The sequence below is a fragment of the Cryptomeria japonica genome, chromosome 5 (genome assembly GCF_030272615.1).
Source record: "Cryptomeria japonica chromosome 5, Sugi_1.0, whole genome shotgun sequence".
NCBI classification, from domain to species: domain Eukaryota; kingdom Viridiplantae; phylum Streptophyta; class Pinopsida; order Cupressales; family Cupressaceae; genus Cryptomeria; species Cryptomeria japonica.
Window position 1 is genome coordinate 560395616 of NC_081409.1, and position 144179 is coordinate 560539794.

The 144179-nt window shown below is 38.5% G+C and overlaps 1 protein-coding gene across 2 annotated transcripts; it reads right to left on the reverse strand.

The window, feature by feature from the left end:
* Positions 1–12388: 12388 nt before the first annotated feature.
* Positions 12389–111647, reverse strand: LOC131077724 (inositol monophosphatase 3). Of its 2 annotated transcripts, XM_058015263.1 has the most exons (12): positions 111492–111647; positions 111344–111402; positions 111210–111260; positions 104201–104281; positions 104017–104120; positions 103680–103764; positions 56427–56481; positions 56268–56311; positions 13155–13223; positions 12979–13079; positions 12823–12879; positions 12389–12671 (listed from the first exon to the last, which is right to left on the reverse strand). In XM_058015263.1, the coding sequence occupies exons 1-12, from the start codon at positions 111502–111504 to the stop codon at positions 12575–12577; spliced, it is 816 nt and encodes a 271-aa protein (XP_057871246.1). In that variant the 5' UTR covers positions 111505–111647; the 3' UTR covers positions 12389–12574. The 2 variants fall into 2 exon arrangements, with proteins under 2 accessions (XP_057871246.1, XP_057871247.1); XM_058015264.1 differs by lacking the exon at positions 104201–104281.
* Between the last annotated feature and the right edge of the window lie 32532 nt (positions 111648–144179).

Sequence of the window (144179 nt, forward strand, 5' to 3'; positions counted from 1 at the left end):
ATCACATTTTAATACAAAAATGATGTACATATACAATCAACACTAGCAAATTCTAATAACCAATAACAAAATCTCATCAATAACCATATATTACAACTTTCTCAAAAAAGAACAAAAGTAATAAATTAAGATATAATAATTGAGGAGATATGAGATCCCTACAAGATCTCTAAGGCATACCATCATGACCCCATTATGCATCCCAATGATGATCAACACCACCTAGCCATGTGCAACTAACCCTCCATACTAAGATATGTACACATGGTTGCAAATATAAGCACGCCATACAATACGTACCTTAAATACACAACACAGTCAAGTAATGTTCTAATTCATGAATTGGTTTCATACAAGGATCACAACTTATAGAAGAGTAAGTGGAAATAAAACATAATGCATGGGGTGTCTTTGTCTTTGTCCTCCAACACACAAAGAAGACTTTAGAGGTACATGTATTTGAAGTAGCACCCATCACATTACATGCTTTACTTTAAATGTTCTCATTAAACTAGATAAAATCCTAACATTTTGGATGGTATTATTCTCTTTCCTACATCATTTGCACTAACCTTAGATAGAATATCAATAGAGTTGGAATATAATGTTATATTTAAGTCTTTTCTTAGTTAATTTATTTAAACCAAATTTTTGTTATTTTAACAAATCCAATCATTGTATTAACCTTAGATAAAATCTGATAGAGTTAGAAAAATCATACTCCATACCTTTAAATGTTTCTTCATTCCTAACATAATGACCTAACCCTAGATAAAAACAAGTAGAGTTAGAGCAATTATGGAAAAAAAGGTTTTCATGCAAGCATGATTCCCAAGGTGCAAGCAATTTATCTTTATGGAAAAATCATTACTCCACAAAAATAAAAACCATTCACAAGTTTCAATTATCAAAACTACCAATTCAATATTTTGAAAAAAATCTTCAACATCTAGATTCCACCATTAGAGAACCTTTGATTTTTCTCAAAATTTTAAATACAAACATTCAAAAAAATCTATTAATACCATTTTTTATGAATACGTGTATTATTATTACCTAATTAGTAGAATTTTGACACCTATTTATCAAAAAATTCTAAAAATACCATCTTAAATTGAATTAAACAAACAACACAAATATAAAATAGATAAAATTTTAGGGCATTTTTGTAGAGTTTGGGTATGAAATTTATATTTAATAAATTTATTAACTATGAAAATAAAAATAATTGAGTTCCTAAAACTACCCAATGGTTCTATAATAACACTAGTCAATAATTGTGTCAACAATGGATAGTTGCTTACCTTGACCCTTGGTGATATAGTGGGGCTTCTTGCCTATAGAACTTACAACCAAGGTTCAAAAAATTTAATAATAGAACATAATTCCCGCTAAAACATGTCTCTTGCTTCATTCAAGTTACAATTTTGAAAAATGTTTCTACAACGACTTTTCTAGCCTCTAGTCAAACCATGTTTGCCTTTGAATCAGTGACTTTGGTTTCTCCTACACCTACGGGCTTGGCTTCTAATGGTGCCCTTGTGTTGTACGTTGGGTCACTTTCTTTTATTGAGGGTTTTCCTCCCCTACATGTGCTCTACAAGGGTGCATGTGATTTCTTTGGGTGTGTTTTCTCCTTCATCCATCTTAGTTGGCTCTCCTTGGGTCTACCCCTTCCACGACTATGGTGACCTCCCCTGCAACTATTCCTTTGCTAGTGAGTGTTGGGCCTTCTGCTTTTGGACGTCCTTCTCTTGAGTTGTTTGTTGCAGGTGGTGTTGTGGTTGCTGGAGTACCCCCTCCAAAGCCCCTTTCTACTCTTGGTGGTCGTAGCTTCGCTCGTATTGCCAAATTTATTGCTACTCTTCCTCCTAGGGGAAAATCTTGTCCTCTTCCTTGTGCTAAGACCTCCATAGTTGTTGTTTTTGGTCATGATGTGTTGGAAAATGTGGATTTCTACCAACGATGAGAGTTGGTGTGTAGATTTATTGGTCTTTGGCCTTCTCTCTCGGATCTAAATCGTTGGGTGATGAATTCTTGAAAGACCTTAGTTGTTGGTAACATTAAGCTCTTCCCTTGTGCTAAGGGTTCTTTTATTGCTTCCTTTGATCTGTTTGATGCATGTGACTTGTTGTTGAGAAAGTCATGGGCTTGGGGAGTAAATCCTCTCTCGGTCAAACCCTGGACAACTTCTTTCAACTCTCTTACTAAACCACTCAATGTGTGACTGATGTGGGTTCATCTTCCCAATCTTCCCCTTGATTTTTGGGAGATTTCTTGTTGTGAGGCCATTGGCAACTCTATTAGCCACTTTTTGAGGGTTGATGATACCACTTCTTTCATGGGTTATTCTACTTTTGCTTACATTTTGGTTGACATTAACATCTCTATGCCTCTTCCTTGGGATGTGGTTCTTATGGTTGGGGATAGGCCATGAACTCAATTGTTGGATTATAAGGGACTCCCCTTTCGTTGTTGGAGATGCTTCTCAAGTAGTTATTTAGCTATGGAATGTTCTCTCTCATTTCGTAAAATCACTTCTACTTGGTGGAAGGACACTAATGGTGATCACTTGATTGTCCAAGCTTCTGATTCTTCTTAAGATGACTCTTCACAAGCTGATGACGACTCCTCACAAAATAATTTTGAGTCTCTTTCTGCTGGTGTGGTCTTCTCAGGCCTTATGGATTCTACTCTACTTCTTTCTACTGGTGTGGCCCCCTTTGGCCCTGTGGAAACTACTTTTGGTACTCCTATTCTGCCCCAATCTAGGGTGGTTGATGATCAACAATCTACACTTGGTGTTGATAGACCCTCTAAGGGGGTTTCCCCTCATGATCCCACTTGTAATGGTCTAAACAATATTATTGCATGGATTGTTGTAGTGCAGTCATGGTGGGAGAGTCCTTAAGGAGAACAGTCTGGACTGTGCAACAAGAGTTACACAACAGAAACAACTCAATGTGATGGAGGCAATACAGAAACAAACTATATTATATCATGAAAATTAGTTACAAATTTCCGGCAACATGCATGCTCACAAGATTCGGCTCACAAGCCCGAGTACAAAACATGTGTGTTATGTAACATTCGGGCTCAAGCAAGAATGCAAGCCAACTCCAGACCTCCTAACCTTAGGATTATTCTTCTATGTCCTAATGATGATCTCTACATGCTCAATTACATTGATTTATATGATCAAGAATGATCCGTGTCGACCCAAGGTGGAACAAATGCCGATGAACAAGATGGAACGTGTAAAACAACAAGGTCGACTTCCGCCAACGAGATCCTTCTAGGAAATTCATAGAATGAAGTGCGGACCCAAGGGAAGGACGGCCACATGCCAAGGGATGTTGGAAACAACGAACTGAAGCTCCGCAAGTTGCGGAAGTGAGATCCGCCAATAGCCAAATAGGTCCCTGCGGTTCAGGTGTTCTAAGCCAGAAAATTGAACAAATGAAGGAAACCAATCAAAGTCACTTAACGGAATTTGATATGAAGTCACACACTATGATTTCTTAAAATAATATATTTTTTTACTGTTGTTTAATTTCTCATTTGAGTGATATTCATAAGATTGTGATTTTACTTCATAATGACTAGCCCTTTACATTTTTCATGTTCTAGTGTCCTAATCTTTTGGGGGTAATCATTATCCTTTATAAAATATTAATCATTAAATAGTTTAGAATCATTAAAAGTTCTATTTAGTAAACTTACTACAATTTTTTAGGCTCTTGTTTCCTTTTTAAATAAGCTTCCTACAAACTAGGGAAACCCCCTTCTATAGGAATAAAACCTTTGTATCTAATGCAACTCTATTCAAATTTTTCCTTGGCTCTTATGAACTCAACCTTACAACATTTTGTAATAGTCAATATTATAATTAATTGGGCATTTTATTTCAAATTAGTAGTCAATTATTTTCTATTAAGGATCAAATAGGTTTTGAAGGGACCTGAAACCCTATTTACAAAACATTACCATCAACCAATAGAGAAAATAGGTAACGTTTTGTAAATAGCGTTTCAGGTCCCTTTCAAAACCTGTTTGATCCTTAATAGAAAATAATTGACTACTAATTTGAAACAAAATGCCCACTTAATTATAATATTGACTATTACAAAATGTTATAAGGTTGAGTTCATAAGGGCCAAGGAAAAATTTGAATAGAGTTCCATTAAGTACAAAGTTTTATTCCTATCGAAGGGGGTTTCCCTAGTTTGTAGGAAGCCTATTAAAGGAAACAAGAACCTAAAAAATTGTAGTAAGTTTACTAAATAGAACTTTTAATGATTCTAAACTTTGTAATGATAATGATTACCCCCAAAAGATTAGGACAATAGAACATGAAAAACTTAAAGGATTAGTCATTATGAAGTAAAATCACAATCTTATGAATATCACTCAAATTATAAATGAAACAACAACAACAACAAAATATAATTTTTTCTTGAAGGCTGACAATGCTACTTCTATGGGTCACTCCACTTTTTCTCGCATCTTAGTGGATATTGATATTTTTGCGCCTCTCCCTTGGGATGTGGTTTTAATGGTTGGGGATAGGCCCTAGACCCAACTGTTGGACTTTGAGGGCCTCCCCTTTTGTTGTAGGAGATGCTTTGCTATGGGTCGTCTTGCTTCTGATTGCCTACTACCTCAACACAAAGGTGCAACTACCTAGTGGAAAGACACTACTATTGAACACCTCACAATTAACGTGTTGGACTCTACCTAGATGTTGGCTCTTCTTAGGAGGATGACGTCTTCGAACCCTCTTGCATCTTCAGCCGTGGAATCCTCTGTCCCAACAACTCCTTTGAATTTGTAGCATTGGTATTCTTCAGTCATTTTCGCTCATGATGCCTCTCTTCTGCAACATCCTGTTGTTGTCTCATTTGCTATTGTTGTTCAACTCCTAGTGGATTCCTCCCTGCCAAACTCTCCTTTTGTTGAGCCTAATGATAGCATTTTTTGGACTATGGTCAGTCATAGATGTAAAGGGAAGTCTCCTACCACCCCCCAAAACCCTCTTACTTGAGTTGGGTTTTGGGTTGTTTTTGCTTTGCCAAGATCTTGTTTTCCTATCAGGCTTGTTATTCTGATTAATAATTGGCATCCACACAATGCCTCTCAACGTATCTATTACTGCTTCTTTCAAATGGGCATTACATGCTGCCACTCGTTGAGATGTAATACTGAAGTAATCTCTGGATCTACACAAGTCAGTAAAAGTTGGTAAATACTCAACACTTGCAGATATAACAAAGAAAAGTAAATCTGTAAGAAATTTGATTTGCCATTGCTAGATTCCAATTAGTTGCAATATTGCAAAAACAATACTTATAGGTCAAATACACAACCACCAACTTCTTGAACTATAAGAACCCCAAAAAAATTCAATTAAATGCGATTATGAAAAACTTCTCAACAATCCATTAATGCGATGCCTAATGTGATCCATAGTAGCATCAACAGTTGTTTTATCACACTTTGTACCAACTTGAACATCAAACAAAGTGGATGATAATGTTACAATTGTCCACTACATAATATGATTTTTTTGATTGACTAAGATCAACTCATAAATGCCTAATTTCCATAAGGACTATTAGATGAACACATATCCACAATTTAATCCATACAAGATCACAATCTCAAGGGATTTATATCTGTCAATGTAACCAACTAAAAGAGAAAATTTATCACGAAGAAGAGGCAGACTATGTAAACCATAAAAAAGAATGTCTTGTATGGATCAAATCTCTCAATTAAATTAACGAAATCTATTTATTTAGGAATACAAATGAATTCAATCTCCTTATTCCTCCTCAGAATTATACTGGTTTAAGAAAAGGAAAATGTTTGGAACTGACTCAAAAAATCCATGTCATATGTGGATGTCAGTATTTTATTATGATTGCAGCAGTGAAAAAATATTTAAATTTCAAGTAAGATCTACTTGTCATTTTTTTGAAATGCAAAGAAAAATTGTAGATCTTACTTGTAATTTCGTCTCCTTTCACTGCTACAATTTCTCCTCTTACACCTGCCCTTCACAACACCTCTTTGGCTTCTACAAAGTGTCTTACTTTTGTGGAGTCCATAGATAAGACTTACCTTCAAACTTTTAGACTTTAGACTTTCTTTATACCTCTCAAAACTTTAAATAGCAAAAAATATATGAACACAATACTCAGAATGGACTCTACAAATATTTATATTACACATGCTCAAAGATATTACAATATTGATCAAGCTTTTGACTTTGTCTCTAACTCTAATACCAGTGGAACAATAATATGTTCTAATACCATTTACATGCTTTGATACAAATAAACTAAAATGACAACTTGATTACCTATGCAATTCAATTTCACATATTCCTAGCTCGCATGAAAGCGCAAGGATAGAGGATACTCTTAACTTGTCTCTAGACTTTTTACCATACTTGATTCACTCAACATTCAATGTCTCAAATGAGCTCACAAGGCCTCTATTTATAGCAATTATTGGCCAAGGGTAGATGAAAGTGGTAGATAGATTATGTCAATCTTAGCTTTGAAAAACCAGTAGGTGTGAGAGTTAGCTATAGTCAAAAGTAATAAATATATAGAGAAAAGTATATGGTATTTTATTTGGTGGATAGTGGTAGATGAAATTTATGGAAGATAGTGAAAGTGGAGTGGTAGGTGATGGTACATATTTTTGGAATATTGTCATAGTGCAATACGTACTTTAGGATGGTGTAAGCTCGTGTAGGCCCATTATTATGGATTTATTTAATATTTTCTAATATTTTCCCTAATAACCTAATATTTATTAATTTACTTATTATCACTTTCAATGAACCTGAAAAGTGAGAACGACGCACTTAACACCTATAAAGTGGCTACAAGGATTTTAATTTTTATGACAAGATTGCATCTTGTTGTCAAATCATAACATGGTTGATATCATGACACATAAAAACCCATGTGATAGTTATAAACATATCATGCAAGATATAAGATTTAAAAACTAGAAACATACAAGGAGGAATATTGCACCAAATGGCTAATGATATCAATCTTTGTTTTATTATAGGCTTAAATATATACAATTTAAATATTTACAAACTATGACTTCATGTTATCTATTATCTTTGTAAAGAATGCGACATCTACCAAATTCTGGTATAAGCAAGAGACCACTGATATTCTCTGGTATCTGTAGTGATAAAAATGCTTCAGTTCTTGACAGTTGATTGTCCATCAGATGAGTACCCTTCTCCCATTATTCTAGTGTCTAAATGTTCAATATACCATTCTAGTTGACTATTGGTAAAATGGACACATAAATTAAGAATATGCAATAAAGTGTTCTTTCAGTGTCAGCTTTTAAAGGTGTTAGCTGAGATAATAATAAATTGTAGGGACAAAATATTTACAAGATTTGGCAAACTATGAAAACCATAAGGAAAATGTCTTGTAATATTTATACAACTTTTCTTTGCATTTCAAAAAATGGCAAGTCGCAAGAGTGTGAATGCTAATATGTCTGAACTATAACTCTGTATAATATTATTGAAGATAAAGATGTTGTAATAAATGAGAAGGGTAAATTTAAATTTCTTGATGTTAATATCTTTGATCTTTATCCTAAGAAGGGCATTAAAGCTAGATTAATGATTGTTGTTAGACAAACTACGTTTGGAAAATGAATAGCAAATATAATGATATCTAAAGAGGTCAAAAGAACAAAGGGCTCAAATAGTTTTGTAAGATGAAAAGAAAACATAAAGATAATGGTCCCAACAATATGATAAACATGTAAAAGATTATATTAAAGTTTTGAAAGAAGATCTTGATGAAGAAATTGAATGAAAATTGGAAAGAGGAAAAAACAAAAAATCTTACAAACACGTTGAAACTTTTATAGCAAAAAGAAATCAGAAAGAAAAGTATTTGGAAAAGATTGAAAGCCTCAATATTGAAAAAAATGAAGTTAAAAAAGAAATGCGAAAATGATAATAAATATCAAGGAACAAAGAAAGAGAAAAGAAAAAATCTTTTACAAAAATAGGTAGAATAAGATATATCTCAGACTCATGAGACTTCTATAAGAAAAAACCATAAAAATGATGCTATAAGAAAAGATATTCTGTATAGATTAAAGAAGATTACTCTAATAAAACATGAGAGTTCTAAAGATGAGAATACAGAAGCATTAGTTGTTTCTTCAAATATACAAATTGTCAAAAGAAGCTTGTCTAAAGAAACAATCCTCAAACCAGTAGAACGGGTAGATTTTGATTCAATATGCCTCACATCTCTTTGCAATAAAAGTATATCTTGTGGGCATAAAGTTGCTAAAATCTCTAGCACAAGTTCTTCACATGTTAATGGTGAATATAAACATGAGAGATAGATAAAAGATTAACTTTTAGCAAAGAAGAATAAATGTTTTCAAGTGAAGGAGATCATGATCAAAATCATTCTGAAGAAATTCATGACCATAATAAACAAAGATCTTCTCAATGAAAAGATGCTTGCAAAGAACATGATAAGATCAAAGGGTTTTATGAAGAAGCAGCCTCTCAACACAAAGATGGAAACAACATAGACCAATTCAATGTGATAACACAAAAATAAGTAAATAGAAATGGTTCAAAAATGATTGAAGATCAAGAAAGGATAGTGTGTCAGTCTATTGAAAATCTTCTTTATGAGGTTAAGTACAAAGAAACATATTTTTCTTCAACAAACTTATATATTGAAAAAATGAATCAAGGACAAGAAGGTCATGAGTTGGATGCTTCCAAAAGAGGAAGATGAGAATGAATAAATAAGTAATAATCATAGGATTTGTGAAGAATGTAAAGATTATGAACTTGTTGAGCATGGTCAAACTCTTTCTAAAGAAAATTATGATCTTAATTATGCTAAAAATTCTCTTAAAAAGATAAAAGAATTTTTTTCAATGAATGCTAATAAAGAGAAATCTTTTGGGAAAGGAAGAATTCAGGCCACCTCCATATATCCCATGACAAGTTAAATGTTTTAATGGACGTACTATACAACGAAATGTTCAAAAAAGATGGCTCCTATAAAAAAGGTATATGTAGTTTTTCAATAGTCCAACAATAATTGGAAAAATCTTTCAAGTATTATGGCTATCAAGAACTTGAGGAACAATTCTGTGAAGAGGATATAGAACAAATCAATATGGTGAAAGATGATTAGCCAAACTATCAATCAAATCTTAAGAAGCCAATAATTCTTATCACACTAGAAGAATATGATCAAACAATTTCTGCTCAATTTTTTTCTCTTTTAGATACAGGATCTACAATCAGCATTTCCAAGCAATATGTTCTACTACTTATTTATTAGAACTCTCAGGATATTTTAATATTGGGTATTGGTGCCAAGAAATGATGAAAAAGAAAGCATGTGGCATCCTAGTAAATATAAGAGATTTCAATTATCCTTATTACTCCTAGCAAGATAATAGTATTAATACTGGTAGTGGCAATCCTTGCTTTATTACAACCCTAAATATATTCAATTTAAATATTTACAAAACTATGACTTCTTGATATCCATTATCTCTATATAGAATGTGTCATCTACCAAATTTTGGTATAAGCAAGAGACCATTGATATTGTCTGGATTATCAAACTCCATGATATATCTGTACTGATAAAAATGCTTTAGTTTCTTCGTAGATGGTTGTCCATTAGGTGAGTACCAACCTCCCATAATCCTATTGTCTAAATGTTCAATATACCATTCTAGCTTAGTACTAGTAAAATGTACATAGATTGAGAATGTGCAATAGAGTGTTTCTCTCAGTGTCAGCCTTGAAAGGCGTTAGATGGGATAATAATATTTTACAAGGATTGAAAACATTTACAAGGTTTAGAAACCCGTGAAAACCATATGGAAAGTTTCTTGTAATATCTCTATATCGAAGAATGATATGAGTTTTTTATACCGTCTTACCAAATTTTCTAAGACAACCAGTTGTCCTTTTATCAAAAAAGGAGATAGAACATTATGCCTAGGTCTTGGCACTATCTGAATGTCTCCCCATCCATCATTCTAAAATATAGGAGCAAGATTATGAAATAGATCATCTTCCAAAATCTGACATTTTTTTGAGAGTTCTTTAATTTTTCTAATGGCCAAAGATAATGGACTTTCAAGAAGAAGATTTTTTATGCTATTATCCTCTCAAAATGAACAAGGATAATTGAAATCTCCTAGATTTACTAGCATGCCATATGTTTTGTTTTTCATCATTTTCTTAGCTCTAATACTTTGTATTAAAACATCAAGAGAGTTCCAATAAACATAATGCTTGGCAATGCTGAATGTAGATCATGTATTTAAAAGAGCAAAAATTATTGATCATATCCTTCTAGTGTGACAATAATTATTGGCTTCTTAGGATTTGACTAATAGTTTGGCCAATCGTTTTTCACTATATTGAATTGTTTTGGATCAATTTCATAGAATTGTTCCTCAGGTTCTTTATAGCCTTAAATACCTAAAAAAAATTCTTAGTTGTTGTTAGGTTGTTGAAAAGATGCATTGCAGGAGTAATCTTTTTCAAACTTTAAACTTATCTTGGGATTCCTTTGCATGAAATTCTTTTCCTATTTCTTTTTTAACTTCATTCTTTTCCAGTATTGATGCTTTCAATTTTTTCCTCCTAGAATGGGACTTTTTGAGCCAGTTCCAAACATTTTCTTTTTCTCAGACAAGTGTAATTTTGAGAAGTAAAAAGGAGATTGAATTCATTCATATTCCTGAAGAAATGGATCCTCTTACAAAGCCAATGCCCATAGAATAATTCTCTTGGTGCAAGAAGGCCATGGGCCTTGATCACTATACTTGATTTTGTTTTTCATGTATCTCTTGGATGTAATTGCAATGTATAATGTCAATTGGGAGAATATTAGGATAAGGTGACATTAACCTTACAATCTTGAACCATTCATATGTCTTCATGTTCCTTGGAACATGTTCCCTAGAACATGTGAGAAAAATTATTAAATATTTGTACCTTATGGCTATTTGTAATTTCATTTTCAAGAGGTGATAAATATATATATTAAAATGGACAAAATACACTTTTTCCCATGTCCATATTGAGACATGAAGAGTCGTGCATAAAGAGACCAAGTTTGAGAAAGTCTGAGTGGCTTTGGGTTTGGAATCCAAGAGGAGTGAAAAGTTATTTTTATTTTATTATGTCTATTGACTATTCATTCTCCGAGGAGTGGATTTTTTCAAGTGGTTTTGGCCCCTTGTTTTAGGAAAGCAACAATGGTTTTCCTCTCCCATTTAGTTATAAATTGGAGCCAACACATAGTTGTTTAATCATCAGTTGATCATAGTTTCTTTAAGATTTCCAAGTAGTTCCAAGATCATTTAGAGAAGTGGAGTATATTATTGTTGTAGCATCTCTTTTGAAGATTAATAATATACTTGCCCTCGTTCTCTAGTGGAGTTTTTTCACAAAAATATTTTTCAATGTAAATCTGGTGTCACTTTTGGTAAGATTGATTTTATATTTATGCTGAATGGTGCAATCACCTGTTCATTTCAGATTTGGTAATCTTTTTAGATTTGTAAGCACATAAGAAAGTTAATATTGCAAGCTTTCTTCACCTTGTTTGTCAACAATATTTTAGTTTTATTACTAATTTTTCTTTCCGGCAGTTAAAATGTTTTCTCACTACCTATAAATATGAATAAGTTTTTCATTTTAAATAAATATAGTTTTAAGCCATTTTTGTTCTATTCAAAATCCTAACCTAACATATTACATCATCTTAGGTGATTGTGTAAACATCAAAGCTTGCTTCAAGGAGATTAGCACATGAAAAACAAATCCCCCTAAAAAGTACTTGTTTTATCAAATTTTCTCATCAATCAAGAGATAGTTGGTCAATTAATATGATCTTAATTTTGGCCTTAAATTTGCATACTATGGCATCTAATTTCACCCCTTTGTGATCAATACAAGGAATCATCAACTCGTCGATTTAAGATCATTTAATGTTGGACCAAACTTGTCTTGCCAACAAATCTTATTGAAAATTGTTGCCACATTTCTATTGTTTCACTCAACCATCACAAAACAAAGTAACATGATTTATAAGTTAATTGTTTGAAAGAGGTACCAAACAAACACAAACTTGTTTGATTAATTGGCTCGAGCTTGATATTTTTATAAATTGCATTAATTTTCTTATGAATATGTTATAGTCATCAATTGAATGAATTTGAAACAAACTACTAAACATAAATTGCAAATGTGCTATGTAAACTACCATAAGGATAAGGTAAAGCTTGACCTCGATAACATGAGGAGCAAGATGGGCAATTTAAGTCAGAGAAAAAGATAATGAAATTTCTTTATTAATAATTAACATCTAACATTGCTCCTCATGCATCTATTATTGCCTCTTTCAAAGGGATGCTACACAGTGCCACTTGTTGAGATGTCTTAAGGAGCAAGATGGACAATTTAAGCCCAAGAAAAATAATAATGAGATGTCTGATTAATAATTCGCATCTATACATTGCCCCTCAATGCATCTATTACTGCCTCTTTCAAATGGGCATTGCATGCTGCCACTCGTTGAGATGTAATATTGAAGTCATCTCCGGATCTACAGAAGTCAGTAAAAGTTGGCAAATAGTCAACACTTGCAGATATAACAGAGCAAAGTAAATCTGCAAGAAATCTGATCTTCCATTGCTAGATTCCAATTAGTTGCAACAGTAATTTAGAATTTTGCTGCAAGCAAAAAATATACTTACGGGTCAAAGACACAACCACCAGCTTCTTGAACTATTAGAACCCCCGCAGCCACATCCCTAACACATTAAAGCAGCTTCAGTTAAATCCAATTATGACAAACTTCTCATCTGGCTGACTAGAGTTTTAAATATGTTGCTATGGTATATCTTACATACCATGGCCCTCCATATCCCAACTCATAAAAGGCATCAAGCCTTCCACATGCTATTCCACATAAGTTCAAAGCACATGATCCAGTCATACGCAGTGAGCGCACCTGCCAAACATATGTAAAAGACATTAAAATTGCAACATTTATTTTAGTTAGCTTAACATGTGGAGGCAGACTTACCTTGTAAAGCAATCCATTGATGCGATCCGTAGTAGCATCAACAGTTGTTTTATCACGCTTTGTACCAACCTGAACATCAAGCAAAGTGGATGATAATGTTACAATTGTCCACTGCATGATATGATTTTTTTGATTGACTTAGATCAGCTCATAAATGCCTAATTGCCGTACGGACTGATAGATGAACGAAAACCCACAATTTAATCCATGCAAGATCACAATCTCAAGGGATTTACATTTGTCAATGTAACCAACTAAAAGAAGCAATTTATCTTGACTTTATAGTGGTCTATTATTTGTTTCCCAGGAATATTTGGTTGCAGATTCTGAAATTCATTAATCAGTAAATTCTTCCATGTACCTTGTACACATTATCTTCAATCCAGAGAGAATATATGAAAAGAAGGATAACCTTCTAAAGAAAAGGGTAAAAGCTTTTTATAGAAAAAAAATGTCAGAGTTACGATATTTTCCATCCCATATGCTTTGAAACACACCAAAGTAAACATTTTGCATATTCAAATGTAATATTGCACTTTTGGTCAAGTGGTTGGGCTACTTAGTTTTCATGATGAAGACCACACTTTAAATCACCCAAGGACACCCTAGTGCTAAATGGCATGCTGAATGAATATCTTAGTGCTTGTTTTCCAGGTGGTTTGCAGCCAGGGAGTGCTGGAAGGATGCAGCAAGACAGCCAGATGTTGCTGGATGTGCAGCAGAAAGTTTGTAGCAGCAGTAGTTCCATTGGATTCAATGTTAGATTCATGTACAAAGGTTTCGGCCCTTTCAAAAACAAATCTCTCCAGTTCATAGCTCCCGTCAAAAGCATTTACCCATAATCTAAAAAAATATTGCGCTTTTGGAAGTATCACAATGATATAGTATGTTTTAGTAAGATTGTACCATATTCGAGAGCATTCTAGAGTTTTATTTTATGACATATAAACAATTCTACGAAAGTGGACATAAAAAGTGTCACAAGCATGTATTTGGACATATTTCATGATATACACGATCTAAAGACTAAATTTTGAAATGTATATGTGACTGGTCGCAGTGATTTAGTCAATATTTAGATCAGGCATTAGTAAATGGTATGTAGAGTATGTATTATCATAAACAGTGTGGTTCCACAAAACTCAAGTCTAAGCAAGCTAAAATATAATTTTACTGCATATGAAAATGTTGATGGAAGGGTTAGTGACACTTAATTTTCTTTATAATATGGTAGGAGAAAGACCTTGTCCCTCCAAACCCTAGCTCACTCCATGAGCCCAGACCCCATCCCATCTCACCAAAGGGTAGGAAAAGACCCTGTCCTTCCCAACCTTACCCACCTTGTGGGTCCGGAGACCATCCGATTCACAAGTACTAATTAGAATTTAAAATTGATGACTTGGTATATTTGCCAGACTATTGCTGATTGGTTTGATTTTCTGATTTATATTAATTGCCGAGGGTATTTCTAAATTGCTGTTCTGATTGGATATTCTGAATTAATTGTGAATTGATGTATTTTATTGATATTCTTGATTGATGGTTAATTGATTGTGGACTGTATTTCTGTCTTGCTGTCCTGAGTCGATGATCTGAATTGCTTGTTCTTAAATCTTTTATTCCTTAGTTTCTGCTCTGATTTATATAATCTGAATTATTCCTTCTTGCGGTTCTGAATTTATCTTCTCCGTTGCTATTCTCAAATGAAATATCTCTCTTTTATATCTTTCATTTGGAGGGAGACAAGTCTCTTCATAAGGCCTATTGCTTACAAGAGTTGCACCTCTTCAGTTGAGCACTGCCTTTTATTTTAATCTCAGTCGGCCCTCTATATTTAATTTAATCTCAGATGGCCCTCTTTAAATTACTTGCTACCATTTAATTTTTAATCTAGTCGGCTCCCTTCATTCAATTAATCGCTGCCATTTTAGTTTCCTTTGTTCTAGGTCGGCTCTTCACAATCATTTAATCGCCTAGGTTTTATTATTTATTGATGCAGGCTGTGATCTGTTTGTATTCAGACTACTAACCCTAGTTTGGTGGGGGCATGACAAGGGAGCCCATCAAGGCCCCCCAAACCCAAGACAACTTTTAAAACCCATTCCCATTGCTTTTTACCATTCATCAAAAGAGGAGGGAAAAGGGGAATAGAGATTGAGAGGGAAGAGTAGTTCTCAAAATATCAATTGGATGATGACTCAGAATTTTGAGCTCATTGTTCAAAAACCTATGTACCACGAAGATGCATCATTTATTTTATTTTTTATTTTTTTGTCTATCTCAATATAAATAATGGTTTGTATTGTGCCTAGCATTATCAACCTAACAAATAAATTTTCGAATCAATGAATTGTTATTAATCTTAATCTTCAAATTTTCAGCTTCTTTTGGTTTATTTATGTCATTTTTGGTATTTTTCATTTATTTGTATTTTAAATGTTTAATATTAATTTTATATATCATTTTAAAAACATTCCCCATGTTGTCCACCAAAATATGGAGAAAAAATGACCATCTCCAAAACTTATTCCCTCTTCCCAAAACTTAGAGAAACATTGGTAACAGGACATTCAAATAGGCTTTGCTTGGCTTTGAACGATGTGTCCCAAATGCCTAAGGGTTCACTTGGAATCTGATGGTTCCCTAACTTAAGAGTGAGCATGATGAAGCATTTTGCACCACAAAGCTGGTCCAAGAGATCTTCAATCTTGAGAAGAGGATAGAAATTGTATCTAATGCACAACCTCCATGTATACTTCTTTGGCATGAGCACAATTGGAGGGCCACAAAGCAACAAGTTGGATTTTTCATGTGTCCTATTTCCATGAATTCCTGGATCCACCATTCGATCTCTTCATACTTGTGGAATGAAAAATGGTCTAAAGAAGCATTTAAAATCGTTGGGTCTAATGTGTCCCTTTTCCATGAATTCATGGATTTATCATTTGAACTCTTCATTCTCATGGAATGAAAAATGGTATAGAGAAGCACTTAGAAGAGGTAGTCCTAGAATCAAAATCAAATATATGAATTAGTGCCAACTACTTAGGTCATGTACTACGTGACTGAAATGCATCCTTGTAATTCTCAAATTCAATATGTCCAACATTTGTTTTATTGAAGAGTTGCATTAGCTTGAACCACGAGGAAGTCTTTCTTGCATTTTAGTCTCACCATTAAGAGTAAAAACATCTTACTAGAACTAATCAACTTTTACACTAGTTATCGCTCATGAGCAATGATTAGGAACATCTTCCAATAAGTGGTATCTATTCTAGCCAACATCTATAACATTTTTAGGATTTTCTTTGCATAGCATTAAAATTGATATGGTTTCCCAAATAAAAAACATTACATACCTCAAATGGTCCTACATCGCAAAGGATTGTGTCTTAAAAAGGTTTTATTTTGTAGATCATATGGCACTAATTGATGTGCTTCTCATCACTTGAACTAAACCATCAAATGGTGCATGGTCATGGGTGAGAAATCATTTATAGATATTTGAACTATTTTTGGACAAACCAATTTCTTGTAGCTAATGTCATCAACAATGAAGTGTATAGTTTGTCCATTAACCACATCTAAGAATGGAACAATCTTTGTGCTTCATTTGGATCTGAATTGGAAGATGAATCAACTTTGGCAATCACTACTATTGTGCTTTGATCAAGGAATTATATTGTAAAACGTGTAGTTGATTCAGAGAGCTACATGATCCTGATTCCCAAAATTTAAAACTATTTTGGTTAATACGAAACCCCTAATTGACAAGTATCATCCAGTAAGAAATGTATGATGACTGATTTAATGCCAGTTGTGATGAAAAATGAGTCAATGATGTTGTGTTAAAGTGACTAAATGATGCTACGTTGACGTATATTGAGTGATTATGTTGGTTTGTATAATTTTCTAGCTAGAGAAAGTTAGTTTATGAGTTCCTGTTTGGTAGATAGTGGAGAAGGCATAGGCGGAGTGTCTCACCAATGTTTACTAATAATCGCCATAGATGGGGTAGCCTACTAATGTTTAACAATGACTGGCATAGTGTAATGTCCCATACTGGGACTTAACATTATCTGCCCTAAAATTCTTCAATTAGGATTTGAATAATGCTTGGAAATGGAAATTGTTATCTCGGTATCATGATGTAGGGCCTGCAACCAGGTTAGCATCACAAGATAAAATTGATAAATAAACATACAAACCAATATTGTACAAATAGAATTCAGATTTACTATTGTAACATCCAAGATGTAGATATGGAATTCTCTCTGAAATTCATTCCAACCATCTCATCATCATTATGGAGCACCAGCTGGTTGACCATACAAGGTGGCTTGAGCCATTCCATCCAGCCCAGGAGCATTGGATGGCAACCTCCATCCAGCCTCCCAGCCCCACTGGGGTGTCTCTACTGACGGCTTCCTAGCTACTTGCAATCCTCCATATGTACCATGTCTCCCCTCCAACATGAGATGACCCAATGAATGAGAATCCTAAAGGGAAATATCATGTGTCACATTATATACAGACAGAAGTAAAGATACAAACATTTACATACATATCAGCAAGGTAGAAGATTATATCCAACCTTTGTAAGATTGATAATTATCAATGCTAAATATTAGGCCATATAAATATATATACACATATCATACCCCAGAATTGGGTACACAAATAGATTGCTGGCTTATTATGTGTGCAACCTGAAATGATACTCTCTATCTGCTCAACGCTCAGTACTCTGAAATCTCTTGCTCAATCGATATATTTATGTCTTACCTGAATATGTAGTGCTTCTCATTGTGAATGCCTCTCTTCCCCTGGGATTGTTTTTCTATTTATATATTCATGTGGAGGTGGGGGTTATGCCCTTTCATTTGGAGGGGACGTGACCTTTCAAAGAGAACCACCCTTGATTACACCCCCTGCCCTATCATGACACCTACTGCCTTTTCTGTTTCCTTCTCTGGATAAAGGACAAGCTTTTATAACTAATGAATGCTATGATCTGGGATGCTCCTGGTCGGCTCATTAATTAGATTACCCGAGTTCTTTTAGTCTCTTTAATTCTGGGTCGGCCTTATTCCTTCAGTTGCCCAATCTTTATTATTTACCGTAGCAAACTTAGTCGGCCCTCTATTAATCACAATAGATTTTATTTATTTATTATTCTTTTTATATTGAGTAGGCTTTCCTTTCATTTAAACACTCAGGCTTCATAATGCTGCGATTTGTCTATGTAAATCCCTAATCTTAGGTGGGGATATGACACAAAGGTGGAATGCCCACCAATTTTCAAATATGATCAACATAGGCACATGTTCCAAAAATGTTTGATCAAAATCAACAGAGGAGTTGCCCCACCAATGTCTGTCTTATTTGTGATGTGGGTACTGGTGGTGAACATTGCTTTTGGGCCTGTCTTATGTACTATTGATTTACATATGTGATATGTAACGGTGTCTTAAACTTATGATAAAGATTATATCATATGAACTACTGGCTAAGAAGATTATGTATGGGACAATAAAATGAATAATTTGTTTAGTCTTGTTTGAACTAAAAGGTATGAATTCATATTAGGATGACTATAATGGTATGAGTTGTTACTACTGGTATGAATTCTTATGTAATGTACAGATTGTTTCTGATTATCTGGTATACTATATATGTATCGCTTCTTATTATGTTATGTACTGTATATTTAGTAAAAGTAAGTATTATTATGGTTATTAGTGGATCAATGGGTTGGGCCTCTTTCTCCATGTGTTCGTGTATTTGTTTCTCTAGCTCTCTTTAAATACCTTTTTTCTCTCTTTCTTCACTTTATCTATATTTCTGTGTTTTTAATTTATTTCTCTCATCTCTTTCCCTCCCCCCTCTCTTTATTTATTTCCTTCTCTTTATTTTGTTCTCCATGTTTCTTTCTTCTGCCTTTTTAATTTCTCTCTTTTGCTCTATAGATTTCTCTCTCTCTCTCTCTCTCTCTCTCTCTCTCTCTCTCACTCATTTTCTACTTGAGATCAATTAAACAATACTTGCTACAAATCCTTATAAATCATTGTAGATTCTTGAACTTGGAGAATTTTGATCGACATGAATGATGTCTAATTGACTCAATATGTAGCCCCCTTTCCTCATCTAACAAGTTCTCCTTCCTAGGTATTGAGTATAGCCATCCATTCCCTTGCATACCATATTTGTTGTTTAGTGGACTGTTAATCCCCAAAAAATTATAAAATCTCTACAAAAAGACATATTTCAATCATTCTTTGTGATGGGATTTTTTGTACTGTAATGTCATCCGTTCAAATCCACTATAACTTCAATATTCAACATATCTCTACATAAAAAATCCCTCTAAAAATCATGCTAAGAGGTCAATTACAATCTTAAGCATATCTCTACATCATGATTTTCTGTATCATATACTTATCACTGATTAAAATTGATTTCACCTTCAATCTTGAGCATTGTTTTGCATAAATACACATCAAGACATATTTCAACCTTCAACACATCTTAGGAACAAGTTCTTTTTGTAATATGCCTATCATCTTTACCCAGTTTTTGAAATGGATCCTTACAGGCATATTCTTGCAGTCACTTTGATAATTGTGACTAATCCAACTTAAGCGTTTGAACTGTTTGAAATTCTCAGATTCTTGGAGAACACTATATAATGGATCACTTGTGCCAGATGTAAAACAGTCATAGGCATCTCATTGTTTGAAGTTGCTCAATTTCTGCCAAAATCCACTTGTATAATGCCATAAACTTCAACACCCTTAAATTCCCCAATAGACAACACTAATCCTTAATTTGAAGAGAAAGCTCGGGAGGTTGATGAAAACATGGTGACATCTATTATACAATGCATTCATTTGTGCTAACCAACTAAAAGGACACCATGATATGCCCATGTAGAGATATATCTTCAATTGAGGCAATCAAAGATTAATCATGGGGTCTACATTTTTGAAGCCATAATCCTCGTGACATTTAGAAATTGGTTTTTTGACATTAGAGAGAGTTCATACATGGTTTTACAATTGTTGGAATCCATAAGATACAATATTTATCAATTCCATTGCCCAATGGATAAGACATTGGACTAAACTTTAGCTTCACCAAAAGTCTCCACGTCATCACGTGACCTAGAGGTCCAATTGTCACTTCAAATTGATCAAAGTTTCCTAGAAAAGTCTTATTTTGTAGTTAAGGACATAAAAGGGTCCCCCCACCACCTTCAGCTTTTATTAGTCTTTGCACATAATTAAATTCATTTAATTATTTTTAGAATTCATAAATTATAAAAGCATGCAAATATATTTTATTTGTCAATCATAAAAAAATTGCAATTTAAGCAAGCAAAATCTCCACCAAAATAGGAAAAGTATAAGTGAGAGTAGAGGTTATAAAGAGGAAAAAATTAGTTTACTTTTCGTTTCCAGTCTTCTAGATTGTTGTGCAGGTTTCCTAGTTGTGTTTAAAAAACTTTATTAATTAGTGTTGTACAAATTGTAAAAGGATTATTTATGATAACTTTTTTGAAAACTCTTTTCCAAAAAGAATATTATTGTAAGTGTTTTATAATTTTATTGCAATAGAGTTCTTGTCAAGTATTCAAAGTATGCAAACCTGTTTGAGTAATGATTTTGTTATGCTGGACACAATTTCATGATTCAAACTGTGTATGCACCTTCATATTGATGATGAATTTTATTAGGTTGAATAGAAAATTCATTGTTAACCATGTGCTGTAGCTTTGTGTAAGATATTAAGCTTTATAGGAAAATAATTTCAATAAATTCATGCTTGTATTGATTTGAATTATAATGAGACAAAATTTGCTCCCAACTTCGGATATTCTCGTCCTTTATATTGTAAAACCTTGAACATCAATGTTTATTTAGCAATCCTTGTTTTTGAGAATGGAGTCCTAGTCTTTGCAATCTACTTAGAAGTTTGTGCATCCATGTTTGTTGTTTCCAGAAAATCCAACAAATCCGTGCATGAGGTGTTTAGTGGCTAGTTAGTTATTGTGTGGACTAATTCATAGTCCTAGTTGAGGTCATTTGACCCCAACCTAGGACTATGGACTTTGATTGTGAATTTTGAATTATATTTATCATTTCTTTAGTTTTGAACGGTTGAATTTCCCAAAGAGTTAAGCAGGAGTTGTTAGAGTATAGTGAGTACCCTACATTGATTAAAAGGGGCAGTAGCATTGAATGCGGCTACCTCCTCGAAGCTTGTAGAGGAATCAAAAAGATTTTTGTAGCATGTAGTATGGAGGGGAGTCTTCTTGGTGGATTTCTGAAATGGAAGTGGTCTGAACTTATGGGATGTTAAAGGCATGCCTGTAGTGACAGGCCTAGCCTTCAAATGAGCAATGTGCTATTCTTGAGGCTTATTTTAAATTTTTGGTAAATGGTGTCTAACTTGTCATGAGGAATTTCTTAAAAATGAGATTCAAGCTATGATCAGTTTAAAGTAAGTGTCATTGAATGTAAAGTTGCTTGTGTTTGGTTCCCTTCATAGTGGAAAGTATCTGGAAAGGTAATTGTGCTCCTCCAAACAAATTGTTGATGGCTTTGCTACTGTGATATAGATTTTTGTAAGGTGTATTACACCCCTTTTCTTTATAGTTATCTCTATCTTAGCGGTAATGAAAAAGAAAACCTTCAAGAGATTCACAGGCATGTGGATATACGTATTGACTGTTGTTGTTTATTGAGGATGATCAAGTGGACTACTTGGAGTGATTATCTTTTTGTATGATTATAATGTACCCGTATTGTTTTGAGAACCTGAATGGTATCTTCAGTTTAGTTACTGCTGGGTTTTACTTGGAAGGAACCAATGGGTTGTTTAAACCTTATTGATTTTCCTATCTTTGATCCTTGCCAGTCATGATGATGACTACTTTTGAAAGCCAGTGCTATTCTCTCATGATTGCAAAACCTTTTAGGGTTGGTAATGGACTATTGGATTGTGTAAGGATACATGCAGAGTTTCAAGTAACTCTATCTCCCTTGGCTAGTCAATGTGTTGAAGTTCTAATTGTTGCATATGGCTTGTCTTGTGTGTTGAACTTCTACACAAGGGATACCAAATTAACATTTGGAATGGTACTGTTCATGAGATAGAACATTATGTGGATAAAGGTTATAGACCTATTTGAGGTTAAATCTTGAGGATAAGATCCCTTAAGTCCTAAACCCTAGAAAAATAGCATGTTGGATAAAGCTTGTGGTGAATGAGCTCATCTCATCTAGGCAGGGGACTTGGGTGATAGTCCATGGTTGGGATTTAGTTGCACCCCTAGCACTTACCTGTGGTATTTGGAGGTTGTCAATTAAAGACTACATTTGTATCTTGAGTCTGTGTATGGTAGTTATGTGGGAAATTATTTCCTTGTTGGGTTGTGAGATTATATAGTTAGCACTGTAATTGGAATTTATGCTATATTTCATGGTTTTAGACATAGATGCACTACTCGCCGAAATCTCGACAAGTTTTCAAAAACTCATGGGTTTTTGGCTCGGGCGAGTAATAACGCCATTGACTTGCTGCCAAAACTCGCCGAGTTTTTGGTGAGTTTTCGGCGATTACTTGGCGAGTCTATTTAAAAGAGGCCCAAACACGTCAAGAAACTATCAATTTTTTTTTTTCAAGTCATTTCATGTATATATTGGCAGGATGTTTGAGAGTGGTTTCAAATCTCTAGGAGTTATAATGCAAATTCTAGGTTTTAGAAGATCTTTTAAATTTTCAGACTTAGTCAAATTTCAGTAATCAGTAGACTCCTATCAACATTCTCTCGCTCTCTCTATCTCACTCACTTTATCTGCCCCGAATTTTAGACCAATCACTCGTCCTCTATGTTCGTTGTAATTAGGGCTGGCGGATTCCAATTGCCTTGGGTAACATTGGAATCCGCCTCCTTCATATAGGGCCTGGCCCAATACCTTTCGGTGCGCCTAAAAGGTTTCCATGCTTCACCCAAACCCACTCACCTCCTTGATAGGGCCGACCCTATCTCACTTCACCTAAAAGGAATTAAAATAAATAAATATCTAAATGCAAAGAAGGCCGACATAAATAAAAAGCAATATGACTCCTATAAAGGTGGCGTATACTTCTCAATATCCTCATTCAATTTAATGCACATGCAAAATATATTCGGTGAAGGCGAAATTCATAGAAGGGCAGTTGGTAACAGCGAACTCCAATAGAAGGTAGTAGATCTTGAAATAGGAGGCAGCGAACTTCACCAGTTGGCAGCAGATCTCTAATAGAAGACAGCGAACCTATTTAGCAGCAGATTTCCAATTAAAGTGAGCGAACCATTGAAGGACTTCATTAAAGGACTGTAATCTACTTAAGGTGCTGCTACCCTTGTTACACTCAGAAAATTCCGATGAGAAGGACTGCAAATCATAACCTCATTAGCAACCTAATTGTGAAGATTTCTATCTCTTCTTCTTTGTGACTGCAACCTCTATGCTCCAGATAAGTGTGTAATGTTCAGTTCATAATCATAATCAGATCTGAGGATCCTTTGGCTGGGTTTTTCCTCCTAGGAGGTTTTCCCAGGGTAACTGTGTTTTGTCCTTGTGCATTTCATTTCATTTTCTTATTATGCTTGAGTCTAGAAAACTATAAGTTAATTAACCTAGTTTAAACTAATTCTGATTTTTCTGAGTTTATTCAATCTGAAAGTACTAAAATTAACATGGTATCAGAGCTAATTGGTTAGATCAATCTTCAGATTTAAAATTCAGTACACTTTCATTTTCAAATTGCTGTAGCTTTTGTAGATCAGGTCAATGGGGCTGAAAGTTGAAGATAGGCTTGATGGGAATCTAAATTTTACTACATGGAAAGTTCGAATCAAGTTGGCTCTTGAGGAAGAAGATCTTCTCCAATTCATAGAAGCAAAAGAGCTAATTGAACCTTCGGATGCAGCTGAGTTGAAACAATTCAAAAAGGATGCTATCAAGGCCAGGAAGATTCTCATTGATTCAGTCAAAGACCACCTCGTCACCTCTATTGCCTCATTCACCACTGCTAGGGAAATGTTCAGCCATCTACAAGGTACATATGAAGTTAATAATCTTAGTAGGGCAATTACGTTAAGACAACAACTACTTAATATCAAAATGGCTAAAGAAGATTCTATTATTTCCTACTTCATGAAAATTTTAGAACTAAAAAATCAGCTAGGTTTAATTGGCCATAACATGGAAGACAAAGACCTTGTCATGATTGCCCTTAATGGTCTACCTCACTCATGGGAGTCATTTATCCAAACCATAAGTAGTCGGTCTGAGTTACCTTCACTTGATCGCCTTAAGAATGATTGCATCCAAGAAGAGTCTCACCTCATCACAAGGAGTCTATCCAAGAGCCCCCATGTAGATGACCATCACACGCTTGTAGCTCAATGCAAGAAAAGGGGAAATTGGAAGCAACTTTATCCTAAAAGAAATAGGGAATCCAGATCTTTTAGTTCCCAACACCCTTGGAAGAAACCAAGAGATACTTCGTGTGTGCGATGTTTTAGATGTGACAAATTCGGTCACTATGCTAAGGAATGTCAGTTTAACCCTAACCAAAGTGAAGCAAACCTAAATGAAGTCTCAGAACAAAATGATGACTTCTTATTCATCTCCGCTCTATCTAGCAGTGTTCCCTCAGATATCAATACATGGTTGATTGACAGTGGTGCCTCCAGACGCATCACAGGTTACTGTGATCATCTTTCAGGCCTAGTAGAAAAGGATACCAGCCTTCATGTGGTAATTGGTGATGACGCTCGTTATTCGGTAAGAGGTTCTGGCTCTACTTCTCTAAATTTAGATTCCGGTATTTCCTTGCATCTCAGTGATATATTGTTTGTTCCTGGAATTAAAAGAAACCTAATTTCCATTTCTACTCTAGAAGATAAAGGTTATCAAATTGCATTTTCTGAAGGAAAAGTTCTTGCTTGGTCTAAGAAAGATAGTTTTAAATCTGCTCGTATAATTGGCCATAGATATGATAGTCTTTATAAGCTCTCTACTAACCCTATTCAAGCCCTCATTAATGAGGCTCTGGAGTCCTGTGAGTTATGGCATAGAAGACTTGGACATCTACATTATCAAGCCCTTCCATCTCTTGAAAGGTTAGTTAAAGGTATGCCTAAACTCAGTCAAATTCATGATAACACTTGTAAAGGTTGTGCTATTGGTAAGAATGTTAAAAGTTCATTTCATAAAAGTGAAAATAGAGCTAAAGACAAACTAGAACTTGTTCACTCTGATTTATGTGGTCCTATGTCTATAGCATCTCCTAGTGGATTCTTTTATCATGTAATCTTCATAGATGATTTTTCTAGGAAAACTTGGATCTACTTCTTGAAATCTAAAGAATCTGATGAAGTCTTAAGTAAATTTAAGGGGTTTAAAGCATTAACTGAAAACTTCTCTGGTAAAAGAATCAAATGTTTAAGATCTGACAATGGAGGTGAGTACACCTCCGGTAGCTTTCATGATTTTTGTGTTTAGTCAAGAATTAAGAGGGAGTTTTGTGTTCCATACAATCCTCAACAAAATGGTGTTGCTGAAAGAAAGAATAGGACCATTGTGGAGGCTGCAAAGGCTATGATCCACGATCAAGACTTGCAGACCTTTCTATGGGCTGAGGCTTCTAGAACAGCAGTATACATCCAAAACAGATGTCCTCATCGTGCTCTAAAGAACATGACCCCGGAAGAAGCCTTCACAAGATCCAAACCAGACATTGGTCACCTCAGAATCTTTGGAAGTCCCGTCTATGTTCATGTGCCCAAGGAAAAGCGATCAAAGTTGGAACCCTCCGGAAAGAAAGGCATGCTAGTCGGATACAGTGAATCCTCCAAGGCATTCAGGATTTACATCCCAGGTCAAAGGTACGTTGAGTTAAGTAGGGATGTTAAATTTGAAGAAGACATTGCTTTTAAGAAATCGAAAGGTTCTTGTGTTATTGATGAATCTAATGATAATCAAAATATAGACGTTGATTCTAACCCTGAGATTCAGAGGGAGCAAGTTGAACCTCCACCTCAAGATGATCATGATGATCCTCCAGAACCCATGAATCCTACTAATATTCCTAGTGACATTGTCGTTACCAAAAAGAGGCCACTTTGGGTAAGAAACACCATTCAAGAAGCTGAGAGATTTGCTGCTCCAAGTGACACCTTCCGTGAAACTAAGAGACCTCAGGTATTTTCCAACTACGTTTCTTTAATGTGTAATCTCATTGAAACTGAACCTTGCAATGTTGAAGAAGCCTTAAGTCATCATGCCTGGAAGCTTGCTATGGATGAAGAATATCAGTCAATCATCAAGAATGATGTGTGGGACCTTGTGCCCAGACCCAAAGGTAAATCTGTTGTTTCATCTAAATGGTTATTTAAAATTAAACATAATGCTGATGGTAGTATTGAAAAATATAAGGCTAGATTTGTAGCGCGTGGTTTTTCCCAAAAGGAAGGCATAGACTATGAAGAAACATTTGCTCCTATTGCTAGATATACTTCCATTAGAACAATAATTGCTATTGCTGCCTCTAAGGGTTGGAAACTACATCAGATGGATGTTAAGACTGCCTTTCTCAATGGTGTCATTGAGGAAGAAGTCTATATTGAGCAACCTGAGGGATATGAGATCCAGGATAGATTAACCCATGTGTGCAGGTTAAAGAAAGCTCTGTATGGTCTTAAACAAGCTCCTCGTGCTTGGTATGAAAGAATTGATAAATATTTGCTAAGTCTGGGTTTTTGTAAAAATGATGCTGACCCTAACATTTACTTTAAAGTAACCAATGATGAAATGCTAATTTTAGTTCTTTATGTGGATGACTTATTTCTTACTGGTAAAGATGAACTTATTATTAGATGTAAGAAAGAACTAGCTTCAGAATTTGAAATGAAAGATTTAGGTCTAATGCATTATTTCCTAGGTCTAGAAGTATGGCAAAGATCTAACGAAATCTTTCTAAGTCAAGGGAAGTATACTATTGACATTTTGAAAAGATTTAAAATGATGGATTGTAAACCAATGTCTACTCCTATGGAATCTAACTTAAAGAAGTTAAGTGTTTCTGCAGCTAACTCTGAATTTGCAGATCCATCTGAGTACCGACAGTTGATTGGATCACTAATGTATCTAGTTAACACTAGACCAGACATATGTTTTGCTGTAAATGCTCTCAGCCAGTTCATGAGCTTGCCCAAGCATGTTCACCTTGTTGCAGCCAAGCATATCCTAAGATACTTGCGGGGCACAGTTGGTTTTGGGCTGAAGTATCCACTTAACACTCCAATAACCTTGGAAGGTTATTCTAATGCAGACTGGGCTGGAAGCGTCAAAGACAGGAAAAGCACCTCTGGTATTTGTTTTAGCTTGGGTTCTGCAGTAATCTCTTGGGCTTGCAGAAAACAATCCTCAGTGGCATTGAGTACTGCTGAAGCTGAGTATATTGCAGCAAGTGTAGCATCCAGAGAAGCAATGTGGCTTCGTAAGCTTCTTGCTGGGCTATTTGGTCGGCCATGGGATCCTACAGTTATTCACTGTGATAATCAGAGTTGTATTAAAATGTCTATCAATCCAGTGTTTCATGACAGGTCAAAACATGTGGAAACCCATTATCATTTTATTCAGGACATGGTGCAAAGAGATGCTATTCAACTGAAGTATGTCAGCACTGATGAGCAGGTTGCAGATATTCTTACCAAGCCTCTATCCAAAGTGAAGTTTGTGTACTTCAGGGATAGACTTGGTATTGTGGAAAATGAAACTCCAATTGAGAGGGAGTCTCAATTTCAGTGATACTTTGTATTGTATAAAACCACCCTCTGCGGGCAATGTAAGGTGGTATTGTAAACTTCTCAGGGGGAAGTATAATGCTTAACCATCCTCTGCGGGCAATGTAAGATGGTATTGTAAATGTTAACCACCCTCTGCGGGCAATGTAAGGTGGTATTGTAAACTTCTCAGGGAGAAGTATAATTCTTAACCATCCTCTGCAGGCAATGTAAGATGGTATTGTAAATGTTAACCATCCTCTGCGGGCAATGTAAGGTGGTATTGTAAACTTCTCAGGGAGAAGTGTAATTGTTAAACCATCCTCTGCGGGCAATGTAAGATGGTATTGTAACCTTTGACCATCCTCTGCGGGCAATGTAAGATGGTAGAAAAGGATACTCTCCACCCTCTGTGAGCAATACAAGGTGGATCCAGTCTATGCTTGTGTGCAAGCTGAAAAATTATGATTATGATTCTATTCCCTAATTAAGAGGGAGTGTTGGTTGTAATTAGGGCTGGCGGATTCCAATTGCCTTGGGCAACATTGGAATCCGCCTCCTTCATATAGGGCCTGGCCCAATACCTTTCGGTGCGCCTAAAAGGTTTCCACGCTTCACCCAAACCCACTCGCCTCCTTGATAGGGCCGACCCTATCTCACTTCACCTAAAAGGAATTAAAATAAATAAATATCTAAATGCAAAGAAGGCCGACATAAATAAAAAGCAATATGACTCCTATAAAGGTGGCGTATACTTCTCAATATCCTCATTCAATTTAATGCACATGCAAAATATATTCGGTGAAGGCGAAATTCATAGAAGGGCAGTTGGTAACAGCGAACTCCAATAGAAGGTAGCAGATCTTGAAATAGGAGGCAGCGAACTTCACCATTTGGCAGCAGATCTCTAATAGAAGACAGTGAACCTATTTAGCAGCAGATTTCCAATTAAAGTGAGCGAACCCTTGAAGGACTTCATTAAAGGACTGTAATCTACTTAAGGTGCTGCTACCCTTGTTACACTCAGAAAATTCCGATGAGAAGGACTGCAAATCATAACCTCATTAGCAACCTAATTGTGAAGATTTCTATCTCTTCTTCTTTGTGACTGCAACCTCTATGCTCCAGATAAGTGTGTAACGTTCAGTTCATAATCATAATCAGATCTGAGGATCCTTTGGCTGGGTTTTTCCTCCTAGGAGGTTTTCCCAGGGTAACTGTGTTTTGTCCTTGTGCATTTCATTTCATTTTCTTATTATGTTTGAGTCTGGAAAACTATAAGTTAATTAACCTAGTTTAAACTAATTCTGATTTTTCTGAGTTTATTCAATCTGAAAGTACTAAAATTAACACTCTATCCCCTCCCTTTACCACTCTATCTCACTCTCTCCTCTCTCCCTCAGGATCTAGACCTATCTCTCCACCCCTCACTCTCTCACCCTCAAAACCCCGCAAGGGGTGCTACCCTCAACCTCATTTTGGCGAGGTGGAGGAGCCACATCAGACTCCTAGGACTAGACCCTCTAGTTCTATCTCTCCCCTGGTTTTCACTAAGCTGGGAAGAGGGAGATGTAAAATGTTTTGATGTAATATTTACTTTCAGTTTTACAAAAACAATTTTCTATTTCATTTTGTTTCAGTCTGTCAACCATCAGCATTCCACAAGAGGATGCCATTTTGTACCCAATTTGCATTTAAATCAATTAAATATATCTAGACTCATCTTGCTTCTTTTGTGTACTCATTTATTGACTCATTGGATGTATCTCCTCATTGAATTTTGTGAAAAAAAATGCATTTCTAATAAAATTTAAGCAATTTTTTAAGTTGCTGAGTTTTTTGCCAAGTTTTCGCAGAGTTTTTTTTTTCAAGCCTTGGTCGAGTAGTTCAGCTATGGTTTTAGGTTTTCACTCTTGAAGTTGTAATGTAAAAGGTATATTAAGCTGGGTAATGGCTTTAATTGGATGTGGTGAGTTGGAATACTGTTGGTCCATAGCCACTGTAAAATTGTGGTGATGAACTAGATCTTTAAATTTTATTGTGATGGTCTTGTAAAAGTAAATTTTATCTCTTACAATATACCATGATGATGATGATATGGTTTTAGTTCTTGAATGGTTGTATACTTGTATGACTGTGTTAGGAAAAGGATAAGCACTCTCTTGCCTGTACACTGTGAGGGCGGAATTTAACTTGCAAATTGTTGTAATGATGTGATTGTGAGTATATGTGTAAGCCATGTAGCATGGGTTCATTAATGTGGAATTTTGCTGCAAATTACCTTCTCTTCAATTCTAAGCATCATAGTTTTGAGGCAAGCAATGAACAAATTGTGAATATAACTGTTGAGTTAAACTGAAAACCCTAGTTGGCTTATATATAATATGTCTATGTAAAAGCATTACAGAATAGGACTGGAATTTGACTCTCTTTATTGTAGCATGATGGAGAATGTCCAATGGAGGCTTCTTGGTTATATGTTTTGGTCTTATGTATTGAGGTTGTTTCTTGATCAATGCTATAGTATGGAGTCAGTGAAATAGTTTTCACTATATCGTTGTCTTATGACTATTGTAGTGGGAATTGTCATTATCCAAGTCCTGGAAACTCTGTACTGGGCCTTATTCAAGTGTTAATGTTCAAGCATTGAATGACCTTGTTGTGTAAAGATATGCTTCTTCCAACATATATTTTGGAGGTGAAGGAACCTAGTGATTCTCTGACCTGCATGTTGTGGTCCTGTAATCCCGTGTGGTTAATGATAGTGGTGTCACTGTTTTGCTAGATACAAAGTATTATGAAAAATAGAATTCTTTTATGGCTTCAATATTGGGATTACAATGTGCACATATATCCCAATTTTGGAAAATGCTTTGAGGAAAGAATAATGTTTTGGTGTGAATATTAGACTGGTAGAAGATGGCTTGGGATCATATATACACATGGTAAAGTGGATATTAGACTTGATCCTTGCTGTCTTAATGATTTGATGAGTTCTATATGAAGTATTGATACTGTAAATGGTTGTTTTCTTTAATTCAGTATTGAAAATCTTGGAGGCTATGTAACATATAAAACGAGTGTGTCCTATTGATGTACTCTGGTGTACTTATTGATGGTAAGTATTTTATTGTGTACCTTCAATAAAATGTGAAGAGGAGAAATATCAAATTATTGTCAAGAATGTCTGCTTATATCATGGAAATAGATTCTAATTGAACTGTATTAAAAAACATGTCAAAGGCCATGGGATGATTATGCAAGACCTAAAACTAAGGTTTGTTTGAGTTAGTTTTTAAGAGCATTTAAGCTCAGTGTTCAAGCTTTGGCTGTAAGCTTGTGAGAGACTAATAAGAATTTGGATTTGTTGTTGGCATTCTAAATGCTGAGACTTTGAACTCTGATTAAACAAGATATTTGTAAAACCATATTTTAAGGATAAAAGGAAGTGATCAGAATTATAAGGACAATAGTGTGTTACTTGGTTCTCTCCCTCTGCACCCACCAAAAGAGATTAATGATTTGAGAAGGCTCTCAAATTCATTCATAGATACTAAGAGATGGAGACTGGGACTGCTATGGGAGGTGGGAATGGGTACATGTACACCATTTTTTAAAAAACTGGGTGATGGGTACTTGGAAATGACAAATTTAAAAAAACAATATAATTCTGGAAAAAAATGCACAATGACTATACAACTTCAAAAAAAGTAAAATGCTTAAATTAAAACATTTAAAGTATGTGATGTCCCCATAATAGTGATTGATATCTGAGTATACTTATGTATCAGTTATTTAATTATATGAGTTTATGACTGACACTCTTTAGTATTATGTAATCAGTTTCATAAACATAATAAATAGATTATCACGCACATTTACATTAATAATACATATTCATTAAATATAACAATATAATAATATTCTTATTTACATGGTAATCACAATGCAATATTGACAAGGGAAGAATAACTAATAAGACTAATAAAACATTAATAAACAATATAAAACAATATAGTGGCAGATAAGATCTGACGCATGTCAGATCCGTCTGTCTTCCCATCCATTAAATAAACCATACATGAAGACAACACCTATATTAAGAAAGTACAAGATCAAAATGGTAATTGATGATCACATGTTTATCATGTAAATCTCTAGTTAAAACCTTCGGTTGTATAATTAATAAACCAATCCATATTCTGGTCAGAGCATCTAAGACATTCAAGGATTAATAATCAAGAATTTGATTAAATTAAGCATGCAATGACTAAGGTAAAGACCAGTTCCATAAACAGAAACAAAGGAAGACAACGTTTAACATAAATATAATACCAATTGTAATGCCCCTCCCTCGATCAGACTCTGTTTAACCTAGTTTGACTATGGTTGATTTCTCCTGTTGTTTATGTGACTGGGGGATACCCTCTAATGTAATGACTTTTATCGTGATTCTAGGATATGTTGTTGGTTATGCATTTTATCTCTATGGATGTTTAGATGTTAGATTATATGATTAAGTACTAACCTTGGATTGACATATCGACTTTATGTATATATCTTGTGTTCGTTTTCTTGTATGAATTCGAGTCTGTATGGGGTGCGAGGGGATGATCTTCCGTCACCCACTTCGGAGGGACACGGAATGTCACAACTCTCCTCCACCGGTGTGCCTGTATATGTTGGAGTAATGTATGTGTGCTTACTCGATGATGTAGCTGCAGGTACCGAGCATTGACTCCACCCGAATCTTCGGGTTTGAGCGTGCTCTATTACCCAATGGTAAAGTGGAAAATCGGAGTTATTAGTCAGGCCCTTTTGACGTGTCATCGTTCCTACGGAACGAGATCTGTCGGGTATCCTTGTGGTTGTTGTTCGTCTTGTGCATTTTTGTACGGTCATGTCAGCAGTCGTCGGATTGGTCCTTCATGTTTGGCTTGTCGCAATTTGTTACCCCTATGTATAGTTTAATATTTATTTAATTTTAATGGCAATTAAATATTAATGACTAATTAATTAATATAATTGAAAGATTGTGCATTAATATATTTAGTTAATTACCTTAGTCAAGTGTTTTAATCTAATCTATTATTCAGAAAATAATTTATTGAAAGGGAAATTAAATATTAATTTTGGATTTTATGGTGTTAATGAAAAATTAATTTTAAAAGGGGTAATTAATAATTTTTTTGTTTTCAAATTTAAAACTTGCATGTATGGGAGTTACAAAAAAAGAAAATGAATTAAATGTATGGAATCTTGCATGTTTTTTTGGTGCGAATTATTTTTGAGGGGAAAAAATGCTTTTTGGGTCCCTCCCGTGAAGTTTATTGCACGCTAGAATTTTCTGGGATGGCTTTTGAAAGGGATTTGGGAAAATGGGGTTTGGAAAGAAAAATTGGGGAAATCAGTGGAGATCTATTCTAGATTTTCGCTAAGGGATAAGTGTAAGGGTTTGAAGGATTTGGTTAAGCTTTTGTTTTTGTGTGTCTGGCATATCGTGTTCGGCAGCCATGGATTTTTGAGGATTTTACTTCTGTTTTTGTGTGATTTCCAGATTGCGAAAAGAGGTAGGATTTTCAGATTCCTTTTCTATTGCATGTAAAAAAATCCCTTCAGTCTGTTTGAAATTAGCCTGTTTGATTTACTATGATGAGAAAATTTAAAAGAAATTCTCTGATTTTGGAAAACTTGGGGTTTTAGATTTCTGAATATTAATTCCAGGTTTTAATTTGATATCTAGAAAGATTCAATCGGTGACTTTGTTTTGTAAATTTTTCATTGATCTTTGTTTAAAAGAATTTTTTTTAAAAATTATTCGCTTTTTCCATTGATTTATTTGATTAAGTCCTCTGGGCCTCATAGCAGGGAGTTACAACAATCATAACCCAACGATAATAATTAGTAATAAACAAATAGTATAACGATCCAAGATAAGAATTGGTTAGGAATTATGAAGTATGACTCTCCCTTTGTGAAGAGATGTGTCCCACTAATGAGGAGTTAGGTGAGGATATATATAAAGATGATGTAGAAGTGACGGAGGGGGAAAATATATATAGAGGAGAATATCGCAGGAGAAAGGTTACGTTCCATAGTGACATCCTGATCGGACTTCCTGGTATGTATATTAATATTCAACCTTGCTGACTGTAAGATAGACAGTAAAGGATATTCCTGTATTTTTGTTATTTAAAATTTTAATATATATATATATATATATAGAGAGAGAGAGAGAGAGAGATTATATTAATATATATACAAAGAAGATAATTAGTAATCTATTTTGAGGATTATAAGTAGACAGTACTTAACCAAATTTACAGTGATACTAAATGCATCAAATATAAATAAATAAATTCATCAAAGAACATGACTACCAATTAATTTAAATATATCAAATAAGAGTTAATCAATTATACAAATCAGAGGTTCATAAATAAATAAATAACAAGGTAAATAAATATTTGATAGTTCCTGAAACATAAACAGAATGTCCTAAAACTGTCCTAAACCATAATCAGTTCTGTGTTTTCTATTCCTCAAGGGAGATGGTTGCTACTAGGGAAGGGCAGAGTAAAACCACTTCAATAGAAAGCCCCAAGGGTGAAAGGAGTCCTCCTGAAATCTGGGCTGCAGGCCCCAAAGGTGAATAGACTGAGTTCCAGTAATATGGGCTACATTAAGGAGGTGGTGTCAAGCGCCCTAGGCAGCCAAGCCCTCTTCTGGGAATGGGGTCAGATTGGTTTGGGTTTAGGCATGGTTTTAATGGCATCATAAGTTATATTACAAAGAATTAGTTAGTCATGCTCAATTAATAATGATAGAAGGTAGTAACATTGATGTTGCTCTTGGGAATTGACAGTGTATAAATAGGGGACATTACAAAGTACTAAAAAAAAATGTCAGCAAAAGCATATATTAATTGTATCAATATTTGATAATCATCATCAAGACATAACTAGTTAAATTAAATTTTAGACCATTATCACCTAGAGAGAGCAAATGGAAACTGTGATGGGAATGCCATGATTTAAAAAAATGGTAATGCAGTATTGGAGATGACAATTTTAAATAAATTTCAGAGCTTTTTATTGTTTTTCTTCTTATTAGTGCATCATTCAGCTTTGATGAGAAAATTTTCTGTCAGAAAAGAACTCATGCACTTTCATGCAAATAATAGAAAATTACTAGTCCTAAAAATATCAGCACTTGAGGAAAATAATCAATGTGATATATATAAAAAATTATATAGGAAGTTTTTCAATTTTCTAGGGAAACTTCTAGGAGACATAGAAAGGAGCAAAGAACTTCATCTTTAGTCTCCTAACATTTGGAGACATCTCCATAGGTGTCTCCAATGCAGGGACATGTTTCTGATAGAGGGGATAAGCACCATAAGTCAAGGTACAAATCTCCAAGTGACTATGTTCTTTCTTTCAGGCAAACAAGGTGAGGTAAAGGGTATTCATCTGTGTCCAAGGAGAGCTGCACAACGTGAAGGGATCAATGGGGTTATTAATCTCTAACATATTTCTGCTAGAAAAAGGTTGTGAAAGCAATGAAAGCTGATGCACAATGAAAGATTTTGTTCATTCTTGAACTCAACTTGTTCTATACAGTTAAGAAATTATGGGCTCCTTCAATCTTTGAGACATTATTGTAAGTTGAGGCTTTCATAAATTCTGGGTCAGCTCCACTTAGAAGAGTGCGAGTGGCTTCGCAAATTGTTTCTATTTTTCTCATTTGGCAATTCAAAGGGCCTTGAGATGCTTGGCATCAAGCTCCACCTATTTGGGCACCTTGTTCCCCATGATTGTACTCTTTCCTTTCTTTCGCAGCAAAAGACTAGCTAGCAGAGAATTATTTTGTTGGGTGAACTTTTGGGTTCATGAACTTTAATATTAGCACGAGTTCAAATTGAAAAAAGCTCGAAGATTATTAGAGAAAACAAAGTTGCATACCAAGAACTTTGAATCTTGATTCATGAATTGTCATTTCAAAATGCAGCTCGGGGAATCGAGTCCTCATTGAACAAATTGGAGATGGAGCAATGGGAAGGCCTTCTACAATTACATGTCAAAGGATCTCTTTTGATGCTGTGAACACACACAGATGAACTTGCTTTTGGTTGAATGAGAGATGAGAAGTGAGAGGCCCTATAATCCATTGGCAAACATGATCTCAATCTATTTAGTGATCTTGAGCTTCATGCATGTGCAAGTTATTGGGATGGTTAATGCTCCAACAAGGTCTGTAAAAATAAGGCAAACCTCCACAAAGTTGGGGTTTCAAAATATTTATGTAGATTATTTGTTGATCAGTTTTTTTTGGAAATGCCCTTCTACTACTTTTGACATTGATTTTAGGCAAAATATAATTATTTATTTAATGTACCTTTGCCTTGGCAACTGCCTGTCCTTAAGAATGTGTGTACGATTAAGAAAAGATGAAAAATTTTATGACACGCAATCAAATGAGAAAAAATTGGATTCTTGTGGAAGTGAGGCACAAGGACACATTGGGAAGCTAAGAATTTATGAGCAGGAATTGGCTTCTCTTGCGGCCTGACACAAATGCTACCTTTTTTGGCCTACTCAAGGAGATTTTTTCCTTGTAACGTTGTGTTAGACATGTAATTTTTTGTTCTATCAAATAATATAAATAAGATTGAAGCATTGCATTGTTTATATTTGTTTGCTGCAAGAGAAGTCAATTCCTGCTCATAAATTAGATTGAAGCATCATATTGTTCATATTTGTTTAACTGATGGCCTATAAGTTAGTTCAACTGATGATTCTCAATCAGTGGCCTATGAGTAGAACATCTATGGGGACCACTGGACGTAGGGAATTCTAGTTGCGAGAAAGGGTGTATATAGTTGGGGATGGGATACCTGAACCCCCGGGTGAGATGGGATTACCTGAACTGAACACCTGATGAGATGGGTTAGGCAGCTGGACCGAGCAATCAATGAGAGAAACGAATGCCTATAGTTCATGCTCATGCTCCGGTAACAGTATAAAACAAAGGACCCGACTACTTGTCTCTCACCCACGGTCCGGCAGGGGCACAGTATAAACTACTTGCCTGGGGTGGGGGTTCAAGCAGGCTGGCCCACGGCCCAACAAAGGGAAAGAAACAAACTTGCCTACTCACTGGTTCATCAGGGGTGAAGCATTCAATTGGTAAGAAAGCTAATGGGATATAATACCTCAATTAGGCCCACACATTGCTCATTGGGCCATGCATTATGTCAAATGATCCTTTATTACTCCGATGATTCAAGACTTACCTTATTTGACCCTTACCTTAGTAAATGAGTCATTATTTACCTCAACTGATCCTCAATGTCATTACTGACCTGCAAGTTGTCTCATTTGAATCTCATATCAAATGATGGGCCATGAGTTTTCTTTAGCAACCCTTCACTCCATGAACAACCCATGCATTATCTTAACTAGACCCTTCAAAAATCAAGGGGCCATTAATTACCTCAACTCACCTGCAAGCTCATGAATTACATGAAATGACCCTTACAACCCTTAACCCTATAAGTGACATCAACTACAGGTTTCAAACCAATACAGCACAGCAGCAATCATATTTAACATTTGAGCATTTATCATATTAAACTAGATCATGTTCAGTCAACAGCACTTGCTTCTCTTGGTCCAATTTACGGAATGACAAATTTATAGTCACAACAAAATATAGAAATTTAATGTCCGACAACAGGTTGTACTCATAAGAAAAAATTCATACTGTGTCGTGTTTTAAGCCAAAACTTTGTCATTTCTTGATTGTGAATCATACTTCATCCCTTGTCACAATCATCAATGCTGTTTTAGTTGTCTCTACTTAATGTCTTTACAGGGCCAACAAAAGGGGCTTTCCAATGAATCCAGTGATGTGAAGATCCGAAATCAGGTGACAGCAAAAAGGTTAAAATTTGCTAAGGAATGAAAAAGTGTTGCAGAGGGCGCATGCTCATGTAAAGACTAGCAAGTTTTCAAAAAAGAAAATGTTGTCTAATACAGAGACATGCGCCTCTCTAAAGAGCTGCATAAACAACAAAAACAAAAAAAATTCATCCTATACGAAGGCGTGCCTATATGAAGATGGACATAAATTTAAAGAAGTAAAAAATAAAGTAGTTCCTTAATCAGGCATATGCCTAGTCAAAGAGATTTTAATTATTCAAAGTCAAATAATGAACCTAATACAAGGATGCACACTAAGACAAACAACATGTTTTGTTGAAAAGATCAAGCATGGCTCTATACAAAGGTGCACTCTTCATCAAAAGAAACATATATTTCAAGAGTTGCACTGCTATACAAGGGCATGTGCCTCATTGAAGGTGAGCAGACTTTATGAAAATATAAAAAACATATAGAAAGACATGATTTCAGAAAACAAAAACATAATTACCAGTTCCAGTATGGGTATCCGAAACCCAATACGGCAGTACGGCAATTTTTTTAGTACAGGTACAGAAATAAATAAATAAATATATGTCTAGGTATATGTGTGTGTGTGTGCATGTATGTACGTATAATATATATATTAAAGAATTCAAAATTATATAATATAAAACAATGATACTCATAATTGCCAAAAAAAAATATTTGAATACCTCATAATTTGCAAAAATGAAAATACTCATAAATTCATCATTCAATGATTTGTCAAATGTCAATACACAATAAAAATTACAATCAATATTTAATAATCTTCATATTGCTCTCCATCAAAAGCATCAAAGTCTGACAATTGGTTCAATTTCACTTGAACCACAATGAGTTACAATGCCACTTCCACTAGCCATGTCTGTATAAGCTGCTTCATCTAAAGATATTTTCTGGTAAGTTGTGCAGCAATAATGTCTAAGTCAACACACTAATGAGTTAGATACCAATTCCTCGTTACCCCTTCATCATAATGAAGTTTCTTATGTGACAAACCTTCATGACACATGACATTTTCACAATTTTATCACATACATTGTAGAACTTTGTGACTTGCCACTAGTAAGTGTCTGGATCAATGTAAGCTATTACATTGCCCACATTAGGACCTGGGTGTTCAGAAAGTGTGAAGGTTCTACATTTCATGCTTATATTTGAAAATTTTCAAAAATATCAGTTTTTGGACATTACATGTGTCTTCTCCATCCTACAGTTGATATGTGGGTCCTTCTATGGAGTGATGATTAACTCAACTATGACAACATTTCTAGCTATTTCCTGACATGGTGAAATACTTATGCCTTCTTCAACAAGACAGGTGTCATCGTTATTGATTTTTTACTTGTTGGGGGTTTGTCGCATGGAATCTTTTTGCCAATGTGAAATAGGTTTGTAAACGGGAAGGAGAGAATATCCCTTCACAGTTGTTTGATATGTGGATGCCTTGCCAAGGTCATATGCAAAAGAGATAAACAGAGGAAGGAAAACTGCAGATGTCATGCTTAACTGTTGTTGAAATCATGATTGAACTATACAAAGGTGACAAGTTCGACTGCTTTCAAACATCCCATATAGGATAGAACAACCGAACTAAATGTTATCATTGGACTTGAATCAATTAACCTTCATCTTTTCACATGGATGTAGTTCCATTGCCTCTTGTCAACTCATGTTTCTCCTCAAGAATAAATAAATCCCATTGGGTTGAACTAGAATACCCATGGAGATCTACGGGAGATCTAGGGGAATTTTACTCACATGGGTGATAGGGGAGATGCAAGTTCACTTCAAAATGCACAGCAATCATGCTCAGCCTTAGGCTTATTGGTGATTAAAGATAGAAGTCCAGCGCAATGTTTTTTGAGAGAGTGTGATTGTATGGGTTCACTAAATTTGGAGCAAGTGAGAAGATGTTAGAATGGTGTTCTTGGTAGCCCTAAAAAAGGGAGCAGCTCATCAAACTGTTTTTGAGAATGGAATCTTGGAGTTTTCACCCACATTGGGTTTCTCCAAAATACATATCTTGTGACATCTTTGCTTATGTTGATGTTTTGCATTCTCTAGCTAAGTTTGCTAAATTACAGAATTTGTTAGATCAAGAATATGCACGTGTCTTTATCCAATAATGGGTGTATGATGTAATAGAAATCAGCCATAAAGTTGTAGTAACATCATATGATATATCCTTCTATGTTATTCTATTAAGCTTGGTACTTGTGGGAACAAGGTCTTAATGAAAGGAAGAATATTGGTGAAACTACCTATAGAATATCCATGCAGTTTATGGATCAGATTTTTAGGAACCTTCTAAAGAAGAAAGAAAGTTGAAAATTAGCACCTTTTATGTTAAAATGATTATGAAAAGGCGTCTTGACTTATCACTCTTGATTCCAAAGAAGCTTACAATTGGATCAAAGAGCTTAATGACCATAAATTGGTATGCCAGTTCCTAGGCATCAGGCCCACTCTTCAATAAGAAAATGGACCTTGACAACCTAGATGCATAAAAAATAGTCAATGTGTATATGTTACCTCAATCCTACTTATTTGAAATTGGATATGGGAATTTGAAAATGGGCTCAAGCTCATGGGTCAAACTTCCTAAACATCCATTGGATTTCCAACATGAATTCTCTATTAAACAAATAGGAGATTCCCTGAATGCACATCAGGTGACTTGGGGCATTACAATGCACTCAACCTTAGTTATATGGCTGGAGTTATATGGATGTCAACCTTTTCAAGCCTCTACCAATTTCTTCCAAGCACATCATTTGTCTGGTTAGTAAAAAGTTGATAGTGAAGATATTCCATTTTGATGCAGGATCAATAAGCACAACTACAGTATGAATGTCCCAAAATCAAAAACATAATTCTGATTATGTCAATAAGGAAGAAGCACAGGATGCATCCAAGTCAAGTACAGATCAGCAATGGAAGATAGTGACAAAGATCAAGATAAACCAATACAGTATCTCCAACTCTAATGCAGACTTGCAAGGGCAAGGTATCCCTTTTAAGGTCTTTGTCAAAGAGGTATCAAATGAAGAGCTCATTTATAACAATTGAATGCCAAACAGATAAGCAAAAGAATGAGAACAAAATGTTCCATGAATAGCATATTTTATCTCAGGTAAAATCACTGACATGGCCTATAGAAAAATGTTGATGTGTATTTTGTACACGACCAAACACAGAATAAAATACCTAGAGGTATCTTATCCTCTCTTGAGTAAAGCTCCTGAATGTTGAAGATATCGTAGAAGGATCAATCGGAGAAGCTTCAAGGTTCCTATTATGTAGGATCTCTACTCATGGATAAGCTCTTTGTGGTATGATGTGATTTTGCTGGAATCACAAGGGGACTTACACTTGATGACTAAACGTTTGATTTGCTGGAATCACAGGTTTTCACTAGCCTAGATTTTTTGAAAAAAGGGAAAAAAGGATGAGGGCGAGGGAAGATTCTAATTCTGACACTAAGAATGTAGGAGCAATGAATGATCTTTGATGAAATTCTAACTAAGTCTTGTCTTGACATCCTAGGACCATCTCCACAAGGTTAGTGCGATCTTCGGAGGAAAGCTTTATGATGTTCAGATCATCGCTACAGGCATAGACACCATCAGGCTGATGCATATCAATGAAGAAGCGACAATTGAAGTTAAGCTTAAGCTGAATGATTCCAGTTGACCACACAAGGCAAGTCTGCAATCAACAAACTGCTAGTAGTATGGATATACAAATTTCACCATCAATCAAACACATTTCTTCCACTCATCTAATAACATGAAATCAAAACTGAGAAGTATAAAGACCATGGAAATTGTTGAATCGACCCATAGATTTCACCATTTCTTCAATGAAGTTTTACAAGTCTTTTACAACAACATCTTGGCAACAATCTTTGCCCTCTCTTTCTATTCTACTCTAACTATTTCTTATTCTCTGACTATTCACTACTAGCTATTCTAACCTCTATGAACTAACTATTGTCTATTAGCTAACCACTGACTAACTATCAGCCTTTACAAATGAGGAGCCAGGGCTTATATAGTGCCCTCAATACAATTCAATGGCTAAGATCAATTGAGATCGATGGCCGAGATTTTACAATGAAAACCCTAATTAGGGTTTGTTACAACAAACTCAATTTTGGTCAATGAAATAATTGCTACAACAAACTCAATTCTGGTCAATGAAATAATTGCATTATTTGGACACATCTTTTCTGGAATATTCGACCAATGGAGAACCGGGGTAGGTACATCAAAGTTTGTGCCATCTTTGATGAGTTAGGTACATTGAATCTAGACATGCTGAAGTGGACCAACCCGACTGGAGGAGTGATGACTGGGATGCCACCTTGTCTTTCCTTCAAATGTTGGACTGGAAGAGGTCGTCCTTGATGAGGCTGGGCTGGAGAAGGCCGTCCTTGATAATGCCGGACTGGAGGAGGTCGTCCTTGATGATGCTGGGCTGGAGAAGGTCATCCTTGTTCTGGCTTGATCTTCTTTCATCTGCAAAACAAATCAAAAGATGATTAGGACACATAATAAATTCATTTCAACATAATATTTCACACCTTAAATCATCAACAAAAGATATTAAAATGAAGTTAGTTCAAGACTCTTTCCAGGGACAGGCCCTATAAGAATTTCGCCCTGGACCCTCTGGAAGGGTCAAGAGCGAATTTTTTGCTTGTAGCTCACTTCTCCATCATTTCAACTTGAATTCACCTCACAAGGCAAGGAAACACCTCTCTTCTCTCATCCAACCCAAGTTTGACTTGATTTTGCAAGAAGAAAAGGTGATTTTAAGATTTTCGCTCTGGACCCTTTGGAAGGGTCAGGAGCGAAAATTTCATTTGGCTTCAAAATTTGCATTCTTGGTGACCAAAATCCACTCCAAAGCAATCCAAATGACCTCTCTCATGCTTGTCCAAGCTTGGCTTTTCTCAAAATTTGGAAGAAAAGATGATTTTAAGGATTTTCGCTCTGGACCCTTTGGAAGGGTCAGGAGCGAAAATCACTTTTAGGCTCAATTCCTTCATCTTTCATGGTTTCTAGCAACTAAAGTTCACTCTTATGGGCAACTTCCTCTTGATTTTACCTTATCCCACACTTGATCTAGCAAAACTTGATAGCAAAAAGAGGTTTTGAGAAAATTCACTCTGGACCCTTTGGAAGGGTCAGGAGCGAAATTCTCATTCTTGACCAAAAATCATCATTTTTTCAACTTGAAACTTCTTTGCAAGGTAGGATTTCATCTTTCATTGCCCTAGAAACAAGGTTTCATGTCCAAGAAAGGTCAAAAAGTAGGTTTATAAGTAATTTCACTCTGGACCCTTTGGAAGGGTCAGGAGCGAAATTTCCTTTACTGGCTAGAATCCTTCATTTTCATAACTTCCAAACATTCTCAAAGGCTAAATCATGCTCATTCTTCTTCTCATCATGTTTTGGTCATCAAGATTTGGCTAAACAAGGAAAGAAATGCCTCTTAGAGAGATTTTCGCTCTGGACCCTTTGGAAGGGTCAGGAGCGAAAATCTTGACTTGGGCTAGATTCTTCATTTCTCCCTTTCAAAACGACCTCAAGAGGCAAAGACAAGTTATTTCTCTTCCATCCACGTCATAACAAATCAAAACTTGATCTTCTTCATTGCAAAAATAAGAGCTTTTAGGAATTTCGCTCTGGACCCTTTGGAAGGGTCAGGAGCGAAATTTCCCCTTTTTAGGCTTTATTTTACACTTCCTTTACTTCAATTCACCCTACAAGGCAAGACTATCTCACCCCAGCCTCAATCATGCCATAGGTATCAACATTTTAGCTTCACTCAAGGGAAAAATGGTTGATTTGGAGAATTTCGCCCTGGACCCTTTGGAAGGGTCAGGAGCGAATTTCTCTCTTTGCTTGTTTTCCTTCACTTCAACTCATCTTGCAAGGCTTAAACAACCTCTCTCCAGTCTTTTCATGCCTTAGGAATCAAAATCTTGTCTTGACACAAAGAGGAAATAGTGACTTTGATGAAGTTCGCTCTGGACCCTTTGGAAGGGTCAGGAGCGAAATTCACTTTTTGCTTGCCTATTCACACTAAATTTCGCTTTCTTCACTTCACTTCATCTGGAATCCCCCATATTGAACCCACTTCTCAACTTGGCAACATTGGTTTGATCTTCACAAGGCCCAAAAAGGAGAATTCGCTCAAGAAACTAGCCAGGGACAGGACCTATCTAGAATTTCGCTCTGGACCCTTTGGAAGGGTCAGGAGCGAAATTCCAATTTTAGCTCAAAATTTGCATCTTTGGTGGATAAACAACTTTCCAAGGCATTCCAAATAGCTTCTCTCACCCTAATCTAGGCCTGACTTAGCACAAAATTTGGAGAAAATGATGGGTTTTAGGATTTTCGCTCTGGACCCTTTGGAAGGGTCAGGAGCGAAAATCTCGTTTTAGGCTTATTCCTTCATCATTTCAACTTGAATCCACCTTAAAAGGCAAGAAAACACCTATCCTCACCCATCCAAGCTACAAAAACCCAAGTTTGACTTGACTTTGCTAGAAAAATAAGGGATTTTAGGAATTTCGCTCTGGACCCTTTGGAAGGGTCAGGAGCGAAATTCACCTTCTTGGCTAAAATCCTTCATTTTTTCAATCCCACTCTTCCTTACAAGATACATTTCATCATTTTTCATCCAAGGAACAAGGATTGAAGCCTAAGCAAGGTCAAAAAACTAGGTTTACAAGGAATTTCGCTCTGGACCCTTTGGAAGGGTCAGGAGTGAAATTCCCTCTCTAGGCTTGAAATTTCATCTTTTGTTGCTTTCCATCATTCCTCAAGGCAAGAATATGTTTATCCTTCCTCCAACATGCCTTGAACACTAAGAACTTGGCCTAACAAGGAAGACAATGAGGTCCATGAAGATTTTCGCTCTGGACCCTTTGGAAGGGTCAGGAGCGAAAATCATGATTTGAGCCTGATTCGCCATTTCTCCAACTCCAAACCACCTCAAGAAGCAAACTTAGATCATTCTCCACCTAAGGAACAAGGATTGGATCCCAAACAAAGTAGCAAAAGAGGTTTATAGTGAATTTCGCTCTGGACCCTTTGGAAGGGTCAGGAGCGAAATTCTCTTTTAGGCTAAAATCTTGCTCTTCAAAATCATCCAACTCCATCTCAAGGCAAGAACATACCAATTCATTCCCCAACATGCCCTAGAAACCAACACTTAGTCAAAATTTGAAAGGAAATGAGAGCTACAAAGATTTTCGCTCTGGACCCTTTGGAAGGGTCAGGAGCGAAAATCGCTTTTTGGGTTGGATCCTTGACTTCATTTTCACATTTCTTCATTCAAACAAGCGTTTTTACCTTCATTCAAGCCTGGGAATGCGATAGTTCTAGGTTTTGGTTAAAGTAGAATGTCTTATGGAGAATTTTGTTCTGGACCCTTTGGACGGGTCAGGAGCGAAATTCGCTTTGGACCCTTTGGAAGGGTCAGGAGCGAAATTTGACATTTTGGTCTCTCCGTCAGGATCATTTTATGGAATGAAATGTCACTTATACTTTAAGTTATATTCCATATATACTTTCAGGATGTTTGAGAGTGGTTTCGGACCTCCAGGAGTTATATTGCAAAATCTAGTTTTTGGAGGATTCTTCAGTTTTCCAGACTTAGTCAAATTTCAGCATTAGGACATTCCAGACAGCCAAATTTCAGGATCAGGGCATTCCAGACTTAGCCAAATTTCAGGGCATTTGAAGATCAGGATGACATTCCTAAAATATCCCTAGCCAATTTTTTTTTGAAAACACTTTAAAACAAGATGGTTTGCAATAACTTAGATGATTGTACGTTTAAGTTAGAATATAATTCCATGTGCTGAAACAACTCTACCCAGAATGCGCCGTGGATGGCGAGCATTGGTCAGAGGATCTTTAAAACAGTTGCTTATGCAAATAACTCTAACCAGCATGGCGCCGAGATGGCGAGCATTGGTCAGAGGATCTTAAAACAGATGCTTATGCAGAAAACTCTAACCAGCATGGCGCCGAGATGGCGAGCATTGGTCAGAGGATCCCCTATTCTAAAACTGGAATGGGAACTCTACGCCAAGTATGTGCTACCCACTCCAAACGGACAGGGGCGACCATATGACGGAGTGAAAACTAAAATGCTTGATTGATTAGTAATGCAAAAACTGAAAAACACTCAACACCCGGAATGTGCTTTCCGACCCAAGAAGGGAGAGTAGCTACCATAGGGTGGAGGATTAACTTATTACAACAACTTAAGTGAGTTTGAGAAATACAACTAGAAATGAAGCATGATACCAAGACTGCCAGTACTACTGTCAGCCTTTACAAAGAGTGGATCCCTCTTGTTCAAATCTTGTAGAATTTATAAGGGATCACATTACATTATGGAGAGCCATTATGAACTTAAGTGGAAATACAAAATCCAATAGCTTCAAAGATCAATATACTGGATCTCCCGATTCCTGTTACAAATCTGCACATTAAATGCATAAACAGCAGTCTATAGGACTACTTCACATGCTCATATTCTTCACATATAACCTCCAAAAGACCAGCAATCAGATGCAATAACTCTTATTAATGGAGATGCTTAAGACAAGACCAAGAAACCAACCCAAAAACCATGCATACAACCTGCACTAATTTCAATGCACTCCCAAATGGTACGGTATAGCAGAATGGTACGATTTGCTCTCAAAATTCAATGCAAGCTTCTAAAATGCTACAAACTTAGGAAATGCAACGCCTAGGTCAAACAAATGCAATGGGCTAATACCCAGAATGATATTTTTGGTGTTTTCTGTTTTATGAATGAAAAACATGTAGTCGCGGTTTCCTGGATGCAGAAAACTGAATACACTACAATGCTTAAATGATTAATAATGCAATACTCTGAAGATAAACTACTATCAAATGCAATACATAGAGATTAAATCACCACTAGTTGTTGTCTTTCAAACAAGAAGCAATGCCTGTGCTAGAAGGCCTTCATTCCTTGAAGCAAATCCCAGAGCCAGACGGCAGTCAGACAAAATTCTGCAAAAAGATCCCTCCATGATGCACAAGACTCCAATATATAGATTCCTTGAACTCCATGAAACCCTAAATGCAACTTCACCTCAAACCCTAACCTCACCTTCAACATGGCGTCCCATCTTTCCTAGCGCAAAAGTCAAGGTATTTAATAAAGTCTTCACCTTGGTAAGTCACGCCTTGGTTTTGACTTTGGCTTAGGACAAAAAAAACATTAAATCTACTCCATGAAAGCGCCACCCTTAGAAACCCCCTTTTTAAGTTGTCATTAAGTCATTTGACTAGGCCAAGGGGTAAAATAACATTATAATTATAATGTTATTTAAAATTGAAATTACTTGACTTCTCAACCTTGCATTCTGGAGCTCGAATCTGTCTACGCCCTTCTGAGTCAACTGAACAAGAAAAGGAGATTGCCTGATGCCACCTAGATACTGCCAAAAATAGAACTTACTAAAAATAGTAAATTCTAAGAATTGCCTCGAAAGCAGAGATGAATATACCGTTGCGAAGCTCTCTGAACAACCAGAAAGAAGCCGCCAAGGAAAACACCCCAACATGAACAAAGTCCTCCTCAAAAATAGGAAACCCTAATTATACCTTCCGACTGGCCTCCGAGTTCCCAAACAAAAGACCAACGGTCGCAGAGAAAATCAGGTCCAAGAAGGGGACATTACAGTCCGCCCTCCCCAAGATTGCTTGTCCCCAAGCAATCGCAAACCAAGATGCTGCAATATCTCATCACTTTCCCAAGTTGCATCCTCCAAAGGCAGGTTCTTCCACTTCACTAAGTATTCTCTGATGGTTCTTTTCCTCAAAGACCGTTCTCTGACATCAAGTATCTCTTCGGGAATTAGAACCAATTGTCCCTCTTCATCCAGGGGGGGTAATTGTGACGAAGGTACCACATTATGTCCCAGAGCCTTCTTGAGACGAGATACATGGAAGACATTATGGACTCTACTATTAGAAGGTAGCTCCAATTCATAAGCTACTGCCCCAATCTTTCTGATGACCTTGAATGGCCCATAGAAGCGAGGTTTGAGCTTCTCAGCTCCACTTTTTTTGAGAGTAGACTGTCTATAAGGCTGCAATCACAGATAGACCATATCCCCAACTTCGAATGAGCGCTCACTACGCCTCTGATCAGCATACAACTTCTGCTGATTTTGTGCAATCTGCAAATTTTCTTTCAAAGATTTCATTATGTCTTGATTTTTCTGCAACATATCCTTGGCTAAGGGTGCTTTGCTATCACCAAAAACCAAATCTGCAAAACTAGGAGCTTCATACCCATAAAGTGCCAAGAAAGGAGACATCTTTATCGACATATGGAATGAAGAATTGTAGCAGTACTCCCCTAGGTGCAGCCACTTGACCCATGCTCTTTGCTGTTCTGACACATAATTTCTTAAGTAGCCTTCCAACCACTTGTTCACTACTTCAGTCTGACCATCTGTTTGGGGGTGATAACTAGTGCTTGGAGTGAGCACAGTACCACTCATTCTGAAAACTTCTTGCCAAAAAGTACTCAAGAACTTGCTGTCCCTATCACTTACAATGTTTTTGGGTACCCCATGCAGCCTAAACACTTCCCGAAAGAACAGATCTGCAACTTGTGCTGCAGAAAAAGTGCTGGTAATGGCGAAGAAATGAGCAAATTTGGTAAGCCTATCCACCACTACATAAATACAGTCCTTCCCTTGAGATTTGGGCAACCCGGTGATGAAATCCATCGAGATACTTTCCCATTTTTGATTAGGAATGGGGAGGGGTTGCAGCAAACCGGCAGGTAAAGTATTCTCATTCTTATTCACTTGACAAACAGGACATTCCTGGATGTAGCGTTGTACTTCTCCCTTCAACCCTTTCCAAGAAAACCTTTCTCGGATCTGCCTATATGTCTTGAAAAACCCTTGGTGACCAGCAACCAGAATATCATGAAAAGTCAGAAGAATCTTCTTCTTCAATTTAGAATCAGTCACCAAAAAAATCCTACCCTTGTAATGGATCAGTCCCTCAACCACCTTGTACCTTTCATCATGAAAAGTACCTTCAAGAATGCTGGTTGCAAACTGATTTTTGGCATAATCAGCAAGCAACAAATCTCTCCAATCTGCAGTAAGCTCACACAATGAGCTAAGATGAGGTCTTCTAGACAGAGCATCAGCCACTATATTATTTTTCCCTTTGACATATTCAATGTCAAAGTCATAAGCTTGAAGCTTACTTACCCATTTCTGTTGCCTCTCATTTAGATCCTTCTGATGCATGAAATGCTTGAGGCTATTGTGGTCAGTTTTCACCACGAATTTGTTTCCCACCAAGTACTGCCTGAACTTGGCTAATGCATGCATAATGGCAAGCATTTCTTTGTCATAAATTGAGTATGTCCTTTCGACACCCCGTAATTTTCTACTCTCAAACACGATAGGGTGTTTGTCTTGCATCAGGACAGCCCCCACTCCTTCACCTGATGCATCACACTGCAGCTCAAATGGTTTGGAGAAATCAGGAATGGCTAAAACTGGACACGAGCTCATTATCTTCTTAAATTTGTCAAACACAACTTGAGCCTTTTCGGACCAAACAAAGGCCCCCTTTTTGGTGAGATCAGTAAGGGGAGCTACATTTTGTGAATACCCCTTAACAAATCTCCGATAAAACCCACACAGACCTAAAAACCCTTTCAATTGAGTTAAATTCTCAGGGGGTGGCCAATCCATGACTGCTTTTATCTTTTCCGGGTCCACCTTCACTCCTCCAGCACTGATTATGTGACCCAGGTACAATAACTCCTCCATTCCAAATTCACATTTGGAAGCTTTAGCGAACAAACTCTCAGACTCCAAGATATTAAGCACTCCTTCCAAGTGCTTGAGATGATCATCCCAAGTCTTGCTGTAAATCAGAATATCATCAAAAAATATCAATACAAATTTCCTTAGCTGATTCTGAAAAACACGGTTCATGCAAGACTGAAAGGTGGCCGAAGCATTAGTCAACCCAAAGGGCATGACTAGGAATTCAAAATGACCATAGTGACATCTGAAAGCTGTCTTCTCAACGTCAGACCCCCTCATCCGAATCTGGTGGTAGCCCGACCTCAGATCGATCTTCGAGAAGAACTTGGCCCCATGTAACTCATCAATAAGTTCATCAATTCTGGGAATGGGGTATCTATTTTTGATGGTGCTTTGATTCAAAGCACGATAGTCCACGCACATGCGCATGGTCCCATCCTTCTTCTTCACCAAAACCACTGCAGAAGCGAAGGGGCTCTTGCTTGGGCGAATGAAACCCATCTCCAAGAGTTCTTGAATATTCCTCTCTATTTCATCTTTCTGCCTCTTCGGATACCGATATGGAGTTGTGATCACCGGTTTAGCTCCTTCCTTGAGCTCTATAATGTGTTCTGAACCCCGTTCAGGTGGAGGTCCAGGAGGCAAGTCGGCAAAAACCGCACTTTTCTTTGTGAGAAGAGACTGGATGTCAGGGGGTTGGTCCCGTTTAGTCTCAACCGGACTAGCAGGGAGGATTATACATTCAGCAATCCACTCAGCTTGATCATGACGGATCAGTCTTGCCATTCTCTTGAATGACACAACTCGCAGACCTCCATTAGACATTCCTCTTAGAACTATCTTCTTCCCATCTGATTGAAACTTCAACTCCATAGTCTGCAGATTCAAGGCAATCTCCCCAAGAGAATGCAGCCATTGAATACCAAGGACAGCATCAGTATCCCCAATGTGTACTACGTAGAAGTCATCCTTGACTTCGTAGTTTCCCAACTGCATGGTCATGTTTGAAATCTTCTTGGTGCAAGAGATATGGAATCCATCGGCAACCATGACCTTAAACCCTTCAAACTCTTCAGTTTGCAGCCCCTTCTTGGCTACCACAACTTCATCAATGAAGTTATGTGTTGCTCCAGTGTCGATCAAGGCTACAATTCGCTGCCCTTTGATCATCCCACGAACCTTGAATGATTCGTTTCTTTGAAAACTAGAGAGTTGGGCCAAGACTCCCCCACACTCCTTTTCATCTCCAGATTCTTCTGGGGCTCTATCTCCTTCACTTTCTTCAAAATCAGATTGCTGATCGGACAATTTAGAATCACTCTCACCAGCAGAATAATATTCAATCTGATTGAACTTAACCCCCTTTTGGCAAACATGATCTTGTGACCATTTTTCCCTACACCGGAAACATAACCCCTTTCTTCTGAGTTCATTCAGGGTTTCTGGATCCAACCGGGTGACATTGGGATTGCGGTTCTTGAACTCTTGGTGTTGAGGTCTCAAGGGCGGTCTATGCTGAGGCCTTTTTCCCTTATCCCTTTTCTGAAAGGGGGAATTTGACTGAAATTTGGCCTTAGGAGTGGCCCACTCCATATTTCTTGCTTTTTTCATAGCCTCTTGCAATGATGGGGGATCGAAAGCTTTAATCCACCCCTTGAGAGGTTCTGTCAACCCTTCACTGAAAAGAATCACCAATCTCCTTTCCGTGATTCCCGTCACCATGACTGAGAGTCGTTGAAATTCTGCAATGTAGGCATCGACTGTGCTATACTGTCTTAGTTGTGCAAGTTCTCTAAAGTGGATTTCAGGATCCTTCTTCTCAAATCTCTCAATGAGCCTAGTGGTGAACCCATCATATGCTGTGATAGACCTATGACCCAAGGTGATGAGGCCATGGTACCACCACTCATGCGCCACCCCATCAAGGTGTAGCGTAGCGAACTTGATCGCTTCTTCTTCTGCCATTGGTCGGAGAGCTAGATAGTTATCCAGCTTTTGAATCCAAGCTCGGGCTGAATTGGAATCACTCTCGTCAAAGTGGGGAAGTGTAACTTTGTTGACAGCTTGGTACAAGTCTCCTTGATTTAATGGTCTCCTCTGATCATAATATCTCCCTTGTCCTTTGTTTTTCCTTTTATGATCCATGAAATCATTATAGGACATATCCATTTTGATGTCGTCAGGTAGAGAATCATACTCTGCTCGACCGAGTCTCAACTGCTCCACAAATGAAGCATTCTCCTCGGGATCAGGCTGATTAACTACGGGTGCCAGAAAGGTGGGTTTAAAGGGTTTGGAAGAAATGTTGGTATTATTAGGCACCATCCGGCCTGCATGCTCATCATGCGGTTTGGAAGCACTATACTCTCCTCTATGGCCTGAATTATTCTGAGGAGTGGTGTTCTGACCCATTTTTCCCATCATGAGGGAGACCATGTCCATCAAAGCATCCATCTTTCTTTCAAACCTCTTCCCGGGACTCAGAGATCTTTCCCTTTCCTTTCCGCTATCTTCTCTGTTGTGGGTGTGCCTCTCATTACCCCCAACTGATCTTTCACCTTCTGCCATATCGGATTCCTGAGAAGACTCCCAGTGAGCCCACAAGACTTCTGAGGCTGTTTGACCCTCAGGAGGCTGATGAAACTGGAATTGTTTCCCAACCTTCTTATCTTCTCTTGCCCAATATCGTTTTTCTTTGTCACTCATAGACAAGTTGCTCACAGGATGGCAGGATCTTGGCTCTGATACCACTAAAATATCCCTAGCCAATTTTTTTTTGAAAACACTTTAAAACAAGATGGTTTGCAATAACTTAGATGATTGTACGTTTAAGTTAGAATATAATTCCATGTGCTGAAACAACTCTACCCAGAATGCGCCGTGGATGGCGAGCATTGGTCAGAGGATCTTTAAAACAGTTGCTTATGCAAATAACTCTAACCAGCATGGCGCCGAGATGGCGAGCATTGGTCAGAGGATCTTAAAACAGATGCTTATGCAGAAAACTCTAACCAGCATGGCGCCAAGATGGCGAGCATTGGTCAGAGGATCCCCTATTCTAAAACTGGAATGGGAACTCTACGCCAAGTATGTGCTACCCACTCCAAACGGACAGGGGCGACCATATGACGGAGTGAAAACTAAAATGCTTGATTGATTAGTAATGCAAAAACTGAAAAACACTCAACACCCGGAATGTGCTTTCCGACCCAAGAAGGGAGAGTAGCTACCATAGGGTGGAGGATTAACTTATTAAAACAACTTAAGTGAGTTTGAGAAATACAACTAGAAATGAAGCATGATACCAAGACTGCCAGTACTACCGTCAGCCTTTACAAAGAGTGGATCCCTCTTGTTCAAATCTTGTAGAATTTATAAGGGATCACATTACATTATGGAGAGCCATTATGAACTTAAGTGGAAATACAAAATCCAATAGCTTCAAAGATCAATATACTGGATCTCCCGATTCCTGTTACAAATCTGCACATTAAATGCATAAACAGCAGTCTATAGGACTACTTCACATGCTCATATTCTTCACATATAACCTCCAAAAGACCAGCAATCAGATGCAATAACTCTTATTAATGGAGATGCTTAAGACAAGACCAAGAAACCAACCCAAAAAACATGCATACAACCTGCACTAATTTCAATGCACTCCCAAATGGTACGGTATAGCAGAATGGTACGATTTGCTCTCAAAATTCAATGCAAGCTTCTAAAATGCTACAAACTTAGGAAATGCAACGCCTAGGTCAAACAAATGCAATGGGCTAATACCCAGAATGATATTTTTGGTGTTTTCTGTTTTATGAATGAAAAACATGCAGTCGCGGTTTCCTGGATGCAGAAAACTGAATACACTACAATGCTTAAATGATTAATAATGCAATACTCTGAAGATAAACTACTATCAAATGCAATACATAGAGATTAAATCACCACTAGTTGTTGTCTTTCAAACAAGAAGCGATGCCTGTGCTAGAAGGCCTTCATTCCTTGAAGCAAATCCCAGAGCCAGACGGCAGTCAGACAAAATTCTGCAAAAGATCCCTCCATGATGCACAAGACTCCAATATATAGATTCCTTGAACTCCACGAAACCCTAAATGCAACTTCACCTCAAACCCTAACCTCACCTTCAACATGGCGTCCCATCTTTCCTAGCGCAAAAGTCAAGGTATTTAATAAAGTCTTCACCTTGGTAAGTCACGCCTTGGTTTTGACTTTGGCTTAGGACAAAAAAAACATTAAATCTACTCCATGAAAGCGCCACCCTTAGAAACCCCCTTTTTAAGTTGTCATTAAGTCATTTGACTAGGCCAAGGGGTAAAATAACATTATAATTATAATGTTATTTAAAATTGAAATTACTTGACTTCTCAACCTTGCATTCTGGAGCTCGAATCTGTCTACGCCCTTCTGAGTCGACTGAACAAGAAAAGGAGATTGCCTGATGCCACCTGGATACTGCCAAAAATAGAACTTACTAAAAATAGTAAATTCTAAGAATTGCCTCGAAAGCAGAGATGAATATACCGTTGCGAAGCTCTCTGAACAACCAGAAAGAAGCCGCCAAGGAAAACACCCCAACATGAACAAAGTCCTCCTCAAAAATAGGAAACCCTAATTATACCTTCCGACTGGCCTCCGAGTTCCCAAACAAAAGACCAACGGTCGCAGAGAAAATCAGGTCCAAGAAGGGGACATTACAATTCCAGACTTCATCACTCACCAACTTGACCTAACTCAGACCTTCAAGGATGATACTCACTCACAAAGCAAGACACAATTAGCAACAAGAGCAAAACCAGGCCCTAAGGAAGACTCTCAAAGAAACCCTAACCTGGAGCACCTACTGACTCCCCTGGCTCAAGCAAAGCCTACCATCCTATTGATCCCCTGGTGACACTCAAAATGCAAAGGCTAACAAACAAGCCCTAAACACCTAGAAAGCAAAACCCCACAAAGCAAAAAAAAGTAGGGGTCCCCATTTGCAATGGGGCGATGTGTGAATACGTCACAACAAAAACAAACCAATATAAGAGCTCCAATATTCTGAGCAAATATTGGAAAAACAAAGGAAGAAGTAATCCAACTCAACCTTGTCTGTAACCAAGGGAATCCAAGTATCAACCAAGTGCAACATAAAGACTAAATCAGAAACTTGATGGCCAAGAAGATTGGAAAGGAAGATGAATTCTGTTGCCTTGCAAGGACATCCCTTATGAGTTATAGTTCACATTGGGATTTTAATGAGGTTTCGAAGGTGATCTGATTTTCTAACGTAAATGCCATGTGATTTATCTGAGGATCTAAATCTTTGACGCATTGCTGCATTAAACATTTTAACATACTAATCTTTTTAAAAGTACATGCAGGTAACTACTTTGATTGAAAACCACATGCATTAGTCCATGCTAGAACCATAATTTGATAGAAAATGAGTACATCTTGATGAAAATTGTCAACACTGTTGCAGCAAGAAAGGATTAGCAGATATGAAAAGTTATCAGACATTAAAGTTAATTGTTTAGTGTAGGACATACTTTATTATACGAACATACTTAGCATTCTAGAAGTAAATATTGATAGAGTTTACCTAGTCTTTATAGTTGAGAATCACTTTGGATATATAGTGTTGTCGGGAAATATGTATATCTTATGTTTTGGTAGTAATGTTGTTTGTTAGTAGTTAGTTAGCCGACGGGTAGGTAGTTGGAGTCGTGACGGTTGTGTCGCACCCCTTCGGCTGTTATATATTGTACTACCTGCGGGTATTGAGACGTGGGTAGTTTACGAGAGATAATGCTATGAACATTGTATACACACTGAGTTATTAATGGAAAGCTTATTCTTGTATTCATGCTGTTATTGCATTGTTTATTTCTGCATTACTTCTGTATTCCTTTTGTTTACCCAGTGAGGCAAACATATAGTAGTTAACTAAAAAATGTTTTCAATGCTCTAACAATCAAGGTATTTAAGGTACTTGCATAAAAATCATTGGGAAGTACAATAATAATCTTTTGTCCCATACTTTTAGATTTCAAAATTGCCCAGGATTTATTTAATATCAGCCATCCTTACCACTTTTTGGCAAACAATATTAAACAATATTGCACACATCTACTTGTGAAGCAAAATAAATTTGAGAAATACAGTTTCTTCCTGTCTATAAATATGACAATTTTATCATGTCTATATATAGATATTTTGATAGTAAATACATTTTGTCCATATAGAAGAGAGAGGGGAACGTATCGTTTCTTAAGAGAATAAATATATGGAAACTTCAAAGTAAATCGCCACATAATTAATTATGGTTAAAAAAAATTGTTAATCATGAAACTTGAAAGTAACAAATTTAAGAAGAACTCGGCCGTTATTCACAATATATTTGAAATAAGGCATCTGCATACCTCTGTTGCAACTAGAGCCTTCATCAACTCGGACTGAGACGATGCTGCAGGATCCAAAGAAAAAAAGATGTCAAGTAAAAGTAGCAACAGTTTAAGTTAGCAATGCAGAGAAGCAAATACTGCAGATGAATAAATAATGATAAAACATCCTTAACATACCTGTTATTGGGGCTGTGTTCAAGAAGGCTCCCCCTCCCCTGATGGCAGTAAACAACTGAAAGTTTCATCAGAACATAATTAGGCATTAATGCAAAGAACAAAAACAGTGGAACCTAAAATTTGCTAGACAATCAAAAATAAAAGTAACTTTATCTATGGTGATTAATGTTAGTTTATAAAGAAAATTGGAAATAAATGCAAAAGTACCAATCTATAACAGATATCAAACACAGAATGATTACCAAGATATTCAATAAATCAAATAAGAAGCAAAACGCTTTCTTATAGAGTTTACAATGACTAAAAAGTTAAAAAGCATGAGCTAAAAATAGTAAACTAAAAACAGACTTAGCTTAAAAATAGCAGAAACTAACTAAAGAAAACCATCTAATTAAAGACTAACTAACTAAAGCTAAGTTGACAATTACAATATAATAATTACTTTAATACCCTCCCTTAATGGTCGATCTACTAGCTACACCAAGCTTATGCCAAAATTTTACAAATTTGTCAACATCCAAAGGCTTGGTAAGAATGTCTACATTTTGATCCTCTAAAGGACAATACTGCAACATAACCGATCCATCTTCTACAAGTTGTCTGATAAAGTGACAATGTAGTTCCACATGTTTGGTATGCTCATGGAAGACTAGATTCTTGGTGAGTTTGAGCATCCCTTGATTGTCACAAAACAAGGGTGAAGGCTCTGCTTGAGGCATCTTCATGTCTGAAAGCATCATTCTGAGCTATACTGCCTCACACGCTGCTTTTACTCTTTCTCGATATTCTGCTTCAGTCAAGGAAAGAGCTACTGCCTACTGCTTCTTGCTGGTCCCTGTGGCTCCACCCATGCCAAGGCTGTAAACATATCCAAAAGTGGATTTTTTGTCATCAATAGAACCTACCCAATCCAAATTTGTGAACCCAACCAGCCTAGGATCTTTTCTTCTACTATACAAAATGTCAAAGTCAAGTGTCCCTTTCACATATCAACACCCTCTTTGCTGTAGTGCAATGTTATACACTTGGTGTTGTCATGAATCTGGAAATGAAACCCACAGCATAGCTCAAATCAAGTCCAGTGGTTGCAAGATATATCAAACTCCCCACTAGTTGCTTGTAAGCTAACTCATCAAAGGGCTTAGAGTTAGTTTTGGCTGAAAGTTTCAGCCCTTTCTCCATAGGTGTTGACGAAATTCTATCATTCTAAATTTGTCAAGCAAACTTCTAGCATATTTGGATTGTGAAATAAAAATGCCGCTACCTATTTGCCAAACTTCTACACCTAGACATATCAAAAGTTGTACTTATATTATATTTGATCTATGCAATCATATGTGCCTCACTACCTATAATAATGATATCTTCTACATATATGACTAATAAAATGATATCATCACCACTACTTTTGACATATAGATTTGGATCTAAAGAACTTCGTTGGAACCCCTGTTCAACCAAATACCTGTCAATTTTGATGTACCATGCCCTAGGTGCTTGCTTCAGGTCATATAGAGCTTCGTTCAATCTGCATACAAGATGCTCCTTTCCTGCAACCTCAAAACTTTGTGGTTGAGTCATGTACACTTCCTCCTCCAAATCTCCATTGAGGAATGCACTCTTCATGTCCATTTGATGGATTATCCAACCAAACTAAGCTACCATGGCTAGGACCAGTCGGATGGTGCTCATCTTTGTTGTAGGGGAAAAGGTCTCCTAGTAGTCAATTCCCACTCTCTATGAAAACCCTTTGGCAACCAACTGAACTTTGTACTTGTCTAATATACCATCTGCCTTTTACTTGACCTTGTACACCCATTTGCAACCAATGGCTCTCTTCCTTGATGGAAGTTCTAAAAGATAACAAGTCTCACTCTTCAGAAGGCTGTCATGTTCGATCTGCATGGCCTTTTCCCATTCAACTTTTCCTTTTGCCTTAGCAAACACTTGTTGCTCATACACACCCTAAATATTGGTCATGAGAGAAAAATTAACAATGTTCAACTTGCTCTTGCCTCTTGATTATCTACCCTCAATCATTTCGCTTAGCCAGACATCGCCAATGGTGCTTTCCCACAACTTGGGTATCCTTTTGGAAGTCTCAACATCCAAATCAGTGTTGCCATCATGGCTTATGTTACATGTATCTATGTCATTTGGACATTGTTCCAAGTTGTGATTAATGAAAACTAGATCTATTACCGGCGTGGAAGACTCCTCATGCTCTAAATCCCCCCCTTTAGGTGGAGTTACTTGAACACCTAAATCCTTAAACACAATAGGCTGGTCTTTAATAATCTAAAAATGTGGAGATGTCTGGAAAGGATGTACGGTCTCATCAATAACATCTCTGTTGAAATTCAAGAGATCAGTGTCAATATCAATCAATCTACAAGCCTTATGATTGTCATTGTACCCAATAAGCATCAATTTCTTACTCTTGGGGTCTAACTGAGTTCTCTTTTCATCTAAAATCCAAGCAAAAGAAATAGAACCAAAGACCTTTAAAATGACTTACTTTCGATTTCCTCCCCGACCAAGCTTCCTCTAGGGTCTTCTCCTTCAATACTTGTGTTGGAGAGGTTGAGTAAATAAACTGCAATATGTACCACCTCAGACCAGAAATTCTTGGGAACACACCTATACTCCATGACCATCGTACAACAGTCCATCTTTGTGATAGTATAGTTCCGCCTCTCAACAACTCCAGTCTACTGTGGAGTGTAGGGTGTGGTAAACTGTCTTTTGATGTTGTGTTTAGCACAAAAGTTGTCGAATTCTTTAGAACAAAATTTGCCTCCATTATCAAATATAAGAGTCGTGATGTCACATCGTGGCTCTTTCTAGCAATGTCCCCTACTAGGAGGCTGCCTTTTTCCCAAAGGTTGACGTACATTACTATGCAATATTATGTTTAAATTCATTTTTCTAAACTAATGAATGAATTACTATTCATAATACATTCAATATTTATTATATTTAGACCCATCTTAACTTCTTTCCTAACCCTAATGAGAGATGGGGATTTATTGTCATAGGGGGTTGACACCAATCTACAAGGAGTCTCCCTCAAGATTTTGGGACTCTCTCCTTACCCTTCTTGGGCTCACCATCACTTGTGAGGATTTACTCACCCCTCCCTACACACACCAACCTATCCTCTCATAGGCATTAGCAAATGAATTACGATGGAATCGTGAATATAGAAATATTTATGTATTAAGAATTAACATAAATGTAACTAGGTATAATTCTGATCTATTATTATCAGCAAATACAAAATTCCATTGACAGTACTTCTTATATACTTTATACCAGAATATATAACAAAATATATATTCATTATTTATAACAGAATGCAAACACAGCATAGCATAAATGTAAGCCAATATATGATCTTGGGTATGATACAGCATACCCGTTTTACTATTTGGATTATTGATTGTAATTCTTTCTGATTTTCCCATGATACAGATTTAACATCCTTATTCCCTTCTTCTCCTTTGATGATGATATTATTGAATGATGACTGCTGGTTGTCAATGCTTCTGTTCGATGCCTTCCATTGGAGATTGATCTTGCTATTAATATCTCCCCCGCCCGGCGAGTGAAGAGGTGTCTCTTCCTATGGCCAACGATTTGCACAAGGGCTGTCTCTTGCCTTTGTGTCCCTTGAACTTTCATCAATTGTACCTTAACTAACATTAATGCAGATTGTACCTCACGAGGGTGCCCTTCAATATATCACATTCTTCCTTTATTTTTAATGACTTCATTGTTTAATGTTAATTGTTGTATGTCTCTTAATGCTTCGATTAGAATATGAATTGGTTTGCTATCATATAACCGATGATTTGTAATATAATTGATTGCTGTTATATAACTGATTATCATGTTGGCCATTTTGTCTTCTAATTAATGAACTGCTGTAGTAATTGCACCCCATTAATGCTTAATAATGTGTATTATTAAAGCTATGTATACCCCTTAATCTATTTGCTGTATTATTATTATTATTATCATATATGGGTCTCTGTAGATACTTAGGTTTATGTATTAATTTTAGAGTTGTTGCCTACATCCCTACTTTATGAAGACAATTACCGCCTGATATATTAATTCGTTTGACCTGAAATCATGGAAAATCGTGAAGTCTTAAAAAGACGATTTTCTACATCTAAACTTATCTTAAGGATGGTGAGGCAAACGTTTTTAAGGCGAAAGCATGACATTTTTCTACTAATGCTTTGAACTTTTGAAACTCATTGAACACCTTGGATTTTAATTTCAAAAAATAAACCCACGTTTTCCTACTAAAATCATCCAAAAACAAAAGAAAATACAAGCACCTAATGATTGATGTTGTGTTCATTGGTCCACAAATATCTGCATGAACCAGCTGCAAGACTCACTTGGCTCTCCAAGCTTGACCATCATCAAATGGTGTCTTATGTTGTTTCCTTGCCTGGCAAGGCCCGCACACACCCTGTCTCTGCTACTGAATGTTAGGAATGCCATCCAACAAGTTCTCTCAAGCCATCTAAGGGAGGTAGGACAAATAAGATGCCCATATTTTTGACACCTAAGTGTCGTAATGTTTGATGCACTCTTGGCTACCAATGCATGTTCTCTAACCTGTTCAATGTCAACCAACCAATACAGTCCATGATCTTCTATACCAAAAGCAATAGTCTTCTTGGTCTTTGTGTCAATGAAATTGCATTTGTGTTTGCCGAAAACAACATTTAGATTAGGATTATGGTGCATAATCTGACTTTCCGAGAGAAGATTAAGCTCCATTCTTAGAACATAGCACACATTGAGAAAAAGTAACTTCTTCCCTCCAAAGGATATTTGCACAATCTCTCTACCTACGACGGTGTACTTCTCACCTTCACCAAAGATCACTAAATTAGAGCAAGTAGTGTACTCTATGAACTAGTCTCACTTGTTGGTGAAGTAACACGATGCTCCCAAATCGATGTACCATGAAGATGACTAAGACTGATCTACTGGTTTCCTAGCCAATGCCAACACCTTCTCCACTGAATGCTTTGCAACATGAGCCTTTTGCTGAGTCCCTCCTTGGTTGGATTTTTGTTCAACCGACCGATTTCTACAGTGCTTCTTCATATGACCCAGCTTACCACAATAATGACATGATATTTTTTAGATTCTTTGATGCATCCTCATTATAACCTTGTCCTTTCTTCTGGAACCATTTTCCTTTGCCTTTGTCTTTAATTGCAAATGCTTGTTCCACACTTGCTTTCTCACTAGTGCTACCAAATTGTTGCTTCCATTTGTCCAATTGCAGAGCTTATTGCATAGCTCTCCAAACTTCAGGGACATTCATTGGTACGGCTGCTATCCTTTGTGTCAAGCACTAAAATCAGATTAAAAATCACTGATTTCAGTTTTGAAAAGCAGTGATTATTGTTTATTTCAGACCTTCCAAACTCAAAGAGTTCATCTTATAAAGATTTGTGATGTAAACTTTGACAGTTTACTCTAGGTGTTGGTTTAGGACAGCGAACTTCCACATGCTTTGGTTCATTATTTAGAGGCCCTTGGAGTTGGAACAGCAAGAGGATTGGAGGAGTTTGCATTTGCAGTTGTGACACTACATGATATCATGAGGAATTATGATGAGGATTATGGGTTGGGGCTGAGCAGACTTTCGTCCCTATTGCCCAAGATCGTGTTAGGTACAGGGATTGCAGTTATGGACCTTACTAGGATGCTTCAGCAAGAGATGTTTCATGGTTTAGATTTCAGCCCCCGCAAGTGTTTCAACTTAGTTTTTGATGATTCACTTTTTGGGGTTCTAAGAGAGGAGAGTGCAGTTAAGGCACAATGAGTTGTCAATTATGACCAGATTGGCACAATGTTTGCATGGTGGATCTTTTCTATGATTGACTTGGAACCTTGGGATCGCATTGGTTTGCAGTCCAATGGTTATTGGGGATGTGAGAGCCAATGTTGACAATCTGGAGTTTACTCCTATGCTGCATTAGTTTAGTTCTTTCGAAGAGCAATTCTCCAAGGGGTTAACAGAGTTTATGTGGTATTTGATTGCTTTCCTTATCAATGGTTAGCAGGAGGTCTCTTGTGTTGGTACCCTACGGGACAGTGCTTTGTGAGGTTGGTGCTACAATCCCCTAGGTTGACTTGGGACCCTAAGATCATTCTTTGTTTCAATTTGGATCAGTTTGATGATTGTGGGCTTGTATTGGCATTGCTTGAGGACAAGGAATCTTTGGTAACGGCAAATTGTAATGTCCCCATTTCTAGGTTCGCTAGCAATGCAGTTGTCACTAACTTTCTGGGTTTGTGTCAGCATGTTCAAAAGGGTAATTTGATGTTACCAATGAGCTCAGATGGTTTAGAGGAGTCATATGACGCTTTCAAATGTTATTTTTGGCTTCTAGTTTGGGCTCCAAGATTCTTGGAGGTAGCATCTATATTTAAATCACCCAGTCAGGTCCATTTATCATCTTTCATCATTGGGATCACTCCTATGCGGTTAAATTTCAAATTTTAATGCATTTTGACCATTGTTGCTAATTGAATGTATTATTGAGCTATATTTAATTAATTTCACTAAGGTTGCCATTCTAATTAATATAATTTATCAGGGACCTCAGTGTTATAGCTCGTTGGAAAGAGAATGTAATGTCCCCTCTTTGAAATATAATTTAATAATAAATAATAATAAAATTAAAATACAAAAGAATAAAAATAAAATTAAAATTAAAATATAAAAAATTATAATTAAAATTTGATTAAAGTTCACCCAGTCAGGTCCATTTATCATCTTTCATCATTGGGATCACTCCCATGCGGTTAAATTTCAAATTTTGATGCATTTCGACCTTTGTTGCTAATTGAATGTATTATTGAGCTATATTTAATTAATTTCACTAAGGTTGCCATTCTAATAAATATAATTTATCAAGCACCTCAGTGTTATAGCTCGTTGGAAAGAGAATGTAATGTCCCCACTTTGAAATATAATTTAATAATAAATAATAATAAATAAAAAATTAAATACAAAAGAATAAAAATAAAATTTAAATTAAAATATAAAAAATTATAATTAAAATTTGATTAAAGTTAATGAATAATCAAAAGGCATGAAATGATAGGTTGTGACTCCCCCAAATATGAGGTATAAGAGGGAGACGAGAACTCATTTGAAGGGGAGATAATTTGGGAATCAGAAGTGCAGATCTGATTGTGAAAGGTTGTGTCCCTTTCAAAGGGCAGAAATAATGAAGATTTGCACTCTTTCAAAGGGCACTAATGGTGAAAGGGTGTGTTGTTTTCCCTATAGGGTGTCAGGTTAAGACATTGCATAAATGACAGAAGTACACAAAATATATGGAACTCACAAGTGTTCTATTGATTCATAATAAGCCAGTACATACAATGATAGCAATATGTTCGACTACAATAGCATGTCCAAAGACTGGAAACAGATACAATATAAAGGAGTCTGGTCAGTTACCCGGTGCCAACTGCCGACAACCGACGGGTTAACTGCCGACGCTAACACAATTTACCTTAATGCTTAATTACCCAACAACATCATCCCCCCCAAAAAGAAATGTCGTCTCCGAACGACAAACAACCAAAATGGGAATGATGTACAAGCAAAACTGAAACCCAAAACAACAAATCACTGGGGAGGGCAAGAGGGCATCCCTGAAGAAGAAGGGGCCGCTGATGTCGAAGCCAACTGAGCCCGCAACCGCATCACCTGATCAGTTCGATAAGCAAGGTCCCTCTCGGCCACCAATTGGTGCTCTCGTGACCGCTTCACCCTGAATATAGCCTCCATGAGCTCCCTGTGCTTCGCCTCCAACTCTGCCGCAAGACTGGTAACACGAGTCTATTGTGGTCTTCATCTCTGACTCAGCCACCAGTGCGACTCTCACAGAGCTCAATTCTCTCTTCACCGTATCCAGAACCTCCTCCACACGGCCGGCTCGAGCCTGCTGTTTGGCCAACTTCGTCTCCAACGACGAGATGCGAGCGGCCAGCTCCACAGCTCTATCTGCATGGATCTGAGCCTCCCGGAGTCGATAATAGCCATCCCACACAGCCTGCTCAATCTGTCTCACCAAAGTTTGCACTCGACTCTCTCCGGCCACCTCCTGAAATTGCCACTCTGCTCTCATCTCAGGTAGGTCTATGGTCGGCCATCCCCGTGCCTCAAAGCACCTCTGGAATGCCTCTCCTACCCTCGTAGTAGCAAACTCACGTAGGCTCTCCAAGGCTGGCTGAACAATGGATTCCTCAACTGTGGAGGCTACCAACCGTTGAACTGTCCCCTCCATCTTAGCAAAAAATTGTGCTACGGCAGTAGGCTAGGTCCTTCCTACACCTTCGTCCTGAAGGCCCATCTGTGAAGGTATCTCCTTCTTGCCACTAGTGGGCAAAACCATCTCTGCAGGATGCTCCACCAACTCGACTACCTCTACCTGCGTAGGATGCTCCCCAAATCAACTACCTCAGCCTGTGTAGGATGGCGAGGTGTAGCAGGTGGTAGCCCTACCGGAACTATGGGTGGGGCGGCATACCGGTCCAACCATGTGTTTGTGTCCTCCACTGCTTCCCCACTGTCCTTTGCCTGCCCCATGCCTTTCGTCCCTATTTCCTGTTCCGTGACAGGTGAGCACACTGAAATACAAGGAGTGGTGGTCACTACAGGTGTCTGCATTATAGGACCAGGACGCATCTGCTCGAATGTTGGAATGGCCACCCCAGGAAGGACTCCCCTCGTCACCCCAGACGAGGAAAGTGGTGTCAATTCCCCGTCCACGTGCAGGAATGCTGGTGCGAATAACAACTGCCCTGCCCGAACCCCCTCTCCTGGAGGTCGTGCCACACCCCTTGCTGGCAGCCCGCGGGTTCCACGTGGTACCTGGCCAAAAGACACTGCACAATCGCCCTCTTTCCTACCAGGGGTCCTGTTGACGTGTATTTTGTACACCATCATACACAGAATAAAATACCTAAGGGTATCTTATCCTCTCTTGAATAAAGCCTCTAACTACTGAAGATTCGCATGAAGGATCAGTTAGGATGACTCCAAGGTTCCTTTTGGTAGGGTCTCTACATGTGGATAAGCTCTTCGTGGTATGATGTGATTTGCTGGAATCACAAGGGGACTTACATTTGGTGATTGAATTTCCGATCTACTTTGCTAGAACACAAGCTCTTACTAACTTAGATTAAAAAATGGAAAAAGGATGGGGGGTGAAGAGAGGATCTAATCCTAATACTAAGAATGTAGGAGCAATGATTTGATTTTTGATGAAACTCTAACTAGATCTTGTTTTGACATCAATGGAACATCTACACAAGGCTAGTGCGATCTTCTAGGGAAGCTTTATGATGTTCAAATCATCACCGCAGGCATAGATACCATCCAAGTTGATGCATATCAATGAAGAGGCGACAAATTGAAATTGAGCTTAAGCTGAACGATTCCAGTCGACTACACAAGGCAAGTTTGCAATCAACAAACTGCTAGTAGTATGGATGTACGAATTCCACCATCAATCAATCACATTCCCTCCATTCATTTAATCATCTACCATCTAAGATTGAAGACTCAACAAGAAACCATGCAAATTGCAAGAAAAACGACATATTTCACCATTACTTCAATGAAAATGGAGTTTGTTTACAATCAATGGCAACAATTTCTTGCCTTGTCCTCCTATTCTACTCTAATTGCTTCCAACTATTCTCTAACTATTCTAACTATTTACTAATATTTCTAACTATCTCTCTCTAATTCTCTCTAATTCTCTCTTACAAATGAAATGTCTGGGCTTATATAGTGCCCACAATACAATTTGATGGCTTAGATCAATTCAAGATCAATGGCCAAGATTCAACAATGAAAAACCCTAATTAGGGTTTGTTACAACCATTACATAACATTTAATGTTTGACCAATGATAAAATTGTATTGCTTGGACACATGTCCCTTTTAGAAAAATCGACCAATGGATAGCCGGGGTAGGTACATCGGAGTTTGTGCCACCTTCCATGAGTTAAGTACATTGAATCTGGACATGCTGAGATGGACTTCACTGATTGGAGAAATGATGACTAGGACGCCACCTCATTTGACACTTGGAACTTGGTAGATATTCAACTTGATGTTGTTGAGAAGCTTGCTTTAATTAATTCATCTGGAACTATTTTGCTTCTTCAACGAGCCCTTGTTCTAACTCCTTGCGTCCTTGATGTGCAGGAAGATGATGTACCTCGCCTTGGAACACTGGATTGAAAGAGTTCGCCCTTGTCCTGGCTTGATCGTCCTGGCGAAGACCGTCCTTGATCCGGCTTGATTTTCCTTGAAGAGATCTCCATTTGATGCCTACACAACATTTCAGAATTAGTACCATGATTTTGCAATACATAACATAAATTAGAGAGCAAATTTTAGGAAACTTAATGATAAGTCCTTTATTAATCATTTCCTAAAAAAGACTGAGCTAAGGCAAAACAAAATTCCAAAATTCAAAATTAAGGAAATGACGATGAACAATTCAAAATCAAGACAATAAAACCAATATCGCCATACCTCAGGAGAGAGCTAACTCTAGAATGCAAATGAGAAAAATTTGCCTAGGCAAAATTGACGTATAGATAGTCTTCAACGTGATCTTTTCTTCAAAATATCAATTTCGCCACCTTTTGAGTTGTCCTTGACGTGATCTTCAATGCCTTTGACAATTCGCACCAATAGAAACTTCAAGATTCGCACCACCTTGCTTGGAATGAAATTCGCTCCTTTGAATACAACTTCGCACTTCTCAAATCGCATGTGAATGAAGAATGATAATGTGAAAATGAAGATTTCACCACCCTCCCTTTATAGCGCTCACACCACAATTACCATATAGGCCGACTTGGAGATAAAACCACTTTTTAAAATGATTTTTAAATTAAAATGACAAGGCCGACCTCCCTTTGTAGCGCTTCAAATTCGATTTTTATTAATTAATTAATTAATTAATAATGCCTTACGTTTTTTAATTTGCAAATTTCGATTTTAATAAAGGCAAAAATAATTAATAAAAGATCAACGCCATATTAAATGCTAATTAAATTAGATTTTCAATTTTATCGAACTTAGCATTTAAGGAAATTTGAATTGTTTATTTGGCGCCAAAACTATGAAAACAAAGGGGACGTACCTCATCGCTCTGGTCCCTTGGAGAGGGACAGGAGCGATTTTGCTCTTGTGGGCCTCATTTCACTTCATCACCTTCGAAAATTATATTCAACGGATTCGCAATGCCTCCTTTCATTCATTCATGCCTTGAGATCGGTTGAAATTTGGCGAGAAAATCATCTACAACAAAAATCGCTCTGGTCCCTTCCTGAGGGACAGGAGCGAACTTAAGCATTTTGGTCCTTTGTTGACGTTTGATAATCTTCAATTTGTCTTCAACGGGTTCGATTGACCTCCTTTCTTGCCTTCGAACATAAAATTTGCTTGATCTTTGCCCAGATCGTACCTTATGAAGAATTTCGCTCTGGTCCCTTGGTGAGGGACAGGAGCGCATCGCCTTGGTCCTCCAGTGAGGGACAGGAGCGAAATTCGCTCTGGATCCTTAGTGAAGGACGGGAGCGAAATTTGACTTTTCGCACTCTCTATCAGGATAACTTTTATATTCCATAAAAGTTAAGTATAAGTGACATTTCCTTCTATGTTTCTTCTTTCTTATACTTTAAGTTATATTCCATATATACTTTCAGGATGTTTGAGAGTGGTTTCAGACCTCCAGGAGTTATATTGCAAAATCTAGTTTTTGGAGGTTTTTTCAGTTTCCAGACTTAGTCAAATTTCAGGATCAGGACATTCCAGACTTAGCCAAATTTCAGGATCAGGACTTCACTCAAGCCGGACCTGCTACCCTGTTGATCTCCCCGACAGCACTTCAAGTTATATTCATTTGATAAAATATACCTCTTTGGACCTTTTCACATCGTCAAGACGTTAAAATCCTGCAAGGACAAAGCAAAATTGGATTTGTAGCTCCGATCCTTCACTGAGGGACAGGAGCGATTTTTCCCCCTGGAGGCATTTCAGTGCTCATGAAAATCTTCAATTTATATTCAATGGAAAGATCTCGCCTTTCTCCATCACTTCCAATTCGTAATTCATCTTGACCCTGCAGGAATAGTAAAATATTTGAAAACGAGCTCCCGTCCTTCACTGAGGGACAGGAGCAATTTTGCTCCTACAGGCCAAAATAACATGATTTTACACATTTTAACACTTCACAAGGCGAAAACAAATCATTAGAGATGCCTAGGATCAAAAATTAAAAATGTCAAAATTTGGTCAAAAATATTCAATTGGACAAAAATTCACATTTCATCTTCAACACTTAGACAAATTTAAGCTCTGCATTCAAAATTCCAATTGAAAATAGACCATTCTGGCGAATTCATTTCATTCAAAATTTGCATTCTAGAAAAGGAAATTCAAAAAGCTCCCAAAACCGACTGGATTCAAACCAAAACCCTAAAAAGCAAAACGAAAACGAGCAAAAAACATGGGTCCCCATTTGCAATGGGGCGATGTGTGAAAACGTCACAACAGGTCCCTGTCGCCACCTCTACTTCGGCCAGCTCCAAGAGTCGGAAAGTAGTGTCCCCTCCGGAACACCTCGATGTCTCCTCGGATTCCACACTCTCGTCTACACTACTCTCTGCCTGTCCTGAATCGGTGTCACTGGTCGACACCACCACCGGGACCTGCCTTCTTCTCTTCCTCCTGGTCTGACCCTCTCCACTAGCCATGAGTGCGTCCAACTCTATCCAATAGAAAATAGCTGGTTGTAAGGAATCAATGTAGTCTCGTGGTCGCCACCCTCTCAGATTGGCTGGTACTTGTACTCGTACGGAGTCCAAAAACAACCCGATGGCATGGTACGGCATGTAAAAAACTTTGTGCTTCAGCATCAGGAAATCGTGGGCTCTATCCGATAACAAACTCGCCCAATCATATACCGTACCTTTCTTCAGGCCCTGCATCAGTGCAATCATAGGTACCGCTGCATCTGACGCCCTACTTGTGCCAGTTAGTCGACTCTGCAGCAAATCAAGCAAGCACTGCCAGATGCCAGGTTTCAGGAATGTTTTCTTTAACCCTCTGCCCTGCGGTGCTAGAATCCTTGCCCAGTCGGCTGTCGTCAAGTCATCCCGACACATTTCTTTTAACAGTTGCGTTTTCTGTTCTTGGGACATCTTTGTTGTATTTTTGTCAATCTTTCTCCCTTTATCCAGGATGCCAAAAACCCTCTTGAAATCATTCGGATTGAAAGAAACTATGATATCTGTATGCTAAAACTTAAATGACGATGTACGCAACTCTGGATCATAGGTTTTGATCATAGTGCGCAAGCATGGTTCAAATTCCTTAATAGAAAAGATGGGCATTTGTACTGCGTCATGTTGGTGTCTGTTTTATCATCTACCAAACATTAGGATAGGATACCCGAAGGTATTCTATCCTCTCCTGAAAAATCACTATTGATTCCAAGGTCTATATGTGTGAACAAGCGACTTTAGTGGAATAGCTTCTTGGGTAGTGTATGCTGAAATTTTCTAGGGGGACTTACGTTTGACAAGTTTTTTTTTTTTTTTTGAACTGCTAGACTTAGATGGATTTAGCAATTTAGGCTCTTCTTTTTTGGGGGATTTTTTGGGATTTAGACTTTCAAAAGAAAGGGAAAAAGAGGTAGGGTTTAGGAAGGCTAATCTAATCCTACGAATTTCGGAGACGGTATCAACTAGGTGCTTTCGATTCGCCACACTAGGGACAACTACACAAGGCCGGTGCAATCTTCAATGGGTTGTGCTTATGATCGAGATGTTGGGATGCACAGGGGATGGGCTCAGACTAACTTTGCACGGTAGAATGGAAATCATCCATTTACCAAAAGTATGAGCGGAAATACACCATCAATTGACACTTGTCAAATCCTTCATTCAAATTAACAACAATGAAAGCAAATCTAAATTAATTCTAACTAAGTGTTGAGGCAATTGAAACCATGCAAATCATTCAAATAATAGAGATTACAAAGCAGCGCACATGCAATATATTATCTGGAAATGACCTTAAGCAACAATACATCAAAAACCTCACACCCTCCAAATGAGAGGAGGTGGCCTTATATAGTTTTCAAGAATAAATGAACGGCCGAGATCAAACAGTGATCAAGGGCCCAGATTGAAAGCTATAAACCCTAATTAGGATTTCCCAAAACTAACTACCCTCGACCAATTACATTTGGGACACTTGTCCTTCTTGCTAAATATGAACCATCAATGAAAATAGAAGGTTGTTGCATTGTAAAGTGTGCCCTTCTAGAAGCTTCTTGATAAGTCATGTTCATCGAACCTGGACATGCTGACTTGGAGCGATCTGATTGGTTGGAAAATGACGAGGCGCCACCTCAACGTGTTGGATGTCTTCCTTGAATTCTCCAATTTGTGTCAAGAAATCATCTAAGTATGGAAATTTGATTCCTTCTTGTCGCCATTTGATTCTGCTTGGGAGCTTGTCTTTTTAATTCCTTCAGGAGATGAAATCCTTCAAGAAGTTGGAAGTTTATTTAACTTTCCCATATTTTCACCAAGTTTGAGAACTTTTCTTTCTTGAAGCCTTGAGATTCTTTCAAGTGCCTCAAATTTGGAGAAGAAATCTCTTCGCGAAGTATTTCTCATACTTAGCCAAATTTTGTCCCTCTCTATGCTCGGACGAACCTTGCTCGTGGTCCCGTTTTCAATTCTGAAATTGGCTAGAAACTCCATTTGTGTTTTCTGTGATGATCCTGCCTTCAGTTGCCAATTTATGTTGCATGGGAGGAGGGTTAAAAAGCTCTGGGTAACCCCTTGCAAATATGAAATGATGGGATCAAGCTGTTCAGGCATTCGCTGTGATCATGTCCTTCTCGATACCCTGACATGCCTTCAACATTTCCCATACTTAGCCAAATTTTGGCTATCTTCGCGCCCGGATGAACCTTGCCTGTGAACTCCAACTGCGATCTCTATGATGATCCCACTTCTATTTCCTCCTGTGACCTGTAAAAACCAAAGAAAAATAAGTTAGAAATCTATCTTGGATTAAAGAAAATCGAGGCTACGAACGGCTAAGTGTTTGGAAAATTTCACTTCATTTTCATACTTAGCCATGAGAATGGGATTTTCACATGTAAATTCTCCAACCTTCAAGATAACTGTGATCACAATCCAACACCAAGTGTTATAACTCCGAAAATTTCTTATACTTAGCCAAAAAAATGATTTTCCTCCCTTAGAAATTCGAACAAATTCACTAAAAATCATTTCTCAAACTCCGGAAAAACTCAGAAAATACATAAATCTGCATCATGAATTTAATTTCACCTTCAAAAATACTCAAAAATTCAGGAGAAATTCAATAATTCGTCCTTATACTGGTTGTCTTTCTCCAAAAATCTGTGAAACGTTTGTCAAAAAAGTTTATCCAACTTCCAGCAATATCCAAAACTTTCTCCAGATGAACTCCAAACTGAAAGTATTTTACTATGCTCTCCTTAATATTTTCGAACTTCTTGGTGTAAAAATGAAGTTTACAACGAAGTATTTGTAAATAAAGTTAAATCCTCAATCAGAAACCCTTAAAATATTCCAAATCATGTTTCCAATTTTAACTTCATTCTTTTGGAAAGTGTTGTCATGTTTCCAAATTCGAAGAAAATATCTTCCAAAAGTTTCCAATTTGGCTATAAGTTCGAAATATTTATTAATCTTCCAATATTGTCTTTTAAAAAAAAACTTTCCATTTTGGATTTAAGTTCGAAATCCTTATCAATCTTCCAATATTCTCCTTTTGAAAACTCTCCATTTTGGATTTATTTCGAGGATTTTTAATAATCCTTAGATATTTTCTTCATTTTGGATTTAATTTTGAAATCTCAGTGGATTTTGTGACATCACTGGCATCTTGTTGATTTTGTTTGACTTTTCAATGTGTAGGTGGACTTTTGAAATTTATCTCCATCTTCTCCAAGGTATGGCGGACTTTGGAGACCTTTCCTCATGGCTCTCTTCAAGGCAAAATTTTTGGCTAAGGCATGGGGCGGACTTTGAAGGTCTCTCCTCATGGCTCTCCATCAAGGCGAAATTTTGGCTAAGGCATGGGGCGGACTTTGAAGGTCCCTCCTCATAGCTCTCTTTACCCTTGGCGGACTTTAAACTTGGCACCTCCTACCTTGCTTTCTTACTTTGGCAGACTTGGGAGAGGGCTCCTACATGACCTCCATCTTGGGCGGACTTTGGTGGCGGCTCCCATCTTGGGCGGACTTTGGTGGTGTCCCCAACCTGGGTGGACTTCTATCACTCCTCCTCCTTAGCCTCCCAACCTTGGCGGACTTTGGAGGGCTCTCCACCTTGGCTAACTTCAAACCCATCCCCGAAGCAGACTTCAAGCAAGCTCCCCTTGGGCGAACTTTGGAGGGCTCTCCACCTTGGGCGGACTTTGGTGTTAGCTCCCCCATGACCTCTCTAGCCTTGGCGGACTTTGGTGAGTGCTCCCACATGACCTCCCAACCCATGGCGGACTTTGAAGGTCTCTCAAGAGGGCGGACTAAAGTATAAGTGGTATTTCAATATGTCTTTTCTCTTTCTTATACTTTAAGTTATATTTCATATATATTGTTAGGATGTTTGAGAGTGGTTTCAGGCCTCTAGGACTAATAATGCAAAATCTAGTTTTTGGAGGATTCTCCAATTTTCCAGACTTAGTCAAATTTCAGGATCAGGATGACATTCTAGACTTAGCCAAATTTCAGGACATTTGAGGATCAGGATGATTTTTCGAGCTGATTATCCTTTGAAGGTGCCATGACCCCCTAAAATATAGGAACTTAGCTTTTTGGGTCAAAACTTGAAAATTTTGGATCCGGTTGAAGTTGGTCAGTGGTGCAAGTGTAAACCCTAGGTTTGCATCCTGAAAAAGCAAAAAGCCTAAAATCTAGGGATTTAGCTTTTTAGGTCAAAACTTGGAATTTTTGAGTTCCGGTTGAAGCTGGTCAGTGGTATCAGTGCAAACCCTAGGTTCCCATTCCGAAAAAGCAAAAAAGCAGACATCCCTAAAAAATAGGGAAAACTTTCTAAAAATAGTCATATCGGGGATCGGGCTAAAAATGCCAAACACGAAACTTCCTAAAAAATAGGAAAAAGCAAAAAAGCAAACTTTCTAAAAATAGAAAGTTGTCCAAATTTGTCCAAATCGATTGCAATCTTCGTCCTTTGGCCTTTCTAAGCACTCTGGTGGTGTTCACATTTCGGAATCACATAACTTGCAAAAACTAACTTTCAATCGTCAGGGCTTGAAATGCTCTGAACTGGACAAGGCTTGGTGAAACTGTAGCAAAAGGTCATAGGACACTAACAAAACCCTAAAAAGCAGGAAAAGAGAGGGTCCCCATTTGCAATGGGGCGACGTGTGAAAAAGGTCACAACATGTCATGGACACGTGCTTTGGCAAGGGCTACTTTGACCTCAATGTTGGTTGGGTTTAGGGCCGTTTCCCACCATTGTCTGCACGTACTGCCAGCTAGTCCCTCAAACGTCACAGTGTCCGGCGTGACTTTGTGCGTGTGTGCAACCTGCACCACGGCCTTCCCCCGGCTCGCATCCTGCTGATCACCCATCGAATCCTTTCCGTGTTGTCCTCTCTGAGTTTCATGTAGCCTCCTTCGCCAATCTAATTTCTTCAACTTTCTAGTTGCCTGCTCCATCAACTGAATTTTGTTTCCTGGGGTATGCATATAGCCAATTCCGTTAGGGTGGTATGGTATGGTGGTACGGCTGTCGTAGTGTGTACGACGTGGCAAGTTTCGACCTCTTTCCCTGATGCAATGGTGTACAGAATATGGGCCTGTAGATCAAAACATCGTTAATTCAAAACCCTACGAACTTTTCTCTTTCCAATGGATTAATATGCCTTCGTACGATTCCCTCTTTTTTTCCTCTACCAATGAATCGTACGGTCTTTTTCATACACCAATGACCATACGGGATTGTATGTCTTTCCTCTTTTCTGGAGTTGTGTCCGTACGGCGCTGTACACAATTGTTCCATACGAAAAATGTCTAGGTTCGTGGCCGTACGGATTTGTGTAGCTCGTTTGACGCCTTTGTCCATATGGCTTTGCATGGAATTACCACGGACTAAAATGCCGTACAAATATGTCTTTGTCTGTACTATTAGGTCTTTGTCTGTACTAATGTGTAACATTCTGTAATTGGCAATGCTTCCTGTCAATCTGGCAATGATTTTCGTCGATCTAGCAATGATTTCCGTCGATCTGGCAATGATTTTCGTACGGGAATTTCCTTTATGTCTCTACTGACTAGGTCCCATTTTCATATTCGCCGAAATTAAAAACATTGCTTGTAAAAGAAATATCACAAAAATGATGTGCGCCAGGGACTTCCGTGTGGTTCTGAAGATGGGAGCACACCTGAGGTGCTGCCCCCGGACCCTGCGAGGGGCGCTACCCCAAACCCTCATTTTATTTTTTGAGCTACCATACACTTTTGAGTTGGGCGAAGGCATCGGAGAAGTCAAAAAAAATTATTTTATTTTATTTTTTATTTTTTATTTTATTTTTTATTTTTTATTTTTATTTTTATTTTTTTATTTTTTTTTATTTTTTGCTTTTCAATTTTCACGGTCTAGGCGTTCCATCGTTCCCGATACACCTTCAATTTCGAGTCGTTGACTGCCTCGGTTATTTCCTTGCCGTCAAGCGTCCACAGTTTAATGGCTCCATTCACGCCGACTTCGTGAACCTTAAATGGACCCAGCCACTTTACCTTGAACTTGCCAGGCTTTATTTCATTGCGTCTGTTAAACTTCAACACAAGTTGTCCGGGAGTAAACTGCATTCTTCGCAAGTGTTTTTCGTGCCACGTTTTCCGCCTCTATTGTGTCGTCTCTATCGCCCACTGAGCCATCATTCATCGCTCATCCAATTTGTTCAAGGCGTACAACCGCTCTCGGAGACTCTCCATGTCGCCCAGTCTATTGTCAATGGCGATCAAAAGACTCGGCACCATGAATTCCATTGGCACCACCGCTTCCTGCCGGAACATTAACTAGAAGGGGGTCTATCCTATGGTGACCTTATAGGTCGTCCGGTACGCCCACAGTACCGACGGTAAGCATTCTTCCCAATCTTCCTTCTCCACTTCGCAAGACTTGTAAATCACACAGACGATTATTTTGTTTGTCGCCTCGGCTTGCCCGTTCGCTTGAGGATAGTAGGGGCTTGATAAGGAGTGGAATATCTTGAACTCCGTCGTGAGCAACCGGATTATATGATTGACAAAATGTCCTCCCCGGTCACTCGTCAATTGAATTGGAATCCCGTACCGTGTAATGATTTGCTCGTAGATAAACCTTGCCATACTGACGGCTGAATTGTCTAGCAGAGCCCGTGCCTCAACCCACTTGGTCAAATATTCTGTGGCCACCACGATGTATTTGCACCGTCGGGCTTGACTTGCCTTTAAAGGTCCGATGAAATCCAGCCCCCATCGTTCAAACAGTTACTAGGCATTGGACGGGTTGAGGAGCATAAAATGACTCTTCAGCGGCCTCCTCGCTCGTTGGAACATGTCACAACTCGTCACCCACTCCCGAGCGTCATTGTGCAGTGTCGGCCACCATAGCCCTGCTAATAAAACTTTCCTGGCCGTGGTGTTGGGCCCCATGTGCCCTCTTGCTGGGCCTTCATGTGCTTCCTGTAAAACCCCTTGAATTTCTTCCTCCAAGACACATCGCCGTAGGACCTGGTCAGGTCCCATTTTATACAAAAGGCCATTAATGAGTTGAAATGTCCTACTCCTTAGTACGAGCTTCCTTCACTCCCCTGGTGGCATCTCTCTAGGGAATTGTGATGTCGACAGATATTCCCCGATGCTTGTGTACCAAGCAGGAAGGACGGCAATGTGGAATAAGTGGGTGTCCGGGAAGTCTTCATTTACTCCTTCTGCCGGTTCTCCTGACTTGATTCTAGATAGCTGGTCGGCTATCACATGGCTTTTCCCAGGTCGTACAATAATGTTAAATGTAAACTCCTGCTGCAGCAACAACCATCGGCTGATTCGCCCCTGAATGATTGGCTTATTCACCACGTACATTAATGCCTGGTGGTCCACAGAATGTGAACGGCGTGGCTAGTAAGTAATGTCTAAACTTCTGGACGGAGTACACCATCCCCAGGGCTTCCCTCTCTGTCGTACTATAGTTTATTTTCCGCCTTTGACAAGAGTCTACTCGCAAAGTTACCAGATAATCTAGCCCGTGATCGCCAACCTGCGCCAATGTGGCCCCTATGGCAAAATTTGATGCGTCGACGTGTACATGGAACTCTTTGTCCCAATTCGAATATGTCAGGATTGGCGCACCTACCAACTGTGAATTCAGTTCTTGGAAGGCTTCTTCTTGAGCCATCCCCCATGCATACCGTTCACCTCTCCTCGTCAGCTTGTCCAGAGGGCAGGATACTGAGCAAATTTTTTGATAAACCGCCTGTAATACCCTATGTGTCCTAGGAAGGATTTGACTCTCGTGACATCTGCCGGTGCCCCCATTTCCACTATCACCCGAATCTTGTCCGGGTCAGTCTTGAGTCCAGCCTTACACACTATGTGTCCTGACAGCTTCCCTTGAGGCACCATGAATCTGCATTTCTTGGGATTGAGTGCTAGGCGGGCTCGCCTGCATCTCTCCATGCATTCGCCAAGTGCGGCCAGATCTGCATCCTGGTTACTGTAGATGGACCAGTCATCAAGGAACGCCCTGAAGTTTCCTAATGACATCTTGTCAAATATGTGAAGGATTATCCGCTGGAATGTCGCTGGCGTGTTGCATAACCCAAACGGCATTCGGTTATACGCGTACACGCCATCTTCCACTATGAAGGTCGTTTTTAATTTGTCCTCTTCGGCAATGGATATCTGGTTATACCCAGAAAATCCATCCATAAATGAATAAATTTCATGAGCGGCCACTTCCTCCAAGATGCTATCCGTAAATGGTATTGGAAACGGGTCCTTTATGGTGACCACGTTAAGGCATCTGAAATCTACACTTATTCGGATCTAGTTTGCCTCCTTTTTAAAGGATATCACTATGGGCGACACCCACTTGCTGGTCTGCACTTTAAAAATAATCCCGGCTTCAAGCATACGTTCGATTTCATCATTCACTCTCGTAGCATAGTTTTTATTCATTTTGTACGGCCTCTTTCGTAAAGGTACGGCCCTAGGTACGAGTGAAATTTGGTGTACGCACAGTTCTGGCGGCACCCCTTTGAGGTCCTTGTACGTCCAGGCGAATACATCCTTGTATTCCATGAATATTTTAAACGCAGCGGCTTTTAGGACTGGATTCCAGTTGTCGCCAACCAGGATGTTCCTTGACTCTGCTTCCGTACCGAGGTTTGTAGGTTTTACGGACTCTTTGTACCTAATTGGTTTCGTCATGTCAAACCTATGTGCTGGTGTCTCGTTGACAGGAGCATCCCCTTCCGTGTATTCCCCGTACGCTGGCGGAAATTCATTTTCGTCCAGCTCCTCGTCAACCTACAACATGTTGCACCCATACAACAGCTCGTAGTCTTCCATTTGCCAGTGAAAGAGCCCATTAAGAGAATCGGTCTCATCTTTCGAACATCCTTGGATTCCCAGGACGCCTTCCTCATCCGGTTCCTTTCCATACTTTCCTTCATCAACTCCGCCCTCGCTGTCCGATTTCGATTCTGACGCGAGTTCTTCACTCATGAGTTGCGTTTTCAAGTCGATAATAAATTTTCGCCCGGCTTTCTCCATGGACAGCGTGTTACGCTTCCAATTGTGATTCGCTCTGGCCGCCACCAACCACCCTCTGCCAAGAATGGCGTCGTATCCTTTCTTCGCAAGTGGAATCACCACGAAGTCGAGGACAAATGGTTGTGTCCCAATGGTCACTTGTTACGCCATGAGTGTTCCAAGAGGTTTGATACCATGTTGATCCGCTCCCAGTAAGTTGAAGGTTGACGGCCAAAGTATCGGCTTGCCAAGCTTCTTCCAAGTTTCTTCCGGAAGTACATTCACTCCCGACCCACCGTCGACAATGGTGTCAGTCGAAATGGTGCCAAGTATTCCCATTTCTACCACCACCAGGTGCCAACCACTGTATAGTGTCAGAACCAATGGGTCTATTGGTGTTCCGCTAGGAACATCCGTATTCCAGATCACCCGAGTCTATGGAGTTACTTGCACCATACGTAGGAGTGTCGTACGTAACTACGGCATCGTTTCTAGGAGGTCCTTCATCTTCACAGGTACTTCCATCTACAACATTTGATTCAGGATATTTTCCTCAGCCTCAGAGCGGAAAGTACTTGCCGCTTCTTGAGTGTTCCCTTGTGCCAACATTTCCTTCGCCACTTCAGCCTTCGCCTCCAATGCCCGCTACTTCTCTGTGCAAGGGTCCAGGTATGTGGCCTTCTTTGCCTGTGACTGTGTGATTGCTGATACCCGTTCCTTCGTCCTGTCAATGTTGAGCAGGTTCACTCCAAACTTTGGGCAAGTTCCATCATCGTGGTCTCCAGGCCCACACCATTTGCATAGTTTTTGTGGAGTTTCTTCTGAGGTGCATTCCCTGGCAAAGTGGCCCCATTGATTGCAGGCTCGGCACTGGATCATTGGTCGTCCCTTCGCATCATATTGGATCCGGCCCTATTATTATTGTTATTATTGGTCTTCCCCCCTCGCCGGTTGTTCCGGTATCCGCCAGATGATGCATTGTTGTTGGCGGTTTGCGAAGTTCCAGAGGCCGGCTGCTCTTGCGTGAAGAGAACTTGTTGGCTCCTTGTTTTCATATTGTAGGGACATTCCTTTGTCAAATGTCGCAGAAAGCCTTCTTGGGGCAGGACCCCTTGGTGTGTCCGTCACTCCTACAATCCGTACACCACACGTCGTTTTCTTCAGTCTTACTTGTACTCCCCTTCATGGAATTGAATTCTTTCAGCATTCGTTCCATATCCTTTTGGAGCGTGTGCACCTTTTTACTCAATTCACCACCGCTGATGCTTTCCCCGTCAGAGTCTTCATCATCGTCGAATGAGTATTTATTACTTTTCTTCTTTGACGTTTTGTGTTCGCTCTCGAGGTCCATCGCCCTATTATAGGCGTCGTCATATGACGTCGGGGGTACAATTTTCATCTTCTTCCGTAGGGAGGATTTCAACCCTTCAACAAACCATCGTTTCTTCAACCCATCTGCGGGTTGGCTTTCCATTTTACCCAGCAATTCTTTCAGCCTCCGGCTGTATGCCCATACTGTCTCCTTGGGACCTTGTTTGGCACTGTATATCTCGGCTACAATTTCATTGTCATCACGGAGCAACCGGAAATCCTCCTTGAATTCCTTCTATAGATTGGCCCATGTGGCCACTTTTTGCTTGTCAACATCGGAGTACCAATCTATGGCAACTCCGCGTAACGTGGCTGGGAACTGTTGTACCCACTCATCTTGGTCCGTCACTCCGTTGGCGGACCAAATAGTTTCACATGTACGGCAGTGCCGTACAGGGTCTTCCTTGCTGTCCCCTGTGAACTTTGGCAATTTTTGTTTACTTGCCATCCCACCGCTGGGTCTCGCTCCTTTGATGCCTTGTGTGCTTGTACCTGGTGATCCGCCACCTCCGCCTCCTGCACCTGACCCTCCACTCGTGGGTCCTCCGGAGAAGGTTGTTGACCCCGAACGGAACAAATTGCCTCCTGTACGATACCCTTGTGTTCCCTCGGCACCTTCAGTCGTCTCCCTCCGGTTGGTTGTCTCCCTCTGGTTGTCCTCCGAAATGGACAAGTTCTTTAGGAGGTCTCTGGTAGCGTCGATCAGGTTTAGATTTCGCCTTGTTTGTTCCACCAACTCCTCGCGACTTCTTATCCTATGGTGGTATTCTGGGGAACTGTAGAGTTCTCCTTCGGCACCCTCCGTGACTTCTTCTAGGTTCCCTTTGGGCAACCCTACAACAGTGTAGAGAGTGTAATTCTCTCTGTCTATCTCTGCCTCCGCAACCTCCGTGACACCTCCTGGGTTCCCTTCGAGCAAACCCTCGGCCGGTCGTCCGTCGACAAGCTGCCTTAGCCTACGCCTTCGTTCTATCTGTTGTCTGAGATTCAACACTCTTTGTGCCACTTCCCATTCATCACTTTGTATCTTTTTATTTTTGTCCTTATTTAGTATATTGGGCATAAATCACTTCCGTACACAGCAAGCACACACCATGTGCACAAAACAAAAAAACTTTTATTACTTCATCCCTCGTACATAATGTATGTCACTGGCATACTCATTACAATGGGGGTGTTCTTATTTATTCTCTCTGACCGTCAGAGTTCATGTATTGCGCTCATCTTCTTGGCGCTCCCTAAAATCCCATAGAATTCGCTGTCGTCGGTTCTCTCGGTAGAATTCACAGCGGGGCTTACTCCGAGCAAACTCCACACAACATCTTCTGGGACATCTTCGATGGTGGCTTCCCTCCGTACGTGTGTTTCGATTGCCGCCTGTAGGATGCAGGAGAAATCCTTCGGGAATGTCTTTTCCCCCTCGAACAATTCGTTGGGTTCTCTATCAAGGTCACTCGTTCCTTCTGGTAATGGTTGTCCCATTATCCGTGTGCCATGTAGTACATCCTTTTCCCATTGCTCCCAGGATTTTACTTAGGCAACGACGCCAAATGTTTTCCCCGTGGGGTGTCAGGTTAAGACATTGCATAAATGACAGAAGTACACAGAATATATGGAACTCACAAGTGTTCTATTGATTCATTTTAAGCCAGTACATACAATGATAGCAATATGTTCGACTACAATAGCATGTCCAAAGAATGGAAACAGATACAATATAAAGGAGTCTGGTCAGTTACCAGGTGCCAACTGCCGACAACCGACGGGATAACTACCGACGCTAACACAATTTACCTTAATGCTTAATTACGCAACATGTGTCTCTTGCCAAGGAGCAAAATTTTGAACCAGAGACAGGCGCAGATTGGCGGGAGCATTCAGAGCACGACAACGGGCACGGAGTCACCACCAAAGAAGCAAGCTCGAGAGGCAGAAGAGGCTTTCCCACTGGAAGCCATCCGACTTCAGGCAGCAAAAGAGAAGTGGAGGGCTCCGAATCCTGAGATCCAGCAAAACCCCTTTGCAAGCAGAAATGGAACTCATGTTGATCATAGGTTGAGGAATTCAGATCAAAAGCACCAGCCGGCACATATTGCGCAATGGGTTTTTGAAGGCGGACAATGGGTTGACAAATGTTTTCCCCTTAATCAAGAGCGACAGAAAGCAGACATACCAATGGGAACTAGCCAATTCATAGGGTTCATACAAAGAAAAGTGATTGGGCCCCCCATGGATACAACAACGGGGAAGAAGTCTTCGAAGGCCAAAGATGGAAGGTAATAATCCTACGGTGAGCGTCGCAGAACATCTCCAAAGACATGGATTCAAAAAAGGAAGGAGTGGGTGGTTCAAGCAAACAGAAATACCTCCAGCGGATCAATCAAACAACTGGAGAACCAACAGTCCTGTGCTTCCCCCCCGCACTAGCAAGGAGTGGAAAAGGAAAACATGTGGCACTGAAGATGGTGGCCCCTCTCGAAATTCTGAAGAACTTAAAGGTAAGCCTTGTGAAACCCCCCTCAATTCGATTTATTTGGGAGAAACTAAAATTAAGGAAATCAGGGAAAAACTTCAAAATAAAGGGAAGTTTGTTAAATGGGGTGGGGGTTCCTAGGGCAGAGGAAATTTTGCAGATTGGTGTAGGGGACAGTGGGGTATGAGCATTCGAGTTAATACTCTCCCAAACAACTATTACCTGATAGAGTTCCTGAAAGAAGTCGATCAGTGGAAAGCTTTAAACAACGGTCCCTATATGTTGGATGGAACAGGAGTCCATCTGATCAATTTGTAATGTCCCCTATTTGGGATTTACAATAATTCAATCCTAAGACAATAATTCCAACTTAAAGTGAGAATTGTCATCTATTAAAAAATATAATTTTATCAAAACGAAAGATATTTTTATTACAATATTTAAAAATTCTAAGACTAGTTCGGAAGGTAGAACTTATCTTCACAATCAATACTATCAGTTTTTCTTCTTCAAAGAATGCTGGCAGGACTACTCATATCTATGTCTCTCCCAGACGTGTCCAAAGTCTTTTTGCATTACCCCACCTTTCCCAATCAATTCTTAATCGTTGTGGACAATAAGCATTGCATCCCTCTATGAACGGTGGGACACAACTCGTCAAGCGGTCTTCTTAACAAACCGATTAGTTTTTCTTAATCAAAATCATTTCCATTTATCGACTGATCTTGTTATTAACACTGTCATAATTGTGGTCTTTATGACCCGTGATGCTTAATATTAATCATGCCTTCCTTAAGGAACAAACAATTGATTCACCTTTCCTTGTTTATTTGCTGCAGCACTTTGACTAGTCGTTTTTCTTAATCATTGCTCATTATACTATTTGCCATGGCCACGTCTCCTAATACGTTGAATAGATGTGTAATCGCTGACTTTCTTGAGGTTAGTTCGTAGTCCACAATTGGATATGAAATAGAAATAAGAAAATGTTCCCCTATTTGATATCCGAAAGACCTCATAACACGAAACTCAAGTATTTCACTTGCAATAGACTCCCGTCCACAATCATCGCAACTTCACTATGAATGGTAGGCGCTGGAAGTGTTCGCATGGGTGTAAGAAAATCCGCAGTCTTCCCGTGTATTGAAGTGCACCAATTCATGGACTATATTCTACAGTTCCTTTGATTATCGGAGTGATGATATGTATCGAACGGGCCTCTAATTATTTGCTATCAAGTATATAGATCACGATGTGTGGTGTCTTTCTTCATAAAGATCAATGCCTTTCTTGTCTATAGTCTCAATCCGAACACTATGGTGGCGATGTCTTTTCTTAGCTCCTTAAGCCTCTTATGACTTCCGCTCTTCCAATAATGCCATAAGAACCATAGTTCGATTTAGAAGAGTCTGAAGTTTTATTGCATCTTGATTGATGGTTCCACATACGAGTGTTCTTATGTTGCCAAGGGTGGATCGGTACCATTTTCCTTGGTTATAATACGACTCCTTGAGCACTGCAAATATGTAGTTATGTATTACTATGATCAATGCTTATCCCATTGATCTTCTGTGGTATTGATATTGCTCCTCATTGAGTATCTCGTGGGAATGTATGAATAAGGGATATAATAATAATTAAGTGATCCCTCCTCCTTTTGGGGGAGTGGTAGATGTCCCGTAAATAAGTCTAGAAGAGACATGAATGAAGAGTTTGCACCCTAATGTCTAATCGTATCTCTTCTTAGTTACTAACAGAATTCATTAATTAATTTACTGATCGACTTAGTTCTCCCTTTCTGGAACAGTGATAGTCCTGATTTGACTATTAAATCTCCCCCATGATTATTCCATAGTAACCGGTGGTGTAAAGAATACTTTGCAGCACCATAGCTTCGATATATATTATTATTCATTATGATTTAGTAATTCAAGACAGTGTTGGCTGAAGTCTTTGTGCTCTATGTTCTCCATATGATATTGGTAATACCAATCGTATTATTTGTTGCATTTTGACATTTATCGTCTTTCTTCATAGCAGCCACATTGTTTTCTATGAAGAAGCTCCCGTACCACAAACTTTCTAACCTATTTGATATTGGATGCAGTCCAAGTATTGATTTCTTCATTATGCTTTAATATAAATTCTGCTGCGTGTAACCTAATGACAATTCTGATCTGATCTCATCGATGGTTACTGATCTATATGCCTTCCTCGATCTGTTCTGTTACTGATCACCGTACTTGATATCTTCTAACCATTATCGATAATATAACTAGCTTCATTGTTGTCTAATGAATTGTAAGCTATCCTTAAAGATAATACAAGGAGCTTTCTCAATATTACTAATACTGGATAGAATCTTGTTTGGGGACATCACACAATTGGTGCCCTAATTTCAATCCCAAGACCCATACCTTAGCTAGGAGCCCGACTTGGGTAAGGCTATATAATATCCCAATGGAGTATTAGAATATAGAGATGCCTAAGGAAATAAGCAAAAGCCTTGGAACTTTCATTTCAGCTGATGATATCCTGGAGGATAGAATATGGGGGAGCTTTGCAAGAATATGTGTAAATGTAAGCCATATCTCAACCATGCCAACATGGGTTAAAATTCATGGAGCAGGGGAAGTCTGGACTCAGAGGATTGAGAGAGAAGATCAAATGTTCCTGTGTCCCAAATGCTTCTCTAAAGAACACATTGGATAGGAGTTTGAACTAGTAGCTAAAATCTTGAAGGCATATCAATGCACTCAAACAAAGACACTGACTCACAGGGTTGAGAAAGAGAAAACAAGTTGGAATAGACAATTCAATGATCCACTAGTTGAATCTGTGGAATCCGTGCTACTGAAGGATGAATTGAGCAGGAGTGATTCGCAGATGATGTTATCTCTAGATGAAATTATGGGTGCTCCATTCTTAGTCCATAAAGAAAACATTGAATTAAGCACGGAGGAAGATGCAGTAATCTCTGCAGATCCAGAAAGCCCTGGGATGAGAGGAGGTGCTAATGAAACAGACCTGCAAGTCCTGCTAATGGAAGCTAAATCATTGCAATCTAAAATTGGGCTCCAGATCAAGGATCTTCCATCATTGCAGATGGACTGGTCTGGGGTGAAAAGTAGGGAGGAACTTGGAGGCTCATCAAGCAAAGAGAGGGAAAGGAATGTGGCCCAATTTTCACAGGAAAAAGCCCATGACAACTTGAACAAGCAGCCTATGGATGTTTGTGAGGAGAATCAGGATGCAGTGGGGATCAGAAGTTGCTGTCAAAGATCTTCTTAATGACTCAGTGGAAGAAATAATAGATGAAGATGGGGATTCAGAATGGGAAGAAGAGGTGGAGAGTGGTGGTGAAGAGCTAGGAGATTGTAATGATAAGGGATTTGAAACTACTATCTCCAAGATTAGTAGACCAAACATTAAACCCAAGGGATTGTAATGATAAGGGATTTGAAACTACTATCTCCAAGATTAGTAGACCAAACATTAAACTCAAGGGGAGGAGAGGGCGCAAATCAAATAAAGCTAAATTGGGAATGGCAGCTATGGCTGCAGGTCAAACTAAAATTACAATAGGGAAGGGCATATCCCTTCCATAGGGGCAATGAGGATCACAACTTGGAATGTCAGGGGCTTAAATGCCCCTAACAAATGGCGCTTGATCAAGCGTCAAATTGATGAGGCAAAAGGGGACATTTGGCTATTGCAAGAAACAAAATGGAGTGGGGATGAAATTGACAAAAAGATGAAGGTCTGGAGACAGTGGTCAAGGCAGTTTGTGGAAGTTGAAGGTGCATCGGGGGGCATTGGCATCATTTGGAATCCTCTAACTGTTAAAGGAGAAGTTTTGGGGGAAGGAAGGAGTTGGCGACATATAAAAATGACACTTTTGAATAATAATGTAAGTTTTTTCATCATAAATGTGTATGGACTGATGGCTACTATGGAGAAAAGGGAGTTGTGGCAGCATATCTCAAGCAGATTGGAGCTCAGTTGCAATGAGAAGGGTATCATTGCAGGAGATTTCAACGCCACTCTGAATGCACAAGAAAAGTCGGGAGGTTTACAAAAAACCACTATCGTACAAAGAGATTTTCAGAGTTTTGTGGACACGAATCAACTCATGGACATCATCCCGAAGAACGGTCTCTTCAAGGGTTTCACAAATATAGCTGAAAGATTAGACAGATTTCTGATGTTTGGTGACTGGAATCAGCAGGGTTCCCTTCAGGAAACAACCATTCTTCCACTATTGGGGTCAGATAATTTTCCTGTTCGGCTGATAGCATCACCGAATCACCCAGGGGCAGACATCCCCTTCAAGTTTGAAAAAATGTGGATCAGAGATGCCAACCTATCAAAATTGATTGCCAAGTGGTGGAACGAAATAAACCTGGGAAACAACTCATACTTACACAAATTCAACAATAAGCTAAAATACATCAAGACTAAACTCAAAGAGTGGAATAAGGAGCAATTCAAAAATATTTTTGCTGAGAAAAGAAGAGTGGAAGCAGAACTTGGGGCAATAAATGAAAAAGTGGCCAGTAGAGGCATGGATAGTATGGATTTTCAAAAAGAAAAGATATTAAAGGAAGAGCTCAACGAGATTTTAAAAAGGGAAGAGATCCATTGGAGGCAAAAATCTAGAGAAATATGGCTAAGGGAAGGGGATAGAAATACCAAGTTCTTTCATAGATCAACAATTGCTAATAGAAATAGGAATATAATCTCTAAAATCAGAAGAATGGATGGTGGTAAAGCCCACAACACAGAAGAGGTCAATAGAGAGGCTGTAAACTTCTTTAAATCAATTTTAAAGAGAGATAGTCAAGTGGATAGACATATTAGAGATAATATCTTGGACTCCATCCCTTCAATAATAACCGAAGAACAGAACAAGGACTTATATCAAAAAAATGATTTGGAAGAGGTCAAGAAAGCTACTTTCCAACTCAACCCGGATAAGGCTCCTGGGCCGGATGGTTTTCCTATTGCTTTCTTCCAATCATATTGGGATATCGTTGGCAGAGACTTAGCTTTGGATGTGGAAGAATCAAGGACAAAAAATGACCATGCTGGGGGCTATAAATCACACCTTCCTAGCATTAATTCCAAAGAAAAGTTGTCCTCAAGATATGGGAGACTTTAGGCCCATAGCCTTATGCAACACAATTTATAAAATTGTTACTAAGATCATTGCGAATAGGTTAAAGTGGTCCTTAGAAACCTCATCTCAAATGAACAAAGTGGCTTTGCTCCGGGTAGATCTATTGTGGAAGGAATCATCACAGCCTATGAAACTATGCACTCAGCAAGGAAATCCAGGTATGCTTGTATGATTTCGAAATTGGACATTCTAAAAGCCTATGACTTGGTGGATAGGCAGTTCCTTCTAGATGTTTTGGAGAAATTTGGTTTTGGGAGCAGTTGGATCAGTTGGGTCAAAAATTGCCTGGTAACCCCCAAATTCTCTGTATTGATCAACGGGGCAGCCCATGGTTTCTTTTCATCTACAAGAGGTATCCGGCAGGGAGATTCAATCTCTCCATTTCTCTTCATCATTATGGCTGAAACGCTTGGTAGAACCATTGGTAAACTTCATCAGGAAGGCTCATGGCATGGGGTAAATGTGGCAATTGGAGTTGAGCATACCACTCACCTTCAGTTTGCTGATGACACTATATTATTTGGTGAATCCAGCAAGAGAGAGGCTAGAGCTATCAAGACTTGTCTCGAAGAATACTGTATGGCATCATATCAGAGTATTAATGGGCAAAAATCAGAACTATTTTTTCTCAATACCCAACCGAGATTGCAAAGAGTTCTGTCTAGAATTCTCAATCTGAGAGTTGCCAATTTTCCTGGTAGATTTCTGGGCACCCCCTTGTTTGTAGGAATCAATAAGGTCAATTATTGGGAAAACTGAAAAACTGATTGACAGATGTAAGAACAAGTTAGAAAGTTGGAAAGGCAAATGGTTTTCATCTGCTGGGAGGCTTACTATGATCAAATTTGTTTTATCTGCTATTCCTTTTTATTCAATGGCCTGTCTCAAAATCCCAATGGTTGTAGAAGGGAAACTAATCCAGATCATGCAAAACTTCTTCTGGAATGGGGTTGGTGAGCAAAATAAGATACCTTTAGTAGCTTGGGACAAAGTTTGTCAACCAAAGTTTGTTGGGGGTGTCGAAATTAGGCAACTGTCAATCATGAATCTAGCCATGGGAGCCAAATTAGTCTTGGCCCTCTGTAACAATGGAAATCAGAAATGGAGATGTTATCAGATGGTGTGGTTCCAAAGATGGGAAATATAAAGTAGGACTAGGATTTAAACAAAATTGGCCAACTAAGCTTCTATGGAATAAGCACTGCCTGCCGAAGACCGGAATTTTCGCCTGGATGGCACTGCAAAAGAAAATTCTTACAGGCGACAAATTAATGAGAATTGGCATCCATGGACCTAGCAGATGTGTCCTCTGTTGGAAAGACTCTGAATCTGTGGATCATTTGCTTCTAAATTGTGAATACTCCAGCAAATGTTGGTGGCATTTTATGAGCAAGCTAAATCTTTTCTGCCCTATGCCTTCAGGGATTGATGAATGGTTCAGAATGTGACCTTAGAAATCTTCAAAGTTTGTGTTTGGTAATCTATGGCAGATTCTTCCTTCACTTCTAATTTGGGAGATATGGAAAGAACGCAATCGTAGAATTTTTCAAGACAAAGATATGGATTCTGTAAGTTTATGTCATAAAATTGAAATCCAATTGGTGGAGCTAGTCAATGAGGCAACTAAATCGAAAACTCTTAAGAAGAATGTATTCACCAGTTGGGACAACAAATTAAACCGACCTTCACTAGTCTCTCAATTCCGTCCCTGTTTGGTGGTGATAGTCATGCCAAAATTCTGAACCCCAGATCTTCAACGTAGTGGTGTGCTCCTGAGTTTGGGTGGGTGAAAGTGAATTTCAACGGAGCATCTTTGGTAATCCTGGGCCTAGTGGCATGGGTTGCATAATTAGAGATGAAAATGGAACTTCCTTGGCGGAGTTGGCAGAGCATACTAGGCACGCTACTAATAATGTGGCAGAATTTCAAGCTGCCATACGTGAGCTCCAAGCTAGAATCGAAATTGGGGCACGGAAAATTCATTTGGAAGGAGACTCATTAAATGTGGTTAATGCGATCAGGATAAATGAGACCCCTAGTTGGGTCCTTAATTAGATGCTTCGCCACATAGTTAGCAAACTCGCAGAGTATTCGCCGAGTTTTTCTGACTTTTACTTGCAGAAAAACTCGCCCGAGTTTTTGCAAAAAACTCGCCAATTTTTTTGCAAAAACTTGATGAGTTTCTATAAAAAAAACTCGGGTACACTAAAAAAAGAGGCCCAAACACGTCAAAAAATTATCTATTTTTGTTTTTCCAAGTTAGTTTCATTCTCTTCATCAGAATATATACATGAATTCTTATACTTTAAGTTATATTTCATGTATATATTGGCAAGATGTTTGAGAGTGGTTTCAGATCTCTAGGAGTTATAATGCAAATTCTAGGTTTTTGAAGACCTTTTAATTTTTCAGACTTAGTCAAATTTCAGTAATCAGTATGCTCCTATCAACATTCTCTCGCTCTCTCTATCTCACTCACTTTATCTGCCCCAAATTTTAGACCTATCTATCTTCCTATCACTCTTCCTCTATCCCCCTCTCTACACACTCCATCTCACTCTCTCCTCTCTCCCCCAAGATCTAGACCTATTTCTCTACCCCTCTCTTTCTCACCCTCAGATCCCGGCGAGGGGTGCTACTCTCAACCTAATTTTAATTTGCAGATGCTTGGTGCAAAGTTGGGGTGGAAACATAGATGGAACACTCGGCGAGTTTCAAAAACTTGCCAAGTTTTTGAGCTCTGCGAGTTTTTACCACTTTAACTCGCAGCAAAAACTCGCCGAGTTTCTATAAAAAACTCTGCTAGACTAAAAAAGGGGACCCAAACATGTCAAAAAATTATCTATTTTTGTTTTTTCAGGTCAGTTCTATTCTCTTCATCAGAATATATACATGAAATATAACATTTAAGTATAAGTGGCATTTCAATATGTCTTTTTCCTTTCTTATACTTTAAGTTATATTTCATGTATATATTGGCAGGATGTTTGAGAGTGGTTTTAGATCTCTAAGAGTTATAATGCAAATTCTAGGTTTTAGAAGATCTTTTAATTTTTCAGACAGTCAAATTTCAGTAATCATTATGCTCCTATCAACATTCTCTCGCTCTCTCTATCTCACTCACTTTATCTGCCTCGAATTTTAGACCTATCTATCTCCCTATCACTCTTCCTCTATCCCCCTCTCTACCACACTCCATCTCACTCTCTCCTCTCTCCCCCAAGATCTAGACCTATCTCTCTACCCCTCTTTTTCTCACCCTCAAACCCCAGCAAGGGGTGCTACTCTCAACCTAATTTTAATTTGCAGATGCTTGGTGGCAAAGTTGGGGTGGAAATGCCCCAAATCTAAAAAAAATTGCCCTCAGAATCTTATGTCAGACTTGTAGTTCATCCAGTTGTGAGCGCAATTAGAGCTTGTTTGAAGCCATCGACACGAAGAAGAGAAGCAAGTTAGCTCAAAAACGCCTCAATGACCTTGTCTTTGTGCAATATAATCTTCGATTACGTGTAAGGAAGGTAGAGGAAGTAGCGGGTGGTCCACTTGACTTGAATGATATAGATCCTTACAGTGATTGGACATCACAGGAACAACCTCCATTGTTTTTTGAGGATGACATCACTGATTTGGAGAGGCAGGCTATGGAGGAGGAGGGGGGTGGATTTGGTTTCTCGTTGGATGGCATTGAGGAGGAAGAGGATGAGGATGAGGAGTCATTGCCAGCCACAAGCAAGTGGAGACATAGCTTCATCTAGGATGGAGGATGAGCCAACCATACCGAGCGAGGAGGCACAGTCACGCCCACTGCAAACTTCTAGGACTAGACCCTCTAGTTTTACCTCTCCCCTAGTTTTTGCTAGAGCTGGGAAGAGGAAGTTGTAATTGTAATTTGTAATGATGTATTTACTTTTGGTTTTACAAAAACAATTTACTATTTTGCTTCCAGGCTTCCAGCCATCAGCATTCCTCATGAGGATGCGATTTTGTAGACACTTTGCATTTAAATATATCTAGAATCAGCTTGTTTCTTTTGTGTTATCATTTATTGACTCATTGGATGCTTCTTCTCATTAAATTTTGCAAAAAAAAAGCATTTTTTAATAAATTTAAGAGTGTTTTTAAGTTGCCAAGTTTTTCTCGAGTTTTTTTCCAGGGGCTTGGCGAGTGGCAAAGTTGGGGTGGAAATACCCCACATATCAAAAAATTTGCCCTCAAAATCTTATGTCAGCCTTGTAGTTCATCCAATTGTGAGCACAATTGGAGCTTGTTTGAAGCAATCCACATGAAGAAGAGGAGCAAGTTAGCGTAGAAACGCCTCAATGACCTTGTCTTCGTGCAATATAATCTTCGATTGCGCATAAGGAAGGTAGAGGAAGTAGAAGGTGGTACAATTGACTTGGATGATATAGATCCTTACAGTGATTGGACATCACAGGAGCAGCCTCCATTGTTTTTCAAGGATGACATCACTGATTTGGAGAGGCAGGCTATGGAGGAGGAGGGGAGTGGATTTGGTTTCAGGCTGGATGACATTGAGGAGGAAGAGGGTGAGGATGAGGAGTCATTGCCAATGACAGAAGCAGGTGGAGACATAGCTTCATCCAGGATGGAGTACGAGCCAGCCATACCGAGCGAGGAGGCACAGTCACGCCCACTGCAAACTTCTAGGACTAGACCCTCTAGTTCTACCTCTCCCCTAGTTTTGGAAAGAGCTAGGAAGAGGAAGTTGTAATTGTAATGATGTATTTACTTTGGGTTTTACAAAAACTATTTACTATTTTGCTTCCAGGCTTCCAGCCATCAGCATTCCTCATGAGGATGCAATTTTGTAGACATTTTGCATTTAAATATATCTAGAATCAGCTTGTTTCTTTTGTGTTCTCATTTATTGACTCATTGGATACATCTTCTCATTAAATTTTGCAAAAAAATGCATTTTTAATTAAATTTAAGTGTGTTCTTAAGTTGTCGAGTTTTTCTCGGGTTTTTTTCAGGCCTTGGCGAGTTTTGTCGAGTGGTGAGTAGTTCATCTATGCTTTGCCCAATCAAAACCATGTTGGATAGTCTGGAGGAGTTTAGGATAAGCCACGTTTACAAGGAAGGAAACGAGTTGGCCGACATGCTGGCCAAAGGGGCGATGATGTTAGGACATGTTTAATATTGAGTACTGACAGTAATATTAATGAGCCAATTCAGATGGGATGTGGGGTGATGATTTCATTATGGCTTTCTTGGAAATATTCCTTCCCGTATCTCCTCGTCTAATGTCATATGGGCAAATGAGATGAGTAACATGTATGCCTAGATTTTGAGAGATTTTTCTTGATTAGTTAGGACAGTTGATGTGAGATTTAATCTCATATTAACGCTTGGGAAATGTCTCTGAAAGGTTGGAAATTGTATGGCATGAGGGTGTAATCAACTCATGAAATACGATGGACGGCTCGCAAGGATTTGGCAATCATGTAATTTTAAGGATTGCGCCTATTTATAGGTTTAGCAGGGCTCTTTTTTCACATTACGTTTGTCTATCTCTTTGAGGAGTCGAGGTGGAGTGAGAGTAAGGTGGTTGCATGCAGTTATGGACACGTCGATAATGTTGGAAGCCAAGAAACGCCAAATGGCTTTTCTAGGAGAAATTTCAGAGAAAAGGTTACTATCGGTTATGGCTTCTAAGCATCCGCTCATCCTGCATGCCATCAAGAGGGTGTTGGGCGAGGAATTTCTTAAAGTGTTGTCACAAAAGTTTGCACCCTTGATGAACACGCATGCTCATCAACCTTGTGAAACATTGAAACAACCTACAAGTGTGGGACCTTGAATAATGTGAGGCTGAATCTCCGGAGAAGGCCGACTTCCTTGTCAATCTGATGCAAGTGTTGGACTAACCCAACACATATAAATCCTAATCTATTAATTTTGAGGGGGAAAAGGGGAAGAAGGAATGCTTAAAAGGGGAAAAAGGTTTGCACCTAGATTGAAATTTGATCTTCCCTGCCTATAGCTGCACAAAACATCAATAAGAACTACCCTAGGTATGCACAAGATCCTATCCTAATTAGCTCCCTAAGTATAAGTGAAGGTTGGAATTCATAAAAAATGGCAAGAGGAACTAAAAATAGTTCATAGGTGACATCCAAAGAGTACAACTCAAGAAAACAAACAAGAATGCATTCAAACAATAAGGTAAAAACATTACACAAATTGTGAAAACTACATGAAGGCAAATAGGTAAGTTCTATTCATGAAAAGGCAAGACAAATTTACAAATGCGGAAGAAAACAAACATGAATTTCTGCAGAAGAAAAGAGAAGAAGATGATCCAAAAGATTACAAAATTTGCCTCTATAATTTAGGCATAACTCGGGTTGAATTGCAATTAAGAAACCCTAACCCTACCTAGGGTTAGGTTACAAAATATCAGGAGGAAGATCAGATCAACTGATCTGATGGTTGCGTGCATGCAAATCTCTAAAAATATTTTCCCCTTCTGGGAAGAAGCAAAATCCTTGCAAAAGGGGAGGATCTCTGCATGTGATGTGTTTGAGATCAACTTGCAGAGCCAAAAAATCTCCAATCCGCATTGAAGGGCCTTAGGTAGCGTTTGGAAATGGTCTACACATCAAGTCTCGAGTAATGGCGGAGGCTTCCGATAGTTGGATCAAAATCTGATCAAATATCGACCACCGACCAGGCAGAAACTGATTGTTGACAATCAAGTCGACAACCACCCTTGCAAAGAGTTCAAAAATTTGACCTGCCTGTGAGTTTGAACCTCGGCCACTAGATCTCCCATGGCGCACGAAGATGGACGCGTGAGATATCCCCACATAATTGCCAACAGGGCCCAAAGGAGGTTAAAACATCACCATTTGATCCCTCCTCTATGAAAATCCGACGGCCTAGAACGTGCCACGCATCAGGCTAGACCCACCATCTTATCGCGGTTTCGCGAGGCACGAAAAGTCATCACTTAATTTTTCTACAACATGGCGAAAGCTATCGCCATTTCACAGGCCGGGTCCCACCTTGGACTTGTATCGCTATGAAGCAGCGAAAACCTCGTGACTGGGCCTCGCGGTGATGTGGCACATAGGTTCCACCTCGAATGGAGTTCGTAAAGACTCGGCCTTTCGGCCATACACCTTTTTCCATCCTATCCTCTTCGAAAGCTTGAAAAGGCCTTTCGCCATTTCGCAAGTCGGCTCCCACCTTGGGGTGAGACTGCTACGAAATTGCGAAGTTGTTTGATGTTACCGTGGACATTTCGCGATTTCGCGGGGAGGGCCCCACCATTCTGTTATGTCTTCGCGAAACCGTGAAGACGCTTGTCTTCCCGCCAGCCGGTGAAGAGGAAGAAAGAATCGGCCCCACCATGACATGAGACCCTCCAGTCCGGAGGACCTTAAGTGTTTTGACCGGTTAGAGCCGGTCAACTCAAAATTAGAAATTTAGAACCCGAATAGATAAGAAAGGATAAGACCTTTAGAGTTTAGGGTTTTAGGGCTCTAGAAGGAGGTTTACCCTTAGGGATTTAGCCAATCTGAAATGTCTCAAATCGATAATCTTCAGGGCTAAGATTGACATAAATTAAGTCAACATAAAGCATACCACCGCTACCGTGTTAATTCGGATATCCCGACTATGTTAGTTGCCATGCTGATTTACATGGGGGTAAGTAAGCCCAAAGTGAAGAAGATTGCTCAAATGGTGTTTAAGCACTGTTTCTGGGGGAAATTGATGATGTTATAGACAATGTGGATGACAATTTGCGCACCCCCCTCTCGCAAAATTACTATATGTTTGTCAGTAGGGGTGTGGAAGTGAAGAAGTATGTGGTGGTACAATCCCTTGATCAGCAGAGGCTGGTGGCAAAATGAGGTCTGAAGGACCGCAGCATTGCTTTTTTGTTGCGTGTCACTGGTATACTGTCAAGGTTTGATAAAGCTTGGAAGAAAAACTATATTGAGGTGGAGGGTTTGAGTGGGCGCCAAGACATTGGAATTATGGATAATGGGGAGGAAACCTCAGAGAATGTGTGGGCCTTGGTCGTGGTGAAGAATGGGACCTGAAAGACTACCGACATCTAGATGAAATGGCGGACTTTGAAGTGCATGTGGACTACGACATGGAGTGCCCTATGGTGATGAGAGTTGTGTTGGCTCGTAGAATGAAGGAACATGAGGATGACTCAGAGATGGACGCCAACTAGGAGGCATTAGAGCCAGACTAAGTGTATGCAGGCGCAGATTGATATGGTCCTTTCTTAATAGTTTGAGTACGCCCTTTTGAATCATGGCCTTGTAAGTGATATAGCAATAGTTTGCTTTTAGGATATGAGGTCTTTCGGTAGGTTTGTCTATAGATGTTTTTCATGTATTTTTGTGATTCTGGTCTGCACTCGACAGTTTTTGTCTAACACTACTATTATCATAAAAGCTCGCACCCTTGCTGAGCTATCAACTCAGCAACCTTGTGAAACATGGAAACAACCCCGAAGTGTGGGACCTTGCGCAAGGGGGTTGAGTCTCCCGAGAAGGTCGGCTTCCTTCTCAATCCGATGTAGGTATTGAACCAACTCAACACTTCAAAACTTACTCCTAAGCCTATCCTAACAATTTTGCAGAGGTAAAGGGAAGAGAGAATGCTTGAAATAAAAGAGGTGATGCACCAAGAAGAGATTGTTCCTCTCCCCACCCGAAATGACACAAGGAATCAATTGAATTGCCCAAGAGATGCACAAACTTCAATTGCATGAGTGACCCAAATGCATGTGGAGGTTAGGATTTTCTAAGTGTCAAGAGAGGAGAAGGATTCCCACAAGTCATACTCAGAAAACAAGTTAACAAGTCATACATGTGAAAGAAAACCACAAACATACACTTATAATGGAGGTAAGAACTCATACACAGCATGCATAAGTTAAAGTAAGGCAAGAATGGTAGTTTCAATTCATTCAAAGGCCAAAGGCCAAACTTACAGTTGCAGAAATGCAAAAATAATTACAAGTCTTTAAGAGAAGAGAAGAGCATAAGAAAGCTCAAGCCAGCAAGGAGAGAACCCCTTACAATGAGGCTTAACAGCCTTATATAGAAAAATGGCTTACAATGGTGATCATGACCCCTGCATGTCAGTCTGGAAGTGCAGGGAAGTGCATGCACCTGCCTTGTACATGCAAGCAACTTAGCCATACCACCAAAGGCAACTCTGAGGAAGGTGGACTGACTAACCTTCCAAAGTCAGACATGACATAAGTCACCAAGCATGGCCCCGTACCTCCTTGATGGAAATTCTACCAAAAAACATTTAATGCACCCTTGTGGCTCCACAAAAGAAAGTGCTCAAATCACCAAAACTGTCGGAGCATTAAAAGCCTTGAGTGTCGATCACGCCCTCCGGAAGTGTTGCCAGTCGGAAGGAAGCCCAGAGACTTTGGAAGCTCGGACTCTCGAAGTGAGGAAGACAAGGGAAGGGGCAAGGAACTTCAAAAAGGCTAAGGAAAGAACTTCGGAACCTCGAGGTTCCAGAGTTCTGGAGAAAAGAAGGAAGAAGGGCTAGGAGGGAACTTCGGAACCTCAAAGTTCCGGAGAAGGAAAGAAAGTGGCTAAGGCAAAAGAACTTCGGAACCTCGGGATTCCGGAGCTCTGGAAAAAGAAGAAGGAAAGAGACAAGGGCAAAGAACTTCGGAACATCGGGGTTCCGGAGTTCTGGGGAAGAAGAAAAGGCCAAGGGAGGAACTTCCTCCGGTCAAGGCAACACCTCTCACTTCACGATTCTTCTCTCCTTGATCAACTGGGGCTGCACTAGTCCATGGAACATATCTTTGATCGGTTCTCACTGATGAACCAAGGTTGTCATAAAATGACAACATTTTTGGCGATTTCTGCGGGATGCTTGCCTGCTAAGCATGAAGTCTAGAAGCCTTAAGCATCCATTGGGCACTGAGTCGCAACTGCAAGAAAGAAGAAAAATCTCTCCTCTGTAACCTGCAAAGGATCAAGATCAGCCATTCTGAAGGGGAACAGCCTGTGCTCATGCACTTCTTGGAAAACAAGAAACCTAACTAATATTTATATTGTTACAATAAGAGGCAACTGATGCTTTTTCCTCTGTCAAAGAGGAACCTTTTGAAGGAGCTAATCCCCCTCATACCATTGTTACATTCACCATCTAGCTGAAATGGTTGAAACCTCTTGTATGCATGCATTAGATCACACATACTACTCATGTGGTGAAAGAACACTTCACCATTTACCTTTCCACCATAGGGAAGCCATAGAAAATAGCCACCTGAGACATTCGGGGATGCATGAAGCATATACATAGTAGCAAAGGGGGAGCTTTTTAGGAGTTGGCTAGCATCAAAAGAACTACTCCTTGCAAAAGAGAAGGCATCTCTAGTATACAAGGGGGCATCATTTTTTTCACAATAGCCAACCTCCTCTTGGCATGAGTTGAAACCAAAGGAGAAGGCCTCGAACTCACATGGTGATGAAAAGTATACCATATCTCTGTCTTGGCCAGCACAAGGGGGCTCTTCAAACACATCAAATTGGAAACTTTGAAGCTCGGGTATACTGTCAAGTTGAGCAACCAAAAGACTGTCAGCATGCCCAACATGTTGTTGCTCAACGTCATCAAACTTGGTATGTTGGTCCCAAGTGAAACATTCAAGCTCAGGCACATCATCCCTAATGCTAAAAGAAACATCTTCACCTTGAATGAAGACCTCATATTCAACATCATCATTTTCAGGGACAGGGGGGAACCAACATACATCATAATCACATGTGCTGATATCCAACTCATCAGCACAAATCTCAGGTTTATGAGACACCTCACAAGAAGATCTAAAATCTTCAGATTGTCTCTTTGTTTTTGTTTCCTCCTCCAAGCAACAGAATGCAACAACCGCAGGTTCATGGCACAATCCATCAGCCATGCAATCTGCAGCAAAACCATTACCCCCTGTGCCCTCCTCAAGACTAGCATGTTGCTCCAGAGCTACCACCGAGGGAGGTGTAAACATATCCTTCTCCTCATGATCAATAAAGAAAGGAAGATTGTCAAATGAGAGGACAGTGTCCTCTTTACCTTCACACTCGTCATGTTCAATGACCTGCTGCTGCAACTGATTGTTCTCAATATCCTCCTGCAACATTGTTGATTCCTCCTCCTTTAGAGCATATGAAGACTCACCAATGGCCGATTGAACCCCTTCCTCATGATGAGGATGGGAACCATCCATCCTCCATACAATAGGTCTACCCTTAAAAAGGGAGATAGCATCAGGAAATGGCCTAAGTGGTGGGGTGTTTTGCAAAAGGCACTAAGGAGAAGGCTCTTGTATAACAACAATTGGAGCTCCCTTGACACTTGGAATTTTAAAACTAGGGGGGTTAGTTGAAGACTTGGGAGGTCTCCCCTGCCTAAAGCTTGGGATTTCAAGCTTAGGAACCCTAGGAGCATAAACATCCTCCTGTATGAGCCACATCTCGATGGCTGCTAGGTACTCAATTTCTTTCTTCCTAGCAGAGGCAAGCTGCCTTGCAAGGAACTCCTCATGTTGTCTTTGGGCTCCCATCTGTTGTTGCTGAAGGTGAGCCTGATAAGCAAGCTGATCCTACTGTAAATCCCACTCCTATTGTCTCTTCAGCTCCTCCAGGTGCTTGGTGAAATCAAGCAACACACTTTTGATTTCTGCAGTTTGCCTTTTTTTGTCATCTTGGAGCTGGTTGGGCTGCCAAGAAGGTTGAGCAGGGGTGGGTGGGTGGCAAGCATTAGGAAAGTACACACCTGCTGCTAAAGTGAAGTTGTTTGGCTTGAAACTAGGAGCAGTCTTAGTTTAGTCTTGTTGGTAAGGACGAGAAAAATGGTTGGCATTCTCATAGAATGGGGGTGAATAGAAGTTACACCCATGATGTGAACTCATTTTAAAGCATTTGAAAGAGATGGAGCTTTTTTAACAAAATGCTTAAAAGAGCAGACAGGCCCTCTCAACCAGAGACTGATAACATACCACAGATCCACCAAATGATTGCAGAGTTGCCAAGTGCTTGAAAGATGTTGCCTCCAAAAGCTTGATGAACTGAAGAACACACCGAACCTTCAGTTGGCTTGGGCTTAGGACCGCATGAATTTGGAACCTCGGGGTTCCGAAGTTGAGCACTTAGGCACTTCAGGAGCTGGGGGTTCCGGACTTGTGAAATTTGGAACCTGGGGGTTCCGGAGTTCCAGAGTGGTGACTTGGGAACCTGGGGGTTCCGGGGTCCCAAAGTTAGGAACTTCGTATGAACAAGAACTGGACTTTGAGCAGAGTCGCCAAGTGCTTGAAAGGTGATTGCCTCTAAAGGCTGAAACACTAAGAACTAGCACTGAATCCTTAGCATGTATGTCGAACTTAGTCCCACCGGGCGTGCCAAAAACTGTTATCACAAAAGCTCGCACCCTTGCTGAGCTATCAACTCAGGAACCTTGTGAAACATGGAACCAACCCCGAAGTGTGGGACCTTGCGCAAGGGGGTTGAGTCTCGGGAGAAGGTCCGCTTCCTTCTCAATCCGATGCAGGTGTTGAACCAACTCAACACTTCAAAACTTACTCCTAAGCCTATCCTAACAATTTTGCAGAGGTAAAGGGAAGAGACAATGCTTGAAATAAAAGAGGTGATGCACCAAGAAGAGATTGTTCCTCTCCCCACCCGAAATGACACAGGGAATCAATTGAACTGCCCAAGATATGCACAAACTTCAATTGCATGAGTGACCCAAACGCATGTGGAGGTTAGGATTTTCTAAGTGTCAAGAGAGGAGAAGGATTCCCACAAGTCATACTCAGAAAACAAGTTAACACATCATACATGTGAAAGAAAACCACAAACATACACTTATAATGGAGGTAAGAACTCATACTCAGCATGCATAAGTTAAAGTAAGGCAAGAATGGTAGTTTCAATTCATTCAAAGGCCAAAGGCCAAACTTACAGTTACAGAAATGCAAAAATAATTACAAGTCTTTAAGAGAAGAGAAGAGCATAAGAAAGCTCAAGCTAGCAGGGAGAGAACCCCTTACAATGAGGCTTAACAACCTTATATAGAAAAATGGCTTACAATGGTGATCATGACCCCTGCATGTTAGTCTGGAAGTGCATGCACCTGCCTTGTACATGCAAGCAACTTAGCCATACCACCAAAGGCAACTCTGAGGAAGGTGGATTGACTAACCTTCCAAAGTCAGACATGACATAAGTCACCAAGCATGGCCCCGTACCTCCCTGATGGAAATCCTGCCAAAAAACATTTAATGCACCCTTGTGGCTCCACAAAAGAAAGTGTTCAAGTCACCAAAATTGTCTAAGCATTGGAAGCCTTGAGTGTCGATCATGCCATCCGGAAGTGTTGCCAGTCGGAAGGAAGCCCGGAGACTTCAGAAGCTCGGACTCCCGAAGTGAGGAAGACAAGGGAAGGGGCAAGGAACTTCAAAAAGGCGAAGGAAAGAACTTTGGAACCTCGGGGTACCGGAGTTCCGAGATAGAGAGAGGAGGCAAAAGGGGAAGAACTTCGGAACCTCGGGGTTCCGGACTCCTGGAGAAAAGAAGGAAGAAGGGCTAGGAGGGAATTTCGAAACCTCAAGGTTCCGGAGAAGGAAAGAAAGCGGCTAAGGCAAAAGAACTTGGGAACCTCGGGGTTCCGGAGCTCCGGAAAAAGAAGAAGGAAAGAGACAAGGGCAAAGAACTTCGGAACCTCAGCGTTCCAGAGTTCCAAGGAAGAAGAAAAGGCCAAGGGAGGAACTTCCTCCGGTCAAGGCAACACCTCTCACTTCATGATTCTTCTCTCCTTGATCAACTGGGGCCGCATTGGTCCATGGAACATATCTCTGATCGGTTCTCACTGATGAACCAAGGGTGTCAGAAAATGACAACATCTACCTGAAAATTCTATAAGGTTTGGGCCCATTTTGTAGTCATTGGGTTTAGTAGGTTGATAGGAGTTGGAGTCGGATTATACTACAATCAGCAGATATCTCATATAGCTTTTATGTAAACTTTTATAATACTAATATAATGGGTGCTGCTCCTTGAAGCTATTTAACTATAAAAAAAATAAAATTAAAATATTAAGTAAATTATAATTAATATTTGATTAAAGTTAATGAATGGTCAAAAGGCATGAAATGATAGGTTGTGACTCTCCCAAATATGAGGTATATAAGGGAGAAGAGAACCCATTTGAAGGGGAGATAATTTGGGAATCAGAAGTGGAGATCTGATTTAAATAAGAAGTGCAGATCTGATTGTGAAAGGTTTTGTCCCTTTCAAAGGGCAGAAATAATGATGATTTGCACTCTTTCAAAGGGCACTAATGGTAAAAGTGTGCGTCTCTTGCCAAAGGGCATACATGATGAAGAGGTGTGACCTCTCCCTCACATTGAGAGATATAAAGGAAAGGAATCAAAAGCCTCCAGTAATATCACCATCGATCAGATCAGATCAGAACTGTTATTAAGTTACAGGCAGTAGCATCCTTGTTCTTGATGGTATGCATGGGGAAGTGCTTAATATGTATGCTCAATATATTAAGCCTGATAATGTTCTTATGCAGAATTTAATAGTAACATTAATATAGACTGCAATATGTATGACAGTCATACTTAACTTCATATACATTCATAATTCCTTGATCTTTTGCTAATGCCTTTGTGAGGATAGGTTGGTTTGTGTAGAGAAAGGCAAAGTAATTCGGTCACTAAATGGGTAAATCCCAAGATGGGTAAGGACAAATATTTCTGAAGCCTTGAGGGAGAGTCTCGAGATGGGCATAAATATATGTTCCTAAGAAGCCTTGAGGGAGAGTCTCAAGATGGGCATAAACATATGTTCCTAAGAAGCCTTGAGAGAGCCCACTCGTAGACTATTTCCAAGTGCCCTAGCACAATTCCACCATCTTCCATAGGGTTGGGGAAGAAGTGAGGGCGAACCCTAAATTTAATTAGTTATTTATTATACTTCTAATCTCAATAACCTAATTTAAGACATAATGATGTTAAATGATGTATGTAACAATTGGGAAACAGGTAGTGTTCTAATAGGGGACATTATAGAGAAGCGAAAGTTTTAAATGTTCAGACGCTTAAAAGTGACTTTAAGTGCCAAAAATGTTTAAAAAGTAAATTAAGTCACTTTTTGGAGTTAAAAGGCTTAATAAATTGATAAAGTGATTTCAAAAGGGAAAATTTGAAAAGTTCCCTGAAAAGCTTATAAAAAGGGGGAATGGAGAACTCATTTGGGATGTTGAGTTTATTATTTCTAATATCTCTCTGAGAAAAACCTGTGTGATTCTGGAGATTTGGACTTGGTCCACCTCAGCCTTTCTAAGGATGAAAACCCTATTGAAAAAGACTAGCTATGGTAGTGAAAGATCTACTCTGGCTGGTATTTGATTGAGATATCTTACAAGTATTTCACAGTGCTCTCAAATTTGAGACTTCTTTGTGTGGTTTCGTTCAATGTCTGGATTGCAAGAGATTTTGGCGATGGGGTTTGGAGGATTCAATAGCAACATATTCACTTGCTTTGGCATGGAGTTTGTGGGTGTTGGAGGCTAGGGTTTGGGAGTCTTTCTTGTTGCTTTAGAGGCACTGAAGACATACAAACAGCAAGCTTATCATTTTGTGGCCATTGGAGGAGTCTCTGAGAAGTAACGTCCAAGTTTGGAAGTGCCAGTTTGTTGATTTTATTCAATATTGAGCTTATTCTTATATTGCAGCAAATAGGTATGTTGGCCCTTCAATTTAAATGTGTTTTGATCATCTAGCTATCAAAAACTTTGTTAATATATTGCATTTTCAGTTCTGGAGATAATTCTGAAAATTATTGCTGAATGTGGGTTTTTCTGAAAACGGTGATTTGAAAAGTTATATCTGTTATTTTATTGTTGTAAATGAGATTATTGTAAAACCTATTTCTGCATCTCCATCTACTTCTCTAAACACATTCAAACAGAAAAACTAAATAAAAAAAAACAAGAGTGCATATTACAGAAGCACCGTCTCTTACAAGGTGCACACATCATATCTATATTGAGCAGCTTTATGATCTGAAATAGTGCTATATATGGACATTTGACTCTGTGCAATGAAGCACTTAAATAGGCCAATAGTATGAATATGCATTTTGATTTAGAAAGCATATTTCCTAGTAACTGTGCACTAGACCAATCAAATGTATTTGGTTATACCTTTTACAAAGTGCATGATCAGATGAAGAAGCTTATTTTAACACGGTTCATCTACAAATATTGCCACAAAACAACATTTAACTCACCTCACCAAGCATTGGATTGTACACAACACCAATTGTAGGAATCTTTTCAATAGTAAGTCCAATTGAAACACAAACAAAAGGAAACCTGCAACCAAGTCCTGTATGATAAATAAGTATACCATAAAAATAATAGCCTTTTCTTGCAAAGCTTCACCATTCACTTTAGTTTTCTCTTCTTGTTTTCAAATAAAAAGAAGCATTCTATTGGCATCCATTCATAACCCAATGTGAGTTACACATACAACATATGCTATCTCTCTAGAGTGCAAAACCAATATCCAACAAGTAAAGGGTAAAGTTCTCTGTTTAAAAAACTGACAGACAGCAGAAATTGTACCCATGAACAAAATTGGTCGTTCCGTCTAAGGGATCGATTATCCATGTTGGCACGTCAGTTAAATCAGCAGTGCCATTAACAGCAGAAGTTTCTTCCCCTATGAACTGCACAGAAAAATTAAATCATTAGCTATGCTCGAATGGATACAAGAACAACAGAAGCTTCTAGAACACTAATTGTAGACCTGATGATCTGGATATGTTCGTTTTAGATGCCGAAAAATGGAGTCTTCACATGCCTTATCAGTCTCAGTAACCAAATCAACCTGCCTTGAAAAAAGCACAAATTACTCTCCAAAGATTGAGAAATGAATCACTCTAAAATTCTGTAAGCCACTCTCAATCCAATAACAGAGAATGAGCAAGTAGTCATCTCAACAACAGGCCTTTGTAGCTGTCTAAGGCCATTATAAATTCCTTGGCATTCCTTTTGGCACTTCAAGCACATCAGAAATCTTCATAAGAAGATGAACATCAAATTAATATCTACAAAAAATTATCGTATTATTCAAGAGACATGTTACAATTCAACAAGAACAAAGAGAACCTATAAAGCACCTACTGCTTAAACTACTTAGAGAAATCAAATTCAACGTGGCCGCCTTAAAAAATGGACTGAATATCTAGCAGTAGACCCCAAGAATGCAAAGGCTGGAGGATACCAACAAGTATAAACGAAATCAGAGATTTACTAGTAATGGCAAGCTTTTATAGAAAATTTTGTTTAACTTCTCTAAGATAACCTTTCCCCGAACAATTACAAAGGAAAACAAAAAGAATTGAATGGATTAGGAAACAGTGGTAATTATCATCCCTAAGAAAGCATTAACCACATTCCTATCCTTACACTACTAGATCCAAGCAATCAATTTACAATTAACATATATCTAGCACACATGACGGCAGCAACTTTCCAAAAAAGGCAAAAGAATAGCCTATGAAAGTAAGAAAATGGGCAAAGCAGAAAAAAAAAAAAGTAGTTCATAACTAGGAAAAATATTTTATGGTAAAACCCTATATTGACAAAACTAACAACAATAAAGTAAACCTAGCCTTAAAAGGTGAAAAAGAGAAGAACTAATGTTTAAGAATGCCAAAACATCATCAAACTCCTTAGCAAGTGCATAAATAGTTCCAAATAGCAACCCTCTCAAGAACAAAACTCTTTTAAAGGATAGTTGAGAAGAAAGCTTCCTTTATTATGAAAGCACAATAGTAGTACCTTATTGCAACTCTCTCAAAAAAATATTCTTTACGAATGTCACAACCACCCACTAGCAAGCCATGTACACAGAAATAAAGCTTATTAATTTGTTGTATGTCTTTCCTAATTAATATGATGAAGTATATTGACAAGTTATACAATAACTTTAAAAGCTGAAAGAGTGCACCTTACATGAAATTTCATACCATTGACCATACCAAACAATGAGCATAGAAGTACGTCCATAGAATTCATTTTGCATTTACCTCAAAATTCTATATCAGTAACATTGCCCATACCAAACTAACAGTGGTGACAACCCACAATCAGATTGGAGAAAAAAATAGTAAAAATGTGTATATGCTAAAGTTCTGCAATGCAAGTAAACAAATGCTTTCAAGAGATAAATCAATTTTAGTAAAATTCTCTTACAATAATGTTGGGAAAACTATTGTTGGTGTTCACATATTTGTTAGAATTATTAGTTACATAGTTTGTTTAATAGGTTATTTGATTAGTGGTCGTATGTTGAGTTGTTAAAACAACTCAGTCTATTTAGGAATATTGTTACCTAAATAATAGGATATGAAAATCCTATATATATGTAATAGCTTATTGAATGAAGCATAGTGAAGCGTATTTTGTCAATAATTTTTTAATCTTCTATAATTCTACCCTAAATCTCTGATATGGCATCAGAGCTTAGGAATTTGTGCAAGTAATTTCTCATTTGTTGTTTCACCAAACTTCAAAATAATGGCATGAAGAATTGTTGGTCTGAAGGTTGTGCGATTTGAAGCAAATTTAGAGATGTTCGAGATTTGTGTATCTTTTTGAGATATCATTCTTTGAGTAACATTTTCAGCTTTCAGATCCCTATGCGTAATAGGAGGTGATAATGAATGCATAGCGCAGACAGCATTGCAAACATCTCGGAAGATAAGAAGGATCTATTTTTCGTTGATGCAGCCAGAGTCACTATTTTTTGGCACATTGTTCAACGCCTTTGTTCTGCCCAAATCGCATCTATGTGTGAAGGCTCAAGAGACTCCTCATCATGGCAGATTATGTGTTTGACTGCATACTGCTTCCCAATGGTTAAGGCTACGGTCATTGTTTGGAGTTATCATCATATGATGCTCAAATGACCATAGAGGAAGAGTTATTAAGGTGCCACAGAGTCTAGAATTCGGATAACGTTCAACCTATTGTATGCAAACCAACGTGCAAGAGAGACCTTTCCAGTATCAAAGCAGATTGGTGAAAGAAAATCGACTTGGTCAAAGTTCATTATCGGCCATGATCCGGCTTGTATAGAGTAGATCGAGCAACCTTTCGTTGTGGGCGGTCCACACAATTTTCCTTGTGTGCTATTTCACTTGGTGTTTTCTGTGGCGACTATGTTTTTGGCGTAGAATATCTGATCTTGTTGCTTGCGCAGTGAACTAGATTGGCATATGAGACTAAGAAGAAACTAGTCATCGATCAGAGTGGTTTGCAGTTCGGTGTTTTATGTGTTTTGGTTCATGTGTTGTATTCTTTTGTTCACCGCTTCTCTAGTTTCACGCCACAGTTTGGTGTTGGATTCGTATTTCATAATCTGCTTTGATGAGTGCATGTGCTCTGGTGTTGGATTAATATTTGGTATGTTGGTTTTCTTCTTCATGTGTAAAATATGTTTTTTTTTTAATTTGACAATATTGAGATTCAAAGTCAAATAGAATAGGGTTAATTCTACAAGTTGATAAATTTGTGTCATCAAAAGGTGCATTATTGACAGAGCCCGACACCTTTTTTTTTTCTATTGAATAAAAAAAGAAGGGTAGTTATGGATAAGTTAACTTTCATTGAGAAATTTGATGGTAGAGACTTTCATACATGGCAGATACAGATGCAGCTACACTTGATAGAAAAAGATCTTTGGGATGTTGTCAAACCAAACGCAGTCATACCAACTGATGCAAATGAACTCACCAAGTGGCATATCAAAGATCAGAAAGCTTTGGGAACTATTGGTCTCGGTTTGTCAAAAGCATATTTACACCATGTGGACTTTGCAAAATCGGCAAAAGAGATTTGGGAGTCATTAAACGAGCTTTTCGGATCTGACACAGAAAGTGCCAAGACAACATTGAAGCAGAGATTGTATGGATTGAAGATGGAAAAAGGTACAAAAATGGCAGATCACATTGGTAAGTTTCATTCTCTCCTAAATCAGCTAGCCGGGATTAATGAGAAAGTAAAAGAAGATGATGCTAAAGCAATAATTCTGAATAGCTTGCCTAAACATATGTCTCAAATGGTGTTCACGTTAAGCAAGGTAACCATTAGTCTTGAAGGGGTCATATCAACTCTACTTGACCATAATGAAGATTCAGAATCTGAAAAGGTCTTATTTGTACATAACAAAGCAAGAAAAAGCAAGTACAAATCTAAGCATATTCCTTCAAGAGGAAAAATCAAGTGCTTCTATTGTAATGAAATAGGACATGTAATTTTGAATCATAAGAAGAGAGCGCAAGATCTAATAGATGATAAACTAAATCATCATACTTCCTTAGCTGAAGAAACTGATTGGGATAACCATGCCAATGATGAAGGGCTATCATGTCCTAGTGATGAAGAATGCGTGCTTTAGATAGGTTCCAAACTAGAGGTTGGAGGACAATCAGCGTCCTCTCATTAGTCACCAACGATGAGGCCGCTTATCAGCTCTGGTGGAATTTCATTTTCTATTATTTCAGTATGTTGTGTGAATAAGTGGAAATTTCACATTGTGGGGGGGAATATAACCAATGTTCCATTCCCATTTCGCACAAAAATGACTGAAGTCAAAGGTATCTTCCAGTGGCAGTGGCAATTGTCTATGCTGTTCGAGATCCAGTGGCAGCGATCGACAACAGTGATTACAATTAAGAACATTGTGTTCTTATGGAATGTTTTTTTCAGATTTGTGATATGTATGTTGATTTCTATATACATTCCCTAACGTACAAGCATAGTAGCAAACAAAAGCACCAAAGTAAGTCAGTTCATGGATCTTGAAAGGGTTTGTGGGAGGATCCAGAAAACCACACGAGGTGAACAGTTGGTGGGTTCATGTTCATGTCCAGGTTTGTGGTAAGCCTATGTGAAAACCATGAAAGGTTGATAGGAGGTGCCTTTCGTTTGAATCAAGATCATGAGCCTGAAGAGTTGGGCTTACTGCAGGTGGAATGTGAGTTCTTACCATGTTCACACTAAGGGGGGGAATGTTGGAAAAACTATTGTTAGTGTTCACATATTTGTTAGAATTATTAGTTACATAATTTGTTTAATAGGTTATTTGATTAGTGGTCGTATGTTGAGTTGTTAAAACAACTCACTCTATTTATTAATATTGTTTCCTAAATAATAGGATATGAAAATCCTATATATATGTAATAGCTTATTTAATGAAGCGCAGTGAAGCGTATTTTGTCAATAATTTTTTAATCTTCTATAATTCTACCCTAATCTCTGATGAATAAAAGGGTCCCCTAATCCACCGAAATGCAAAATGGATCCCTTCAAAGCAATATATAGTTTAGAATCCCTAACACAAATAACACTTTGCCTACAAAACTTTAATGGAAAACAAAAAGTATCACGTCAAATGCTATAAGAAAAGCATGAATAACTAAATGAGTGTAAGCAAAACATGTAAAGGGCTCAAGCAAGGGCAATAGTATATCTAAGATAAGTAAGACAGTTTGCTATCGTTCTGAACTATTTTCTCAGATTGTACAAGAATACCTATTTATGAGAAAGAAATGTATGTACTTGTACAAGCCAATAAGAAAGGAAACACTATTTGTTCAGAAAGGAAATAATTGTTCATATTAACAACAAACCTATTTATTCTTTTCCACAAAATAAATTGCAACTAATGAGAGACTACAAGCGAACAGGATTTCGTTAACAAATCCAATTAGTGATCACATGCAAGAAAAGAGACAAAAATGTAGAGGCAGATATAATATCTACGCCACAATTGCAAAGTAACTTTCAACTTGGGCAACAATTTCACAATTTGGGCCTTTCACCCAAAAGGCTTGTGAGGAAGCATATGCTCAAAATGTCAATTTCGGGGACATATCAGCAATTGAAGACAAAGGAACTAGATGTTGAAGTTAAAGGTCATTCCTACCTCAAAGATGGTCTATTTTTCAGGTTGGACAAAGTTAAACACTATTAATAAATACAATACTGAAAACTCTTATAATAGGGCAGTTGATACATTCATTAACAACTTATAGGTGACCTTTTGAAGGATTTCTGGGTTCTTTGCCATCTAACATGCTTGAATGTTGCACTGAGACAGCAAAGAGAACGAAAGAACTAGACTCTGAGGTTACTGAATGAGTGTGACGAGAGGAGAATTATTACATATGCTCTGTCTGAGCTCTTTGTAACTACTTTTAGTCAAAAGAATGAGACAAACCAGAGCATTTGCCACTTCCAGCTGAAAACCTCTAAAATAGGGTTTCCAAGTTAAATTATTTTTCATATTTATTATGGTCCATGGATGTTATTGTTTACTATTTTCATGATTGTTTCATCTTTGTTGTATGCAACTACATGACTGTTTCATTCCAGTAACTTGCGAACACCAGTTCCAGCACTTATTGCATTCAGAGCTCTGTTATTTTGAACTATAATTCATTTAGAAAAGCAAAAACATTTGTAATTTCCGGAATGCATTCAAATGTAAGAGATAACAAATTGTTACTCCTGGTTATTAGGTGTAGACTTGGTTGCTGCTATTTGAAATGTTGAATCTTTTTTTGATGGATAGAATTCCATTACAAGATACGAGGTACTTTATAGTGGGTAAGCCTGGTTATAGTGTATGGAAAGCCAACAGATCTTTGTAACTTTTACTTGCTTCACTTAATATAATTATTGATAGTCTGTTTTTCTGTTTTTCTGTTTTTCAAGAAAACCATGCTAATTATCACAAATATAAAAGAGTTCTATCACAAAAAAATATCAGCGGATAAATCTACAGCTGTAAGTAGAAAATTCAAACTAAGGCATGGTACAAATGTTGGAAATACATTATCTGATGATGTTGGTGGCTCTTCTAGCCATAAACTTGTTACAGACATGTGACAATCCTGGCTCCGAATGATGCATTGATTGCCCCTTCACTCTCACAACTAAATATACTTGTTCTTGGATAATATGATTTGGATTTTAACCACTATAAGTTTACCTCCTATAATAAATTGCTACGTAATATTAAGTTATGTACTTTGTGCTTAGTTACTTTTCAAGACCTGCAGTTCTTTTTACCGTTTACTAATATAACCGAATGTACTTTAGAGCTACATTGACCTAATTGAGCTGAAATTATAATACCAAATTTGGATGGATTTGGTTCAAATCTGATCCGATACCCATTTTTTGAGCTGGCCATATTTGCCCAATACTGTCCAATTCAGCCCAGAATATTTAAGTTCTATATTTATTTTACGAATGTATTTAAAAATTCTGATTTTCCAATTCTTTTTGGCCTCCCTTATTGATTTTTGAACCTGTTAACTATAGCTGAAATGGGTGTGAACTGAGACGAGTCAGAGGCATTTTATGTATTTTGGGTACACAAAGTTCAAAAGTGTATTCCTTATTTTCCAGAACTTGCATAATGTTTCCTTAGATACTCCATTCTTGTCCAAGAGATCAGAGTAAAATGGTACAGGGGGCAAAAATAAGATCCTGATCCAAATTCAAATCGTCCTCGCCACACTAGCGACGCACAAAACTTCAGACAAGATATGGCGAGGCTGCAATAGCAAACAATTATGGCGTGCATTCGGACATTATATATGAAGTGAAATGATCTCATTATCGTCCGTGAGGCCTACTACTCTAAATGATCACAAAGCCAAAGCTGCAATCTGATGTAAAATATGACTGGTAATCTCCAGTCAATGTTTCCAAACAATAAAGAGAAACAGAAAAATTACCCGTCCTTTGTGCTCCACGACCTTGGTTTTGTGAAAATTCTGGAAAATTATCTGCATTACAGATTTTTCATAAGAATTTGAATTTAGGATTCAAAAAAACGCTTAAATTCTACAATATAAATTTATCATCTGACCTCCCCAGCCAATTTCGCTGCTTCCACTGCAGTAGACAGAAATGCAGCAAGCTTGTCCGCTGTTTCGCAGCCACGCCAAATTCAGTGAAGAAGAAGAGCAGTTACAAATCTTGCTAAACTTAATGACAAAATAATTTACTGGACTTACCGCAATCCCCCATTTTTGGGCGTTGGAGAGTTTTTTCCCTCAGCTGTGGAACTTCACGCAGTGGGATGATAGAGTGAATCGTGGGGGCCTTCGAAGATCAACTAGTACAGGTTATAAGAGAATATTCTTAATATATTCCCAAATAAACGATGCTCATTTATCATGCTTATTTTCCATTTTTGTCAACTTTCATGCGCTTTTCCAATGTATGGGTTTGCTTCACGGGATTGGTATTGATATCTTTTAAAAATATTTTTTATTAATATTTAGGGGAACTTAACTATTCACTCCTTGCACATTAAATTTTTCAATTACTAATTTTAAAGAAATTTAAAAAATGATAATTAAAAGTCTATTAATAAATTTGACATGTATCAATAGTAATCGATTTTTTTGCATTTTTAGATCATAATTGGCTCATTTATGCCCCTTTATTGGTACCCATAGCTCACGACTACTGGGGCATTTATTCATAAGTATTGACAATTTTAAGCATGTTATTGGGACATCTTTAAGTAGGTATCAGGCGACACTTTAAATTGTGTACTTTTTGACCCTTGCAAGCATAACAAATCCCACAACGTACATTGTTACTACCCAAAAGCCTAAACAATAGTGATACGTAGTTAAGTTGCATACATAGACAACCAAAAAAAATCATTGAGATCCGATGTATCGTTTAGGATTGTGGGTATGCAAAGTTAGCTATAACGACTATTGGTACACTTCCCCTATATGTGTTAAAAAGTGATAGATTTATAAAATTTAAATAAAATTAAAAGAATGATTGTCAATAATAATATAGTATTTGTAGACGTATAAAAATGGCCATATTCCTAAATGAATATTCAATGATTCATTTTATTCTCATTCCTCTATTTAGTTAAATCTAATTTAATTAAATTGCCCACATTCTTCTATTTAATTAAATAAATTATTCAATTTATTTAGTTAAATTCACTTAAGCCCCTGCCATTTAATTGAACAAATCATTTTATTTAATTAAATCCCTTCTCCCTACTTCTTAATTAAATTTACATTTAATTAAATAGTTTACCCCGATTAAATAAATCTAATTTATTTATTTAATTTCCCAACTTGCAACCAAATTGAAATAAAGCAATTTATTTTAATGAATCCTATTATTCGTCATCCAATTGCATTTTCCTACATCTCCCACTTTCATCCTAATCCCCTTCCTAAATTCTTCTAAAATCCATCTAATCCTAATCAATTAACTCAAACCCATTCATTATCCCTTTTCCCTAAATTTAAGGAGGTCACTTCTCAAATTTGGAGTAAAGTCTTCAAAAAGCATTAAAGCCTTTATGCCTTCAACAAGCTAACTTGTTGAATATCCCCAAATTTGGAAGGACTCTTACAAATTTGTCCCCAAAGTCTTCAAACCATTAATAGTTAACTAACCCTTAATGGCATGGTTAGAGACTTTTTGACTAACTTAACCCTCATCTAACCCAGGTTATCATCAAGCATTTATTGCTTTGACCATGGTTATCCCTTTAACCTTTGCACAAGAGTTTACCTCTTGGGTAAAAGCTTTATCCATTAGATAACCCTAACCTAACCTTAACCCTTACCTTCTAAGGTAACCATTAGGTCTTCTCAAGCATTTAATGCTTCTTGCATCTCCTCTCAAGCAGTCTTATGTTGACAATTGTCACCATTTCATTGGTGAAAATTGTAAACATGGATTGATAACTTTCAATCCTGACCCTTGATTAACTCCTCCAATCTTGACCATCCATTGCCCTATTTTCACTATAAATAGAGCTCTCATTCCTTCATTTTAAGGATCTATGAAAGCTTTTAGTATCTCATTTATGCTCAAATTTATGAATACATCTAGCTTCTCTTTGTAATAGGAATGAATCTAATAAGCATTTTAGACTATTTCCTTTATCATTAGCTTAAATCATTAACTAGTATATCATGTTAGGATAGTATTGCTACTAACCTTGTCATCTTATAATCTAGTTTACTTCATTTGTAGAATCATGCATAGATAGGATGCATTTCATGTTAAAATCAATCTAAAGCATCCCTCGTTCTTGCATTCGTCATCCCTAAGTCACTTTGCTCAGTGATCTGAAAGAAAAGGCATTGGCTTGAGGGACCTTATGAGATAGAGAACCATGGAACCTACCTTGGGAAGTTGAGTCATTCCTCATGACTCCATAACTTGCACCAAGAAGTCATGTGGGTGTGTGAAAAAGCTCTTTGAGACCATATTTTCACATTTTGAGTTTCATAGCCCCATTTTTCCCGCACACATTTCTGGCACCCACCGTGGCACTCAACCCCATTAATCAAATCGATTTTTAAAACTAATTACTTTTGCAAGTATGCAGGAAATAGGAATCGACGCATAGGGAACATCCCTTAGCGCATCTGGTTAAAAGCCCAGCGCATCTGGCTCACTGTTCGGCGTGTGGGACTCATTCCCTAGCGCATGCAGAACATTACGTAGCGCATAAACTTTATTAACATTTTCCTGTAGGTCTTGGTGCGGGAAAATAATAGAGCAGCGCATTCAGAAAATAGTTTAGCGCATCGGGTCTATCCAATAGCACATCCCGGTTATCTTGTAGCGCGTACAGTCCTTTCTGTAGCGCATCACAGACAAATAACAAGAATTAAATTGTAACCGAGATAAAAATTAGACTTGTAGAAATCCACCAGAGCAAAAATATTTCTAACTATTTTAAATCGGTATTTTGCAGGATTTCTGACATTTTCTTGCAGGGAGGAGCTTAGTTTTATTTTTAGGATTATAAATAGTTTAAATGTTTACTAACTTATTAAAGCTAGTTAGAATTTAAAGTCTTTTTAATTCTTGTTAGATAAAATTGAACTCACCTTATTTGGGCTATAAAAAGAACCACAAAAACAATCCTTCTTGCTTTTCCTAGGAAGACAAATTTTCACTTTGGGCTCTAAAAAGAACAAGGCAATTTTTTTCATTTTTGCAAACAAAGGTGTTTAAAAAGAACTTCACCATCCTTTGGTGCATAAAAGGATCCACTTAAAATTTTTGCAAAGTAAAAGAATCACACGTGTCCAAAGTCATTTGCAACTAAAGAGGAAGATCTTCCCCTTTTGATCGATTTCTTTTGTTGACCAAACATCGAATTTGCTTTGTTGACCAGTTCTTTTTCATAGATCAGAAAATCATTGCCTTAAAGGGATAAAATAAACACCATGTTTTCGTGGAGCAACATCTCCATATAGATTTCAGCAAATCATTTCCTTGAAGGATAAAAAGAACCTTGTTTGCCTTGTCTCGAAAGTGGAAGGAATATGCTCTCCCCTTAACTGGATGATCAAAAAGCCAGACCACTCTTATGCTTTCAGTGATATTGCATTAAATCCTTTAGCAGGTCTGCCTTCTCGAGGGGTTGAAAAACTCTTAAAATCATTCTTTGGCCGGTGTGAAGGGAATGACCTAAGTGGAGAATGACTTTGAAGCCAAGTGTTCCAACCCACTATAATCAAAAGTGGAAAGTGACGAAAGTCTTTTCAACGGTTGCGCGCAACGATTAGCCTTCCCCCAGTATCCTTGTGATACGTAAAGCCTTTGTTATAAAGATTAGGAAGCCTCATGAGGGAGTTTATCACTGACGACCGAACGGGAAGCCTGATTGCGAACTTTAGCATAGAAACTTTGAGTCGAGTCAGTATCCAGACATTTGTAATATCATAGTGCAAGGGTGGGGAAGAATCCATCCCCAAGATCGTTCACCATATATCTCCCAAGATAACTACTCAATTGAGAAGCAATTCACTTTGGGTTAATTTCTGGCAAAAGGCAAAAAAACAGGCGCCCCCTAGTGGTGACACAGTTGTTTGAGCTGACGGAGTATCGAGACTAGTGGGCTATGATATTACTTATGACCTTTGAATAAAGAGTCTGACTGAATTGCATGTTGTATCTAAACCTATTAAAACATTGAGGATTTGAACACATCCTCGCAGAACCTACATTCATTGTTTAGATTAAGCAAAATGGTTGTCTTTTTTGTGTTGTGTTTTCATCTGTTACTTCAAAAATCATCCATCATCACTTAAAACTAAAAACAAAATTCCAAAAATTGCAAAAAAATGACCAAGTCAAACTATCAGCATAGTTTAGCACGTAAGAGCAACTTCTTAGCATGTGGAAACCATGTTTTAGTGCATTCAACCTTCACCTTAGCGTATTAAGTCTTAACATTAGCACTTCATAGAAATCCAAAACTAGCAGTTTAAGGTAGCACCTTTTGAAAACAGTCTGGCGTGTTGAAGCATCAGCTTAGCGCGTGGAGACCAAACTTTAGCGCATAGAGATCAACAGTTAGCGCATTGGCGGCCCATATTAGCGCACAATCTTTTGAACCAAGACTAAATCAAAACAAACCAGTTAGCACGTCACATGGGGCAGCGTAGCACGTGGGGTCTTCTCTCTAGCGCATTGAGGAATTTTTGTAGTGCATTGCGTCTCTGTCTTAGCGCGTAGCAAAAACCAAGAAAACAGGGAGCAAAACAGAGGTCATTTTTGAAAAATTTGAAAACAATTTTGGGAGCTTTCCTTCCTCAGCCTGAACTTCATCAAACAAAAAAGAAAAACAGAGTATCAAAACCTATTCTCAAAGCAAGTTTTCCATCGAACCAAGTTGCCAAATCTGAAAACTAGTCGCAAGATAACACATCTCTCCTATCAAAATCAGGAAACCTCATCACAAGTATCAAACAGGTCCTTCAATCAAACGGATTTCTATCCAAAAACACACTTGTTTTAAAACTCCAAGTTGTCAAATCGAGTTTCCATATCAGGAAAGCTCGTATTACATGTCATTTGACACGCTTTGTCGTGAGGGGGCATCTAAACCTTCATTTGATCAAGTAAAACTTGAGTTTCCAAAATAAGCTAAACTAAATCCAAAACAAATCAAAAGAAACCATTGATCGCTTGTGTATGACTAATCCTCATATTCTGAGAAGAAAGAGTATTTATCACAACACTAAGTTGAGGAAACAACAACCTAGTTTTCTGAAACTTGCCAAACGGAATAAATTTTTATACATCAATCGCCAACTCTTCAAATCTCATCGAACATTCCTTCATTATATTTGCTTGTATCTTCAAGACAAAACAAACGAATTCGACAAGGAACCATTGAGGAGTAGAGCATTCTGCCAAAAATCAGCATTCCATCAACACCTAAATCGAGAAGGAAAGATCAATCTGACTTTCTTCCCCAAAGAGTGCATCACTTACAACATACCCTGATTTGAACCACCAACGCCTGAACAGAACATCGAAGAGGAGTTCGTTCCTTCTGTCACAAAAAGATTTTATTAGATGCCTATTGTTACTCACTCTTAATGAAACAAACAAAGCAAAATGCAACCAGAGTCCAACATGAATCGAAGATTATCAAATCCTTTCAAGTGTCCAAATCTAGAGGACACCGAAATTTCTGAGGAACTCCTCCAAGAGTGTTAAGAAAGTGCTTCATTTCAAAAACTTGTGGAAAGACTCATGGAAAACGACAAGGAAAAATATCTACTCATGCTCACAAGCAAAGGAGTTAAACTCCCTGAAGACTTTGACACTGATATATTTAGAATAGGATCTCGACATTATGACTATCAAGAACGACAAAGAGAGGAGGAAGCACGTGACCCTAAACAAAACATACCCGAGAAAAATCTACCAGAGCAAAATATCCTTGAGCAAAACATCCCAGAGAAAAACATACCATTCCACACACCATTTCAGCCTAGAACTAATGCAAGGTTAGAACTCTTCCCTCGACAAAATAATGTACCTTTGGTTTCTCTCACTCAACAAATGCAAATGTTACAAGACAAATGCAAGATATGCAACAAGAGACAACAATATAGTAATCCTTAACTGAAATTTGTCCTTATGCTTTTGACAGACGGTTGAACATGGTGCCTTTTCCCCCAAACTCAGACATTCCCAAATTTGACAAATATGATGGGAAAAGAGATCCCCGTGATCATATTCGGGAATTTTGTACCATGAGTCTTGAATTTTCCCATGATGACACCTATTTGATGAGGTTATTCCCAAGAAGCTTGGGAGGACAAACAATGGAATGGTTATCCAAAATCACACCTCCCGTCAGATCATTCGATGAACTAGTCAACAAATTCATAACTCAATATTCCTATAGCATTCAACATGTTATCACTATGCTAGATGTCTGTAATACCAAATAGAAAAACAATGAAACATTCATGGTATTCCTTCAACGTTGGCGGTGTATGGTTTCGAGATATCCTCGAGATGTGCCTGAAAAAGAAAAGATGGAAACTTTCATCGACAACTTGAATAGTGAGATGAGTTACATACTCAAGCTTCAATGCATACCATCTTTTGCCAAATTGATTGAGAATGGCATCCAAGTAGAAGAGGCATGTGTCAAGAAAGGAACATTAAAAATTTTCAAAGAAGGAACAAATTCATCCACCTACAACAACCAAAACAATAACAACTTAGACAAATCCAGGTTCTGGACCCGAAACAAAAACAATGGAAATGAAGGAGGAAACAAATCAAATGATGTAAAATCCAAACAACCAGTGTTAGCTTTATCAAGAAATCCTCAAGCTACAAAGAATCCAAAAGGTGCTAATCAAGGTACTAACACTTATGCACCAAATACCAATCAAGATCAACTCAACGCAAACAACGCCAACAATACCCAAAACAATAACACCAATCGAGGACCTAATCCAAACTCACGAGGTAACGCAAACAACTTTCAAAAATGCATTTACACACCACTAGGGCAATCCTTGGAATCAACATTCAGAGAACTCCTGGCAAACAAAATTATCTCTTTATCCACGATCAATAACTTTAACCACAAATCAAACCACCCTAGTGGAATGACTCACTTTTGTGATTTTCATCGCAATAAAGGTCATCAAACAAATGATTGCATGAGACTAAAAAACATTGTTCAAGACATGATTGATAGAGGCTATTTAACAGATGATGGTCTCAAGAAAAATGGTGACCATGGAGCCTTTAAGAATCCTCTTCCCAACTACAAAAAGGATGGAGCTTCAACATCAAATGATACACATGGAGCTCGTATCAATCACATATACAATAACACCATCAATCACATATCAGCTGAGGACAATCAAGTAAACATCATCACAATCAAAGACAAATGTGAACATGAATTCGTCAACGTAACAACCAGAGCTCAAAAATATGTCTTGAAGGGGAATATGTCAACAACAAACACCATACCCAAAATTCAATATGATCTAGTCAGCCAACTGTGCAAAACTCCTGCTCAAATATCTATACTGGAGTTGTTGAAACTTTTGCCAAAACACAAAGACATCTTGGAACAAGCACTATTGGAAATAAATGTACCTCGAGATTTGGATGCTGACAAATTCCAAGCCATGGTGGCTCATATGACAGGGCCTCATAACCTTACCTTTTCTGAGCATGATAATATCTCATTGAGCCATCCACACAATACTCCACTCCACATTGAAGTCTTGGTCTACAAACATCGAGTCAAAAGAGTATTAATAGATGGAGGAGTTGGACTCAATATCTGTACCTTGAAACTTATCCATGCATTAGGCTTCTCTGAGCAATCTATTGATCCACACAAAAAGATCACTATCAAAGCATATGATGATGAAGAAAGATCATCTAAAGGAACAGTAATGTTGCCAATTCAAGTAGGACCAATACAAAAGGACACTATGTGCCAAGTCTTAGACATAGACCTCACATACAATATCTTATTGGGTCAACCTTGGATACATGAAATGTAAGCAGTACCTTCTACTTATCATCAGTGTGTTAAGTTCCCCTACAATGGACAAGAGATTTCTATATCAATAGATCATAACCCTTTTCAACATTCTAATGCTATGGGGGCAGCCCAAGATAGCTTGGTTCCACATAATAGAGAAAAACAAAGTTCCTTAGCACTGACTATTCAACAAGAAAAGTCTAAATCACTATCTATGGATTTCAAGCAGAAAATAAAAATCAAAGAGAAAGGCATGGGAGAATACTCTTTGGAACCTTTGTGTTTAGCCAACTTACAAGCATCACCTAAATCTCATGGATTACCTACAACATCAACACATCAAGCAACCCAACCCATCACCAAGTTTGATGGCAAATTTATCCAACTCAGCACTCTAACACATGAATCAGAGGAAAAAGACACCCTTAGTTGGTTGTACAAGGATAAAGAAGAAGACAGAGCGACTACTGTGGAAGTAGCTATACCAACACACCTGTATGGAAAAGGCTAATTGATCACGCAACAAATGGGATACAATGGCAAAGGACCTATTGGTAAACGTCAAGAAGGCGTCACAGAACCATTAGATCCTCCTTCACAATTCAGTAAAGACAAAACATGATTGGGATATGAAAACATTCTACCACCAAGGAAGACACCAAGCAAATACCAAAAACCTCAGTGGAAAGCAAAGAATAAATACAAGGAGGACTCCTGGTAGGAGGCACTATTTGAGTCAGCTGAGACAATACACAAAGAACGTGAAAATCAAGAACGAAAGCAATATCAAAGGAATCCCATCAATCAAAAGAAGGAAGTATCTACTGCAAAAGCACACTATATTCAAGAACTAATATCCAACAAAGAAGAATCACCTCTTAGTAACATCATTCCTCCCTGAGGAGAGACATTATATGAACAAATGCAAAGAGTGGAAGCGGGATCTAATATAGAATCAGAGAAAACTATCAAACTTGTATCAATCATCAAAGACTCATTCTCACCCTACAACATACCAGTCCATAGTACTGCTAGAATCTGGGATAATACCTCTGAGACTGATTCCAATGAATATGAATGGGGCAGTTGTTCTAATGTTACTGAATATATTGATGCAAATGACAGTCATACACCCATCTCTCAAGAAGAACACGACACAAAATCTAGACCACTTGAATTTGGTCCACAAAATATCTATGACGCCAAGGAAAATGAGCAGCAACATTATGAGCAAGTCTACACAGAAGATGATACCATCGAATACCTCAACAAAATCCTTAACTTCTTTAACACCCTGGCCAACCACAATGATACCTCCATCCTAACACTTACAAAAAATGAACTTGATCCACCTAATGACTCCTTACCACTTGTCTTTCCTAACCTCATAGACTGGGACGAACCTAGAACTCATGATATACCAATTTTCCCAAATGATGAATCTATTATCCATTACTTGTGTACCGTTAACCCGGAAACAGACTCTACCAGCGAACAAAGTAACGACATCTGCAATCAGGGGAGTGCCAAGTCTCTCAGTCACAAAAATAAACAACATAAAAGATCTACTGCTGAAAACCAGTCAATGGTAGCAATAGATCACAAAAAAGTAAAAATAAAGGACGCATCTGAAGGTGAAATCCTTTTTAAGGCACCCAAAGATGGGAGACTTGACACTCTTCCTGAACATTATCACGAGCGATCACCCATATTGATTGAGCCCACTCAATCAATCAACATTGGTACTACAGAAGCAGCCAAAAATATACACCTTACAGAATCTTTGATAGAGGAAGAAAGATCAGAGTTTATCAATTTTTTTAAAGAAAAGCAAAACAACTTTGCTTGGTCATATGCAGATATGCTCGGGATTGATCCATAGTTAATCATGCATCACTTATCCATTACTCCAGGAGCTAAACCAGTCAAGCAAAAATTGAGAAAGATGAATCCACAAGTAGCACTCATGGTCAAAGCTGAGCTGAAGAAACTATTAGACGTCAGATTTATTTGACCTATCGACTATGCTGAATGGATTTCCAACATTGTACTAGTGTCCAAATCAGATGGCAGTATCATAATATGCACCGATTTTAGAGATGTCAACAAAGCCTGTCCAAAGGATGACTTTCCTTTGCCCAGTATCGACATAATTGTAGACCTCACAGCAGGCCATGCAATGCTATCACTAATGGACAATTTTTCAGGCTATAATCAAATCAAGATAGCCCCAGAAGATCAATATAGAACAATATTTACCTGTCCTTGGGGAACGTACTGTTGGAATGTCATGCCATTTGGCTTAAAGAATGTTGGGGCAACTTATCAATGAGCAATGACAACAATCTTTCATGACATGATGCATACCTTCATGGAGGACTATGTGGATGATTTACTAGCTAAATCATTCACCAGGGTAGAACATTTAAGCATCTTAGAGAAGATTTTTGACAGATTGGAAAAGTTCCAAGTCAGGCTAAACCCTAAGAAGTGTGTCTTTGGGGTTACATCAGGCAAGTTACTAGGCTACATAGTTTCAGCTAAGGGTATTGAAGTGGATCCAGCAAAGGTACAAGCCATAATGGAGATGCCACTACCAAAGAACATCAGCCAACTCAGATCTCTACAAGGATGACTCCAGTCAATCAGGCGATTCATCGCTCAACTAGCAGATAAAACTCTACCGTTCAATCATTTGCTACATAAAAATGTACCATTCAGATGGGAAGCCAAATGTGCAGAATCATTCTATCAAATCAAGCAATATCTAATGAAGCTACCAGCTCTAGTACCACCAATAATAGGGAAGCCACTCATTCTCTACATTTCAACAACATATATATCATTGGGGGCATTATTAGCACAAGAAGATCAACAAGGCAAGGAACAAGCTATATATTACATCAACAGGACATTGAACGAATATGAACTCAACTATACATTCATTAAGAAAGCTTGTCTAACAGTGGTATTTGCCTCTCAAAAGTTCTGACACTACATGCTAGCTCACACAATCAAGCTAGTTGCAAAAATTGATCCTCTCAAATATTTACTCAGCAAAACAGCTCTTACAAGCAGATTGGTTAAATGGGTCACGATTCTCAGTGAATTTGATATCCACTACACAGAGCGATGAGCTATCAAAGGATGAGCAATTGCAGATCAACTGGTTGAAGCACCACTACCTGGAAAACAACCTATGGAGATCGAATTTCTGGATAGGGATGTTCATGCTATTTCCACCAAACAATGGACCCTATACTTTGATGGATCATATACTCAACATGGCTCAGGCGCTGGCATTCTGTTCATCACTCCTGAAGGGCACACCATACCAAGATCATATAGGCTTATGTTTCCATGCACAAATAACATTGTTGAATATGAGGCACTGGTTATAGGCATCAAAATGGTCGTGGAATGGAGAATCGTAAAATTAAAAGTCTACGAAGATTCACAACTAGTCATCAATCAAATCAACAATGACTATCAGATAAAGGACGACAAGTTACTACCATACAAACGAATGGTGGATGATTTCAAACAATATTTTGTACACATCACCTTCGAGCAAATACCAAGGTTGGACAATAGAGCAGCCAATGCAATGGCTACTATCACTACACTACTACAAATTCCAGAGCAACAAAATCATTCCGAGTTTCTGGTAGAGTAGTTGTTCTCCCCAGCCTTTGACCATTCTGATTCCCATGTTATCTATGCCATGACCAGTTCTGACTCTCCATTATATGGACCGATATATGACTATCTTAAGAGTAATATCCTACCCATTGACCTATCTCGAAACCAAAAATGCAACTTTATCCGACAAGCCGCCTGATATAGTCTCACTGCTGATACTTTGTACCGTCGAGGTCTAGATGGTACTCTTCTTCATTGCCTTGATCGTAATGAATCTGACTCCGATTTACAAGAGCTTCATGAAGGTATCTGTGGCACACATTCAAGTGGTCCTACTCTTGCTAAAAAAAATTATAAGAATGGGATATTACTGGCCAACAATGGAAAAAGACTCTTATCATTTTTCAAAGAAGTGTCCTAAATGCCAAATTCATGGCAATCTTATACATGCACTAGCACAGGAACTGCAACCATTCACAACATCCTGGCCCTTTTGCTAGTGGGGACTGGACTTAGTTGGAAAAATGCATCCTTCATCTTCAAATGGACACAAGTTCATTATCACTGCAACATAATACTTTACCAAATGGATTGAGGCGGTCCCCATGACCACAATGACTGGGAAACAAATCGCCTCTTTTATCCTCAATTATCTGATCTGTAGATATGGCATTCCAAGTTCCATCATCATAGATAATTGACGGCCTTTCAAGAACCAAGATGTGCAAGAACTATGTGAAAATTTCAAAATCCAACATTGTTTATCTACACCTTACTACCCACAGGGAAATGGTCAGGCAGAAGCATCCAACAAAACAATATTGAAAATCCTAAAGCAAACAGTGAATGATGCAGGCAAAGATTGGCATGTACAACTCAATCCAGCACTTTGGGCATACAGAACTAGCATCTGCACACCTACGGGAGCTACACCATATTCATTAGTATATGGATCTGAAGCAATTTTACCCCTAGATGTAGAAATTCCATCTCTCAGAGTCTCTTTGAAAGGTTTAATTCCAGATGAAGAGTATCGAGTCAATCGACTGCAAGAGCTAGAACTTATTGATGAAAGACGCCAATGTGCCTACACTCATCTCAAAGCATATCAGCAACGCATGTGCAAAAGTTACAACCACAAGGTCATTCCCATAATTTTTAAAATTGGTGATTTAGTACTCAAGGAAAACCCTAGAAATCAACAAGATCGGGAAAAGAAAGGGAAATTTGAACCTAACTGGTTAGGTCCTTATGTCATCATATCAGCCTATGGATCAAGTAACATGCGCTACTGTGAGAGGACAACTCCTCTATCTATCTTTTACTACCAAACTAGTATATCCATAGTCAAGCACTATCGGCCATCGCTTGATATTTTTATCACATTATCCAAGACATACTTAGCGTAGTCACTATCTTGGTTTATCTGCATATCATTTCATCATATCCCACCATGGCTTGGTAATCACTGTACAAATCCAGAGGAAAACTCAGCTAGGGGCAGCATTGATTAGAACTTACAACAAATTCAAGACATCAAAACTTGTAGAAAACTCAGAACATCATATCCAACAAACAACTCAACAATAAAAAAACCACACATTGATCACTTAATGGGATTCACAAAACAAGATGGATGATTTTTTGAAGTATCAAATGTTGGCATCTTGCATGAAGTTTTGACTATCTTTGCGCTTAAACTTTTTGAACTATTGGATCCTCTATATTTTCTCAACAATGCATCAAGCTAGAGAAAGTCATGGAAACTCCAATATTTTTTAGTTTTATGTCTGTGAGGCGATCACTTGTACTGTGCAAATACTTGTCTCGAGACGTGATTCACAACATATCACTGAAGACATGATTCCACTTTGCTCATACAACTCGTTTAATCTTGTCTGTTTATACGCAATCCACACTCAGGTCGTCCTTGTTCAATTATACCTTGACGCTTGTACTATCTTGCAAAATCAAAAATCATGTAAATTTTTCTCAAGTCATTATGGTTCAATTATACCATTAATGCTTGTATAAATTTTCAACATATCCCAAACAAATCAATGCTCAATGATGATACCTACAAAGAAAGCAAACACATGTGACTATACAGGGATGACAAACGCAGAATGAGGATGCTCAAATTAGTTGCATATCATTTTATAATTAGTTGTATGTCATTTTACATCTCACAACATTTCATATCATACATCTCATTTTCAAGATACATCTCACAGCATATCATATCATACATCTCATAAACATCATGCATTAACACATCATATTCATCACATATCAAATCACATACATCTAAGCATCACATCATCATCATAGAAAAATCAAAATCATATAGAAAGCATCATCCATAAAACATCACATAAGGATCAGTGAAAACAGTGTCACATATATATATATATATATATATATATATATATCTCAAAAATGCTCAATGTACAAAATATGTCATGTCTGTGCCAATACAACAAAATGATCAAAATACAATGGAGACAACGTCTCTCAGGTATGACTATCTCCTGAAGGGGACGGTCTTGTTGCAGATGTCCCAGCACCTGGATCTCTAGGTGGATCTTGTCTAGGAGGCTTTGTCACACCTCTTCTCTCTATGCTCGACCCAGTCTCTTGAGATCGACTAGATCTCGAAGCTGTAAAACTCGGCACTCGACGCTCCCTAGGCACTGCATCCTCATAATGCCTCCTATAGTACTCCGCCTCCTTGGCTCTCAGAGCCACCTCTCTTAGGGTATCTCTCATCAAACCACCCACCGCCGCTCTCTCCAAAGCCTCTGCTCGAGCCTTAGATCGACCCAACCGCTCCAGAACGGTATCTCACTTAGTGGTCAGCTGTGTAATCTGTCACTGATGTGCCAATAGCTGTGTCTGTAGGTGTTGCACTGATAACTGCAGTGACCTAATCTGTGCATCCTCCCGGTGCATCAGAATCCGCATCTGGATGGGTACCTGTGAAGTGGTACCCCTATGCCTCTCCCTATCCTCGGTGTTGGTGGGGGTAACACATCAGATCTCCTCCTCTAAGTCAATCATCTAAACTTGTTAGTCCCTCCCACCGCTGCTATCACCTCTCCCAATTGCTCCTCTCCCCTAGCTCCGATAGCCAAACCTCATCTCCCTCTATCCACTGCCGCTCGCCGCACAACTCTCTCCACCCGAATCCCTCTGGCACCATCATCTCCACCCCTGTCTCCTCTCCTCCCTCGATCTCCACCCCTATCTCCTCTCCTCCCTCTATCCCCTCGCCAATCTCGCCACCTCCTCTACCATTGCCACCATCATCCCCTCCACCATCCCCACCTCCCGCATCCAGCTCCTCTCCATCCTCTCTTCGTCTCCCTAGCCTCTTCGGCTTCTCACCATCCTCATCATCGTCAAAAGCGGGAATCATCTCGGTTGGATCTGATATCCTGGCAACTGCATGTACCGCAAACAGTGTGGCGAACTCCTATGTCATCCTCGCATCCACTACCCCATAGGCATAGTCCCATATCTGGCTGACTAAGTGAAAGAACTCCTCAAATGTCGTTGTGCTATCAATAGTAGGCCCCCACTCTAGTATATCCTGTCTCCGTCGAGCATATAAGCATGCTCCTTGTGGAATTCCCTGCTGACAACCATACTGTCGCAACACCCAGCTATGCAAAAATATCTCAATAACAAAGGGTGTCCGCCCTATCAAAAATCAGGTCATATAGACATAGAGCATCTCCATCCCATCCTCTGCCCATACCTCACACTCCATGTACAATCTCCAGACAACCGTATTAATATCATCTAACACTCTCCTCCAATGCTCTAGTTTGCCCAGCTTACGCTGGACAACTATCCCTCGATATCTATATGCATAAGCACATCCAGCAGGCCTATCTCTGTCTACAAGTGGCCTGGCTGCAAGAATATTCTCCCACACCCATACCTATAACAGTGTAACTCCAGCCAATAGACTATTATACCCCAAGTACACCACCTGATGCCCCTATATAAGTGGGCTAGCATAGCCTACCCCCATGCAAATCAGCGACCCTGTGTCACCATGTCCTCCAGGACCAACGCCCATCCTACTGCTAGTCCCTTCGACCTACGGTCGGGACATAAGAAACCACCTATAAATCCTGCCAGCACTGATGGTAGAGGAGCATAATCCAAATCTATGAACTCCTGCCATGGGATCTCATATCCACAAACTATATCATCCTGCAGAATCCGGCAAAGTGCCTCTGTCCTGCCCTCCTCTTTCTACTCATAAGGTAACAATGCACCTACCACAGGAATCCATAGAATCCGGTAACAATCCTCCAGTGTCACTGTGATCTCCCATGTCACCAAATGGAAGGTGTTGGTGTCGCTATGCCACCTCTAAGCCAATGATGTCAATAAACCTCGGTTAATGATAAACCGGGGCATCTCTAACAAAGAGGATAGGCCACACCTCTCAATGATATCCCTATCAGCCTATGTCAATCATGGTATCAATGACCACGGTCTCAAAAATCGCTCTCACGACTGAAATACTCCAATGCGCTCCTGTCAGAAAGCAAAATGAGTCCAATATCAGTTTCCTCATCAAATCCATTCATATCAAAATCAAATTCATATCAAACTTGAAACTTTGAAAATCTAATCAAGTTCCACATCATATCAATCCATTTTCATATCAAATCATATCAGCTTCTAACACAACTCAAGTTCCACGATCAAATCAACTTGTAAAACAACTCAAGTTTCACAATCATATCAACTTGTAAAACAACTCAAGTTTCACAATCATATCAACTTGTAAAACAACTCAAGTTCCATAACCATATCAGCTTGTAAAACAACTCAAGCTCCACATATATATATATATATATATATATATATATATATATATATATATATATCAAGTTGAAACAATGCAAATCAAATCAAGTTCATATTAGAACATCCATATCAAAAACCACATCATATCAAATCAATATCAACTTGAAACATTGCAAATCAAATCAGGTTATATCAGAACTCATATTGGACAACTTATCAAAACAATGACAACAGGCACGCAAACTGACACTCCACACCCATCCTGACAAAACTGGCAAAAACTTACCTATCTTTCTTCATCCAAAATCCTACTTTATCGAAATTTTTCCTCTCATGCACTAAACAATCTTATCTACGTGCTAAACTACTGGTTATGCGCTACCCTGTCCTCTCAACGCGCTACACCATTCACCCTATGTGCTAGCCAAAACCTATGTGCTACTCTATCCTATTTATGCGTCACTTAAACTACCCTAAGCGCTAAACAACCCTATGCGCTATCTTATCCTATCCCTGCGCTGCAAACCTAACCCTATGCGCTAGGGTATACCTACGCGCTACCCTCCACTACCCCTGCGAACCCCAGCTAACCCTATGCACTAGGTCTCTCCTATGCGCTACCCATTTTCTCCTATGTGCTACCCTGTGCTCCTGATGCGCTAACCTAACCCTAAGCGCTACCCTAACCTACCGCTGCACTATCCTAATCTACTCAGATGCTACCCTATTTTATTAAACCCTATGCGCTACGCAACCTATCGTATGTGCTACGGTTTGACCCCGATGCGCTAAACCGTTAAATTCGCGTGACAAAATTCAAAAACATGATAAAAAATGACAAAACAAAAATCCAAAATAGGTCAAAAAGGATGACTTATCGATGGTCCATACGTGGCGGGCCTCTGATACCTTCGAACGCACTCGAATCAATGAGAAGCAAAGGGAATCGACATCTTGACTTTCTCTCCAAGTGTCACTTTCTCCAAAGTCATCAAGCACAAATGAGACAAAATAATCACTTTTTGCCTTTTTATAGGGTAAATGAAAACTAGGGTTGCGTGGGCGTGCACATAAATTGCTCGTGGGCTCATTTCTAACCCTCACAAACATCATTATCAGGAGATGAATCAATTTATCACATTCAACATAGACAAAAATTTAAAATGAAATCAAATTTATCAAAACAAATCAAATTTTCAAATTTTTGATTCATCTCCCGAGGGGGCATTATCAACATCATTTATCAAAACTAGGGCATCATTTATCAAATCTGGGGCACGACATGAACATCTTGACACGACATCACACTGATCATAACCAAATCATGATGACACATCATTTTCTTTGAATCAACATGTGCACACACGTCACTTCAAAGAGGGGCAAAATGTAGACGTATAAAAATGACCATATTCCTAAATGAATATTCAATGATTCGTTTTATTTTCATTCCTCTATTTAGTTAAATCTAATTTAATTAAATCACCCAAATTCTTCTATTTAATAAAATCAATTATTCAATTTATTTAGTTAAATTCACTTAAGCCCTTTATGTCATTTAATTGAATAAATCATTTTATTTAATTAAATCCCTTCTCCCTACTTTTTAATTAAATTTACATTTAATTAAATAGTTTACCCCAATTTATTTAATTTCCCAACTTGCAACCAAATTGAAATAAAGCAATTTATTTTAATTAATCATATTATTCCTCATCCACTTGCATCCCAATCCCCTTCCTAAATTCTTCTAGAATCCATCTAATCCTAATCAATTAACCCAAACCCATTCATTATCCCTTTTCCCTAAATTTGAGGATGTCACTTCTCAAATTTGGAGTAAAGTCTTCAAAAGGCATTAAAGGCTTTATGCCTTCAACAAGCTAACTTGTTGAATACCCCCAAATTTGGAAGGACTCTTACAAATTTGTCCCCAAAGTCTTCAAACCATTAATGGTTAACTAACCCTTAGTGGCATGGTTAGAGACTTTTTGACTAACTTAACCCTCATCTAACCTAGGGGTCTCATCAATCATTTATTGCTTTGACCATGGTTATCCCTTTAACCTTTGCACAAGAGTTTACCCTTTGGGTAAAAGCTTTATCCATTGGATAACCCTAACCTAACCTTAACCCTTACCTTCTAAGGTAACCATGAGGTCTTCTCAAGCATTTAATGCTTCTTGCATCTCCTCTCAAGTAGTCTTATGTTGACAATTGTCACCATTTCATTGGTGAAAATTGTAAACATGGATTGATAACTTTCAATCCTGACCCTTGATTAACTCCTCCAATCTTGACCATCCATTGCCCTATTTTCACTATAAATAGAGCTCTCATTCCTTCATTTTAAGGATCCATGAAAGCTTTTAGTATCTCATTTATGCTCAAATTTATGAATACATCTAGCTTCTCTTTGTAATAGGAATGAATCTAATAAGCATTTTAGACTATTTCCGTTATCATTAGCTTAAATCATTAACTAGTATATCATGTTAGGATAGTATTGCTACTAACCTTGTCATATTATAATCTAGTTTACTTCATTTGTAGAATCATGCATAGATAGGATGCATTTCATGTTAAAATCAATCTAAAGCATCCCTCATTCTTGCATTCGTCATCCCTAAGCCACTTTGCTCAGTGATATGAGAGCAAAGGCATTGGCTTGAGGGACCTTGTGAGATAGAGAACCATGGAACCTACCTTAGGAAGTTGAGTCATTCCTCATGACTCTATAACTTGCACCAAGAAGTCTTGTGGGTGTGTGAACAAGCTCTTTGAGACCACATTTTCACATTTTGAGTTTCATAGCCCCACTTTTCCCACACACAGTATTTATTTGAAGCATTATTGTGTAGGGGAAAAAGTGAGACTAAGTATGGAAACCCTAATCCCACTCTCATACACACTCATGGAATAAGTAAGAGCCTAGGGAGGTAACACACGTTGGCTACTTCTTATGAGAAAGAGAGAGTCATGGATTACCTCTTAGGTTTTCTATTCCTTTGTTGTAAATGAGAGAGAGGAATGATGCACAATTAATCTAACCTAGAAAGCAAGTAAGTAGGCAAATCCTAATCTGAGAATGCATATCAAAGAACAACTGATACACTGCTGAAAAGTATAAATCAGAAGGCAAAATCAGAGGTGCGCCTATGTCTGAAATCTGAGCAAAAATGTCCAGGACCAGGGTGCCATGCCACTGTCCTGATTCTATAATCTTGGAGCTACAACTGACAGGAGGGATTCTGAGATTTGCAAAGTACTGTTCTATTAATTCATGCTGATAGAGGCCAGGACCATGGTGCCACACCACTGTCCTCGGTAGGACTAGGGTGCCACACCCCTGTCCTTGACAGATTTCTGTACTTCTGAGACTTGCCTTTTCCAGATCTGAAACTGCCTCCGGATTCCCATTTTTGCACCTGCAACTGAAAAGGGAAGGTTTGGGGTGGCTATATAGGGTTTTACCTTAGTCAAACCCCTGTGTTGGTGATTTCCACCTCCATAAATAGTCGATAATGTACTGAAAATGTGTGTGCAAGAACCTTGTGTGTATGCAAGATCCTATGAATGAAAGTAAACAACCTAGAGCAACCCTAAAGAGTAAACCTTAATTGCTTATAATTGACAAAGTAAATGCTCTAAACCCATAATGCAAAGTGATCTATACATGAATGTAAATAAAAATGAAGCTTATGCAAAGACATGAAAACAACATGAAACCATAGCCAACCCCAAGGGAGAGGTACAAGCTAATTGTCAGTCGATGATCTCTTATTGTTCTTCTACATCTTCAAAAGTCCCTAATTGATAAAGTGATACTAGATGAATGTTTGATGGATGAATCTTGAATGTTGTTGAAGACTTCAAAGATCTTCTCTTTCGCTACAAAGAAGGCTCTAATGCTCCAAAAACCTGTCCTTAGATTCTTAGAAGAAGAACCCTCAAATGAAGAAAGAGATCTCTTAAGTATGAAACCCTAGATCTTAATTTCATGTTTATGCCGACCTAGGATTTGAATTTCCCGCTGATATTTTTGGGTTTAAGCATTATCATATCATAGGATTGTGCTCCCAAAATTTTAGGAAAAAAGTCACGAACCATGTGCATTCCTGCCACTGTCCGACCAATTTTTCACCAAATTTTTGGGGCTGTTAGATATGATGATATTAGAGAGCATCCCAAAGTTATATTTGATTTTGAGATGTTTTGATATGCAAAATCGGGCCTAAACGGTCAAAATAAGACATAATTAGGGTTTATGATTAAATGATTCATTGGAGGACTAAGATAAAAGGGGCATGCTTAGGGTAAAGGGCCCAACTTTGTAATGTGTAAAGTGATGAGACATGACCTTAGATTTAATTAAATTAATTAATTAAATGCTTAAAGGGGAATGAGAAATGCAAGATGCAAGACACACTAAGGTGGGTGCTAACCTAAGTGTGAAATTGTACCACCCTAGCAAGGGTATACAATTTATGACCCTACATTTAGCCCCCACTTTAGCGGTCATATGACACTACGTGCATATGCAAGCTAAAGTACAAAAAAGTAAACATCATTTGAAAAAGGATATATCCATAAGTTGTCAAACGAATCCCCCAACGGTATCTGCAGTACACAGTTAGGAACCACACCCTACAAAACCACATGTTAGATTACAAAATCACCTAATTCTTACTAAGGAAGGTGATGAAACTTGTGGGTAGCTATATGCCCCCTGTTTCGACTTGCTTATTCGTGAGGTGAAACAAGGTATCATATTTTCCACAACGAATTGTGATAAAGATTGTGATGAAGCAAGCTCACAACAATTCTTTATTATTAATCCAAGCATATTATGGAACTAATGCGGAGCGAGAGGGTGAACTCATGATTGCAACACCACCGACGATGCGAGAATCGGAGCTTCCTAGCTTAAGATATGATAGATTGAAGAAAAAGTGCATAAATTAGGGTTTTAACTTGTAAACATAAAGTCAAAAGTGCATAACACATAAATATGAAAGTGACACCTTCATTTGTCACTTTCTAACTTTTTGGGAATATTCACTACAAAGGAGCCCATATACAAGCCATCATGCCTTGACACCGACCTGAGCAACCTACAAGGATGGAGATCTTGCACTAGTTCGTACTCGTCGGCCGATCGTTCGACGAGGTGAGTTGACCTTGTGTTGATTGCATTTGACTTTTTCATGTTTTCATAGTTTTCAGAAGTGATGATGTCATCACCTAGTCTGAGTCGGGGCCCTCCCTTTGGACACCTAGGGGTCCTAGGGCACCCTAGTCCTCCTAGGGCGCCATGGTCCCAAGGGGGCACCATGGTCCCCTATGAGCTCCATGGTCCCAGTAGGGCGCCCTGGTCCACTCAAGGCGCCATGGTCCCTGTTCAGGACGACCAACGACGACACAGGATCAAGCGATGAATGTTAGAAGTGATAGAATGATTGCATTGATTAGATGATGATAGATGATTGATCGATTACTGATGATAGATTGCTTTGCATTTTGCAAACACTACCATACATCCATGAACATATCGTCGGTCTCACGTTTCGGAGCCTTCGGGAGAAGATCCTGAGGCTGACGGCAAGAGAGAGGGATTTGCTACATGCAGTGGGTTTGTGGGATGCGATGACCATGCCATCCATCCGATTCCATTTTGCGATGCTGATGGCACTGATGGAGAGGTGGGATGCAGACACCTTGACATTCTCACTACCCATGGGGGAGATGACGGTCACCCTTGAGGATGTATATCGCATTTTGTGCCTTCCCATTAGAGAAGAGATTGTTAGATATCGATTTGACCTGATAGAGGAGGATTACAGGAGAGAGCAGGTTTATGTTGTGGGGAGAGTGATACACAATGAAACGAGGGGTCGCATCATGGTCAGCTGGCTCCTACACCCTACTGGTGAGGTTCCATTGGTGAGGCAACTCATGATTGCGACACTTGCATTAGCTGTGTGCCCTAATGGGCACGACACAAATATGCACGGAGGACTCATCTACGCCATACAAGCCATGGAGAGACACAGGAGAGTATACACTTGGGGTCGGAGCATGCTTGCGCATCTCTATCACGACCTTGGGGAGTATGTGTTCGGACAAGGATGCAGCCTGATGACATGCACACTACTATAGGTGCGGATGTTTGAGCATATTACCTACACTAGGCCTGATGGAGCCCCCATAGAGCTAATCCCATAGTAGCATAAGGTATATGCTTATCCACTTACCTGTGAGTGGCAATTCGACAATCTCCTATATTGGAGGTTGAGCTTGGATATATTGACAGCGGGCAGGATCATATGGAGACCTTACCTCAAGATGTCCATGTGGGCAGGGACATGCAGGCAAATGTTCAACATGCAGAGGAACCGTCTACTAGAGGGACATTATAGCCACATAGTCATTCCCTTCTACATTGACCGAGTTTGGCGATAGTTCAGGTTTGAGCAGTGTGTTCCCACTGACGTGCCTATGTACATCTGACACTCACGAGTGATGTCGAGGTTAGGAGCCATTCCTAGGCCTACCAGTGATGAGATCGACATCATAGATTCAGATGGGTCAGATTAGGACATAGCGACAAATTATAGAGATGATTCAGGCGTGCACCAACGATACATCACATGTTGGGAGAGAACATTCCCTGGATCCATTTTCCCAGTAGACTTCCCTAGAGGGAACGTCAGACCATGGAGACAGTTAGGCAACAAAGAGGGATTTGATGCATCGGAGGAGGATTCAGATGATCAGGCTGACGACACAAAGGAGCAGGAGGTAGGCGGAGATGGAGGCGATCCTGATACTAGAGAGGGAGATTAGGATGGAGATGATGAGGACGATGATGAGGATGAGGAGGAGGAGGATGACAAGGAGGAGGAGGAAGAGGAGGACGAGGACGAGTCAGGTGTAGTTCATCACTCCAGGGAGGATACCAGAGCCCTAGATCCACTGAGTCTCACACTACAGGCAGAGAGGGATCCCATAAGGGATCCTGATCCCCATCAGCCCACACCTACTGTACAGAGACAATATGAGCATGGAGAGCCTAGCGGGTCCTAGTCTCAGGTGGTCACTATCCACGATCCCTAATAGCGGGAGGGAGATCCAGGTAAGGTGCCATGTTGCTGATTAAATTATACATCTTACCTGCTTTAGATTTTATGATATAGAATGTTACTGACAAAAAATTTCTCTCTATCTTGCAGCTACCGTCTAGGAGTGGTATTCTCTGATTTAGAATGTAGTGACAAACCTTATTTTGATTGCACACGTTCTGAGTTCCTCATAGATAGCACATAGATCCCAGAGGAATGCAAGTTGACATGAGGACCTTTTCTCCCCTATTTGGACAGAGGTGGAGGTCCTACGAGAGAGACTACAACAGACAGAGGGTGACCTAGTGGCGTCACAGACAGAGGCAACCACATACCAAGGGATCATGATGGAGAGGGATCATAGGAGCTCCTCGTGGAGTCAATCACGGTCCATATCATGATACACCCCCATGGGGCCACTCCCATGACCAGATCAGGAGGGGGCATCTAGCCACCATCCTCCAGCTACTAGTCCTAGGGATAGGAGATGATTTTGATGCATTGATGTATATATGATGACACTCATGATTATGTTATTTTTAATGCTTAAACAATGTATGGATTGCTTAGATTAGAAGTAACATATTGAGTAATGAGCATGTATATCTGATTTTAATTTCCATGTGATTGATTTCTCAATGCTTCATGATTAAATTGTTACATGTGTGATTTAATTAAATAACTAAGTATTTAATCAAATGCTACTTTGATGATGTAAAAGAAGAATGTATTAAGCCTGAGAAATATATGACTAATGTGATTTAATTAACTCTAATTAAACACACCATGATATAATTTCTACTGAACACATAAAAAATTGTATAACATGCTAACACATATGAAATGTAAATCCATTATAATTTACATAAAAAGAATCCAAGACAAACAATACAGTGATGAAACATGCCTGTCAAGAATGAAGTAATGTAGACCAAACAATATAACATCATTTAATATTACATACTTTAATGAAGACATGCTAACATATTACCCAATTTTGAAGAAAAAGACATAAAGAGAGAACAAAAAGAAGACTAGAGAGAGAGAGAGAGAGAGAGAGAGAGAGAGAAATAGAACTAGGTATAGTATCTAAGAAGGTGCATAACATTTATGGGTTCCTTGAGAGGCGTACCTTCCACATCTGCTATCCTGTAAGCACTTGATCCATAAACCTCCACAATGATGTAAGGTCCAAGTCAATTAGGACTAAATTTTCCTTTCTCCTTAGGTAAGGCATTCATGTTGTGCGGATTCTCATAAAGGACTAAATACCCTACCGAGAAGGAATGTTGAATAACCTTATCATGTAGCTTTGTTGCAAAGTTTTATGATACACTTGAATATGCTCGAGGGCATTTATACGTCGTTCATCGAGCATCTCAAGTTGTTGAAGTCTTTTCTCTCTATAGGAATCATCGTCCACTATGCCCCTAAGAGAAACTCTCAAAGAAGGAATTTCTAACTCCAAAGGCATAATGGCATCGACACCATAAACAAGATTATAAGGGGTACAACCCGTAGCAACATGTACACTCGTGCGGTAGGCCCACATAGCATACGTTAATTGAGTATGCCAATCCTTACCATGCTTGTTTACAGTCTTTCAAAGAATTTGTTCAATTATCCTATTAGAAGACTCAGCTTGACCATTTGATTGAGGATAGTAAGGTGTAGAAATTTTTTGTTGAATATGATATTTCTCAAGAAACTTCTTCACATCCTTATTTTTGAATGACATTCCATTATCTGAAACTAAGGTGGAAGGTATCCCAAATTGAGAAATAATGTTTTCCAAAATGAATTGACAAATTAGTTCAGCGGTAGTGGATCGAAGAGGAATGACTTCCACCCACTTCGTAAAGTAATCAGTGGCGGTTATGATGAAAGTATGTCCTTGAGATGAAGGAGGAGATATTTTACCAACAAGATCCAAACCCCATGTAGAAAAGGGCCAAGATGCTATTTGTGATCGAATCTCTTGAGCAGGGGCATGGATCAAATTTCTATGTTGTTGAGACTGATGACATCTTTTAACAAACACAAAGGAATCATTTTCCATGGTTTGCCAATAATATCCCATTCAGAGCAATCTCTGAACTAAAGACCTACCCCCAAAATGCCCCCTGCAAGCACTTGAATGCACTTCTTCAAGAGCAATAGGTACTTTAGCCTTGTTTAAGCATCTAAGAAGAAGACATTATAACCCCTCCTATAAAGAACATTAGAGAGGATAATGTATCTAGCAGCCAATTTGCGAATCCTAGCCCTCGTATTCTTATTCGCAGAGTCAGGAAAGGTACCATCACTCAAATATCTCACTACATGTGAGTACCATTTGTCAAAATCTATAATGCAACAATATGCCACATAACTAGGATTATCAACAATAGTCGGGGAAGTAAGGTTGTGAATATTGAATTGAAGATCTACCAAGGGGTCCTCTAGAGACACAAGAGAGGCAACACATGCCATCGCATCAACATGCCGATTATCCTTTTGAGGAATGAGGTCCATGGTATAAGAATCAAATTTTTGCAACAAGGATAAAGCTAGATCTTTATATTCTGATAATTTGTCTTGCTTAGCTTGATAAACTCCTGTCACTTGTCTTATGATTAATTGAGAATATCCATAAATATGTAGATGTTTCATATTTAATGCCAAGGCTACTTTAATTCCATCTATAAGAGCTTCATATTCAACAATGTTGTTGGTACATAAGAAATTGAGACGATATGATAAAGGAATAGGCTTCTTTTTAGGAGAAATTAAGACCACCCTTGCCCCCGATCATATACGACACTTAGAGCCATCAAAGTACATTTCTTAAGTCTCATCAACCTCAATGGAAAGAATGTATTCATCGGGAAAAGACTCTGGATTAGGTAGGGAGAAGGGTGAAGGAGCATCAACTAAATGATCAGTCAATGCTTGACCCTTTATTGCCTTTTGTGAGACAAACTTAAGGTCAAACTCGGTCAACATCATAACCCACTTAGCTAAGCATCTGGAAAGATCAGTTTTGGAGAAAAGATACTTAAGAGGATCGAATTTAATGATAACACGGATCTCATCATTCAAGAGATAATGCCTCAACTTCTGGGTCGCAAAGACTAAAGCAAGGCACTATCATTCTATTGCAGATTATCGAACTTCGTAACCGAGTAGAGTGCGGCTTATGTAATAAACCGGGCATTCTCTACCATCCTTATCACATTGTGCCAATAAGGCAACACGAGCTTGAGGGGAAGCAACGATGTATAGAAGGAAAGGCTTAGTAGGATCAACAGGTTGAAGAATGGGAGGATTGGCCAAATAAGTCTTTAAGTCTTCGAATGCTTGACGACAATCCTCATTCCATTGGAAAGTGATATTCTTTTTAAGCAATTGTGTAAAGGGAAAGGTACAATCTGCAAGTTGAGAGACAAACCTACGAATAGCTTGGATCTTTCCTTGCAAATTTTTTAGTTGAGAAACATTCTTAGGAGGTGACATGTTAACAATAACATCTATCTTCTTCGTATCCACCTTAACCCCACGATGTGAAACTATGAATCCTAATAGTTTTCCACTATCCACACCAAAAGCACATTTTTTGGGATTCAAACACATGTTATACTTATGAATATCTCAAAGATTTGATGAAGGATCTTAACATGATCTGTACGAAGGACGGATTTGTCTAAGATGTCATCAACGTAATCTTCTAAGGTCTTATGCATGTAGTCATGGAAAATTAGAGTCGTAGCACGTTGATAGGTTGCGCCTGCGTTTTTTAATCCAAAAGGCATCACAATCCAACAAAACGTACCCCAAGGAGTGGTGAAGGAAGTTTTATATTGATCTTGGGGATTGATTAAAATTTCATTATATCTTGAGAAACCATCCATAAAGGATAGTAAATCATGCTCTGTTATCGAATCTACTATCATATCAATATTCGGGAGGGGAAAATCATCCTTTAAAGAGGCCTTGTTCAAATCACAAAAATCAGTACACATCCTAATCTTGTTTTAAGTTTTAGCCACAACCACAATGTTCGAAATTCATGGGGAATAATCAATAGGATGGATGAATCCAACATCCAACAATTTTTCAATCTCAGCTTTAACAAGTAATGCCACCTTAGGGTGAATCTTTTGAATCTTCTGCTTCATAGGTTTAGCATCAGGAATTAGGACAATGTTATGAGTGACAATCTTAGGATATATGCTAGGCATGTCAGAATATATCCAAGCAAAGATCTCGGGGAATTCATGTAACAACTCGGCATATTGTTTTTGCTCTTCTTCTTCAAGACATTTCCCTATCTTGATGATCTTATATTCAACACAAGGATCCATCTTTATATCAATGGTGTCATTTATTAGGAGATTGCTTTGTTGAGGATCATCTTTCAATTGAGGAAATTCTTTAACTATCTCATTGTTATTTCTTTCTTTCCCAAAGTAAGCTCTTGCATTTAGACAATAAGGAAAATTGCGGTTATGGTGATAATGAGGAAGGTTGTCATAAGCTCCCAAGAATTCAACTAAGGAATAATCGGTAGAAAAAACATCCAAAGCAAAGACACAAGAAGGGTCAAAGTCAATATATTCTAGATATTTTAGTGAGAGAGAAGTAGAAATGACATTAACACTAATAGATGGTCTCTTGGAGGCTTTAGTACGCTTGAAAGGATCATAACCAAGCCCAAATGTCATATCACGAAAGTTGTTTTCCAAGGGAACTTTAATCCCTTGTTCTTGAGTTCTTGAGCACCACATCCATTTCCATTATATCCACACCTAGCTAGGATGTCAAAACCAGGACCATAAAGGTTGGTCATTTCTGAAGAAGAAGGAGGATTTTCAAAAAGTGAAGGATCAAAATCCTCTAAACCAGAAACTAAGGGAGATGAAATCTGAGAAGCCACCACAAACTTATTACTCAATGGCCTAGACAAAGTAGATTGCTTTTTAGGTTCTTCTTCTTCTTTCTTCCTTTCAACCTTAGGTTCTCTAGGGGGAATTTTGTATTCCTCTACAAAAGTAGGATTGAAATCAAGGAATCCCCAATAATCTTCTGCAAGAATATATTCATGAGAGAAAGTATTCTCAATCATAGAGTCAGGTTGAGAAGATTCTTCCTCAAGAACCTTAGGTCCACTTGAGGAAGTATAGGGGATCGATCCAGATATAGGAGATAGGTTTGATGAACTAGTTACACTAATCAGAGTAGAAGCTTTAGAAGAATTATCTAAGATAGTTGGGGAAGAATTGATTGAAGAGGATTTAGAACTTGATGTTTGTAAACAAGCTTGGAATCTTGTGTCACCTAACAAGGTGTATGTTGTGTTGTTGTGAATAAACTTGATTTACCTATGCAATGTAGAGGGAACAACTTGCATGCTATGAATCCAAGGTCTTCCTAGCAAAAAGTTGTAGGTCAACTCTCTAAACATAACATGGATAGAAGTGGGTAAAGTAACAGGACCTACCTTAACAGGAAAGGTGATAATACCTAGTGAAGATTTAGCAACATTATCAAAGCCATAGATAGTGAGAGAATCGGGCTTGATAAGAGATGTATCAACATTGATCTTATGCAAAAGGTTAATGCTACAAACATTAAGGCTAGAACCATTGTCCACTAATGTTCGCCTTATCACACTATCATTTATGATAATCACAATCATTAAGGGATCATACTTTTGTTGAATTTCGCTAGAGGGCAACTCATCTTGTGTAAACACAATATGAGCCTTAGGTGATGTAATAGAGTGAATCAAAGAAGCCATATTATTGGATGTCACTGTGAGTGGGACATTCAATGTTTTCAAGGCATCTTGTAGCATTCCATAATAAGTCGAGGAAGTTTGAAGCAAATCCCAAAGGGATATCTTGGCAGGAGTAGCTTTAAGTTGTTCGACAAGATCATATTCCTTACCAAGGGTTTGTGAAATACGAGGTGCTTGAGGAAGAATGAGTTGAGGATCAAGTAGAGGAGTCGGAACAACCAGAGGAGGATTAGGTTCCCTATTGTTTCCCATGTTATAGGTATGGGAAACTATATTATAACTCTTCTTAGTTAGTTGTATAGCATAGCTATAAGGACTCTTAGTGGGATTCCTTCCTTGAACCATAATGATAGGTTTGTTTGGAGTTCTAAAGGAATCATGACCATGTCCACCTTGAATCATGAAAAAAGGTTGATTAAAAAGAGGTGAAGTTGGAGAAGGACAAGCACCTTGGACAATAAAAAGTGGTTTGATATGTTCATTCACATTGATCATATTGATTAACCTTTTAGATGAATTATTCTTGTTTGAAAGTTTAGACAAAGACATAAAGTCATCAAGGGCATCATCCAATAAAGCATGGTCATAGTGATTGAAAGGCTTATCTTTGGATTCAAAAGGAGACATAACATCATAGAGGGAATCATGGGAATCAACTATGTTACTAGACCTAGTGGAGGAGTTGATAGGAATGTATCCATGAGAGGAATCATTCAAATTATCTTTCTCATCAACACAAAATGGCATAGTAACAAGGTTGATAATTTTTTGGCAAAATGAGGGTTTAGAAGGCTTAGGCTTCAAAAACTCATCTAGAGCTTCATCTAATTCATCCTTACTAAACTCATAATCAAGAAAATTGCATACATCATCAAAAACATGAACTTTTTGCAAATAGAAATCTGACATTTTGAAATGAAAATTGCATGAAACTTAAATACACAATCCAAGGAAAATGAAAGAAACCTATCTCATTTTTTTTATTTTTTATTTTTAATGTTTTGAAAAAAAATGAAATAAAATAGATCTATATCTAATAATGCAATGCAAATTAAACTAGGTTCACGTCGGGTTCACCAAAGATGTGTAGGGGAAAAAGTGAGACTAAGTATGAAAACCCTAATCCCACTCTCATACACACTCATGGAATACAAAAGATCCTAGGGAGGTAACTCACATCGGCTACTTCTTATGAGAAAGAGAGAGTCATGGATTACCTCTTAGGTTTTCTATTCCTTTGTTGTAAATGAGAGAGAGAGGAATGATGCACAATGCAATCTAACCTATAAAGCAAATAAGTAGACAAATCCTAATCTGAGAATGCAGATCAAAGAACAACTGATACACTGCTGAAAAGTGTAGATCAAAAGGAAAAATCAGAGGTGCACCTATGTCTAAAATCTGAGAAAAAATGTCTGGGACCAAGGTGCCACGCCATTGTCTTGATTCTGCAATTTTGGAGCTACAACTGACATGAGGGATTCTGAGATCTACAAAGTACTGTTCTATCAAGTCTTGCTAATAAAGGGCAGGACCATGGTGCCATGCCACTATCTTGGGTAGGACCAGGATGCCACACCCCTATCCTTGACATATTTATGCACTTTTGAGACTTCTTGGTGGTGTTGATGCCTTTTCTAGATCTGAAACTGCCTTCAGATTCTTGTTTCTGCACCTGCAACTGAAAAGGGAAGGTTTGGGGTGGATATATAGGGTTTTACCTTAGTCAAACCCCTGTGTTGGTGATTTACACCTCCACTAATAGCCGATAATGTATTTAAAATGTGTGTGCAAGAACCTTGTGTGTATGCAAGATTCTAAGAATGAAAGTAAACAACCTAGAGCAACCCTAAAGAGTAAACCCTAATTGCTTATAATTGACAAAGTAAATGCTCTAAACCCACAATGCAAAGTGATCTAAAGAATTAATGTAAATCAAAATGAAGCTTATGCAAAGACATTAAAACAACATGAAACCATACCCAACCCCAAGGGAGATTTACAAGCTAATCGCCAGTCGGTGATCTCTTATTGTTCTTCTACATCTTCAAAAGCCCCCAATTGATAAAATGATGCTTGATGAATGTTTGATGGATGAATGCTGAATGTTGTTGAAGACTTCAAAGATCTACTCATTCGCTGCAATGAAGGCTCTAATGCTCCAAAAACATGTCCTTAGATTCTTAGAAGAAGACCCCTTCAAATGAAGAAAGAGAGCTCTTAAGTATGAAACCCTAGATCTTAATTTCATGTTTAGGCCGACCTAGGATTTGAATTTCCCGCCGATATTTTGGGGTTAAGCATTATCATATCACAGGATTGTGCTCCCGAAATTTTAAGAAAAAAGTCACGGACCATGTGCATTCCCGCCACGGTCTGACCAACTTTTCACCAAATTTTTGGGGCCATTAGATATGATGGTATTAGAGCACATCCCAAAGTTACAGTTGATTTTGAGATGTTTTGATATGCGAAATCGGGCCTAAACAGTCAAAATAAGACATAATTAGGGTTTATGATTAAATGATTCATTGGAGGAATAAGATAAAAAGGGACACACTTAGGGTAAAGGGCCCAACTTTGTAATGTGTAAAGTGATGAGACATGACCTTAGATTTAATTAAATTAATTAATTAAATGCTTAAAGGGGAATGAGAAATGCAAGATGCAAGACACACTAAGGTAGGTGCTAACCTAAGTGTGAAATTGTACCACCCTAGCAAGGGTGTACAATTTACGACACTACAATTATTTATATATATATATATATATATATATATAGAGAGAGAGAGAGAGAGAGAGAGAGAGAGAGAGAGAGAGAGAGAGAGAGAGAGAGAGAGAGAGAGAGAGAGAGAGAGAGAGAGAGAGAGAGGATTAATGTATTATTGTTTTCAAGTACATTAAGCTTACTTTTAATCAATTTTTTTTGGGGCAATTATCAATAGGCTTTCATCATCTTCATAATGAGTCATAACACTTTATTCTTATAAATTTATAGACTTTGCAAAAATGAACTAGAATTAGAAGAGCATTTTGTATTTAGGTGTCTTTTTGTATAGTGAAATTTTGGTAGGTTTTACTACCTCTTTAATGAAAATCACAGTTGTGATGGTGAAAAATAGGATCAGGTAGTTTTGAACCTAACCCCGCTTTCCTCCATACATTGGAATACAAAAGAACCTAATGAGATGATTCACTTTGACTTCCTCTTGTGAAAGAGACTCAAGGAATATCTTTAGGGTTCATATTCCTTTGCTGCTATGAAAGGGGAATGAGCTAAATGTATAGTAATGACAATATAAACTAGTAAGGTGAATGAAAATGACTATGTAAACTGAAATAACAAAGAGATACAGAAATGAAACTGAGATAAAAATTACGGAGCTAAAGAGGAAATTCAAATGTGCACCTGATGTGAGAATCTTAGCCTGATTATGTCAGACCAGGGCGCCTAACGCCCTAGTCCCTAGTACTATATTGAACCAGTAATCTAAAGTCT

Coding starts and splice junctions, on each gene's coding strand:
- LOC131077724 (XM_058015263.1), bottom strand. Junction 111,261..111,343: donor CAGCGAAATTGGCTGGGGAG/GTCAGATGATAA, acceptor TCTGTAATGCAG/ATAATTTTCCAGAATTTTCA. Junction 104,282..111,209: donor TCGTGGAGCACAAAGGACGG/GTAATTTTTCTG, acceptor TTTTCAAGGCAG/GTTGATTTGGTTACTGAGAC.